Raw genomic sequence first — 143,461 nt, 5'->3', positions numbered from 1 at the left:
GCTACTCCAGGTTCCTGTTTATATGCATGGGAAGGCATATATATATGGAGAGAGAGAGAGAGAGAGAGAAAGAGAGAGAGAGAGAGAGAGGAAATATAGCCATTTTGGAAATGAACCATTGGATAAAATCTCTTTCTCTCTTTGTAACTCTGCCTTTAAATATTTATTTGAAGGGGCTGACAGCTGGCTAATCCTCCACCTGGCAAGTGCCAGGATCCCATATGGGCGCTGGTTCATGTCCCGGCTGTTCTATTTCCCATTCAGCTATCTGCTTATGGTCTGCGGAAGCAGTGAAGGATGGCCCAAAGCCTTGGCCCCCTGCACAAAGCCTTGGGAAACTCAGAGGAGGCTCCTGGCTCCTAGCTTTGGAGCACTGTGGTCACTTGGCAAGTGAACCAGTGGATGGGAGATCTTTGTCTCTCCTCTTTGTGAAATCTGCCTTTCCAATTAAAATAAATAACTCTATTTAAAAACAAATATGGGGCCCGGCGCAATGGCGCAGTGGTTAAGGTCCTCGCCTTGCACCCCAGGATCCCATATGGGCGCCGGTTCTAAACCCGGCAGCCCCGCTTCCCATCCAGCTCCCTGCCTGTGGCCCGGGAAAGCAGTCGAGGACGGCCCAAAGCTTTGGGACCCTGCACCCGCGTGGGAGACCCGGAAGAGGCTCCTGGCTTCGGATCGGCATAGTATCGGCCGTTGCGCTCACTTGGGGAGTGAATCATCGGACGGAAGATCTTCCTCTCTGTCTCTCCTCTCTGTGTATCCGCCTTTCCAATAAAAAAATAATAAAATAAATCTTTAAAAAAAAATAAAATAAATAAAAAATAAATATGTATTTAAAGGCAAATGCATTTTAACTTGAAGAAGTTTTGAAATGAACACATTTTTTTAAACTATGAATAAGGCACTTGATATTCTGCTTTTATTTTTCCATAGAGAGTCTTCAAATTGCTCTGTGCAATTTACAGTGACAGCATATCCTCGCGCTAGCCATGTCGCAGGTTCCAGAACGTGTCCCTGAGGTTAAAGTGAATGTCTAAGGGATTCCAGGCTTCTGAAACCTCCTGTGGTGCCTGCCAGAGCCTGGAGGACTCCAGACTGGGCTCAGCGGCCAGCTGTGCTGGGCCCCTCCCCCATCCCATTTCCCATCACCCTGACCCCGCACCCAGCCAATGGCAGAGCCATCAGGACAAGCTGTCCAATCTTAACAAACGATCACGGAACCAAACTTCCTCCCCCGGGGAAAGAGGCAAAGATAATTATGGTCTTTCTTCTTGGGACCCAGTGTCACCGCAGGACCGCTGCCTTGGGGCTTCAGTCAAAAACACACCACAGCTGTGAGCTTGTTTGGGGGTTTTATTCTGCTGCGACCACTGTGTCCGCCACACCCTCCTCTCCACCACTACTGCACTGACTCACAGTGTGAACATCTGGGCATTTCTTTGTTCTTTTGGGGAACAAAGATAGTTATGGTAGGGCTGCCGGTCTTAGGGGGGGACCTGCCTTCCCAACTACAGAGAAAGTAAGCAGATTTGCTCCTTCTGAAATTTAAAGATTTTAAAAAAAAAGGATTTTTTTTTTTTTTTGGAAAGTCAGAGTTAGAGAGACTGACCTTTTCATTTGTTGGTTCACTACCCAGCTGGTTCACAAACAGCTTGCACTAGGCCGAGCGATAGCCAGGAACCAGATGCCGCTTCTGGGCCTCCCACGTGCGTGCAGTGACCTGACCACTTGGGTCAACTTCCACTGCTTTTCCCAGGCCATTTGTAGAATCTGGATCTGAAGTGGAATAACCAGGATACAAGCTGGCATCCACATAGGATGCCAGCACTGCCGGCGGAGGCCTCAGCCGTTATGCCTTAACACCAGGCACTGACATTTAAATATGGAGCAGAAACAGGGGACCTGGAAACAGGTTGGAGTCAGAGCTTTCCTCGGTCCATTTTTTTTTTTAATTTGTGTTTGTTTATTTGAGAGACAGAGAAGCAGATAGACAGAAATTTGTATTCTTTGATTGATTAATAGATTGAAATGGCTGGAGCCAGTTACTGGGAACTCAATCCAGGCTCCTGATTGGGTGACAGGGAGCCAACCACCTGAGCTCTCACACTTGCATCCTTTGCTGTACATTAGCAGAAGACTGGAATCAGGCGTCATGCTGATACAGGATGTAGGTGTCTTACCCACTAGGCAAAAGTTCCACCCAGCCGAGATAATTAAATAAAAGCAATATGAGTAAGACATTTACCATGGTGTTCATGCAAAGTAGACGCTGGTTCCCTTTTCATATTTTTTTGCTAAAACTTAAAAATACTGGGCACAGTGGCGTGGCCTAGCGGCTAAAAGTCCTCGCCTTAAACACCCCAGGATCCCATATTGGTGCCGGTTCTAATCCCGGCAGTTCCATTTCCCATACAGCTCCCTGCTTGTGGACTGGGAAAGCAGTCGAGGACGGCCCAAAGCTTTGGGACCCTGCACCCGTGTGGGAGACCCGGAAGAAGTTCCTGGATCCTGGCTTCGGATCGACATAGCATTGGCCATTGCGCTCACTTGGGGAGTGAATCATCGGACGGAAGATCTTCCTCTCTGTATTTCCTCCTCTCTGTATATCCGCCTTTCCAATAAATAAATAATAATAATAATAAAACTTAAAAATATTTCATCCAACTTGCTTTAAATGCATTCAAGACAAATGAAAATTGAGTATGGGATCTGAGAGAGATGGGAGAGTATAATTCAGTCCTGGCATTTCATGCGTACTTGCTTCTGCAGTTTACTTAAGAGGAAAGAATTAGAGCTGAGTCCAGTGGAAAGAATTAGAGCACCCAGTGGCCTAGGACACACACACACACACACACACACACCAGTTAAAGCGCAGTGATTTCCATTGTATAGGATGCTATTTGACCTTATCTGGAGGGACTGTCTGATAATGGGGTTTTGGCTGGGGAGGCTCCCATATTACACAAGAAGACCCTCCTTAAACGTGGGCAGCCCGTGAACCTGCACTCCAGAACTTCACACCAAACACATTTGCCTTAGAAAATCCTGTAGAATTTCTATAATAGAAATTAGGAGCAGGAACAGCCAGAAACCAAAAAAAAAAAAAAAAAAATTCATGGAGGCAAAAAAAAAAAAAAATCTCTAAGCAATTATGTTTTCGCAACGAATACCAGAGCAGCATTGGTTGTGGCCAACTCAAAACAAACAGGCCATGGAATGCACATGGGGCCAGCCCTCGTCACTCCTGCTTAGCAGTTTAACCAATATCCCCATGGGAAGACTGCATGCGTTCTACATGATTTTTATGGGTTTATGCATTATGTTAATTTTATTTTCCAAAATCCAAAATAAACAAGTTGTTCCGAAACCCATAGAGAGAGAACCGGCCCTGCTGGCCCCTGGATCTTGGACCTGGGGTCTCTGGAAGACAACGTACAGCACTACGTTGAAGCACTCTGCGTGTGACATACACTCATCATATGAGGCCTGACACCAACAGTCAACGAGCGTAGGAGACGGTCTCCTGTGGCACAAGGGCGGTAGGAAAGATGGGACCGAAGGAGAGCAACTCCCCAGAGCTTCCCAGTCATGCTGAGAACTGTACAAGATACAAATTCACATGACCTGGTAGGCCAAGTGTGATGCAAGGAAGATTGAGCCCATGCATTTGTATCTGCTGCTATGTTGGTCAGTCCCTGGACATCGGTGAGGATATGACTGTGACCGCATGACCTCTGGATTCACACTAAAGTTTGTTTTTGTTTTTTTTTAAAGATTTCTTTATTTATTGGAAAGTCAGACAGAGAGGAGGAGAGACAGAGAGGAAGATCTTCCGTCCAATGATTCACTCCCCAAGTGAGCGCAACGGCCGATGCTATGCCGATCCGGAGCCAGGAGCCAGGAGCCTTTTCCAGGTCTCCCACACAGGTGCAGGGTCCCAAGGCTTTGGGCCATCCTTGTCTGCTTTCCCAGGCCACAGGCAGGGAGCTGGAAGGAAAGTGGAACTGCCAGGATTAGAACCGGCGCCCATATGGGATCCCAGCGCGTTCAAGGCGAGGACTTTTAGCCGCTAGGCCACGCCGCGGCGCCCCACACTAAAGTTTTGCCTGCTCCTAGCCACCAATCCCCAGAGGAAGAGACAGCCATGAGGAATGGACATGGCAGGCAACCTTCCTGATGACCTTCGGCAGTGACAGGATGGGGTGCCAGGAAGGTGCTGGCTGGCTCTTGTGCCCCACTCTCCTGGCTTCTCTAACATTTTGTGCTTCGGTGAGTCCCGCAGCTTTGCTTGTCCAAAACCCACTCTCTCTCTGCCATGTGGGAGTGAGTGTGAATTTCCTCTGCTCCAGGCTCCTTCAGTGCAGTCCACACTTCCAAGCATTTTCTTTCTCTACCAGAATATGTTAAGCACAGTGCTGGCCTCTCAACCGGACAGAAACTCAAGAGGATAGGTCTTCCTTCGGATAGCCTCTGCCGTCCCCAGAGATGCTCCCTGCACAACCCAAAACTGGTGTCAATCAAAATAAGAGGCAGTGGATTTTGTATGATTTTAAGACATTGCATCATTCCTTCCAAACTTTTGTGCTGAGCCAGTAAGACTTGGGTTGACATCACAGTGGTTTGGTAACCACGGGTTTAACTTTAACCTGAGGAGATCACACCTCTGCTTTTTAGTTCTCTTATTCCTCCCTGCTCCTGTTCTAGTAAGTTCAAAACTTCCCATCACAGATACAAGAAATCTTACCCATCTACCAGCCCTTAAGAAGATGACCCCTAGGACCCAACGTGGTAGCCTAGTGGCGAAAGTCCTCACCTCGAATGTGCCGGGATCCCATATGGGTGCTGCTTCATGCCCCTGCAGCCCAGCTTCCCATCCAGCTCCCTGCTTGTGGACTGGGAAAGCAGGGGAGGACAGCTCAAAGCCTTGGAACTCTATACCCACGTGGGAGAGCCAGAAAAAGCTCCTGGCTCCAGGCTTCAGATTGACTCAGCTCCAGCCACTGCAGTCACTTGGGGAGTGAACCATCGGACAGAAGATCTTCCTCTCTGTCTTTCCTCCTCTCTGTATATTTAACTTTCCAATAAAAATCTTTAAAATCTTAACAGAAAAAAATTTTTAGTGTTGTTTTTATTGAAAGATTTACAGAGAGAAGGAAAGACAGAGAGAAAGATTTTCCATCCACTGGTTCACTCCCCAAGTGGCTGCAATGGTCATGAGACTTCATGAGCCAAGGAAACTGAGTTACTCAGTGTACTTTTTGTTTCGAATTATGAATTAGTGAAGCAATTGTTACCACCAAATCTTTCGAGAAAATTCAACACACAAATAGACAACAGCTCAAAAAAAAAATCACAAATTGATTCACTCACAGACACTGAGAATGGAGGGGTAGTTGTTTGATGCAATGGTTTAGCTTGGGGTACTTGTATCCTATATAAGAATGCCTGGCTTTGAGTCTCAGATCCTCTAAAAATGTATTTATTTATTTTGTTGGAAAGGCAGATTTATAGAGAGGAGGAGAGACAGAGAGAAAAATCTTCCATCCTCAAATCCAATCACCAAGTGGCCGCAATTGCCAGAGTTGAGCCAATCTGAAGAAGCTTGTTCCAAGTCTCCAATATGGGTGCAAGTCCCATGGTGTTGGGCCATCCTCCAAGGCTTTCCCAGGCCACAAGCAGGGCACTGGAAGGGAAGTGGGGCTGTTGGGACACAAACCAGCACCCATATGGGATCCTGGTACACGCAAGTCAAGGATTTAGCCATTGGCATCCCAGTGAGTTCAAGGCAAAGATTTAACCATTGGGCCATTGTGCCTACCCCCCAGATCCTCTTCTGACGTCACCTTCATCCTAATGCATATCCTGGTGGAGGGAGGGCAGGCAACAGGGAAGGGCTCAAGTATCCAAATTGCTAGCACCCATCTGGGAGATTCCGTTGGAGTTCCAAGCTTCTGGCTACAACCTTGCCCGTCCCTGGCTGTCACAGGCATACGGGAGAGTGACTCAATGGATAGATCAATGACCAATGACTCTGCCTCTGCTTTCAGATAAACAAATAATTTCTAAAATAAGTAAATCATTTTAAAGTTAATTTTACTTGTTTGAAAGAGTTGCAGAAAGAGAGAGGGTGACACACAGAGAGGTCTTCCATTCGTTGATTTTCTTGCCAAATGGCTGAAATAGCCTGAGCTAGCCCAGGTTGAAGCCAGGAGCCAAGGAGTTCCATCGGTGTCTGCCAGGAAGGTGCAAGGGTCCAAGCACCTGTTGCTTTTCCAGGTGCATCCACAGGGACCTAGACTGCAATAGAGCAGCCGGAACTCAGAGCAGTGCCTCTATGGGAGACTGGCAGCAGCTTACCCCACCATGCCGCAACACTGGCTCCGTACATAATCTCTTTTCCATAATTTACCCTATGAAAGATAGGTTTAATGCAAATGTATAGGGAATTTCAAAAACTCATAAGAAATAGAAGATAAGTTTAGGGGCCAGCATCGTGATGGAATGGGCTAAAGCTTGGCCTGCAACAGCAAGATTCCATATGGACATCAGTTTGAGTCCTTCCTTGTTGCTCTGCCTCTGGCTGTATTCCCTGTCCCCCCTTCCCAGCAAGCAGAAGAACATGTAAGAAACCTGCTTCCTTAACTTTGGTCTGACCAAGTCCCAGCCGTTGTGGCCATTTGAATCCGAGGATGGAGGATCTCTCTTCCTCTTTGTCTCTGTTTATCTCTCTTTGTCTGTGTTGCTCTCTCTTTCTTGCTCTCTCTGTAACTCTGCATTTCAAATAAAGACAAATCTTTAAAAAAAAAAAACAGCTTATTTTAATGCACATAATTTTGCAATCCACGCATGGTTTCTTCATCACATGCTTTTCTATTTTCTTTTTGATGCATAGAACAGCATCCCTAGTTCATAAAGTGTTTGCAGTTTATGAGGAGAGCCTAGCACAGAAACAAATAACGACATACGATGTTAGTCTATTGCAAGTGGTGGGAACCCCTAAAAGCTTCAGGGGAGTGGGAAGACACGAAAAGCCTTGTGGGAGAAGAGCGGTGTACTCCGCGCGTGGAAGGGGAGGAGGATTTCCATGGCTGAAGCTGTGGAAGAGCCGGCCATCACACGCTCAGATGGAAGAAATCAAGGCAGGCTGAACACAAAGACTGTGCCAAAGAAAGCGAGAAGGAGGAAGAAGACATGGGGCGTGAGCGCCAGGAAGGCATTAAACACTGAGTTTTGACATTTGGATTTGATGCCTTCGACAAAGAGCAGAAGAACGATGCCGCCTTTGCTGTGTGTCTGTTACTAATTGGTGATGAAGTGTGGGCAGGGAAGACCAGAAAGAACCGCAATGATCCAGGATGAGGTCATGGAAGGTGGAAATGAAGGGCTAGCAATGGAAATTGATTAGGATGGACATGCGCAAAGAGCTAAAAAAGGGATGTTAATGGATTCCTTAACTACTTGGACACAGAAATCTGGGGAGGTATCAATGAATATACTTGCTTAAGAAAAGGGCTGAGACATACGTACGTGGGTGTTGCTGCTACCTTGACAGTCCAGAACATGTCTGGGAGACACTCAGAATGTGTCTGGAATTCAGAAGATGAATCAGAACCAACCCAGAGTCCCCCCATACATGTTCTGTTCTCCCTTTGTGCCTGCTGAGTGAGCTGCGGGAGGACTCCCGATGCAAGAGAAAGGAAGATGAAAGACAATAGATCTGTCTGGAGATAAATTGCAGTCCTTCTATTCAGGGGACTGGAGAAAGAAAGCAAGAATTCCAACATAACCTAATGAGAACTAATGTGGACTAAATATTTACTGTGTCCCCCACTATTTCTAGGGTTATGTTACTTTTTTAATTCTCACAATTTAGCAAAGAAACTGAAAGTTGGAGAACTAAACTATTTGCCCAGCCACCTGCACAAGGCTCTGGGACTAGAATCAAGCCCAGGCCAACTGCATCCAGCCCTCCGTGTTTAACTCCCAATTTATCCTGCCTTTCAAGTAGTGGGAAAAGACTGGGTTGGGTCATTGAACCCAAGGGATAAAGAGCTTCGGATAGGGCAGTGGGTGGTCAAAAGCATCGAGAACAATCACCCCAGCCTGGAAGCTGGAAAGGACAGTCGAGATGAGGCTCCTGGTACCAACAACATGTATGTGCAAGCACACAGCACGCTGGACCCCTTGGGCCCGCCCAGCTTTCCTTAATAAAGGTTGATCAAGCATGACCAGAGGCTTTCATTCCAGTGATTGTCTTGGAAACAAGGTGGCTCAAAGCATTAGTCACCAGTCATCATCTTAGATCCATTAAACCCATTCAACCTGCCTTTCAGGTGACTCCAAAGAAAAGAAAGGCAAAGCCAGGCTATCCACTGAGTACCCTTAATGAAAGTGTCAGCACTCCTCTTTAGCTAAGGCCAGAGAAGGTGGAGAAAGGGATATGACCATCAAGGGACTTCAACAGGGCTTAAGTAGCACTGAGACTTCTTCTCATTTACTGGGACAATAGAACATGATCCTACAAGGACACTTGAAGACACTGAGGCTTTAGTTAAATCTATTTCAGAGGCATTTTTCAACTGCCTTGTGTAAAAAAAAAAAAAAAGGGTGGGGAGGGATATTTATTTATTTGTTTGAAAGGCAGAGGGACTGGAACATGGCATCATCTGTTAAGCTGCTGCCTGCAATGCCAGCATCCCAGACAGGTTACTGCTTTTGAGTCCAAGCTGCTCCACTTCTAATCAGCTCCTTTTTAAGGGACCTGGGAAAGTAGAGGAGGATGGCCAAAGTGCTTGGGCCCCTGCTGCCCACATGGGAGACCTGGAGGAAGGTCCTTGCTCCTGGCTTCGACTTGGCTGAGCCCTGATCATTGCGGTCCTTTAGGGAGTGAACGGTGCTTGGAAGATGTCACAGAAGTCTCTTTTGATGTTGAATTTACAGCTTGCTAATTGTAAAAGAACTTTTAAAAATTTGGGGGAAAAATGTATTAATTACTTGACATGCAGTAACAGACACACACACACACGCACACACACACACAATATTGAGAGAGTCTTCCATCTTCTGGTTTACTCTCCACATGATGACAACAGCTAAAGCTGCCCAAGCTGAAGCCAGGAGCCAGGAACCTCCATCTAGTTTTCCCATAGGAATGGCACAACTAAAGAACTAGAGCCATCGTCAGCTACTGCCCAGGAACATCCACAGGGAACTGGTCCTCAGAGATAGCACACAGATGTCTCAATCACTGAGCCAGACGCCCACTTGCCACTAACAGACATAGCGAGCAGAATGGACCAGTAGAGAGACAATGCAAAATCTTCCGCCCACTTTTCACTCTTCTGCTGCCCAGGTTCAAACCTCACCCAACACACAAATACACAGACAACAGCTGCTAGTGCCCTGTGCCTCCTTCCAGAGTTTCGTTAAATGTCTACAAATAACTTTTTTTTTTAATAATCAGGATTTTTCTTTTTTTAAAAGACTTATTTATTTATTTATTTTTAGGATGTATTGAGAAGTCTTTATTTACCAAACTAGGTGAAAACAGGGCCCACCAGAAATCGGCAAATGACAAGTACATATGGCAATCCAGTCCATCAAAACCCTGAGAGGGAACATTATTATTTTTATTGGAAAGACAGATTTACAGAGAGGAGAGACAGAGAGAAAGATCTTCCATTTGTTGATTCACTCCCCAAGTGGCTGCAACACCCAGAGCTGAGCCAATCCGAAGTCAAGAGCCAGGAGCTTCTTCGGGATCTCCCATGCAGGTGCAGGGTCCCAAGGCTTTGGGCCGTCCTCAACTGCTTTTCTAGGCCAGAAGCAGGGAGCTGGATGGGAAGTGGAGCAGTTGGGATATGAACCTGTACCATTATGGGATCCTGGTGCAAGTGAGGTGAGAATTTAGCCACTAGACCATTGTGCCAGACCCACAAATAATTTTTAATGAATAATTTTTACCCTGTCCCATTTTACGTGAATATAACAATACACAATGCTCTGTAATTTGCTTTGCTTTTTATGTTTAGTTTTCTTTTTAATAGCTTACATAAATAATAGGGATGCATGCCCATGTAAGTCTCTGATTAGGGTGGGAGGCTCAAGTATGAAGGAAGATGGGTGAGACAAATATTTCTATTGTTTTTCTCTCATATTCACAGAGAAGGAAGTAGAGAGGGCTGTTCCTTGATGCTAAGCTGCATTAGCACCCACGGGTGGAAGACAGGGTTTTTGATGACGCTTTAGAGATCCTGATGTGGGGAAGAATGTTGCAAGGTGTTACTTACACAAGTTTGATAGCTCTGAAAGGTTGTTGGTTTCGTTGCTCCAGGTTTGAGAAATCTTTTCCAAGGTCTACTCCTTGGCAAATTCCACCTTTGTAGATGGACTAAACTTTAAACTCCTTTCAAGTGGATCAACTCCTTTTTAAGGAGTTAGGTGGCTGTGATTATAATCAAGTTTGAAAGTGCCAAGAGCCACGAAAAAGTGGGAGTGAAGGGGAGGGAGAAGGTAGAATCTGACTGGTAGGGTGACCCCTAGTTTTCTGGGTGGGGTAGACAAAGAGGGCATTCTGAGAACACGGGAGGAGCTCCCCTAAGAGCTGGAGGGACATGCCAAGGCATAGCATCCAAAACTGTAGCTCAGCCGAAGCCCAGGGCCAGCATACACATCAAAGAGGCGACAGCAGATAACTGACCTTACGTCCTGGCTGTGGACATGGTCACCCTGGGAAAATGCAGCAGAAGGCGAAGGACAGAACCTTGGAGAGCAACCATCAACCGGCCTCCGTGGATGTTGTCTGAGTTGCCAAGTCTCCTTTGCAGCTTGCTCTTGGCGTGTCTTCTGGTCCTGTCCACACGACCTTTCACTTTCTGCCCTGCAAGCAGACAGCTTTCTAAAAGCAATGCAAATGTGACTTGCTATTATCACAACTGTGACTTTTATTGTCCGAATCTCTCATTTAGACCCTCAAATCCTTCTGTAATGTATTTCCTGACTTCCCGACAACACTTACCCTAACACTTCCCCTCTAGCTCCTACAGTAGGGAACTCAATGCAATATGATCAGGGACACGGAATGCATGACTTTAACCAAGTTTTGTCTGCTTCTCAAGCTACGGTAAAGGCTTGTATGGAGCAGAAATTACAACCTGTCTCCACCACTTAGTGCTTACTGCTTAGGCATTTGAGAAATGGCCGCTGGATGAATGAGGTTGGTTGAGTTGTAAGGGGTTTACTGAAAGGGCTACCTCACATCCCAGGTAAGTTCTGGTTCATAGCTGTACCCTCTCCTGGTTATTAATGACCATTTATTTCCATTTCAAAGGAGCCTAGTGTGGAAGATAAACTATGTCATTCTTCCACTACCAGAATGCTCATTTGTCATAATAGTCCTCACTTTCCACAGATGTTTGTTTACAAAATATTTCTCCCAGAGGAACTAGAAAACACACAGTTACCTACTAGTTCAAGTCAACATTAAGTACAAGGGCTCGACGCGATGGCATAGTGGTTAAGGTCCTCACCTTGCATGCGCCAAGATCCCATATAGTCGCCAGTTCTAATTCTGGTAGCCCCACTTCCCATCCAGCTCCCTGTTTGTGGCCTGGGAAAGCAGTCGAGGACGGCCCAAAGCCTTGGGACCCTGCACCTACGTGGGAGACCCGGAAAAGTTCCTGACTCCTGGCTTCGGATTGGCTCAGCTCCAGCTGTTGTAGTCACTTGGGGAGTGAACCATCAGACAGAAGATCTTCCTCTCTGTCCCTCCTCCTCTCTGTATATCTGTCTTTCCAATAAAAATAAATAAATCTTAAAAAAAAAAACACCTGGGCCCGGCGTGGTGGCACAAGTGGTTAAAGGTCCTCGCCTTGCATGCCCGGGATCCCATATGGGCGCCGGTTCTAATCCCGGCAGCCCCGCTTCCCTTCCAGCTTCCTGCCTGTGGCCTGGGAAAGCAGTCGAGGACAGCCCAAAGCTTTGGGAACCTGCACCCACGTGGGAGACCCGGAAGAGGCTCCTGGCTTCGGATTGGCATAGTATCGGCCCGTTGCGCTCACTTGGGGAGTGAATCATTGGACGGAAGATCTTCCTCTCTGTCTCTCCTCTCTGTGTATCCGCCTTTCCAATGAAAAAATAATAAAAATAAATCTTAAAAAAAAAGAGAGAAAAATAAGGAGGATGAAACTTATTTAAAAAAAAAAAAAAACACCAACTTTAAGTCCATGGAAACCATTTTTCTAAAATGACAGAGAAGATATCATGGTGCAGGCTTTTAGCCTGGCAGTTAGACCTGCATCTTGTATGGAAGGGTCTGGATTTTAGTCTCATTCTTCTCTGATTCCAGCCCTCTCCGGGAGCGGCAGATGCTGGCCCAAGCACAAAGTCCTTGCCACTCCCATGTAAAACCTGGGTTGAGTTCCCAGCGCCGGGCTTCAGCCTGGGCCCAGTTCTGGCTGTCACTGGTCTTTGGTGTACTACTCAATAAATGGGAGTGCTTGCTGGCACTCACACACACTCTCTACACCTACCTCTCAAGCATTTTAGCCAGGCTCTGGAAAGAATCTGTTGGCACAAACTGTATAGTGCCAGCAAGCTAGAATCGTAGGACTGTAGAGACGTAACCGTCTTCACCGGTCAGAGGTACGATCCCCCATTTTGCCAATGGAGAAACCGAGGCCCGGGAAAGCTAAGCTGAGTGATGCACAAGCAGTGTAAACTTGAGCCAAATGTTTACCAAAAATATTAGTATAAGGCACAAGGATGACCAAGTACATCAATAAGTAATAACAGAGAAATCAAAGAATAGTTTCATACTTCAGGCATTTAATTCCATAAGAATCCAGTGGGGAAAGGAAAGAATTCCTTCCTTCCTTTCTTCCTTCCTTCCCCCTATCCCCTTCTCTTCCTGACACTGGTTAGAGTCCTGACTGCTCCATTTCCAATCTAGCTCCCTGTTAATGTGCCTGAAAAAGCAGCAAGATATGATTCAAGAGCTTGGGCCTCTGTACCACATGGGAGACCTGGGAGAAGCACCTGGCTCCTGGCTCTGGCCTGGTCCTGCCATGATTAATGTAGCCACTTGGAGGGTGAGCCAGCAGATAAAAGACTGCCCTCTCTCTAGCTCCCTCTCTTCTGTCACCCTTAGAAAAAAAAAAAAAAACTCCTTAAAAAAAAAAAAAGGAAAAACTAATGTGGAAAAGCTACACGCTGTGTGGTTCCAACTGTATGACATTCTGTGAAAAGCAAAAATTATGAAGAGTAAAATATCTGGGAACTGGGGAAGGAAGGGATGAATGAGCACAAGGGAGTTTTAAGACAGAGCAACGATTCTGTATTGGTGGATATAGTTGGTGCTGTAATGGTGAATAAAGGGCATGATACATGATCTGTACTTACAGAGGCCTATCAAAAGGGAACCTTACAAGTGGGTAGTGAATCTAGCAATTAAGTCACCAGTTAAACATCATTGAGTGATAGCTCGATGGCTAAATCCTTACCTTACAAGCACTGGGATCCCATGTGGGAGGCAGTTCATATCTCAACTGCCCCATTTCCCATCCAGTTCCCTGTTTGTGGCCTGGGAAAACAGTTGAGGACGGCCCAAAAGCCTTGGGACCCTGCAGCCATGTGGGAAACCCAGAAGAAGATCCTGGCTCCTGGCTTCAGATGGGCTCAGCTCTGGCTGTTGGGGCCATTTGGGGAGCAAACCAGTGGACTGAAGATCATTCTGTCTGTCCTTACCAGCAAATCTTATCTGCCTTTCCAATAAAAATAAATAAATATTTTTAAATAAGTAACTAAGAGGAAAACTCTTTTAAAAGACACCAGTTAAGATGGTTGGATCTGGCTGCTAGTTCCAGCTTCCTGCCAATGCAGACACAATGGTGATTGCTTCAATGAACAGGATCCTGCCATGTGCGGGGGACACATGGACTGAGTCCTTGGCTCAGCTCATGGCCTCAGTCACCACTCAGCTCCAACAGAAAACCAGTTAGATAGAAGTTGACTTTATCTGTCTCTTGGTCTCTCTATCCCTCTCTTTATCTCTCTGCCTCTGAGACAGTGAGCCCTGGCAACGATGTATCAGTGCAGATTCATTGATTGTAACCAATGGTCTGGTCTGGTGGGGGATGCCAATAACGTGGGAGGTTGTGTGTGTCTATGTTGACGTGTGTGTCCCTGTGTGTACACTGGCGGGACAATTATATTGGAAAGCTCCATACTTCTTTCCATTTTGCCGTGAGCCTAAAATTGCTTTAACAAAGTCTGCAAAACGACTGCTCTGAAAAAGTTTATTTTTATAAATGAAAGAGACATGACAAGATTAGGGTGGGGAATTCTGTATGGCCAAGAACATTAGTCGATAGGTAATACGAATCTGAAGAAGAGTCCCCAACCTGAAGGCTGGAAATAAGCATGGCTGGAAATCTAAATCAGAAACATCTGGAGGATGTTGCCACTGGCAAGCTGGCAGATAGCACGCATACGCCATCACTGTAGCTGACGCGGAATTTCAGAGCATGTTAAGGAGCCACACAGATAAGATATAGGTTTTGTGTTTGCATGACTTCTGCCTTCCCTGGACCTCCTTAACAGTTTCGTCAACTTCATCCTTGAGTCATACTTACCTAATAAACAAGACAAGATCACCAACAAGAAAGGTGAAAGACTATAAATGGTTTGTGTGCACAAGAGCAAGCTATTCCGCAATTCCATTGGCTAAGGCAGACATGCCGAGCAAGACTAAGAGGACTGCACATGAACAATCACATGCGGTAAACAGGATGACAAAGGGGTGTGCCTCTGCTGAAGCTCAGCTGGAAGCACTTTTCTGTGCCACTGAGTAACAGGTGCAGCCAGCCAACCTGCTTGGCCTGTTGACTCAATGATGGAGGGTGAAATAGCATAGAGGAAAGGCTGTGTACAAACTGCTGTTCATCTCGATAGAGGCTTCCCTGTGGCTGAACTGAAAAACAAGAGGGCAACTATTCTTGAATTGTTCCAAGCTTTTTGTTTGTTTGTGTGTGGGTTTTTAACCACAAATATAATCACCCCCCCCACACACACACACACACTTCCTCTGTAGGCAATTGCTAAGGTTAAGGTTACTTTATATCTAGACAAGTGTTACACTGCTAGGAGAAAAGCAGCCAGTAGCTGGCAGGCATTCTGGGCCTGGTTAATGCCAAATTCGTGTTCACTATACCAGCATGCCAGGACGGTTGCCCATCCTATTTTTCTTTTGTTAAAGATAAGTGGGGCCCGGCGCGGTGGCGCAAGTGGTTAAGGTCCTCACCTAGCACGCCCGGGATCCCATATGGGCGCCGGTTCTAATCCCGGCAGCCCCGCTTCCCTTCCAGCTCCCTGCCTGTGGCCCGGGAAGGCAGTCGAGGACAGCCCAAAGCTTTGGGACCCTGCACCCGCATGGGAGACCCTGAAGAGGCTCCTGGCTTCGGATCGGCATAGCATCGGCCGTTGCGCTCACTTGGGGAGTGAATCATCGGATGGAAGATCTTCCTCTCTGTCTCTCCTCCTCTCTGTATATCTGCCTTTCCAATAAAAAAAAAAAAAAACATAATAAAAATAAATCTTTAAAAAAAAAAAAAAAAAGATAAGTGAGAAAGTTCAGTGCAATGACTCAATTGGTTTGCCCTCCCCCTTCAAGCACCAGGATCCCATATGGGTACTGGTTCATGTCCCAGTTGCTCTACTTCCCATCCAGCTCCATGCTTGTGGTCTGAGAAAGCCATAGAGGATGACACAAATGTTTGGGACCCTACACCCATATAGGAGACCCCAAAGAGGCCCCTGCCTCCTGGTTTCTGATCAGCTCAGCATTGGCCATTGTGGCCACCTGGAGAGTGAACTAGAATATGGAGCAGCTTTCTCTCTATCTCTCCTTCTCTCTGTAAAACTGCCTTTCTATTAAAAATAAATAAAACTTTTTAAAAAATGTGTACATAAAGATCTGTAGAGAAATCAGGAAGCTCTGGGCTGGGACACAGCACCCTAAGCCCCAGGTCAGGGGCATAGGGTACCGTAGATTGCCCAAGGAAGAGTGTCTGGGGACATATGAGGAGTGGGAGTGGCTGACCGTATGTTTGACAGGGGAGGAATGCCTTCTGGGGCTTCCACAGACTGGGCCTTTGTACTTTGAGGTAGGTGATAGAACTGAGACAGAGTGGTTTAGATGAGGGGAAACCAGAAGGCAAGTCTGGGTCAGGCCAAGGCACCAACCCTTGGTTGGGCTAAGCATCATTCATGGCCTGCTGGTGCATGCAAAAGCTGCGGCTGGGGCATGTGCCTGGCTGGGCTAGGCTGTAATACCTACCTGTGAGTCTCGGGGTAGGGAGTGGGACATATCAGGTTGGGCCTCAGCACCCACCAGAATGGGAGAGAACCAGATCTGCAAGCAGATTCTGTAGGGGACTCTCACCTCTGTGGGACTGCAGCACCCACCGGTTGGTGCAGAGAACTGAAGGTGATAATAGCCCCAGCCAGGCTGGGCCATAGAACTCACCTGACAAGAACCCAGCTGACACTTGCAGGAACTGGATTGGAAAGACACCAGATGGGGCTAGGCTGTAGTACCTGCTGGCACAAGCAAAGACTGGGACGAAGGGTTGCATTCACTGGCACATGTGAGAACCTGGGCCTGGTGGGGGTGGGCAAGGCTAATGGTGGCTGGCAAATGCCAAGACTAGAGACAGCCATGTCAGACTGGGCTACAGTATCCACTGGCTCGCACAAGTTCTGGGGCTGGAAGCAGGCCTGTTAAGGGAAACTTCAGGATCTCCCTTCCTGGGCTGCTGCTTTCCCTGGTGAGCATGAGAGCTGGGACTGGAGCAGGCCAGGCTGGGCAAGGCTGCCATACCTGCTGCCACAGAAAGCCAAAATGAGTGTGCACAGGCTGGACTAAGCCACAGCACCCGCTGCCAAGCTCCAGGACTGGGAGCAAGTTGTATCACACTGGATTGTAGTACCCCATGGCAAGTGCAAGATCCAGGGCACTGTGGACACTCCTCTGCTAGGCTGCAGCTCCTGCTGGTGAGCACAAGAGCCAAGACTGGACTGGGCAAGTCAATGGCACCCATTGGCATGCGTGTGGGTTGGGTCTGGAGGGGCAGAATGGGCTGAGCTAAGCTACAGCACCCATGGGTGTGCAAAAGGGCCGAATGGGATGGATTGGGCCAGGCTGCAGCACATGATGGCACATGTAAGAACCAGGGCTGGAGGCTGGCCTGGTGGGGCTTATTGGGGGTCGGGTCCTGAGGCAGGCTGGGCTGGGCTAGGCCACAGCACCCATCAGTTCATCTGAGAGATGGAGCTGGGAATGGAACTGTCAAGGGAGCTGCATCGCTGCATTGGCTGGTACAGACAACAGATGGAACTTGACCCTGCATTGGTTGGCGCACGGAAGAGTCAAGTGCTTGCCAGTGCTTGTTCCCAGAAATCCAGATATATATTTTTTTAAGATTTACTTATTTTTTTTAGAAGGTCAGATACACAGAGAGGAAGAGAGACAGAGAGAAGACTTCCATCTGTTGGTTCACTCCCCAAGCAACTGCAATGACTGATCTGAAGCCAGAAGCCCAGAGCCTCTTCTGGGTCTCCCACACGGGTACAGGATCCCAAGGCTTTGGGCCATCCTTGCCTGCTTTTCCAGGCCACAAGCAGGGAGCTGGATGGGAAGTGGGGCCGCCAGGAATAGAATTGGTACCCATATGGGATCCTGGTGCATTTGAGGAAAGGACTTTAGCTGTTAGGCCACTGAGCTGAGCCTGAGAATTCAAATTTATCAAGACCAGTTTGAGATGGCTTAAATTTTTTATCAACGTAATACATATTTACATTAAAAACTAGAAAAGTAGAAAGCTAAAAAAAAATCAGAGTTACTCTTCTGTTTAAATTTAAATAGCATTTTCCTATTACAAAAGTGATTTATGCTTATTATGAATAATCTGGAAAACAGAAAATTATAGAGGAAAAATGGAAGTGACAATTATTTTTCATCAGTTTTTGCAGCATTTCTTTGCCTTCTAGCCTCCGTTTCCTCATATATCCCAATACAGAATACCACATCCATATTGGCATGTTCGAGTCCTGACAGCAATAATGTCAGCTTGCGTAGCTGGGTCCTTGCCACGCTCATGGGAGACCCAGCCTGAGTCCCCAGCTCCCAGCTCCCGTTAGGCCCAGCCAAGCTATCACACGTATTTGAAGAATGAGCCAGCAGAGCTTTCCCTGTATCTGTGTGTCTGTCTCTCAAATAAATACATAACAACATTAAAAAAAAATTACATGATCAACTCCTATGGAAGAGTTGATCATCTTTTCATGATAAACTACATTTTAAAAAGAGGCATGGGGTGGGCAGCTCAACGCCTCAGTGGTTAAATCCTGCTTTGCCTGCGCCAGGATCCCGTATAGATGCTGCTTCGTGTCCTGGCTGCTCCACTTCCCATCCAGCTCCCTGCTCATGGCCTGGGAGGACACTAGAGGATGACCCAAAGTGTTAGGACTCTGCACCCACGTGGGAGACTTGGAGGAAGCTCCTGGCTCCTGGCTTCAGATCAGCTCTGCCTCAGCCATCATGGTCATAGAAAAGAAAAGAAAAAGAAAAAAAAAAAAAAGGTAGGTTATAAACAAGTCACGAAATAATATTGTCAGCTCTGGTTTTAACATGTTGCTAGCTTCCATCTCCTTACTCAAATATAGGTCCAGGCTCTGAATTACTCCCCTGTGCTAAGGGAATGGAGTTGTAATGCAACCATCTTCCTGACCCATGTCCTGGATCACTGACAGGCTGATGCTGAGAGCCTGCTGAGGCAGACAGAAAGAGGCTGAGGTCACAGGGGTGTCCCCTGCACCATGTGTAACTGGCACCCCTCGGGGCCAGCCGCACACCACTGCTTCTGGTTGCTGGGTAGGCTGCGGCAGGGAGGCTCTGTATCATCTCCCTGTTCATCTCTGTTCATCTCCCTCAGGCCCAAGCATGGGTGGAAAACATCTAGTCTTCCTCCCTCCGCTGCTGAGCATGGCTGAGGACCAGTGGGACTTCGCCCAAGGAACTTTTCCTAAAAGCAAAGGGAAAGCCCCTCAGGAAAACAGAGGCCAGCAGAACACATGGACAACGCCCAGGCTTCTGAGCTCAAGCCAGGGAAGGCGCTGGTCCCACCATTCCCTGCTTTCTGAGAAACCTCCCAGGATACCTGCCTTGGCAGCGAGGGCCTGTTCCTCCATCAGGGGCAGGATTGGGAGGCACGCTCCCAGCTCTGTTGGGAGGCAGCAGGAGGTAATGAGCAGAGCCATGCCCTTGGGGTTCTCCTGGCCCCATTTGAATGTAAGCTTTCATCTTACATTCGCTGGCACTAATATTTTCTAGACACTTTATGAATTACATAGGACACAATTCACCCACTGAGGTGCACAACTGAATATTCTTTATTCATGGAGTTGAGCAGCCATCATCACAATGGCTTTTAGAACATTCGCATCAATTCCCAGAAGTCTCTTCAGTGGCTCCCTTTTCCCCAGCTCCCCCATCCCCTAGGTAAGCAGTCCCCTTTTAGCAGATGCAGTCTTCAGTCAGTGTCTGCATTGTCCTATGCCAATCAGAGCCGAGAACGCCCACAATACTCACACACGTGTAGCACACGGGGGATGTTCCGTAAAAATCAAAGCCATTAAAGCATGCCACTGTCTATCTCATTTTGTTTTCATGTTCTCCTGTACTGAAACAGGGCCCAGCATCACGCTAGAACTTTAAAAATCAGGACTCAAGTCACTGAGATCTGAGCATGACGGGTTTGTTGTCGTTGTCGTTGTCGTTGTTTTTCTTTTTTTTATTATTATCATTTTGTGATACAGTTCCATAAGCTCTGGGATTTCCCCTAGCCCTTCCCCACTCACTGAGTTCCCCTATATCATTACTATGACATAGTTCTTCATACACAGTCATTTGTCCATCATTGTAGGCGTGGACAACGGCAGAGAGTCCAGCATCCTATTGTCTAGATCTAGTTAACAGTTTCATGGGGAGTCTATCTTTGTCTAGAAGTAGAGATGCACACTGCATTGCATCCTCACATCTGGATATGACAGTCTCCATTGCACCATGACTATACATCCCCTGAAATGAAAAGTCACAATGCAAAATCAACAACAGGAAGAAGAATAGAAATTTACAACTCCTTGAAGTTAAATAACATACTGCTAGATATGATCGTCTCCAATACACAGTTACTGTACATCCCCTTAAATGAAAAGCCACAAAAGCAAAATCTACAACAGGAAGAAAAAAGAAATCCACAACACCATAAAGTTAAATAACATGCTACTGAATGACTAACGTGTAGCTGCAGAAATGAAAAAGAAAATCAAGACCCTTGCTCAAGAAAAGGATGCTACGGTTTGATCAAGTCATTGAAGAATTAAATGACAAGAAAGTGTTTTGAAGCTGAGTATTCTTGCCGTAACCCATGCGATGTGCCCAGCACCCCAACACGTAAGTGCTCCCACTGTTCTTGTTCTGCGGATAAGGTGGGGCAGAGGGGTTAAGTGACTTGCTCCAGTGACACCAGAAGGGCAGTGGTGGAACCATGCTGTGACCCAGGTGGCTTGATTGCCTGTTTAATTACCGCCACCACCACCCCCAACCTTTGCAGTAGGGATCCTCTTTTGTCAACAACAACAGAATGGCCTGACCAAGGCAATCCCCACTTGTCAACAACAGAATGGCCCGAGCGAGGCCTGCAGGGGCTCAGTGTTTTTCCACTTCTGGGCCTCTACTGATCAGATCAGTTCCACAGTCATGGAGTCCAGGTCACCTAGAAAACACATAATTCCCAATGTGACAGGGTAGGGGAGCTGGTAAACGCACGGAAACTTCAGTGAAGCTCTGTGGACAGGAGTCTATATCATTGTCAAATCACTCAGCACAGACTCATTCTGGTGTGCAAAGTTCCGACCTGGTGGAAAACTCTACTCCTGCTGTGTTACTGCCCAGGCTCACTGAGCATGTTTTAAAAATGCATTTCCTTTGATTTCATTTGAAAGGTGGAGTATAGGGTCCGGCGGCATGGCCTAGGGGCTAAAGTCCTCACCTTGAACATGCCGGGATCCCATATGGGCTCCAGTTCTAGTCCCGGCAGCTCCCCTTCCCATCCAGCTCCCTGCTTATGGCCTGGGAAATCAGTCGAAGACAGCCCAAAGCCTTGGGACCCTGCATCCGCGTGGGAGACCCAGAAGCTCCTGGCTCCTGACTTCGAATTGGCTCAGCTCCAGCTGTTGCGGTCACTTGGGGAGTGAGCCATCGGACAGAAGATCTTTCTCTCTATGTCTCTTCCTCTGTATATCCGCCTTCCAATGAAAATAAATACATCTTGGGGAAAAAAAAAAAAAAAGGAGAGTATGTCCTTACGCAAGCAAGGAACCATTCCCAGTTTCAGGCCAGGTGGCCAGAGGAGTCATCTTTAACCAGGCTCTACTTTCCTACGTCTATACAGGCGACAACTGTCATCAGAGCTGAATAGGGTCTGGTTTCTGGAGCCAAGCAGCGTTCAGAACCTCAGCCTGAGCTTTCTGGAACACTATGCACGTCTCTGTGAAAACCGGTGAGCTTAGGACAAACGAAACCAAACCCTTGGGGCCGGTGCAATCAGGCTAACCCCATTGTAGTCAGCATCCCCCATGGTGCCCCTCGTGTTCCTGCTGCTCCACTTCCGATCCACCTGCCTGCTTCTGGCCTGGCGAGACAGTAGAGGATGGACCAAGTCCTTAGGCGCCTGCACCTGTTTGGGGAGACATGGAAGAAGCTCCTGGCTTCAGAGAGGCTCAACTCTGGCTATTGTGGCTGTTTGAGGAGTGAACCAGTGGATGGAAGATCTTACTCTTTGTCTCTCCTTCTTTCTGTAAATATACCTTTCAAATAAATAAATAAACCTTTTAAAAAAGAAAAAAATTTAGCAAGAAAACTGTGTCCCTGAACTGCACTCTTTTTTTTATTATGTTTTTATTGGAAAGGCAGATATACAGAGAGGAGAGACAGAGAGGAAGATCTTCTGTCCAATCATTCACTCCCCAAGTGAGCGCAGCGGCCGATGCTATGCCGATCCAAAGCCAGGAGCCTCTTCCGGGTCTCCCACGTGGGTGCAGGGTCCCAAAGCTTTGGGACGTCCTTGACTGCTTTTCCCGGGCCACAAGCAGGGAGCTGGAAGGGAAGCGGGGCTGCTGGGATAGAACCAGTGCCCATATGGGATCCTGGGCGTGCAAGGCGGGGACCTTAACCACTTGCGCCTCCGCGCCGGGCCCCTGAACTGCACTCTTATCCCCCAAAACAAGTAACAGTTCCGGCCCCGGGGTAGCGGGTGCTGGGTGCTTACGTGGATTTTTAGGAGAATTGGATGGAATTAAGTGAATGGAATTAAATTGTCCTATTCTAATAGTCTTAGCCTTTTTTTCTTCCCCACTAATGGGTGTTTCTGATTTCTCTTTTCCCCCTCTATGAAATTTTTATTGGAAAGGCAGATTATAAAGACAGATTTTGAGATATACAAAGAAGAATCTTTCATCTGCTGGTTCACTTTCTAAATGGCTACAATGGCTAGAGCTGTGCTGATCTGAAGCCAGAAGCCAGGAGCTTCTTCTGGGGCTCCCACGTGGATGCAGGAGGACTCGAGCTTTGGGCTGTGCTTTGCTGCTTTTCCAGGTCACAAGCAGGGAGCTGCATTGGAAGGAGAGTTGCTGAGATTCTGATCAGCACTCACCTGAATTGTGGGAGCCACAGACGGAAGCTTAGCTTACAATACCACAGCACCAGCCTTACTGCCTGCCTTTTTTTTTTTCCTCTCTCTCTGTATATATATATATTTTAAAGATTTATTTATTTATTGGAAAGTCAGATATACAGAGAGGAAGAGAGGCAGAGAGGAAAATCTTCCATCCAATGATTCACTCCCCAAGTGAGCACAACGGCTGGTGCTATGCCGATCCAAAGCCGGGACCCAGGAACTTCTTCCAAGTATCCCACACAGGTGCAGGGTCCCAAAGCTTTGGGCTGTCCTTGTCTGCCTTCCCGGGCCACAAGAAGGGAGCAGGATGGGAAGTGGAGCTGCCGGGATTAGAACCAGCGCCTATATGGGATCCCGGGGTGCGTTCAAGGTGAGGACTTTAGCCACTAGGCCACGCTGCCGGGCCCTGTATATTTTTATTTTGTTAGTAATCTTTACATAGTTGATTAGGGCACAAAAGGTCAAGGGCTAGCAGAAAGCAAGTAAAACCATTGTTATCACATTCTTTTTTTTTTTTTTTTTCCTTCTTGTTTCTGATTTCTTGATGATAACTTCAGTTGTACTCCAGTTCTGGTAGACTCGAGCTCATAGCATGTTTCCAGACCTTGCCCTTTGCTTGGCGGTTGCTCTCTGGGTTTCAGCCTGCAGTTCCTAATCCCACAGCAACAGAAAATCAGTTGAGAAGCAACACTGAACATCCTCTTTTGGATCTGACTGCAGCAAGAAACGTGGGCCAAAGCCAGAGGACAAAGGAGACGGAGCCTCCTGCAGATCGCTGGCAACAAGAGGAAGACCTCTGGGCCGGTTCCCACTGTCATATACTTCAGCACACGGAAGTCGGTGCCCGTGCGTCATCCGTCACTGGGAGCTGATGTTGCGCTGTGTTGTTTTTGTCATTGTCGTTAGTTTGTCTGAACTACACAGAGATAAGACAGAGAGGTAGACACACACAAGCAGATTGTCCATCCTCGGGTTCACTGCCCACATAGCTCCTAACGGCTAGTGCCCAGGACTCAACCCGCGGCGCCCACGACGAACCAACCGTCATCTGCTGTCTCCCAAGCTATGGAGTAGCAGCAAGTTTAACTTGGGAGCAGAGCCAGGACTTACTCCCAGGTGTTCCAGTGTGGGATGTCATGCAACCGGCTGGGCCAGGCACTGCCACTCACAGTTGCTTTACAACTTACACGATGTGCTTATAAATTGCTCGGTGGAGAGCCGCAGAGTCTGACGACTTCCTGCTTTCCTTTTCTTCGAAGTGATGTTGTCTTCAGATGTAAAACCACTCCTGGAGTTTCTGCCATCTTCTTGGCTTTGTTTTACGCGACAGGCTGAGAAAGCTGCATTTCAGCTGGCCTTCTCAGAGACCCAACACAAAGTCTGTCTTCCTTTGTCTCACTCCTCATTCTTCATTTATGAAACTGCATATGACAATGCTTGAAAATGTTTGTGGGGTTGCCTTTTAGCCTGGTCACTAAGGTGATCACACAGCACGTCGGAGTGCCTGGGTCCCAGCTAGCCCCCTGCTGACAGGTACACTAGAAAGCCACAGATGATGCCTCAAGTCCTTGGGTCCCTGCGGTTCATGTGGCAGACACCTGTTGAATTCCTGCCTCGTGGCAGCAGCCTGGTCCAGCCTCAGCACTGCGGGGATGGAGAGAGGAAAGCAGTGGGTGGGAAGCTGTTTGTCTCTCTCTCCGCCTTCCAAACAAAATAAGTAAACACTTAAAAAGGAAAAGCGCGCGTGCGCGCACACACACACACACACACACACACACACCGGAAGAGCAAATCTGTTCCTAAATCTAGGATAGATTTGATAGAACCAGCACTTCTTTTTTGTTGGTGGTGGAGTTGTTTGTTTTTAAAATATTTATTTTTATTGGAAAGTCAGATATACAGAGAGGAAGATCTTGCATCCGATAATTCATTCACCAAGCGACTTCAGTGGCTGGAGCTGAGCTGATCTGAAGCCAGGAGCCAGGAGCGTCTTTTGGATCTCCCATGTGGGTGCAGGGTCCCAAGGCTTTGGGCCGTCCTCGACAGCTTTCCCAGGCCACAAGCAGGGAGCTGGATGGGAAACAGGACTGCCTGGATTAGAACCAGTGACTATATGGGATCCTGGCAGTTGCAAGGCGAGGACTTTAGCTGCTAGGCCACCATGTCAGAATCCCCTTCATGCCTTCTTTAAACAAGCATACAAACAAGCCAACTTCTACTAGCCCAAGACTGTTCAGTGTGAAACTGACTTTAAGGATTAAATGCTCCTGCCATGGTAGAACCTACTTTACCATACACACTGTAGCTCTCTCTCTGGAGGAAACAGAATAACATGAGTACGCTGAATGCTGGGGACCAGGGGAGGAGGAGCAATGATGATTTTCAAAAGATCCTCAAGGGCCTGGCACGGTAGCCTAGCGGCTAAAGTCCTCACCTTAAGCGTGCCTGGATCCCATACAGGCACAGGTTCTAATCCCGGCAGCTCCACTTCCCATCCAGCTCCCTGCTTGTGGCCTGGGAAAGCAGTCAAGCACAGCCCAAAACATTGGGACCCTGCACCTGTGCGGGAGACCCAGAAGAGGTTCCTGGCTCCTGGCTCCAGATCGGCACAGCACTGACCAATGAGGTCGCCTGGGGAGTGAATCATCGGACGAAAGATCTTCCTCTCTGTCTCCCCTCCTCTCTGTGTATCTGATTTTACAATTAAAATAAATAAATCTTTTAAATAAATCAATAAATCTTAAACAACAAATAATATCTAACGGATGCTGTCATAAATCTTTGTCCCCTCATTAGTCAATTTTGATTTCTTTTACTTGAAGGGGAGAGAGACAGAAAGGGAGAGACAGAGAAGTACATTTTCCATCTGCTGCTCCACTACGCAGATGGCCACACCTCGTGGCGATGGGCTAGACAGAGGCCAGCAACCAGTAGCTCCCATCCCGGTCTCCTACATGCCTGGCAGGGACTGGGGCTCTGGGGCCTCTTCATGACTTTCCCAGACTCGGTATTCACAGGGAGCTAGGTACAGAAGTGTGGCAAGGGCTGCCACCTTAGCCCTCTGTCAGCCTCTCTTTCTCCCCTCTCCATCCCTCCTCTGCCTCTCAGATTTCTGAAAATTGGGAAACTTCAAAAACAGAATGTCCGTCTGAATTGCTCTTTGCAGAAGTCTTGAGGGGGTTGGTGGATGGCAGAGCTGGGTAGCCTTGCCCTTCCTGCGGGCCCCCGTTTGTCTCTCTTACCGTCTGCCAGCGCCTGGTTTGTTCACTCTCTCTGGTCTTAACTTCAGTAAGGACTGATGTGGTGGTGCAGTGAGTTTAGCCACCACTCGCGATCGACCACTCGCGACACCTACGTACCGAATCAGAGCTCTGGTTTGAATCCTGGCTGCTTCCGTTCTGCTCTGATGCCCTGTTGATTGCGCCTGGGGAGACAGCAGAAACTGACCTAGAATCCTTTCGCCCCTGTCCTTCATGTGGGAGACCAGCATAGAATTCTCAGATCCTGCCTTTGACCTGGTCCAGCTCTAGCTGTTGTGGCCATTTGGGGAGTGAACCTGTGAATGGAAGACCTCTCTCTCTCTCTCTCTTTCAAACTGTTCAATTTTCCTTTGAAATAAACACACAAGTAAACAAACTTTTTTTTTTTTTAAATAAAGACTAGGAAGTGTCTTGGGCTCATTTCCTTTCCTTCAGCCTTCACATCTGAGCGGGCTTCCTGATGGTACCTTCCAGCACTCCAGCTGCCCTTGCTGCAAATCTAATCTTGACCCTCCTTCCCCAGGCCCACCTCCTGCAAGTAATCCCAAAATAGCTTCAGGACTCCAGGGTGTTTTCCTTAAATCCTTCCTGGCCGTAAGCAACCTCCCCAAGCTATTTCCCAATCCTGGATAATAAACATTCTCCACCAGAGATGGCCTCCCCCGGTCCACCCCAGGAGAAGCCCACTCAATCCTGCCTCAGCCTGCCCTCTTGTTTACATTGTCTCCCATATCTGAGAAGCCTTTCCGCCTCTTCTTTGCCTGTCCAAACCTTGCCAACTTCAGCTCAGATCTCCACCTTCACCTTGAGCTTCTCTGAATCCTAGTCATGTCTCTCTCCAGCCACCCGATAGCACTACACTACCGAATCGAAGAGCTGAGATCAACAAAACCAAAGCCTTGATTTTACCGAGGAAGAGAACAGGTTCAGGGTGCTAAGGAGGTGTGCTACCCAAGGTTATTTAGCTGGAAAGTGAGAGAACAGGCAGACCAGTCAGGATCCCCAACTCCTAGCCTGCTGCAATGGGTTACAGGATGCTATTCTGCTTCCACCCGTCTTCACATTGAACAGGACTTTGCTTGTTTCATTTAGTTTTTCACACAACTAAGTTGTAGGCACTGGAAAAAAAAATTTTTTTTTGTTGTAATAAAATAAAAAGAGTTATTAGTCTTTGGACAACTCCACAGTTCCCCGCCCTTAATGAGTATGTAGTAGACACCTAGGAAATACCAAAGATAGGCATTCAACCGAATGGTTAATGTCAGCATCGCGTGTCAAAAGACCTGTGGTGCTCCCAGCCCCAGCTTCTGACTCGCTGGGGAGCAGCAGTGACAGTTCCAGTAGTTAGGCACCTGTTACTGACATGGGACACAGACTGAATTTCTGGCTCCTGGCTTTGGCCGAGCCCATTTACGGCAATTGATAAGAGAGCCAGTGGAAGGAACTCTCTCTCTCTCTCTTTCTGTCTCTCTGTTTCAAATAAATAAATGCATAAAAGTTTCAAAAGCAGTACTTGTTGCTTGACTGAAAGACGTATACTTAGGCATTCCTTTACGCATTTTACCAAGAGGAGGGCCACACATGAAGTGCCAGCGAGGCGCGAGAAGTACAGATTATGACATGGGGCTGAGCCTGAGCATACCAAATTTCAGGGAAGATGAACACGCGAATAAAACTACCATGCGATGAATTGAGTCAGGCACAATGCATTGGGAGAATAGCACAAAGAGGTCACCTTTGAGATGAGTCTCAAAGGACAAATACAACTCCATCCAGTGTAAAATAAGGACTCTAAGATAGTAGAAGAAATATGTCAGGGCTGTGTTCATGCTGGAGAAGATGTGCGGTTAGGCAGGTAGACTATTTTCCGCTTGTAGAAACTCTGCTGATGACTTTGGCTCTGAGCCGGAAGGCTTTGGGGAGATAGGAATCCCTCTTAGCCTGGAAAGGCACAGGACCAGAGTATTTGGGATCAAATGTGAAGGGTGAGGAGACCTGGAGGCAAGCATCCTTGAGGTCCAAGTTTTAGGGAGCAATGGCAAAGAGAATGAGCGACAGGTATAGGGCACAGTCATGCCAGTCATTCTCAAGCTCCATGCAGTCAGTCACCAAAGTTAATGAAGCTTCTACATTAAAAAAAAAAAAATCATTAACTAGAAAGGCAGAGTTACAGATTTTTCCATCTATTGCTTCATTCCCTAAAGACTGAGGCTGAGGCTAGACCAGGCCAAAGTGAGATCCGTCTAGGTCCCCTGCGTGGCTACAGGAATCCAAATACTTGGGTTATCTTCCACTGCTTTCCCAGGCATATTAAAAATATATATATATATATATATACATATATTTATTTCTATTGCAAAGTCAGATATACAGAGAGGTAGATCTTCCATCCGATGATTCACTCCCCAAGCGGCCACAACAGCCAGTGCTGCACCGATCCAAAGCCAGGAGCCAGGAACTTTCCTCCAGGTCTCCCACACGGGTGCAGGGTCCCAAGGCTTTGGGCCATCCTCGACTGCTTTCCCAGGCCACAAGCAGGGAGGTGGACGGGAACTGGAGCTGCCAGGACTAGAACCTGTGCCTATATGGGATCCCGGCACATCCAAGGCGAGGGCTTTAGCCGTTAGGCCACCGCGCCGGGCCCCTTCCCAGGCATATTAACAAGGGGCTGAATCAGGATGGAACAGCCAGAACTTGAACAGGTGCCCAAATGGGATACCGGCATTGCAAGTGGTGGTACCACAAAGCCAGCCACTGATGAGTCTTCTGATTATACAATATTATCTGCCTGTCCCCTCTTCCCATCCCCTCTGCCACGATCTCCTTTCTTCCTGCCACAGGTTACGAATTGAGTATTTTTGTCTTCAGCGTATTTTCTATCTAGACTTTTCACCATTTGCTTCTTCAAGTCATTTTCGGTAGTTCTGCCCATTTTGCTTCTAAAAACTAATTTGTATAATCCTCTTGCGTAATAGCTTGTAAAGGCTTACCCAAATGTTTTAGCACAAAGCTTCGACTCTGAACTTGGCAACACCTGGGAATGTGTGTCCCCTCCCCTTCCTAAGCCACAAACCTCCCCAGGTCAGGTGCTCATTTATGCTGCGGTCATGCTCGCTCCCCTCCCCGATGAGTTGAGAGGGCGACCTCCTCCTCCAAGCCAGACATCACTTTGCTCAAGAGGCCTTCCTCGGACCTCTAATCCTTGATTTACGTGTTTGCCATCCTCTGCAGACTTTAATTGCTGAAGTGCATGGACCCTGGTTTATTGAACTTCATAAATCTCGGTCTGGAGCCAAATGCCACAACACAAGACACAGACAAGGCCTTCAACGAATTATTTTGAGTTGGATTTGGGTTTGCGAACACTGGGGCTAAGCCTTATCCTAGGTGCGAGGGATACAGGAATTAGCAATTCAGACCCGTGACTTGTGCTGAGTCAATGAACAAATACGTATCCAATACGTGAACTGGGAGTAGTGACTTAGGCAGGATAAACGGGAGAGTCATATCAACGGCCATCACGAAGCTCTTAGCGGGAGAACAGGAAGACTTTTTAAAAATCTTTGCTCTTAAACGAAGGATCAATGAGTTAAATTTATAGAGAGGCAAATTCTATGTCACGACAAAAGAAGACTCCTTCAGTAATTAGAATTGACTGCAACCATCTGGCTGAGACATCTCTTAGCGATGGCTCGGGGGACCTCCCTCAGCGGAGAGGAGGTTGTCCCTGATGCCCTGTAAAGCATCTTTGGACCATGAAATCATCCTGTGGTTCCAAGTTCCGTTCTTTCCTGTGCTCCATCTTAGCCACCTTCCATAGAACATGACTCTTCACTAGCACCTGAATTTGTTTAAAGATTTAATGCATGTCATTTTTCCATGCATTTTATTTTCTTTTCTTCCATAACCTATTCCAATTATTGGCAAGTATATCTAAAAAAAAATTACTTATACTTTGGGACCAGCGCAGTAGCCTAGTGGCTAAAGTCCTTGCCTTGCACAGGCAGACATCCCATATGGGCACCAGTTCATATTGCTGCTGTTCCACTTCCCATCCAGCTCCCTGCTTGCAAAGCAGCAAAGGACAACCCAAAGGCTTAGGACCCTGCACCCGTGTGGGAGACCTGGAAGAAGTTCCTGGCTCCTGGCTTCGGATCAGTTCAGCACTGGCCATTGTAAACCAGCAGATGGAAGATCTTTCCTCTCTGCCTCTCCTTCTCTCTATAAATCTGTCTTTCCAACAACAAAAAAAATAAGTTTTTTTTTAATCTAATACTTTTTTCAAAAAGACTTATTCATTTTTATTGCAAAGTCAAATATATAGAGAGGAGGAGGAAGGACAGAGATGAAAATCTTTTATCCACTGATTCACTCCCCAAGTAGCTGCAACAGCCAGAGCTGAGCTGATCCAAAGCCAGGAGCCTCTTCCAGGTCTCCTATGCAGGTGCAGAGTCCCAAGGCTTTGGGCTGTCCCCTATAGCTTTCCCAGGCCACAAGCAGGGAGCTGGATGGGAAGTGTAGCAGCAGCAATATGAACTGGTGTCCATATGGGATGTCTGCCTGTGCAAGGCAAGGACTTTAGCCACTAGGCTATTGCACTGGACCCCAAAATCTTACACTCTTACAGGAAGATACAGAGATCCGCCTTCTGATGCCTCATTGCCCAGATCCTGAAAACGACCAGAGCTGGAATTCAAGCCGGGTTCGTGTAAGCTTTCATTCTTTCTACCAGTGCTGATGAAGCGCAGAGAGCGCTGTGATTATCTACCTTAAATATTTCTGTCCTCTTCATTTGAGCCTCAATCAGAGTTGCCAGTGTGCTGCTCTGGGGCTGACACTGTTGTGTGATAAGTTAAGTAGCCATCTCCAATGCTAGCTTGGGCTCCGGCTGCTTCACTTCCAAACCAGCTCCCTTCTATACGCCCATAAAAGTAGGAGAAGGTCGCTGGAGTGCTTAGGCCCCTGCGCCCTCGTGGAAGACCTGGACGAAGCTGCTGACTTTAGCGTGGGTCACCCCTGGCCATCGTGCACATTTGGGGAGTGAACCAGGAGGTGACAGATTCTCTCTCTGTGTCTCTTCCTCTCTCTCTGTAAACTCTGCCCTTCAAATAAATGATGTTTTACTCTGTGCCACGTGCTGTGAGTTTTGAGGCACAGACACTCAATTCCTGCAAATAGACTGATGACATTGTGTGTTTTCCATAGTTCTCCATCCAGTTTTTTAAAAGTACAAAGCATGGTAGCACGGTTCCCTTTAACATTTTTATTTCTTAAATATTTATTTCGAAGTCAGAGCTACAGAGACTGAGAGGGAAAAGGAAAGAGAAAGAGAGAGAGATCTTTCAACCATTGGTTTATTCCCCAAATGGCCACAGCGGATGGGTTAGGCCGGACTAATAAAACATAACAGGTGCGTCGGGTGCACCTCCCACGTGGGTGCAGGGCACCCAGGCCCGTTAACAGAGAGCTAGATTGGAAGTAGCTAAGCTGGGACTCGGATCAGAACACTTTCTGATATATGAGACGCCCAGCCACTGTGGTTATCAATTTAGTTGTGCCACACTGCCAGCCATGTATTTATTCTATTGAAAGGCAGACACACACAGAGGCAAAAACATATACACAAAAGCCAAGTGAGAGAGCTACCTTCCATGTGCGGCTTCACTCCTCAACTGCCTAAAACAGCGGGGTTCTGCGAGGCCAAAGCCGGGAGCCTGGAATTCAGTTCTGGCCTCCCTTGTGGGTTCAGGGACGCAAGACTTGCAGCATCCTCTGTTGATTCCAGGATAGGCCTTAGGAAGAAGCTGAAAATGAAGGTAGAGCTGAGATTCAAACGAGGTAATTCAGTATGGGAGACAGCCATCCCAAGAAGTGTCTGAATTAGACCAAAAGCCCGTATCTATTTTTCAAATCATGCCTAGAATTTCAGCTCTTCTGAAGCCTAGGAAACCGTTCTTGCCTTTATACTTTATTATTATTATTATTTACTAAACAACACTTTAAGTTAAATCTTTTTCTGCAATTACCTTGTTTCAAATTCAATAAAAAATTATGTAGACTTTTACGCTCTGGATAAAGATAGCCAATTATATTTCTCACCAATTCTAGACTCTTTTTCCTGGGGGAGAGTTTGACCTAGCAATGAACACGCTAGTTAAAATGACCCCACGTCCCCTTTCAGAGTACCTGGGGTCAGTGCGCAGCCCCAGCTGCTGCCTTAAGCTTCCTGTCCATGCAGACCCTGCAGGTTAGTAGGTGATGGCTCAGCTGAGCGGCTACCACTGACATGGGATGCATAAACTAAGTTCTTAGCTCCTGGCTTCAACCCAGCTTGGTCCTGGCAGCTGCAGGAAGTATGGGAGTACACCAGCTGTTGGAAGCTCTCCTTCCAGAAGCCTCTCCCAAGCAATCTAGCTCATACTAATTTTTTTTCTTCTTCTCTGAACTCATATCTATAAAAGGAGCAATTAGACTAGACCATATCCAACACCTCTTTTTTTTTAATGTACCATGATACAGTTTTCCACCTACCTCCCCCACTTCCCCATTTTCTCCCCCCGCATATAGCCAACAATTCTTTAAAACATTTAGCACCATATAGAATATTTATTGTCTCTATTACACGGACAAACTATTTTCCCAGTTGCATGAGAAACGTCCTGAGGCCAGAGACTAGATTTTCTACCTCAATGTCTATTTCTACGCTGAGTGAAATAAATTGGAGCGGTAGCTCAGATCCGGCTGAGAAGGGTGAGGCCGCATGCATGCAGCAACCTTGGGCGCTTTGTCAAGCAAAATAATGTGACCTGTTAAGCAGAGTAGAGACAAAAAAAAAAAAAAAAAAGCCACAAGAATGACATAAGGAACTAAAATCATTAAAAAGGAAGTGAGAGAAATTAAGGATCCTAGCCCCTTTGAAAAGAGATTAAGGATGAACTCATTAAGATTCACCATCTTCTGAATGGCACTGAGAATTGAGATGCTCCGAAGCTATTTGACCTGGTGTCAAGAACAAGAGGAGATGCCACAATAAGATAAGCCAGGGCTGGACTCTCCAGGAATTCAGAGAGGAATTTGGGAACAACCCAGGGGCAGTGAGAGAGGGCCGATTCTTAGGGCGCTGCTGTGGGCTGGAATTGAACAAGGGCTCTTCAGCAGGCGATGAAATCAAGCAGACTAGTTCTAGAGTGTGATAGAAACGACTCCCTCCCATCCTTTTTGATTTTCACCCATGGAGTATGAATTAACATCTGCATCCATCTCCCTCAAGGCTGAAGGCTCTGTGAGCACAGGGTGTGTTCCCACGCAGCCGGCGGCGGCATGCAGCTCTGGTCTTGGCTGGCGGAAGCAGGCACACACAGGGGCCAGCCAACTCCCTGCTCAGGGCTAATAACTGTGTGAGCCCCAGGTCCTTTCCGCACCTGGGGCAGGTAACAGAGTATCCGTCTAAGGGGCAAACAGAGAGCAGCTCAGTAGCCTTGCGTTCCAGCAGCCTTGCAGCAGCTGTTACAAGGTACAAGCCTACAACTCGCAGTAATGACAGACCCTGTTCTAGGCGGAGCACAGGTGGACAGAAATCATCACTCTGGGTGTGTTTCTGTTCAATTTGGGCTTTCCAGGAGATCCTAGGAGAAAGGCCTATGGAAATCTCTGGATAACAGAGATAACACTTAATACATGGTGCAGTGTGACTAGCCAGAGAATTGCTGACCTGCACTCCCTTGCTCACAGGAAATCCTTAAATGCCAAGAAACAAACAAACAAAAACCATTTCCAATCCCTTTCATAATAAATTATGTGTTGGGCCTGGCGCAGTGGTCTAGTGGCTGAAATCCTAGGCTTGAATGCACCAGGATCCCATATGGGTACCGATTCTAATCCCGGCAGCTCCACTTCCCATCCAGCTCCCTGCTTGTGGCCTGGGAAAGCAGTCGAGGACGGCTCAAAGCTTTGGGACCCTGCACCTGCGTGGGAGACCTGGAGGAAAGTTCCTGGCTCCCGGCTTCAGATCAGCACAGCTCCGGCCGTTGCGGCCACTTGGGGAGTGAATCATCGGATGGAAGACCTTCCTCTCTATTTCTCCTGCTCTCTGTATGTCTGAGAAGCACATGTCTAGTCCACGTTTTCTTTTTTTTAAGATTTATTTTTATTATTATTTTTTCATTGGAAAGGCGGATATACAGGGGGGGAATGTGAGCCAGCTGATGCCTCTGTCTCTGTCCCTTCTGTCCCTTTCTCTCCACGTGCCTTTCAAATAAAATGGGAATAAAGTTTTCAAATGCAGCTACTGCGGCACAGTTGGCTCAACTCATTTGGAATGCCTACCTGCCATGTTAGCGTGTCCTTAATGGAATCTTCCTTGTTCTCCAGACCCAGCTTTCCACTAACACATCTGGGAGGAACAGGTAATGACTCGATACTTGAGCACTACCTAACAGGAGTGTGAGAGCCAGTGACTCTGGGATGAATTGAGCCCTGAGATGAGGTCCTGAGATGTCCTGAAAGTCTAAAATACATATCAGAGTTTCAATGCTTTTCCATGTAAAAAAAGAATGTATAATAGCACATCGATTTTTTTTTGGCATTGACTATATATTGAAATGATAAGATTTTGGATATACTGGGTTTCCGATTGTACCCAGGAGTGTATCCTTCCACCCCCTCCAAATTAGTTCAACAATTGACACTCTAAGTCTTACTGTATGCTTATTAAATTCCTTTTATAAATAGCCCCCTCCTTTTTATTTTTAAGATCTATTTTTATCGCAAAGGCAGATTTACAAAGAGAAGAAGAGACAGAAAAAGATCTTCCATTTGTTACTTCATTCCCCAAATGGCCGCAACAGCCAGAGCTGAGCTGATCCAAAGCCAGAGACCAAGAGCAGTAGCTTTTTCCAGGTCTCCCATGCAGGTGCAGGGTCCCAAGGCTTTAGGTCATCTTTCATTGTTTTTCCAGGCCACAAGCAGGAAGCTGGATGGGAAGCAAGCCAGAGTCCATATGAGATACTGGCATATGCCAAGCAAGCATATAGCCATTGAGTCATTGTACTGGTCCCTTTGAAATAGCCTTTTAAAAAAGATTTTTACTTATGTGAAAGGCAGGATGACAAAGAAGAGGAGAGATAAAGAAATCTTCCATCTGTAGGCTTACTTCCCAAATGGTCATAGTAGCCAGGGCTGGGTCAGGCCAAAGTTATGGACACACAGCGCAAATTGGGTCTCTCAAGTAAGTGGCAAGAGTTCAAGTTTCAGACTATTTTCCATTGCCTCCTCAAGCAGATTAGTAGGGAGTTGGATTGGAAGCTGGGCAGGCCGGCCTCCAACTGGTGCTGTAATATGGGCTGGTGTAGTTGTACACATCAGCCCAACCTTGGAACCACAACGTAGGCCTGTGTTAACTGCTACTAATTACGATTATTCAGGCTTTCCCTCGCTCCCCATTTAGCATTTTGAGTTTTAGCATGGAGAAAAACATCCATGTGATTTAGTGAAATGATATTGGAGCCTGGAGAGGGGGTAAGCTGAAAAATATACTTTTTAAAACTTCAATGGAATAATTTGGAAATTACCAAAGAGACACAGATTTCCTAACTGATGTTCACTCTTTAAATGCCCACCACAGCTGGGGCTGGACCAAATTGAAAACCAGAAGCTGGGAACTGCCACATGGATGGCAACAACCGAGGCATACCCATTTCTTACCTCCACAGCACACGTTAGCACAAACCTGAGTTGAAACTGGAACTGGGACTTAAGCCCAGAGACTCCAATTCTGCAGGATGCAGAACACTGAATAGTGGGCCTAGCGTGACAGCTTAGTGACTAATGTCCTGGCCTTGCAAACCTGGGATCCCATATGGGCGGTGGTTCATGTCTCATTGACCCCCCACTTCCCATCCAGCTCCCTGCTTGTGGCCTGGGAAAGCAGTCAAGGATGGTCCAAAGCCTTGAGACCCTGCACCTGCATGGGAGACCCAGAAGAAGCTCCTGACTTCAGGTTGGCTCAGCTCTGGCAGCCACTTGGGGAGTGAATCAGCGGGCAGAAGATCCTCCTCTCTGTGTCTCTTCTCTGTAGATCTGACTTTCCAATGAAAATAAATAAATCTTTAAAAAATAATAATAATGAGTACTGAGAAAGGCATGACTTAAAAGGCTTTGAGGCCTGGATCAATGTCTCGAAGGCTAAACCCCCACCTTCCAAGAGCCCAGGGTCCCATGTGGGCACCAGTTTGTGTCCCAGCTACTTCACTTCTCATCCAATCCTCTGCTTGTAGCCCAGGAAAGCAATCGAGGACGGCCCAAAGCCTTGAGTCCCTGCACCCATGTGAGAGACTCAGAAGAGCTCCTGGCTCCTGGCTTTGGATCAGCTCAGCTCCGGCCATTGCAGCTACTTGGGAAGTAAACGAGTGGTTGGAAGATCTTTCTTTCTGTGTCTCTCCTTCTCTCTGTAAACCTGATCTGCCCTTCCAATAACAATAAAAAAAATTCTTTTTAATTTCTAAAAAAGATTTATTTATTTTTATTGGAAAGTCAGAGTTTTACAGAGAGAAGGAGAGACAGAAAGAAAAGAACCTTCATCCATTAGTTCACTCCAGGGAACTGGATGGAAAGCTGGGACACAAACTGGCGCCCATATAGAATCCTGGCATTGGCAAGTAGAGGACTTAGCCATTGAGCCATCATGTCGGACCCCAAATTTTGAGGCACCCGGACTCCGCTGTACATATTAAACAAGTGCTCACCCAACACTTAAGGCTCTGTTCCAGCTTCAGCTTGAGACTGCGACCAACATAAAGAAGTCTCCACATCTGGCTGGCAGACCAAGGGCAGTAAAACAGAAGTGAAAAAACGAGAGCGGTAACTGTGATTTGGCTGGCTCATCCTGGTTAGCCAGCAATAAAAGCAGGAGCTGCTTCTCCACCTCCAACCTCTGCGAAGTTCAAACCAATCAGGTCACAAACTTTTCAGGTGACGTTGTGGAACCTGCCAAGCACTTCCCAAAGAAACAATGTTGCAACTCATCCTCCAGGAAAACAATCCTGTTAGAACTGAAATTGCTTCAGATTTTCCAATAGGAAATGAATTTTGCAACATTAATGAGCAACACAAAAAAGAAAACTTAGCTAACGGATGTGAGGTTTTTTTTTTTTTCTAATGAAAAACATTTAATTAGTATAAAATAGAACTGAAGGTTGTGGAGAATATGACAGAATATCTAGGCAGTGTCAAGGTCATGTGAGTTTACCATACTGGCACACAAAAGAAAAAAAAAAAAAGGTTAGAAAAACAAAAGAGAAATAGCCCAAGCTGTGTGTGTGTGTTTCTGAGGAAGGCGATACAACTCAAGCTTTAGAGGGTAAGAATGGGCTGTGCTGGAAGCCATGAGTGCACCACTACTCAGAATCAAAGGGAGAAGGGAGGAAGGGCCAGTGTCCAACCTCCAGGTACAAGAGCCATTCATCCAGATTCTAAGAGATCAGGCTGAAAATGATTCCAGAAAACAGATACAAGGCCATCAAGTCCAAGGGGGAAGGGGAGGCAAATGTTCAGATGGAGGACAAATATTAGATCTCGGGGTTGATTGGATGCACCCCACATCTGTGTCTGATTTCCATTCCCAGCTCTGGCTCCTGACTGCAGCTTCCTGTTAAGGCACACCCTGGCAGGCGGCAGGCTCAAGTAATGGATTTCCTGCCACCTGCCAGAGAGACCTGGATTGATTTTCTGAGTCTGACTTCAGCCTGGCCTAGCCCCAGTTAGTAAACAGAAATGCCTTCTTGTCATCTCTCCAATGAAGAATCAGGACATTAAGTGCAGCAGAAGCAGAGACGTGAGACCCCCCCCCCCGCCCCCAGGATGCACAGTTACAGCCAGACCCCCAACAGGGTCAGCTCCAGGGATTGGGATGGTCCCAGACGGTAGGCAAAGGCTGCGGTGGGAAGGCGGGTGGAGAGTGGGTAAGTCCAAGCAAAAACTATAGAGGTTCAACTAGCATCACAGAGCGATACAAGGAGACAGGTGTGTGAAGGGATGCCAGCATCCTGAGGCAGACCGGGTGGAGACCCTCAAAAGAGAACGGAGCACAGAAACAGGCAGAAGGAAGTGAGGAGACAAACCTGCCACCAGGGGGCACCTGCAGGTCCAGCACAGCTTTGTTGATCTCTACGACCTTCTGGTCCTGGAGGCAAAGGAAAAGGATGATGGCGCAGGCTTCCCAGGCGGCCGGTGGGTGTGGGGACAAACACTACAGCAGCCGCTCTGCCTCCCACTTAGCTTGGCTAGCAATGACAACTGTGAGGCTAGCTAAGCCTACATGGTGACAAAGTGCCAAAGGATGTGGGACAAGACCCATGGGCAACCAGAAAAACTCCGGCGAAAGAACAGTCAGAGGAGGGGTCACACTCAGATTGAGAACGTGGGAGACCAAAACTCCCCGTTATAAATGATGGCAGATGCCAAGTCCCAACATCTAAACCCTCTGTGGTCAGACACTTACCCGTTTCACATCATGTTTATTAGTAGCTGGGTTTTATTTTGTAATTTACTTCTTTTTATTGGAAAGGCAGATATGCAGAGAAAAGGAGAGATAGAAAGAGACAGAGATCTGCAGTCTACTGGTTCATTCTACAGCAGCTGGAGCTGAGCTGATCCCAAGCCAGGAGCCAGGAGCTTCCTCTGGGTCTCACACAAGTGGGTGCAGGGTCCCAAGCAATGGGCCATCCTTTACTGCTCTCCCAGGCCACAAGCAGGAAGTGGGTTGAGGAGTGGAGCAGCCAGGATATGAACTGGCACCCGGAGGTGGAGGATTAGCCATTTTCTTTCCCTTAGGATTTTTTTTTTTTTAATTAGAAAGGTAAATATATCAAAGAGAAGAAGAAGGAAGACATTTAGTCTGCTCGTTCACTCCCCAAGTGGCTGAAACGGCCAGAACTGAGCCAATCCAGGAGCCAGGAGCCTCTTCCGGGTCTCCTACTCGGGTGCATGGTCCCAAGGCTTTGGACTATCCTCGACGGCTTTCCCAGGCCACGAGCAGGGAGCTGGATGGGAAGTGGAGCCGCCAGAATTAGAACATTAGAACCAGCGCCCATATGGGATCCCAGTGCATGCTAGGCAAGGATTTAGCCGCTAAGCTATTGCGCCAGGCCCAGGCATTTTGTTTTTTAAACATACAAAAATCATCCTAAGTAAGATTATATAAAAAAATAAAGTAAAATGAAAAAAAATCATAGCCTTTACTCGCAGGTAGCATTTAGATATGCACGCATGTTGTGAAAGAATAAAATATGTGGTACAACTTGAGGATGAATTGTAAATCAATGCGTTGCAAGAACGAACTCTGTCGCTGTTTGTACGCTGAACTGAGATGCCTCAATTCACAAGACACTTGACTGCACTCAGACACTTTGAGAATTTTAAGTATTTCTACATGCTGCCTTATAAAAGCACACCAGGCTTTGATTTTTTTTTTTTTAAAGAATTAAAAAAAAAAAAGTACGTTAGGCTGTTAGAATGATCAGAGTACTGGGCGGGGTGGAGAGCAACCCCTTCAGAATCCGCCTCGGCGGTGCTTGCCCCGCTCCCCGCGTCTACACTGCTTACTTGGTCAGCCACTCCACCCTGCGATCGTGTTCCTGGGAGAATGGAGAGGAACGCGACGCCCGAGCCGCACGCAGGGCCGAGGCTCCCCAGGCAGTTTTCCTGGCGGTGGAGGCGATTCTTTTTGTGTGTGTGTGTCCTTGGGGTACATTCCAAACGTCCTGCAGCAGTTAGCATTTGTAAAGCACACACCTGGGGCGGCAGCTGCCGGAGCCCAGCCCCTCGGCCGCCCCGGGGAGCCCCGGGGAGCAGGGCTGCACCCCCTGCAGACCCCAGCCCCGTCGCGCCCGGACACGCGGGGCGCGCCCCTCCAGGCCGCGGGCACTAGCTGGGCTCCGGGCCCGGCTTCCTCCGGCCGGCCACACGTGTCCACTCCCTGGGGGCTGGGGCTGTGGCTCTGCCCGCTCGGCTGCTGATTGGTGCCTCCCCCCGCCGCGCCGCACTCCGGCCTCCATCCCCGCACGGCTGCAGGCCGGCCAGCCCCTCCACACCACCACAACTCCGCTCCAACACGTGCACGTCGCCGCGCCGAGCCCCGGTCCCAAGCGCCACCCCGCGGGCCCTTTAAAAGGACGCGACCACTAAGGCCAGCGTGCGGGGGGGGAGGCCGGGAGAGACCCTGGCCCAAGTCCTCCTTCCAGAGCGCGCCCGCTCCGCGCGGCCCGACGCGGGACGAAGGCTCCCCGCCGCGCGCGACGCCACGACGCGCCGCGCTCCCCGTCCGGCCTCGGCAGCCCCTCGGGGTCGGCGGGTTCGAGTCTCCTCTCCACCCGCGGGCCGGCTCCGGTGCGGCCGTCCGGGCGGGGGGGGCGGGGTTGTTGTTGTGGTGCGCGGCGGCCCCGCCCCCTCCTCGTGGGCGGCCCCTCCCCCCGGCCGGCCCCATCTGTTTTCTCCGGCCTCGGAGTCCATTATCTTGTACGGGACTGGGCGTGCGTGCGCGCGCGTGTGTGTGCGCGTGTGGGGTGGGGGTGGGGGCGGCCGCCGCCGCCGCCGCCGCCGCCGCCGCGGGACGGGACCGGGTCGCCCGCCCGCCCGCCCGCCGACGCCACAGTGCCTCGGGCCGCCGCCCCGGCCGCCCGCCCGGCCTCGGCCCGGCTCCCCGGCCAGCCGCGCCGCGAGCGGGAGGAGCTGCTGCCGAGGCGGCGCTGAGGAGCTGAGGGGCTGAGGAGCTGAGGAGCTGAGGAGCTGAGGAGCTGAGGGAGCTGAGGAGCTGAGGGGCTGAGGAGGAGCTGAGGGAGCTGAGGAGGAGCTGAGGAGCTGAGGGGCTGAGGAGAAGCTGAGGAGCTGAGGGGCTGAGGGGCTGAGGGGCTGAGGAGCTGAGGAGCTGAGGGGCTGAGGGGCTGAGGAGCTGAGGAGGAGCTGAGGGGCTGAGGGGCTGAGGAGCCGAGGAGCCGGGGGCCCGAGCCCGGGCGGGGGGCTCCCGGACGGCGCGCGGCGGCCAGCTCGGGGGTCGCCGCCGCCACCGCCGCCGCGCCCGGGAGATGTGCCCGGACGAGGGCGGCGCGGCCGGGCTGGGCGAGCTCCGCTCCTGGTGGGAAGTGCCGGCCATCGCGCACTTCTGCTCGCTCTTTCGCACCGCGTTCCGCCTGCCGGACTTCGAGATCGAGGTGAGCGGCGAGGGGAGGGGGCGCGGGGGGCGCACTCGCTTCGCTTCTCTCTCTCTCTCTCTCTCTCTCTGTGTCTGTCTCTGTCTCTCTCTGTCTCTCTCGTGCCCCATCGTTCTTTGGGGGTGGGGGTGCCCGGCCTGGACGGTGCTGGGACTGGGGGCGTCCGGAGCCGAGAAGGGGCTTGGAGGTGCCGGGCGCGCGTCGTGCGGGGCCTCTGGGGCTGCGGGCTGTGGGCTCCGGACTGTGGGCTCCGGGCTCCGGGCTCCGGGCTGCGGACTCCGGGCTTCGGGCTCCGGGCAGCGGGCAGCGGGCTGTGGGCTCCGGGCTCCGGGCTGCGGGCTCCGGGCTGCGGGCTCCGGGCAGCGGGTTCCGGACTGTGGGCTCCGGACTCCGGGCAGCGGGCTGTGGGCTCCGGGCTGCGGGCTGTGAGCTCCGGGCAGCGGGCAGCGGGCTGTGGGCTCCGGGCAGCGGGCAGCGGGCTGTGGACTCCGGGCTGTGGGCTCCGGGCAGCGGGTTCCGGACTGTGGGCTCCGGGCAGCGGGCAGCGGGCTGTGGGCTCCGGGCTCCGGGCTGCGGGCTCCGGGCAGCGGGCTGCGGGCTGTGGGCTCCGGGCTCCGGGCTGCGGGCTCCGGGCAGCGGGCTGCGGGCTCCGTGCTCCGCCGGACGCCGGGCTTGGGGACATCGGTTTGTGGCGCTCGCGCGGCTCCCGGCGGGGTCGAGGCGGGCGGCCCGGAGCGAGGGAGGCTGGCGACTGAGCGCTTTTGTAGGAGCGGGACCGGGCGGCTCTCCCGGGACTTGTCGGAAAGCTGGAGGCGGACGAGCGAGCGCGCTCCTCCCGAGGCCGTGGAGGAGCCGAGCCAGCCGCCCCCGGCCGGGGACGCGGTGCGGGAGCCGGACGGGCGCGTGGAGGGCGCCCGCACTCGAGCCACTCTTTGGGGAGCCGCTTTGGGCTAACTTGGCTGCGGCGGAGGGGCAAACTTTGCGACTCCGTTGTTCTCTCCCGGGAGCCCCCTTTCCCTGGAGCCGCACAGCCCTCTTTTATCCCGGCAACCTCCGGCAACTGTTTGAGTTGACCTCGGCCACCATTATTCCGCCCTCCAGCCCCGGGGCCGAGCGTGTGGAGGGAAGGGATGGCTTTTCGGGCCAGGCTCAAGGTGCTTTCCGACTGGGGGCTTTGTGATAAGGAGCTTAAAATTGGAGGGTCCCCTGTGGCAGGGGTGGTGGCGGGAGTGTGTAGACCGGAAGGCATGCGATGGCCACGGCGAGCGGCCAGCAGCAGCAGCAAGCAGCATCCTTTTATTTTGGGTTTTGGAAGGAGGGCGAAATGGTTGATGGGTTGGCAGGTCGTGGGGAGTGACAAAGGTACCTGGGAACTCTCGGCCGGTTTTTGTTTCAAGTTCTGCCCGACAGAGGGTCTGGTGCTGGAGTGATCAAAACGAGGGGCTCGTGGAGGACCTCAGCTCAGGTTTTTGCCTCCCCGCCCCCCACTTAGGTTACTTTCTGCCATTTTCAGGTTGATTTTCGTTCGTTTATTTCCAGGCTCTTTGCCTCACTGTTACATTTTTAGATTCAATCGTGTTTTCTTGAAATAGTCGATTCTCATGACGTGCGAGACCGTGCTCTTAGAGGGTTAATCAAATCGGCAAAATTAAAAGATCAAAGGGGTTGGGATGAAAGAGTGAAGAGGAATGTAGACTGATAAACTAGGGCCACTTTGGAGTGCTGGTTCCTTGAGCTGATTAAAACAACGCGATTAAAGCGTAGGCTCCTCCGCTTGGTAGGGTTGTAATAACCCAGGCATTGTGCGCTACACCGCAGCGTTTGTTTTCAAAGTTGGAGCGTGATTTTAGCAGGCGTGATTTGGGGTAATGAAAAAATGTTGGCGTGACGACAGTTTGATTTTGACTGAAGGAGAGGAGCAGGCCCGCGAAATGAAAGGGACGCTTAAGATGCTTCCCCGGGACTCGGTGGTTCTGCCTTTTCTTTGGCTTGGTATAAAAGTGCGAATATATCCTGCTGCTCAAAATGGTGGCTGCCTTGGGAGGTGTTGTGTGGCAGTGCCATTTTGGGTGCTGGCCAACCTGTCCCCTCGCTGCTGTTCTTCCTTAGAAGATGGTGAAGTTTAAGTGATGCTGGGTTTTACAAGTTTCTAAAAATGTTGTTGGCCAAAAAAAGGGGGAAAAAAAAAGTCACTTAAAATCCATGTATTCCCATTTTGTTGATGGAAAGTAGAGGCAAATCATTTTTTTCTTGAAGTACTTACGGCATACCTAGAGTGTCCTATAAAAGAAAACTTGTCTTCCGTTCCCAAAGAGGAAATTGTAGTAGCTGCTGGCTGGTTTGTTTCCCAGAGAAAAGATAGGCTGAATAACAGAAATGAAAAGAATCACTCTAGTTTACAGAGTGAATAACTACAACTGTTTGAAATGGTTTTTGGTTCTTGAAAAGATTTTTTTGGTTCTTGAAAAAATTTCTTTGGCTATAAGAAATATGTTCAATAAAAGCAAATACTTGGATTCCAGCTAATATTTGAAACCCACCTAATTTGTTTCTGTTTGAACTTAATAAAAAACAAAAGTTGTTCACAGCTCTTCCCCTACCCCTCCGTGCAGATACTACGTAATTTTTCATGTTGAATGTGTTTTGATGTGACTAACATAAGCAAGCTTCAACTTAAAATTTTTGGTATCATAAAAGTGGAAATTTAAAAAATCTTTGCTAGACTTAAGTTTGTCTCATTGACAGTACAGAATTCACTGGAAAAAACGGATAGTTTTGATTATCTAAAGTATGATTTCTGTTTTCCCAGGTGATTTAAAAATATGGTGATTTGAGAAATAATTTCCTGGTTAAACTTGATGATGTACTGCAGGTCCCTTACACAGGAACAGCAGCAGTTGAGATGCTGAGGTGAAGGGCCGGTGTGCACACACAGGCCTCCGATCTGAACCTACTAAACCTGGGAGGTACTACAGAGGGTTAGTCCTGACAAGTGACAGAGGTTGGGTATCGGTTATGTTGCAGGCAGCATGTTTTCAGCGGTGGGAAAGAGCTCATCTCACCCTTGACCAGTGGGATGAGCCCTGGATTTATAGAAACTAGGAAGGAAGCAGGAGCCTCAAGGACTTGGCTGTGTTTATGTAACGGGAGTCAGTCCCTCAGATAGGTGCTGAGCCTGGAGGATTACTGTCCAATTCTGTGAGAGGGCAAGACTTCCCACTTAGAGAACCTGTTCCCGAGGCAAGAGTTGCTTTGTTTTATTTTTATATGTTAAAAAAAAAAAAGCAGCTTTTTTTTCTTTTTTAGTCTGCGGGACAGTCGGCATGCTTGGTTTTTGATTTAGGAGGTGTTTAAGGATTTGTGTAGACACCAAATAAGAAGTTCTCCCAAATAGGAATTCTATAATCATTGGACCAGAGATCATGTAAATGTATAGCGATAATTCTTTACGTTATTCAAAATTATCAGTTTTTTAAAAATTATTATTATTATTATTTATTGGAAAGGCGGATATACAGAGAGGAAGATCATCTGTCCGATGATTCACTTCCCAAGTGAGCGCAACGGCCGATACTATGCCGATCAGAAGCCAGGAGCCTCTTCCGGGTCTCCCACGCGGGTGCAGGGTCCCAAAGCTTTGGGCCGTCCTGGACTGCTTTCCCAGGCCACAGGCAGGGAGCTGGAAGGGAAGCGGGGCTGCCGGGATTAGAACTGGCGCCCATATGGGATCCTGGCACATTCAAGGCGAGGACCTTAACCACTGCGCCACCGTGCCGGGCCCCAAAATTATCAGTTTTAAAAGTAGTATGCACATATTTTGTAAAAGAAAATTACAGCAAAACATACATAAAAATTAAAATCTCTGTCGTCATCGAAGTGGTTAACACTGTATCCTGCCACTCCAGGATAAAAGCTGTTAACATATTTAGAAATTGGCGGATTTTCCCAAAAGGTATCTGTGCGCTGGATTAGGTGGTGGTTTGGTTGGAGATTGAAGCAGCAATGAGCAGTATTCACTCTGCAGTACTTAGCATCATTAAGCACCTATTGTATTGTATTAAGGTGGGACTGGGACATTTATCAAGTTCACAGTTTTTTTTTTTCTCAGAAGATAATCTGTTCATATTCAGAACCAACAGTTACTTGCTACTTAATTTAAATCAAGTATTTTGGAATTGTTTAATGTTCTGGTGGGTTAGGTTGGCTTAATTTTGTTTAGCTTTGCGAAACAAAGAAGAGTTGATTCACCTCCCCCAAGGATTTAACACTGGGTTTGCCCTAGCCAGGCTGGCATAGAATGCTTTCTAGCTGTGATGGGTCCACACTGGCGAGAGGACTCTAGTCCCTATTTGAGAGCAGCCATGTAGAATTACTGGAGTGATTTGCGTGCCGATGTCGTGTCCGTCCCACCATTCCTACCTTCTTGGTTGATGGTCAGATCTCTGCAGGATCACGTGATGGGATCAGTATCCAGATGATCCACTGCTCCTGGTGCTTCCTTGGATTCAGTCCCTTCATCACGACCATCGAAGCAAGAGTTAGTGAAAAACAATCAAAAAAGAGAGTTAAAAAAATTGTGAGAGATGTGTGTGTGTGTGTGTGTGTGTGTGCGCGCGCGCGCGCGCGCATCGTGTCAGCAGTTCCTACCCTGACGCCTGGCATTGGCTCCAGGAGGCTGTGTGATGGGTTGTGTGTGCTTGTGTGTGCTTCTTGGCTGGGGGAGAGGGCCTCTTAGGAAGAGGGTGGCGGCCATGTGAAGGTGTAGAGGCCCTGGTGAGCCGAGTCTGAGCCTGGCTCAGGACCGGGGTGCACTGGAATAGATCTGAAAATTATCCCACTGACTTCACGACTTTGGAAAGGCAAAAGTAACCAAGTGATAAATGACTTTTGTGTCATATTTTGTGTATCTTCAGAATGTTGTTTGATCTCTTTAGCCATGGTTAACCGTGCCTGTGACGTAGGTTTATCCTTGTGGAGGCTGAAGTTTAAGGCAGCTAAGGAGCTGGCACAGCACCCGTGCCTGGGTCTGTGCTTGCTACGATATCAGCTTGTTAGTTTCAAGTGTAGTAGTGGCTGGGTCCCACAGTGCAAGTCTAGTTTGGGTAGTATTAGTCTAGTCTAGTTAGTATTGGGAGGCACAGAAGAGCCGTTTTCGGCTTGAAATTTCATTTACTAGTTATTCGAGAGACAGACAGAGCACTGTCCAGATTCCCACGGTGGCAGAGTTCCCAAAGCCAGGAGGTGGGAAGTCAAAGTTCAGGTCTCCAGTGGGGTGGCTGCGACCCAGGGCGCCCGCCTGCACTAGCGCGAAGCTGCCGTCAGGAGCTGGAGCTGAACATCGAAGTCCAACATTCTGCAAGGGGACGTGGCAGGTACGAGCAGTGTCTTAGCAGTTCTTAAGTTCCTGTGCCTTAAAACCTGTACTGATGTACATGCAGGACAAGAAGTTAGCAAAGTACCCTCTGCTGTGTGCAGGGCAGTGTGCCAGCTGCAGAGGCTAAGCTCTGAACTTAGCAGGAGAATGCCCACTTTGGTGAAACGAAACAGCAAATTGGTAAGTAAAAGAAGCAGGGCACAGTGGAGATGTCAAGGAGGACCACATTGAGGGGCTGCGTTATTGAAATTTATTTATTTTTATTACAAAGTCAGACATACAGAGAGGAGGAGAGACAGAGGAAGATCTTCCGTCTGATGATTCACTCCCCAAGTGAGCGCAATGGCTGGTGCTGAGCTGATCCGAAGCCAGGATCCAGGATCTTCCTCCAGGTCGCCCACGTGGGTGCAGGGTCCCAAAGCATTGGGCTGTCTTTGACTGCTTTCCCAGGCCACAAGCAGGGAGCTGGATGGGAAGTGGCAGTGCTGGGATCAGAACCGGTGTCCATATGGGATCCCGGCATGTTCAAGGCGAGGACTTTAGCTGCTAGGCCATGCTGCTGGGCCCGGTTATTGAAATTTAAAGTAGATCGGTGAGGTATGGCTTCACAGAGAAGATGGCATTTAATCTCTATCAAAATGCATGCTTTTTCTTCCTTTAAGGATGTGTACATATCTTTTGAAAGGCAGAGTTACAGAGAAAGAAGGAGAGACAAATCTTGCTGTTGTTTCACTTTCCAAATGGCTACGATGGCCAGGCCAGCTGAATCCAGGAGCCAGGAGCTTCCTCGGGGTCTCGGGGTTCCTCAGGGTTTGAGGGTCCCAAGTACTTGTGCTTTCTGCAGATTTCCCAGGTACGTTACCAGGGAGCCGGATCGGAAGTGAGCAGCCACGGCCTCAGCTGACTTCCGCCTGGGATGCTGACATTTGCAGGCGGAGGCCTAGCTGCTCATATCGCAGTGATTTGAGATGAACTAAACGTGAGGTGATGGTGCTGCTGTTTCCTGTGAGACCCCAGGTGACCAGGCAGCTCTGTGGAGCAGGGGAGGGACGGGTGCTGGACTGCAGGCAGCTCCCAGTCCTCCAAGGGGAGTGCTAGTGTGAGGATGGAACACTGCCAGTGCCCAGGCCCCTTGCTGTCTATACCAGCATTCTCCAAGGCAGCTTCTTCCTGCCTTCTGCATGGAGTGCCCAGGGTGCAGTTGGGACCTCTTAAAGAGTTGTGGAAGGGACAGTACCTTGTCCTCTCTGAAGGACAGACTGTGTTGGCATCTGGCTTGTTTTACAACGGAAGTCCAGTCTTGCTTCATTTTCTGGAACACAGTTAGGAAAGCCTAAAATACAACTTGGCAGCTTTCATTGCCACTGACGGTCTGCCCTTTGATCAGGAGTGGCTGAGGGCTGGAGTCTAGCGGTTAGACATCTGGAATGAGGAGCACCTTCGGCTGCTGGGCCTTTTGAAGTGTGTAGGCAAAAGCAGAGGGAAGCCTCTGGCTCGTCCTTCCTAGTTGTGATTAAGGTCGTTTTTTCAAGAGGGAGCCTGTGTCCTTCACCAAAGTAGGGGTCTTGGGTAGATCACTTCAGGTTTCAGATGACCCGTTCCTAAAAAAAAGAATTTGCGACTCTGAGTTCCTAGGTATTGTCAACATCATGGCACAGTTATCACCGAGAGAAGTTGCTTGGGTTAGGTTGTGTGTCTGACAGACAATTTTCTACCGAGTAAAAGCTACCCACATAGCCATACTCGGTGTATTTGTGTATTTTTTTTTTTTTTTTTGCTTCTGTGGAATCTTGCTGCCGAAAAATGACCTGGGAAGCAGGCTTTGAGGCTTGAAGTCTGGGAATTTTACCATCTGTAGTGTCCTCAGACCGACCTGAGATTTTGAGGAATTCTGGAAGATAAAATTATGTTCTTCTCTATTAGTTTATATCTAACATTCATAGCTAGAATAAGGCTAAATCCACCTCAAGCTACCAGCTTGGGACTAACATTTTGTTGGCTACTGTAACATTGTCAGATAGCTATGGTGTCCACCTGTTAAGGTTTTAATCCAGGTTTATTGAAAAATTTGGCCTTCCTTCCAACTCGCCCAAATAATCTTGGCTGCTGCAGGAACGTCCAGGGGGCTGCAGGTTAAGCTCGCTTCACTTCCGGTTCAGCTCCCTGCTGCTGTGCGAGGGAAAGCAGCCAGATCCTGGGGGCTGTGCGAAATGCCAGGTGGAGCGCCTGGCTCGGCGTCTGCCACTGGGCCGTCTGGGGAGGGCATCAGTGATGCCAAGTCGCCCCCGCTCAGGCTGCGTGAAACTGCCTTTGGAATAGGTTACCAGATGTTGGGTAGGAATGCAGAGCTCGGGCTCCGTGGGCTCCTTCCTCACCAAGGCTGCTCCGCCCCAGCACTGGTGCTATATTTAGGGCTGGTAGCCCTTGTTTGGGGATTTGTATTTCTGCCCTCTGGGTGCCAGGAACTCACTGTAACGAAGTAGAGGAGTTTATCCTCCAAGTGCAAACCTTTACAAATTTGTGTTTATGGAAGCTGAAGTTGGTCCCAGATGCCCATGTCATCATAATGACATGTGTCAGAAATGTGGGAAGCAGCTGTTTTATTACTATTTTTTTCTTTCTGGGGGAGTAATTTAAGGAAAGCTGGTTGTAGGAAGGGTGTCCTTGGCTGAGTGGGTTTGATAAAGAAAGGCCTCCCTCGGGCGGCCTGCTTGCCCGGCGGTGCTGTGGAGGAGGGGAGGCCTCTGTGCCACAGCCTCAGGCTGGCGTCAGCGGCTGCTATTGCCTGTCAGGGCAGTGGTGTCCTCTTGACGGATCTCTTGAGCGGGGCCGGGTGGTGGACTCCAGCAGGCCCTCAAGGAGGGCGCTGGCGGGGAGCGGGGAGGGTTGTCGTTAGCCATGACCAGGTCAAAAGTTCAGAGGGACCTGCGGGTGTGTGGGTGCACACACGTGTGCGTGTGCGCAATGTGCGGCTCCTTAGTCCACCAGAATTTTCAAATCAGTGTATATAACCACAGAGCCCTTCCTGAGGCTGCTGTAGATATTTTTCATGATTCTCCTGTTGGAGTTTGCTTTCAGGCAATTATGTCTGAATGTTTCATATGTCGACTTTTTTTTTTTTTTTTTTAACTTTGATCAGACAGCTGAAATCTCATGGAGGGCTGTGAAGGGCTTTGGACTTCTGGGAAGAAAGACACTGGAAATTCAAGGCAAGGTTGTCACTCCTGTGGCCTGTGGGTTTGAGTGTGTCCAGTGCCAACTCTCTCTTCAGTCTTGGGCAGCCCAGCATCTTACTTTTTTTTCTTGTCTTTTTGGCTGCACACTAAGTAAGGCCTCACCACCCTTTCTTTGTTCTCTATTCTGCTTTCGTGCTTGCCTCCTGATGCGCTTAGTTTGTTTAAAGCATTGGTGGAGGGTGGATGGAATTTCTGGCCTCTATCAAGGTGTTAAACCCCAGAATTTGTGTAAATAAGTTGGTGTAAGATCAGTCACATCGGCAGCCAACAACATTTTTCTCTTTGGTTAGAAGGAATGTGATTCCTCTGCTGTGTCCTAAGTGTCCACCTGCCCGTGTGAAGTGTAGCATGGTTTATGTAATGTATAGAAGAGTATTTTATTCCCTTATTTAAAGTCCCTGACCTTATATGGCCTTTGTAAAGATGCTGGGCGGGGTTAAGTGGTGTCCTGTTGTTTAAGTCTCACAGGAGCATGATCAGTTCTTAGTGGAGGCTGCAGTCCACACTGTTGAGGCCTGGAGTTGGCTCTCCCCTTGTCCAGGTAGGTTTGCTGGAGTTTTGGCTGGCTTGGCAGGACGTCCCCAGGCAAGTGGCCACCTAAGTCAGTTGTTGTCACAGCAGAGTAGATGTGCTTGCTTTGTGAGTGCTCCCACCCCACCTCCTAACCTTCAAAGTAAAGGGCAGTAGAGCAAGCCCTGGGGCCGCCATTACCCAGCCTTGTCCAGTTTGCAGTGTTGAACTTTTAAACAACCTTTCATGAACACTTCCTGCATGGTTGAGAAGCTGTGAAGCAGTGTTGTTTACTGCCATGGTGCTTTCCTCTGGTCAGTTTCTTCTTGTAAGCAAAACCTCCTCTTTAAGTATTTATTGTTTCCTTAACAATAGTTCTAAGGCCGCTTGATTTGCTTAACAGAAAATGTGTTAAATGAATAGATCTTCAGTAAATCCTTCATCTCCTTCATTTTCTGTGTGTTTCCTTTTTCTGAAAGAAATTTTATGGGGGATTATTTGTAGCAGTGTTCTGGAGTTCTTTTGGGGAGCAAAAACTGAAGCAAGGTGATTTAAAGAAAAAACTCACCTTGTTCATTAAAAGATTTACTGGCACGAACTCACGAACTCATGAACTCAGTTCTTTGCGGTAGTATCTGTATTATTTCCTCAAAGACTTACCTTCTGTCTTTTTCTAGGGAATGGGAGAAGGCAGATCAGGTGTACAGGACTTATATTTACATTTGGTTCACTCCCCAGATGGCCCCAACAGCCAGAGCTGCGCTGATCCGAAGCCATTGCGCCGGACCCAAAATAAATAAATCTTAAAAAGGGGAAAAAAAAACCTGCTTCTTTAAAAAATTTAAAAAAGAGAGAGGAAAGGGAAAGGTACTTCTGATCCAGCTCCTTGCTACTGGCTGAGATAGCCTGAGGACCTGGGCCCCTTCTGCCCTGTGGGAGACCTAGATGAAGTAATGGGGAGTGAACCAACTCTGCTTCTCCCTCTCTGTGTAAGTCTTTGAACTCAGCACATCTCCCGTTAATGTCTACAGTGGCAGAAACAGTTAATCCTGTCAGAGGGGTTGGAGTCCGAGAAGGTGTCTGGGTTCAGCAGAGCTAAGAGCGCTGGGTGCCAACTGACAGGTGGATAGACTTGGGAAAGGGAGTTGTTGCTGAGGGGGTTTATCAGGAGGAGCTGGCAGCTTGAGTGGCGACTTGCCAGAGGTAAGAGGGAATGTCAGCTAGTTCTGGAGTTTACTTGGAAGATGGATGGAAGAGGATGGATAACGACATTAGGCTGTTTTTGTTTTTAAAGATTTATTTATTTTTATTGGAAAGTCAGGTATACAGAGAGGAAGATCTTCCGTCCAACGATTCACTCCCCAAGCGGAGACAACAGCCCAGAGCTGTGCCGATCCAAAGCCAGGAGCCAGGAGCTCTTCCGGGTCCCCTGCGCCACTGCAGGGTCCCAAGGCCTTGGGCCGTCCTCGACTGCTTTCCCAGGCCACAAGCAGAGAGCTGGATGGAAAGCAGGGCTGCCGGGATTAGAACCGGTGCCCATAAGGGTCCTGGTGTGTTCAAGGGTAGGACTTTAGCTGCTAGGCCACACCGCCGAGCCCTAAGATGAGCTTTTTGTAAAATCATTTATTTTTTAATATTAAATGAAACTGCTTATACAGCACTGCTTATCAAACTGCTTATACAACACTGTACTTGAACCTTGAATTTTATGCATTTGGGAGTTATTATTTATTTATTTATGTTTGTTATTATTTATTTATTTATGTTTGTCCCTAAACATTAAATTTTGAAATGCATTTTGTAAGTTTCTTGCTAAGTCTCCTTTTGTTTAAAATTAACATATTTATGGGTGTGTAGGAAGTTTTATTGACTATGAATTTCATTTCAACATGGAAAATAGGAGTTGTATTCAGTACTTTATAATGAAGAGAGCATTGCGTCTAGAAAGTTGTAAGAGTGACTTGATATTCTGACTTGGTGATGTACCTAGATGATCTTACTGTCGGTTGAGATGAGAAACATTGAAAGAGGGTTGTGTCTGAGGGACATGTTAAGTTTGTGGTGAACGTGGAATTTTAAATTAGAGTTGTATAGTAGGCATTTGTGAATGGAGATGTGGTATTCCGGAGAAAGTTCTTGAACTTTTTTTTTTAAGGTTGAGTTTTTTTTTTTTAAGATTTATTTTATTTTGATTGGAAAGGTGGATATACAGAGAGGAGAGACAGAGAGGAAGATGTTCCGTCCAATGATTCACTCCCCAAGTGAGCGCAACGGCCGATGCTATGCTGATCCGAAGCCAGGAGCCTCTTCCGGGTCACCCACAGGGGTGCAGGGTCCCAAAGCCTTGGGCCGTCCTTGACTGCTTTCCTGGGCCACAGGCAGGGAGCTGGGAGGGAAGCGGGGCCGCCGGGTTTAGAACCGGCGCCCATATGGGATCCTGGGCGTGAAGGTGAGGACCTTAACCACTGCACCACCGCGCCGTGCCCCTGAGTTTCCTTATTATTTATATTTCTGAATTACAGTAGTACTTACCGGGAGGGACAGTGTGTAAAATTAACATTTTAGTGCAACTTACATGATGTCTTCTGTTGTATTCATTTACATGATACTAATTTTTTGAACACAAAAAAATCTTTGAGTGTAGTTGCTGGGTATTTTTAGAAATAGCCTCAGTTTTTGTGGGTGAAAGGGAGGAGACAGTTCCGGGCTAACGTTTGAGATGATGTGGAGTGAGTGAGTGTGCTGGTCTGGAATGGGTAGCTGAGTAACTCAACGGTGAACATCTTGTGGGTAAGCTCAGTGAGTGTCCTGACTTTGTGTTTTGTCCTCCGGAATCTTGTTGGAAAGGCCCTTCCCATCCAGCCGCCTGCTGCTGTGCCTGGGAAGGCAGCGGAAGGTGGCCCGAGGACTGGAGACTGCCACCCGTTTGGGATGTCTTGCTAGAGTTGCTGGTTCCCGAATTCAGCCTGGCGCATCCCTGGCAGTTGTGGCCATTTAGGGATGGAGCCAGCTGGCTGAAGATCCCCACCTCTCCTCCTCACCCCGTCTTTTAGGTATATCTTAGTTTGGTTTTTTTTCTCCCTCTCCTTAAATTTTAGAATCATTTTAGTTTTATAGACACGTCAGTAGAGAGCATCAGAGCTCCGCAAGGGTGAACTTCCTGAGGCTGATAGTATTTTAAGCCGTCTTGATGGTGTCGCTTAAGCAGCCATAGAATCAATGGGCATGGCTCTGTAGCAGTAACATTTTATTTACGAAATTAGATGGTATGGGCTGGGTGTGGTGGCCTAACAGCTAAAGTCCTTATCTTGAACGCACCAGGATCCCATATGGGCTCCGGTTCTAATCCTGGCAGCCCTGCTTCCCCCCCATCCAGCTCCCGCCTGTGTCCTGGGAAAGCAGTCGAGGACGGCCCATAGCCTTGGGACCCTGCACCCGTGTGGGTTTTGTTCCTCATTTTAGGAAAAAGCCTGCGTTTACTGTGTGCAGGTTCCACTCTTTCTGAATTCATAATTTTCGTAGAAATAGGAATGTATTGGAAGTGTAAAGGGTATTAATTCCAAAATAGCTCAGGACTTTTTAGGCTACTTTCTATGGATTTCTGAGATAAAGCGCACTCCAGTTTTGACCAGGAAAGGTACTTTGTGTGACTCACATCGTTTTAGATTGTGGAGACTTGTGTTGAGTATATGTGGTCTACTTCGGCGAGTGTGACTTTTACCATGAATAAGGTATGTCCTGTTGTCACTGGCTGAAGGACTCTGAATGCTGATTCAGAGTTTTTACCTGTTACTACGGAACAGGTGAAATGAGCTCAGTTTCCCGCTTCCTGGAACTCACACGTGGGTCTGAACATCCTGCCAGCTCTTTCTTGTAACCGAAGAGCGGTCTGCAGATTAGAATGACGGCTTTGAACTTGAGGACATTATTTCATTAGTGCTCTAATCAGCCCTAGAAATTACCTGATTGGCTACTTAATAATTAAATGAAGTTGTTTGTAATTCTTTGAGCATCCGCAGAACTAATTAAATTAACCCTTTGCTGCCGGCCTGCCTGGAATATTATCATGTGAAAATGAGGCGCCTAAAGTCCTTGTGGAGAACTCTGGTGAAGTGAACCAGCGGACATTTGTGTCCTTCTCCAAGGAGAGCAGCATCGTGGATACAGATGAATCAGCAGAGTGCAGGGTCAGGTCCTGTAACGTTGAAGGGTTTATACCCACACGTCTCCTGGATAGCACCTTACAGGTAACCCTGTTCATGGACATTTTTACTGCCTTGTAGGAGATTTCAGTGCCAAGTCATTTCCTTAGAGTTGCTTCAGCATGGTCTTTGTAATATCCTGGTGGGATATGAGGCAGGTCAAAGACAAGGCTGCATTAAATCATAAATCAGAAGATGATCCAAATTTGGACCCAAAATAGAGAATCAAAAGCATCTTGCATAAGAAGAACTTGTTTTAGTATCTGCTTTCTGTATGGAGGAGCTATCAGCTGAAGAAATCAAGACACAGAGATGTTAGATGCTTTGTCCAAAAAAAGTCGATCTCATTGGGAGGTGACTTGCTTCCTCTGGAGCTCTGGCTGTGTCTGGAGCTGGCTGCCCTGTCTCCTCAAGGGGTTAGTCTGAAAGAGCAGCAGAGACATAGCAGCTGTCTGCTGTTTGACTCCCAGGTCTGGGGGAGGCCGGAGCCAGCGGCCCACCCAGGTCCATTAGCAGGGAGCTGGTTTGGGGGCAAGGTAACTAGGATTCCTATATGGGATGCTGTTATAGCAGTTAACCCACTATAACACAAGGGACCATGGCGATGCTTTTGGATGCCCTGTCTCAGGGAACGGGGCTGAGCTAGTGTGTAGCGGTCAGGGAATGATCCAATAAGCTGCTGCAGAAGTTAACAACACATTGGAATGACAGCAGGACCAAAATGGCAATACTTCAGTACTGAGCTTGGGGAAAAAGAGTTATTATTATTATTTTTTTATTTGAAAGGCATAGTTAGGGAAAGGTCTTCCATCTGGTTCCTTCTCCAAAACCTGGGGCCCAGGACTTGGGCCACCTTCTCTTTTTCAAGCATAATCGCAGAGAGCTGGGTTTAAATAAAGCAGCTGGGACTTGAACCAGCACCCATGTGAGAATCCTGGCACCGTGGGCAGTGATTTAACTCACTGTGCCACAGAACTGGTCCTCGAGTTTGTTTTTAAAACTGAGGTAGAAATCCATGTAACTGGGGCAGATTATGTGGCATAGCAAGGGAAGCCACTACTTGCGATGTCAGCATGGTTCAAATCCCTGCTAACTTCAGTGCACTTAGCTAGCTAGCCGTCTGTGGATTGTAAATTATTTAGTGGAGCAGAAATGGCACTGATAGGGTCTCACGGGAGTAGAGTCGACGCTGTAACTGCCTGTAGTGGCCTGTGCAGCGAGGTGACATGGGCAAGTCGTTCATCTGTCTCCAGTCGCGGTTTTCCTTCTGCTTATGTGACTACCGTCACAGTAGCCAGTGTGCCATCCTTCTTCCAATGAGCTGTTTGAATCATGAATTCAGTCCCACAAATTGCTTTTTTTTAAAAAAAGATTTATTTATTATTATTGCAAGTCAGATATACAAAGAGGAGAGACAGAGAGGAAGATCTTCTGTCCGATGATTCACTCCCCAAGTGAGCGCAACGGCCAGAGCTGCGCCAGTCTGGAGCCAGGAGCCAGGAACTTCTTCCGGGTCTCCCACACAGGTGCAGGGTCCCAAGGCTTTGGGCCGTCCTCGACTGCTTTCCCAGGCCACAAGCAGGGAGTTGGATGGGGGGAAGTAGAGCTGCCGGGATTAGAACCGGTGCCTATATGGGATCCCGGCGCGTTCAAGGCGAGGACTTTAGCTGCTAGGCCATGCTGCCAGGCCTTGTCCCACATATTGTTACCTCTACATCCTTGTTGAGTATTTGTAACAACTTTTCATCTTACAGAGAAAAATCTTTCTCTGACCATGCATGTTTCTGAACCACCTTTCCAGGTTCTGAATTAGTGTTCTTAGGTTAATGTGCTTGGTAGTAGAAGTGGATGTTACTGTCAGCTCACACAAACAATAGGAGCAAGTAAAAGATGCAGCTAAAATATTTTTTAAAGATTTATGTATTTGGATCCTGTGTGATGGCTCGATGGTTAAATCCTCACCTTGCAACCTCTGGGATCTCATATGGGTGCTGGTTCATGTCCTGGCTGCTCCACTTTCCATCTGGCTCCCTGCTTGTGGCCTAGGAAAAGTAGTGGAGGACGGCCCAAAACCTTGGGACCCTGCCACCTGCGTACGAGACCCAGAGGAAGAGGCTCCTGGCTTCAGATCAGCTTAGCTCCGACTCTTTGTGGCCATTTGGGGAGTGAACTAGTAGTGGATGGAAGATCTTTCTATCTCTCCTTTCTATACATCTGATCTGTCTTTCCAGTAAGTTGATGTATTTGCTTGAAAGTCAGATTTACGGAGAAAGCGAGGGAAAATCAGAGAGACAGATGTTCCATGTTGTTCACTCCTCTGGGCGGATCTGACGCTGGGAGCCAGGAGCCTCTTCCAGGTCTCCCACATGAGTGCAGGGGTCCAAGGACTGGGATCCTTCTCCACTGCTTTCCATTGAGGAGCTGGATCAGGAAGTGGAGTGCTTCCATGGGATACCAGCACTTCTACAGGGTGGAAGATGAGCTTACTGTACCACCACATCAGCTCCCGTTGTTTCATATTTTTTTCTGTTCTATCTGTTGGACTCTTTTTCTCTCTTTTTCATGGAAAGGTAGATTTACGGAGAGAAGGAAATACAGAGAGAAAGATCCTTTGTCCACTGGCTCACTCCATAAGTGGCTGCCATTGCTCCTGGCCCGTATCTGTTGGACTCTAAGTTCTTTGTGATTCATCTGTGTTCTATTTTTAGTGCCTTGTATCATACTCTTAGAGTACTTTGCATGGCCTTTTGCACTGGGTACGTAGAAATATTTTGATCGAAAGTACATTGTGAAGGCATTTCTATGTGGATAGCTTAATTCTGTATTTCGCTTCTCCCTATCGTATGGGGAGACCTGGAGGGCAAATGTTGATTTACTTGTGCAATGGGTCTGTAAGAAATGGGGGTGGCGTAGATGAGATGCAGAGAAGAGAATTAGCGGAAGGCTGCAGATGGTGGCTTGGCACTTTGGAACGAGTCCATCAGTTCCTGCTGTCCAATCCAGCGTGAAAAACCCATCTGGGCTTTCCCCGAGTGCAAGAATGTGACGAAATGGACATGGGATGTGAACACTTGAGTTTTAAAGAAAATGATTATCAGTGCGATGTATAGAGACTAGACAAGAAGAACTGAATACTTCCATTAGGTAGATTGTTAATAAATGACTTTCCATTTATTTGGTAAAATACATGGCACTTCAGTTCTTTATTTTTTATTCAATTTTAAATACGTGTCAAAATTTGCAATAATCTCTTTTGCAAGTAAGGTTTTTATGAAAACTTCAGGCAGTTCAGATAAGCAAAAGGAACAAAATGAAATTATATGTGCATTTTAATGATGGATGATATCCTTATACTTTATTTGCATGTGACATAAAATATCTGATTGAGTGCCTGTGTTTGAGTTCCTCTTACATCCTGTTTCAGTCCTATTACTAATGTAGTCCCTGATAGGTTCAAGTAGTCACGTCTGCGTCCTCTGAAGCTTTTCCAAGGCATCAGAAGGAAGCTGAACCGTAAGAACAACAATTGGGACTCAAACTGGCGTCCCTCTAGGATACAAGGCTTAACCTGCTACACCAGGATGCTGGCCCAATATGCAGATTTACATAGTCGTGCACTATTTCAGATGTAGCTATGCCATCACTTAATCATTTCCCAGTGTTAATTGCTGTAGTGACATCTGTGTATGCACATACATTATTCTCCCTTAGGAAAAAAAATTAATTACAATGACATTTTTATTGCCCAGGTTATAAATTAATTGATTTTTTTAAAATGATGTTTTATTTTGTGTTTTAATAATTTGAGAGGGAGAGGAGACATAGCTCCAGTCTGTGCAAGAACTGGGGTCCAAAGCTGGGAACTTGGGGTGCACTCTGGTGTTCCACGAAGGTATCCGGAACCTGGTGATGTGGGCAGGAAAGGAGAGTGAGGAACCTGCGCCAGGAACCAAACCCAGGTACTTCAGTGTGGGACACGGGCATCTTAAACTAACACTTGCCTTTGAAGTTGGTTCTGGATCTTCTTTGTTTGTTTGTTTGTTTTAAAGATTTATTGATTTTTTTTTTTTTTTTTTGCTAAGGGAAATGAGCGAATCCCAAAAGATTAGATACCACATGTTTGCCTTGATTTAACCTGTAATTTTTTGTTTGGTTGTTTGTTATTTTTTGAACCTGTCATTGATACTGTCTCAACCCAGATGTTTCGAAGAAGGGAACTTGCATTATTTTTAACATATTGTTTACCCAATACTTTGTCAATTAATTCCATAATGTTGTATATTGATACTGAGGCCTTGTTGGGGCTTTTAACTGACCGGATCTTTACTCTGTTAGACCTATCTTCAGACCATAGAAGGTCTCCCCAAGAGGCCACTGGACTTATCTGGACAATAAGACGCTGAACTTTATGCTAGGCATGTGTTTGCAAGCAATGAATCTCAACTGAACTTGAACTATGGTTATGCAACAAGGTGGAGGAATCCACCATGGGGGGAGGGGTATGGGAGGGGTGGGGGGAATCCCCAGCGCCTATAAAACTGTACTACATAATACAATGTAAGCAACAATAAAAAAAAAAGATTTATTGATTTTTTATTGGAAAGGCAGATGTACAGAGAGGAAGAGAAACAGAGAAAGATCTTACGTCCGATGGTTCACTCCCCAAGTGACTGCAACGGCCGAAGCTGAGCCACTCTGAAGCCAGGAGCCAGGAGCTTCTTCCAGATCTCTCGCGCACGTGCAGGATCCCAAGGGTTTGGGCCGCCCTAGATAGTTTTCCCATGCCACAAGCAGGGAGAGCTGGATGGGAAGCAGGGTCGCCAGGACTAGAACCAGAGCCCATATGGGATCTCGGGCACGTTCAAAATATCACACCGGGACCGGTTCTGGGTCTTCTAAGTGGGGGTCAGGGGCTCAGGTCCTTCAGTCATCATCCTCTGCTCTCCCCCCAGGGGCTTCATTAGCAGGAAGTGGAACTGAGTAGGAATCGAAATGGGATACAAGAGTCTGAGACTGTGATAAATCATCCCACCACAGTACCTGCCTTTTAACTAATGTTTCTGATTGTTATGGCTGATTTTCTAATAATTAGCCAGATTCACAAAAAAAAAAAAAAAAAGATGATCTAGTGCTGTGGCTGCAGTTCTTGTGTTCTTATATGTTAGCTATAACTAGAAATGACAGGAGAATGGATCATTTTATTTAAGCTTCCCAAAATAAACAGTGGTAGAAATTGTCAACCATTGTGCCTTTTCTAATTAATGTATTTGTTTATTTGAAAGGTACAGTGGCAGAGGGAGAAAGAGATGTTCTATCCCAGTATGGCTGCTGCTGCCCAGACTGGGCCAGGCCAAAAGCAGGAGCCAGGCGGTTCCAAACACTTGAGCTGTCTTCAGTTGCTGTCAAGGCACATGAACAGGGAGCAGTTAGGACTCAAAGTGTTGCTCTAAGATGGCATGCTGACTTTGCAAGTTGCTGCCCAACAATCTGGTCCCATCATTGTGTCTTTTGTTTATTTGAAAGACAGACTTATGGAGAGATGAAAGGGTAGAGAGATCTTCCATCTGCCGATTCACTCCCCCTAATGGCCCGGATGGGCAGGGCTGGGTCATAAGCCAAGAGCCGGGAGCAAGCTCCCTCCAGGTGTCCAGAAGGGCCCAAGGCATTCCCACATTCCTAGGCTCATCAGAGCGGGATCGGAAGTAGAGCATCAGTGATGGCAAACGCCCATCTTTGTGTTTTGATGTGATTAAGTTCAGTTGATGACATTTTCTGTTCCTTGAGGTGACACTGTGCGGAGCTTGCTTTTCCCTGCCACCTCTCTCTCCAGCCTCCATAGACATAAGCTAACTTTCTTGGAGGTTGAGATTCCTATATTAATTAGCTCTGGGTTTGGCTTATTCTCATTCTATTCTTCAGGGTTAACTGGTCTTATGGCTCCCAGCTCAACCTTCCGTGGCATTTGTACTTTGAACAAGAGAAATGAGAGCTTTCCAACTTCTGCTGCCTTCAACAAAAGCTTTGTTGTGCCGGTCAGAAAAGGTAGAAAATCCATTTTCCAGAGACTCTGCTAAAAGAACTGAGGTGTTGAGGAAGTTGTGCCTGAAGTTCTTTCAGTTGCCCATCAAAACTTACACTTGAGTGTCATCAGTGGGGTGCTTGGTCTTAGTGTTAGAAACATTGTTTCTACATCCAAAAGGAACAGAAGCTCCGGGAGCCCCATCCAGAGCTGTCTCGTCTTTGGTGTTCTGGGTGCGGCCCATCTGTTTGTGAATCTACATTCCGTCTTCCAAGTTGTTCTCTTTGAGGCCAGTAGGTTACTTTGTGACTTTGGATCAGCATTGTTGAAATCGTGGATTTAGGGTGTATTTTGGTGGCTTATAATGACTTCAGTGTAACGCTTTCTCACGTAGTTGCAATGGCTCACTTAGTCAAGCTGACTATACCTGCATGGCTTGGCAACTATGAGTGGTGAGAATCCTCTTTGCTGTCTCTACCCTTCCATTTGGTATTTTCAGGTTTATCTGCGAGGCAGAGTGACAGGGGAGGAGCAGGATCTCTTACCTGCTGATCCACTGCCCAAGTTGGCACGAGCCAGGTCTAGGCGAGTTCAAAGCCAGGAGCCAGAAACTGCATCACGGTCTCCGCACATGGATGGTGGGAGCCTAAGCACTTAGGGCACCTTCTTCTGCCACCCTAGGTGCTTTAGCAGGCAGCTGGATTGGAAGGAAGGCACTTCTGTGTGGGATGTTGTCGTTACTAGCACTGGTTTAACCTGTCTCATCGTATTGATTCCAGTCCCCCATTTGGCGTTTAGTCGGATGTTTTGGACACACTGTCCCACCTGATCTGTAAGATGTGGTCTGGAGTTAGTATAGATCGCACGTGCATTTGAAAGAAGAGTAGTTTATCATAATAGGTTTCGTGGAGCACAAATTCCTAAGATTTATTTATTTTTCATTGGAAAGGCAGATTTAGAAAGAAGGAACTACAGAAAGAAAGGTCTTCTGTCAGCTGGTTTGGTTTACTACCCAAGTGGCTACAACGGCTGGAGCTGAGCAGGATCTTCTTCCGGGTCTCCCACACGGGTGCAGAGTCCCAAGGCTTTGGGCCATCCTCGACTGCTTTCCGGGGCCACAGGCAGGGAGCTGGGTGGAAAATGGAGCAGGCAGGACAGAACCATATGGGCTCCTGACCACGTACAAGGCAAGGATTTAGCCACTAGGCTAGTGAACCCAATGTTTGAAGTGTATTGTTAAGTGTATTGTAAGTGTATTTGTTACTGGTAAATTCTGTAAATTAGCAAGTAATAGACCTAAAGAATTTTGAACAGATGCAGGATTGTTTTTGTAATGTTTGTACTCAGTTTCACTCTAGGATGGAAGAATGATGGTGGGGTGAGGGATTAGAAAGGAGGTTAGTGATAGATGAAATTATAGTTTGTAGTCGTTAGAATCTGTATAATAATTCACTTTAGTCTTTTTGGTGATGTACCAGTGATTAATTTTTGCGATGTGATTTATGAGATGGCACTTGCTGATATATAGCATTAAGTTTTTTTTTTTTTTAAGATTTATTTATTTTAATTGGAAAGGCAGGTATACAGAAAGGAGAGGAGGCAGAGAGGAAGATCTTCCATCGGATGGTTCATTCCCCAAGCGGCTGCAACAGCTGGAGCTGAGCCAATCCAAAGCCAGGATCTAGGAGCTTCCTCTGGGTCTCCCTCGTGGGTGCAGGAACCCAAAGCTTTGGGCTGTACTCAACTGTATTCCTAGACCACGGGCAGGGAACTGGATGGGAAGTGGGAATGCTGGGATAAGAACCGGTGCCCATATGGGATCTTTGGCGCGTTCAAGACGATGACTTTAACCGCTACACTATTGCGCCGGGCCCAGCCTTAAGGTGTTTTTAATTGTCTTCTATGTAGGGCGTACATAGCAGAAATGTGTGCGTGAATGAACAGTTAATTTATTTGGAAGCTATTTATATTAGTGCCTATAGTGCTAAGCAGAGTTTTCCAATGAATGAATACGTGAGCGTGTTTTTCCCTTGATGGGTTTAGGGCTTGGGCTGTATGATTTGTCTTCCATCTTGGTTTCAGCCATCTTTCTCTGACCTTAGGCCCAGCACTTGATTCCATACAGCTGTTGGAGCAGGAGCACTAGATGGGCTGCTTTTAGCCACAGGTTCCTAATGAGGAACTATGCAGTGTAGCGGAGTAATTCAAGCGTTAACTAGCATCTTCGGTGTAATTTATTGAGCCCTGGCAGTGAAACATGGCTTTAGTTTCCAAATACTTTGTATGTTTGTCCAGAGAAATCCATAGACAAAAGAACATTTTCTGAATAGTTCTAAGACAATGACTTATTGTCTTCAATTGTATAAAATATTATGGGCTTCTCCGATTAGTTTATGATGGAGTGACATTCAGGGCCATCGTGGTAAAATTTAATGTGACTTTGTATGGTATCTATCTGTCTGAGAATCTGGCTATCCATTTAAGGTCCAGAGTGCGATAGAGACGTTTTCCTTTGCTGGTTCACTTGCCACCTGTCCCCAACAGCCAGGTGTGGACCAGGTGGAAGGCAGGAGCCATAGACTCCATTCTGGTCTCCACACGAGTGACAAAGACTCAAGAACTTGGGCCATCTCCCTCTGCCTTCCCAAACACATTAGCAGAACACTGGGTGGAATTGAACCAGAAGTTGGATATGAGATGCCAGCATGATAAATGATGGCTCAAGCCACTGGGCCACAACACGGCCCTAATCTTAAACCATTTTTTGATATATTTCCATTTTGTGTAATACAGTTTGGAAGTTACATACTAATAGTTATGACTCAAATCTTAAACAGGATTGACTTTTTATTTTGTATAAGCATGATCTCTTGAATAGAAACCAAGTTTTCCTAATGCTGGTATGGGGTCGTCTTAGTGCTGCACCGCTAAAAAGGCCATTTTACTAAGGTGACTTGAATGAGGTAAGAAGAAACGGTCCTCTACTTTGCGTGACACTTTCATTCTATGTTAAATAGGAAAAGTGTTCTTTACTTTGTAAATACATGATCAGATACATTTACAATTGTTATTTCAAACAAGCTTACATGTTAAGAGTAAAAAGAAAAAGCTTTGTTTGTTTTTTATTTAAAAGATATACAGAAAGGAATGAAAGAGATAGAGAGATCTTTGATCTGATGATCTGATGGTTCACTTCCCAGATAGCAGAGTGGCCGGAGCTGAGCCAATCAGAAACCAGGAGCATCAAGTCTCTCCCGGTCTCCCTTGCAGGTCCATGATCCACTGCCTTCCCAGGCCACAAGCAAGAAACTGGATGGGAAATGGGGGCAGTTGGGACACAGACACACCCAGATGGTATCCTGCTGCATGTAAGGGGAGGGTTAGCCAGTTGAGCCAAGGTGCCAGGGCCCAATATGAGTTAATTCTTAGAAACTATTTCAAGTATTTTTTGGTTTCTTTCTCCTTCTGGCATTTCCATTAAATGTATGTTACACTTCTTGTAGTTGCACTACAATTGTTGGCCATTCTGTTCTGTACTTTTACCCCCTCCCTCTTTTGGCTTTGGTTTTCTCAAATGTAGAAGTTCTTTGTGCTGTCTGTGGATGAGTCTTCATTTCTGTTCCTGTGATGCTGAGGACTAGTGTTTCTCTCTGCTTCGTAGGCAGTCTCCATCTCTGCTGATGCTGTCCGTCGTCCGTTTGCATTCATTCTCCTTCTGATTCCCTGTTGGATGCTCCCAGCATCCCTGCCGTGTTTGGGACTGCTTGTGGTGCCTGTTGTGTCTTGTCTTGGGTGTGCCCTCTACTTCTTCTTGAGAGTTGGACCTGATGTGCTAGGTTGAAGGAACTGCTGTGAAGAGGCTTTTGGTCTGAAATGGTTATGGTCGGGAGGAGTGGGGGAAGGGCACGAATTCTGAGGTCCCATGTTAGAGTTTAGTCTGTGAGGCTGTGTCCTGGGCTGGAAATATCTCCAGCCCTTCTCAGTTTCACGTGCCCGTGCACCCTACCCCCAGCCTTTCCCAAGGAACAGTGGATTAGGTTGGGTATTCCTGTTCTCCTATTTAGGCTCCAATAATATCCCACTGGGCTCTGGTTAAATAGTCTCTCTGGGGTCAGGCCTTGCTAAGACCCCAGGGCTGCAGCACGTTTTTTTTTTTTTTTTTTAAAGATTTATTTTTATTATTTTTTCATTGGAAAGGCGGATATACAGAGAGGAGAGACAGAGAGGAAGATCTTCCGTCCGATGATTCACTCCCCAAGTGAGCGCAACGGGCCGATGCTATGCCGGTCCGAAGCCAGGAGCCTCTTCCGGGTCTCCCACGCGGGTACAGGGTCCCAAAGCTTTGGGCCGTCCTCGACTGCTTTCCCAGGCCACAAGCAGGGAGCTGGAAGGGAAGCGGGGCTGCCGGGATTAGAACCGGCGCCCATATGGGATCCCGGGCGTGCAAGGCGAGGACCTTTAACCACTTGCGCCACCGCGCCGGGCCCTGCAGCACGTTTTAAATGGTCTGTTTGGAAGCACCTGGGGGTTTTTCATCCTGTCATGCAGAAGACCTACCCCCTCTCACCCTGAGAGTGTAGCCCCTGGACTAGGAAGGTCCCGTTTCTCCACAGTGAGCCAACTACAGTTTGTGGTTTAGTGATGCTTGCTGCAGTCTCCAGCTCCCTCCCCGTGTTGAAGACAGCAGATCGCCTTATCTCACTCTTCTGCTGACTCCAAGAAGGTCTTCTTTAATTGAGCTTTTTATTTGTTTGGTGGAAAGTAGGGCTCCAGGTTTTTTTTTTTTTTCTAAAGATATATTTGCTATTGGAAGGGCACAGTTACAGAGAGAGAAATCTTTCCACTGGCCTCAGCAGGCGGCTTGAGCTGGTCTGACCAGGAACTTCTTCCAGATTTCCTTTGTGGATGTCTTGGGCTTTTTTTTTTTTTTTCCCCTTTTCACTACTTCTGGTTTGTTATTTTGGCTCTGTCTTCAAAAAATAAAGAGAATGCAGTTGCTTCTGCTGTTACAGTTCCCATGTAGTGATATGATCTTTACATATTATACAAAGGAATTTAATCTTATATGAACACAGTTGAATATGGCAAAACTGTTTTTTAAAAAGATTTATTTTTATTGAGAATTCAGATTTTTAGAGAGAAGGAGAGACCTTCTATCTGCTGGTTCACTCCCCTAATGGCCACAACGGTCAGAGCTGAGCCAATCTGAAGCCAGGAACCAGGAGCTTGTTCTGAGTCTCCCAGATGGGTGCAGAGTCGCAAGACTCTGTCCTTGGCCGCTCTCCCAAGCTGGAACGGAAGTGGGACAGCTGGGACATGAACCAGCACCCATGTGGGATCCCGGTTAGTCAAGGCAAAGACATTAGCCACTAGGCTACTGTGCTTGGCCCATCTCTCTTTACTCTTGACATGAGAACAACTTTTCTAGAACAGTAAAGCTATTTTCCACACTGTACCAATTTTCACAACTTTAAAAGGACTTATTTATTTGAAAGGCAGAGTTACAGTTGGATGTAGTTACAGTAGGATGTTCTGTCTGCTGGTTTATTCTCCACATGGCTGCAGGGACCAGGGCTGCCTGAGGCTGCAGCCAGGATCCTGCAGTCCATTCAGATTTCCCAGGATGGGTGATAAATTCTTGGTCCGTCCTTCATTGTTTGTTTGTTTGTTTGTTTTTCAGGTACATTAGTCAGGTTGCTGGATCAGAAATGGAACAACTAGGTCTTGACTCAGCATTCCTGAGAGGCCTGTGGAGCCAGCAGTCGCTTAGCGTGCTGTGGCACAGTGCTGGCTCCTGGCCCATTCTTTTTTATTTTATATCCTATCTGATTTATTTTGATAAATGTTGAGCTTGTGACATTGAGATAATATGAAGACCCAAGTGTTGATTTGAGACCTGGCTGCTTCACTTCCATTCTAGCTCCCTGCTGAACCAATTGGGAAAACAGTAAAAGATGGCTGCAGTGCTTGCGGCCGTGTACCCCTAGAGGGGATCCAGAAGAAGCTCCTGGCTCCTGGCTCTGAACTGCCCCGCTCTGGCCATTGCAGCCATTTGGGTAAGGCTTCCAAGAGTGTGGATAAAAAGGATCCTTGGGGCAGGTAGCATCGTGCAAATGGGCTCCATTAATTTATTTTTGTTGGAAATTCAGATTTGCTGAGAAGGAAGAGAGACAGAAAGATTTTCCATCCACTGGTTCACTCCCCAAGTGGCTGCAACGGCCAGAGCTGCTCCAATCTGAAGTCAGGAGCTTCTTCCGGGTCTCCCAAGTGGATGTATGGGTCCAAGCAGGGAGCTGGATGGGAAGCAGGACTGCCAGGACACGAGCAGATGCCCATTGGGGATCCTTAGCTCATGCAAGATGAGAACTTCAGCTGCTGGGCTACCACGCTAGGCTCATTTTTTTAAAGATTCATTTGAAAGGCAGAGTGAGCAACAGAGAGGGAAAGAGAACCATCTTCCGCCTGCTGATCCGCTCTCCAGAGGGCTGCAACAGCTGGTGCTGGACCAAGCCTAAGCCCGAAACCAGGGCCTTTATTGGGGTCTCCTGGGTGGGAGCAGGGACCCAGGGCTTGCACTATTTTCTCTTGCTTCCCCAGTTACATTAAGAGAGAGCCGGGTTGGAAGTGAAACAGCCGGAACTTGAACCAGTGCCATTTGGAATGCCTAACCCGTTGCCCCAGAGCACTGGCCCATAGGTACATTTTCCAGAAAATTTTAAAAGGCAGAAATCAGTATATCAGATATCTGCACTTTCATGTTCCCTACAGCATTATCCCAAGTAGCCAAGAGGGTGAAGGAAAATGTATTTTTAGATGCAATAGAATACCATTTAGATATAGATCGAAAGTGTGAAATCCTATGAGCACAACAACGTGGATGGAACTGGAGGTGATTAAGTGAAATAGAGGAACACACAAGGACAGTTACGGGAGTGTGACATGTGAAGAAAAAGTTGATCTTACAAGAAGAGAGTAGAATACTGCGTACCAGAGGCTAGGCAGAAGTAGAGGGTGAAAAATTGGGAGGAAATGCATTGTAGTATTTAATTTCACATTAGCTTGACTGTCTAGCAATGTACTGCGCATTTCAAACGCTGAGAATAAGGAACGGCGGAGTAGGTGTTGGTTTGCATGTGTACACCTGTATCGAATGTGGCGCCTCCTGACAAGTACAATTTTTGTTTCAATTTAAAGACAGTAACACGGTAAAGGGCTAAATGGCTCTTTCAGCTTCATGGTGTTACAATTGTTGGTTTTAGTTACGCTTTATTCCAGTCTAAGCTTCAGTCAGGCCCTAAAGCTTTGTGCATAATCGTGCAACACATAGTGTTTTTAATTATAGCAACATTTACCTGTGACTGGCTGTCCAGAGAAAAAGTTGGAGTGATGCAGAAAGACCTGGGTTCATTACGGATTCTTTGCATGCTGCCTGTCCGTTCCTACCTCTGACATGTGTTTTAGTAAGCTCGCTTAATGGGCTTTCATCAAACGCTTAAGCTACAACACTGATCCTTTTGAATTAATTAGCTGCTGTGTGGGTAACTGATTTGGAAGAACTGGTATTTGTGTTAATTCTGACAACTCTTTTCTCGCTCGGTGATGCCTTCTGCGCCTTCCTCTGACCTGTTCGTGCGCTGCTGGCTGGGCCTGCCACCAGAGGCTCCTCACACAGGCTCAGCACCCATCCTGGATTAGGAAGAGCTTGTGTAAATAAATGCCATTCACGCTCTAAAGGAGGGAAGGGAGAATTTGAATGTTGGGCCCCCACATGTGCACTCCTGTTTTTGTTTGAGGGTAATTAACGTTTCCCTTAGTTGAGCCGAGCGTCGGGCTGGGGCTCTCGCGCTTCTTGCTTCCGGTTCCCAATCTTTAGTTTGTATTTCCCGTCATCTCCACATGAGTGAAGTAACCCGAGAGCAGTCTTGGACTTGAGGCTAGAGAATGGGCTGTGAACGGTGAAAGCGTTCCTCCGAAAATCCCAGCGACCTGAGAAATGTGCATCTGCGTGCCGGGGTCTGGGGCTGTTGGCTTCCAGGTTCTGGCGCTCAGTGTGTGTGTGATCAGATGGTCCTGTCTCCTGTCGACCACCCCCCTTTCCCGGCTCTGCCCCTTCCCCCTTGGCCTCCTAAATTAGACACATTCCCTCTCTCTGCTCCCAGACGTCTCCATCTCCCCTTCCCCTGACAGAGCAATCATTTATCAAGTTGTTTCACGCGTTGTCGGGAGGGGGCCCCGGGGACTTGAGTTTGTTGAAGCCCCTTTGTTGAAGCTCCACAGGGTCGCCCAGCTTAGTCTCCAGCCAACTGCTGAGCGTCTCTGGACTCGAGGAAGTGTTAAAGGGGCCGCCTTTCATCTACTTGCTGCTACTGTAGCCTTTTATTTTATAAATAAAGTTCCGGCTTCTTGGGGCTCTAATAATTTTGGACTCACACCCCGTATAGTTTCTTCATATGTATGTAATATCTGAGATTTGTTTTTCATTCCAAAGTTTTCCCACATACCCAATCGATGAGGATACGGAAATAGGTTTTTAATTACTGTTTCTTGTCCGTATTCTGTTCTTCCTTCCTATCTCTTCCAATTAGGGGGTTATTCTAAATCTCCTTAGCAAGTGAGAGAGCCTGCTCTCTTACCCCATCTTGGTTTTTGGATATGCTTGAATTTACTGAGGTATCTTTTCTCGTGATGTTAAACTGTTTCCAGTCCTGAGGATAGCTGAATAGTACAGAGAGTTATCAAATAATGTACCCAAAGCCCTCCAACACTGCCTTGTATAGGAACTTTTTAAAAATAAGCGGTGATTATCTTTATTCACAGTTTACCGTGCTATGGAACGGCAGTAGGTGGTCTTCTGTCTCCATCCATTGCTGTTTCCATTTATCTAGCTAAGTCTGTTGAAAAAAGATTTCCTTATCGACAAATGAAGTTGATATCCCCTCCATCCTGGTTTTCCAATTGTGCCCTCCTAGTACTACTGTTAGTCTTTACCTCTTTCAAAACCCTCCATTTAAATGTTAATGTCCGCTAGGTGGTGGAACTTAACTTTGAAACTGTAGCTAAGTGTGGACTGCACCTTGGCCGGCTTTGCTTTGTCCTCCCTCCTGTCGTGTTAACTAGGGCCATCATCCCCCCCACCCCGCCAAGCTTAGGAATTTTCGCATTTCCTCTTTGCCACACATCAGATCCAGTAACTGCCATGTTTTACCATTTTAAAATCATTCCTTTAGGATCCCTTGCCTTGACCAACTGTTCTGTAAGCTTCTCCTAGCTGCAGTGTCAACAACCTCGTTTCATTCATTTGGTGCAGTGTAATTTCAGTGCAGTTGCTTCTGTGCATAGTCACGTTCCCACTCTCGGGAATGCCCTCAGCTACAGGCATTGGGGTGAAGCAGCGTGAGCATGTCCCCGCAAGCAGTGACAACTTCAGGAGGTAGGATCCTTTGACCTTGATCTCTCAGGCTTCTGGATTTCCTTTTTCTGATGCAGAAATTTGAGTTTCTTAATCCTTAGAATAAGTGAAAATTATTTAGATTTAGATTTCATGGAAGAAAGTAGTGGTGAACGGTGTGTTTTTTCAATTAAACATCTATTTAAAATTAGTTTTTGATGGGAATGCATGGGATATTAGCTCAATTCTTAAAGTACTGAATATGAAAAGCTGTGTAATGGAAATATTAACCATTGTTAAGGCTATTTTTCAAAAATAGTTTTGTATATAAATTTGCTCTGTAAACTTGATTTCCTATTTATAATAAACTTTTCTCCGTTATAATAAATGACATCATTATTCACTGAATTTTTCTTACACTAAGAACAGGCCTCTTCCTGACTTTCTGCTTTGACTTTGCCTTCAACCTTGCACCTGTCCAAGCCTGCTGGCGTTGCCGGGAGCCTAGACCTGGAGTCTTAGGCCTTGCTGACTCTCCATCCCAAACCACCACCGTCCAGGTGATTGCCATTCCCTTGAAAATGGTCCCCTGCTTATCTGTTACACATTCAGATTCTGTACTGTCAGCAACGAGAGTCATAAACATATCCAGGTCCTGTCATTTTCTTGTTGAAAAGCTTTTCCAGTGCTGGTATGAGGGCTCAACCAGCGAATAATCACTTCCAAGCGCCAGCATTCCTTTGGGTGCTGGTTCGGGTCCCAGCTGCTCCACTTTCTGTTCAATTCCCTGTTTATGGCCTGGAGAAGCAGTGGAGGCTGACCTGAAGCCTTGGGACCCTTCTACCTGTGTGGGAGACCCAAAAGAGACTCCTGCCTTCAGATCTGCTCAGTTTTGGCCGTTTAGGTCCTTTGGGGAGTGAATCGGTAGATGGAAGATCTTTCTCATTCTCTGTAAATGTGCTTTTCCAATAAAAATGAATGAATTTTAAAAAATAAATAAAACTTTCCCAACCCATGTTAAAAAAAAAAGTCTTTGTGTTCTATTTTGCACACTGTTGCCTGTGGGTTTCTTGTGGCACTGTGTGGTTCAACCTCACAGGAGTCCCCACAGTTCCACAGACCACAGCTTCACTTCTTGGGTTCCATGGTGGGCGTATCAGCCTCCCTGTAGTGCCAACATCCCATACGGGCTCCCACTCGTGTCCCTGCACTCAGCATGCTGGGAGACCCAACCTTGGAACCACTTGGCTCCCTGCATTGGGGCCTTTGGGGGAGTGAACCTACTGGTGGAAGATAGTTCTCTGCCATTCCTTATCTCTATGATAGAAAGTAATAATAATAGTAATAGCAATATAATAATAATAATAATAATAATAATAATAAATAAATGAAACCTAGGCTACTCAACTACAATTTATTTTGCTTGCAAAGTCCTAATAGTCTTTTTTTTCTTTGAGTGCTTGGCTGTTTCATATTCTCAGGTTTCAGATTAAATGTTAGCAGGATTTCCTTCTCCAGTGACTGTATTCACGTTATTTGCATGAAAATATTTGGGATACAGCAACGGAAACAGACTTTGTATCCTCTCTGTGTAAAAACAACTTGGTGTTCCCTACTTATCGTGAGTAGTTAATGCATATGCCTGAAAATGAAGGAAGGCTTTAGCCTCGAAGCCAGCAAAGGCTTGGCCTGCTACTGAGCGAGCACGAAGTCTAGGAGGCTGCTGGGTGAGGCCTGAGATCTATGCCAAAAATTGTGGGGCCACAGATCATTTAAAATTTTGTAAGCAGTGAGACAAGTTTGCCTTTTATTCTGAGTGAATGTATAGAAAATAGACCCCAAGGTCTAAGGAGAAAATGGCATTGTGAGGGTAGTAAGAAGTGATCTGTTGGAAGTGGGGATGGTTTGTGTGTGTGTGTGTTTATATATATGTGTGTGTATATTACATCTATAGAGAGTTTGTGTGTGAGAGAGAAAAAGTTTAGGATGACGTTAAGTTTTGGCTGTGCAGCTGAAAACATGGAAGTAAATTGAGATACGTTTCATAAGATGAGGATAATACGAGGTGGTGTATACTTTTATGATGGGTGATGTGTGTATTCAGTTTGTTCAAACATTGAGTTTGAAATGCTAGTCAGATATTGGTAGTTGAATGTAAAAAGTTAGAAGTTGGGAGAGAGAAAGATCTCTTCCATCTGCTGATTCACTCCCCTCATGGCCACAAAGGCCAGGACTGTGGCAGGCCGAAGTTGGGTGCTAGGAACCTGCCCCTGGGCTGCACGGGCTCTGCGGTTGGGCCTACCCTGTTCTGTGCTCCCAGGCACATTAGAAGGAAGCTGGAGCAGAACTGGAGGAGAGCAGCCAGAGCCCATGCAGGATGTCGGTAATGGACCTGACTGCTTCATTCACTGTGCCATGGCACTGTCTGCCTGAAGGTAGGAGTTGATTGTGTTTCTCACCAGCAATAATCTGCCTGGGAGCAGGAGACTCTGATTGAGTGATTGTCAGTCACCTGTAGTAATTACAGAATATAGAAATCTTCCTTCAGGCCTCAGGACTGCTTTGTGGACGTACCATGCTGTTACTTGTTGATACATATTTAGGTCTTTTCTGTTGACCATAAGTGAGTACGTTTCTAGAAGTAGTGCATGAATTCGGAAGATTGCCAACTTTATTGAAATTTTATACCATTTATGAGATTGTTTCCTTAACATTGGGTCAATAGTATATTACCCGGGTTTTCATGTAGAATAGAAAAAGATAACCTTAAATTCCCTTAAAGGATATCTAGACAACTGGTGTTCAGCATTTTGATTTTAGGCAGTGAGTGTTCATCCTAGCAGCTGCAACGTACGTTCAGTTGGCCGCACCTCCTGACTCCTGGGGCAGTAATTCCAGCAATTGGAAGAGAAGTTTGAGGTGCTTTGCTGGCTTCTTGCTCAGTGTCTTCCTCTGTTTTTCTTTCTCTTCCTCAAAAATAAATGATAGAAAAATTTTTAAAGATTTATTTTTATTGGAAAAAATAAAAGAGAAGGAAAAAGAGAAAGAAAGATCTTCCATCCACTGGTTTAGTCCCCCAAATGTCTGAAAGGTGGGAAAATTGAAAGGAAGGCATATATTTTAAGTATGAAAGAAAAAAGTGTTTGGGTCCCAGCAGCTCCACTTCCAATCTAGCTCCCAGCCAATGGCTTGTGACGGTATAGGAGGCTGGTTCAAGTTCTTGGGTCCCTGCGCCTACATGGGGACCTAGAAGAAGCACCAGTCTCCTGGCTTCCAACCTGCCCAGCTCCTGCCTTTAAAGCCACTGCGGGAGTAAACTAGGGGTGAGACATCCCCCCCCCCAACAATCCCCACTCCCGTTTTGCCTTCTGTCTTTGTAACTCTGCTTTCTCAAATACAAATTTAAAAAGTAGCATATATGCTAGCCACCCTCTAAGGTGTGGTTCCCTGTGGTCCTGATGTCCTGGCTTTCAAACCATATGGTTCCTGCCCACACCAAATGGGGCTGGCTGGAGCTCTCTGGGAAAGGGACAGTGAGCACGCAACCCTCAAAGGCATTGTCCTAGCTTTTCTGGATCCTTTGCTGTGAAGCATCACAGATGTGAGTCAGTCAAGGTACCCACAGGGAGGCCCATGTGAGGAAGAAGTTAAGTCCAGCCGGTACCCAGTGCGAGTTGGCAGCTGCCAGCGTGGATCTGTCTCGCCAGGCCTTCCTCCAGAACGAGTTGAACCTCACTTGACACTCGTGGCAAGTGTCTCTGCAAAAACTCAACCGTAAAAATCTGAAAGAGTAAATATTTTTTTGTTGTCCTGTATCAGTAAATTTTGTGGATGGTTGGGTATAAGTTTAGTTGGTTTAGTTGGTGGTTGTGGGGGTTTGGGGGTATATGTAATTTTTTTATGGGGGTTTTGTTTGATTTTTGTTTTTTTAAAAGTATGTTTGAATGTGTTTTGGGGTGTATGGTGGTTTTTGAGGAAGGAATGTTGGTGGATAGAAAATTGGGTAATAAGGATTGTGATGTGAATTTAAGTTGATGAGGTAGGGGGAGAATGGATGGGGAAATTGGAGGGTAATGAAGGGAAGGAGGGAAATGAATATGGATGGTGATGGTTGGTTGATTGGAATAATGGTGTTTAAGGAAATTTTGGGTAAGGGATATTAATTGGAGTGAGTGATGAGTGGGAATAGTGAATGGAAAGTTTATAATTTTTGGGTTTTGTTTTGAGGGGTGAGCGATGAAATGTTTTTGTTTATTAGTATGTGTGGGGAGAGGATGAAAGGTGAATTGATGAAGGATTTTGGTTGAGGAGTTAGGGGTAGGGGGTGGGATGAGGTGTGGTTTTTTGGAAGAAATGGTTTTTGGTGGTTGGATGTTGAATTGGTGGTGGGGGGAGATATTGAGTGGGATGGGGGGGGGGTGTTAGGTGTTTTGGTGGGAGTTTGGGGGGGAGGTTGGGTGGGTAATTTTGTTTGAGTTTTGTTTATGTTGTTGTGTATGTGAATGTGGAAAAAGAAAATTTTAAAGAAAAAAATATTTGGGAAGAGTTGTTTATTTATTTGTGTGATGTTTAGAAGAATTTGTAATATGGTGGGACGGGTATAGGATTGTAATTTTACTTGGGTATTGTTGTTAGGTTTAATGAGGGGGTTTTGTAAAACGTGGGAGGTTTAAGAAAATGCATACCACACTGCATCCTCACATCTGGATGTTAGTCTCCATTTCACAGCTGCTGTACATTCCCTCAAATGAAAAGTCATGATACAAAATCAACAATAGAAAGAAAAATAGAAATTTACAATGCCATGAAGTTAAATGACATGTTACTAGATATGACAGTCTCCATTACACAACTACTGTACATTCCCTTAAATGAAAAGTCATGGTACAAAATCAACAATAGAAAGAAAAATAGAAATTTATAATGCCATTAAGTTAAATGAAATGTTACTAGATATGACAGTCTCCATTACACAGCTACTATACATCTCCTTAGATGAAAAGCCACAAAACAAAATCAACATCCAGGGGGAAAAAAAAGAAATTAACAACACCAAGAAGTTAAACAAGATTCTATTAAATGACTAACGTGTAGGTGAAGAAATGAAAATCAAGAACCTTCTTGAAGAAAATGATGCCACTGCATGATTTACGAGTCATTGAATGATTTAATCAGAAGAAAGTGTTTTGAGGAGATGAAACCAACAGAAAACAACAAAACCCATGTGATACACTTTCTGCTGATCTTTGTTGAAGTGTGTCTCCTCCAGAAAATAAACAGATGGGTTTTGTTTTTTAATCCAGTCTACTAATCTATGACATTTGATTGAGCTTAAGCCATTTACTTTCAGAGTTAAATATACACGGGTGGTACTTTGGTCCTGTCATTTTAGGAATGGGTTGTTCATTGGTTTAGTCTTTTGTTGTCATTTTACTGGGATGTTCTTCCCATTTGCCCTTAGTTTTGGTGGGTGCTAGTCCTCTGTCAAGAGAACATCTTGAAGTATCGTTTGTAGGGCAGGTTTGGAAGAGGCAAATTCTTTTAGCTTTTCTTTACTCTGGAAGAATTTTATTTCATTTTCAAAGACGAAAGAAAGCTTTGCAGGGTATGTTATCCTAGGCCAACCATTTTTTGCTTTTAGAATCTGGAATATGTCACTCCATTCTCTTCTGGCCTGTAGAGTCTCCTCTGAGCTTAATTGGCCTTCCTTTATATGTCAATTGATGTTTTTCACGTGCACATTTAAGGATCTTTTCCTTATGTTCAATTGAAGAGAGTTTGATAATCATATGTCTTGGTGAAGATCGCTTTTGATCAAGCCTGTTGGGAGTTCTGTGTCCCTCCTGGATCTTGATTCCCAATTCTTTCTCCAGATTAGGGACATTTTCCTTGATTATTTCATTAAATACATTTGCAAACTCAGCTCTTTCTGCACCTTCTGGGACTCCCATAACTCTTATATTTGGCCTCTTAATAGTGTCTTTCAATTCTTGAATACTTTTCTTGGCCTAATCCAGCTCTGCTTCCAGCTTTTTGTTTGCTTCCCCCTGGTGACAGGAGATATCTGCCAATTCTGAGATTTTTTTCTTCTGCTTGCTTCATTCTATTTTGGAGACTCTCCACTATACTTGTAATTTGCTCTACTGTGTTCTTAATTTCTGATATACCAGCCTTGATTTGCTTTACTGCTTCCTTAAATTCTTTGAACTCTTGCATGAGCTTCTCATTTTTGATCAGAATCTTTAAAATGAGTCTTGTGGATTTTGTGTCCCCCATTTTCTCGATGTCTTCCTCATTTAAGTCTGAGGTTGGCATAGGGCTTTGCTCCTTTGCAGGGGAGTTTTCGGGTAATATTCATTGCGCCTTTGTCTCTTCTTTTGCTCTTGATCATTGTACTTCTGGTTAGCAGAGTCTTCTTCTTGGGGCAGGTTTCTAAGCTGTGTCACCCACAGGTCTACAATGCAATTTTACTTATTGCAGTTGGTACACAACTTTTTGCTTGCAGCCACTTGTGCCACAACCTCCAGCGAGTTCCAGGTCTGGGTTCTTAAGTCAGATTTCCACCATGGTCTCCACGGCCCCAGCTCTTGGCTCACCACTCTCTACTTCCTGTGATCGCGTGCTGAGGCTGCACCATTGTCTCTGCAACCTTTCTCCCACTTCCGGTTGGAGCAGGTCCCAGGATTAGAGAGACACCAAGTGTCTTACCTAGTTAGGTTGTTGGTGACACTTATCTTGTTGGAACCTGTTGAGCGTTAGGTCTGACTGTCTCATGGACCTATTTTGACCAGTATGCCACAGTCGGTATTATTTCCCTGCGGGACCTCAGCAAGAACTCGCGGACTCAGCACATGCTCAGTCCCCTGCATTCCCAACGCAATTGCCACAGTGCGCAAAATGGCGCATAACGTACATCCACAACAGTTCTTGATCTGCTGGCTGTCAGATCCGAGGGCTACCCAGACCTGCCCTGTAGAATGCCACGTTGTTGCAGTTCACTGAGTCAGAAATGAGCTCACCCCCTGCTCAGAGCATGCTCAGTCTTTTCCTTTGCCCTTTCCTCCTTATGCAAAATGGCGCCCAATTCAGCTCTAGGGGCTGACTGGGCTAGGACATCCACTCTGTTCTCTCACTGCCCGTCTCAGATTTGCTGCTCTGTCTCTGCTCCTGGTCAAATGAAACGGACCAACAGGACGGACAGTTCTTTGTCTGGGTTCACCTCCCAAGCTCCCTGTGAAAGTCCCTTCCCACCTGGTTGCTGGTGGAGTTCTGGCTGCTGGTGGAGTTCAGATCGCCATGCTGGAGTATCAGTCACTCCAACACCACACTGCTGTGCCCGCTGCTTTCCTGTGTCTGTCAGTCTCCAGGCACCCCTCTGCTGTTGTTCTGTCCTTTCCTTTTTCCTGAAATATGTCTTCTCTGCTTCATCCTGATTAAATGTTTCTCCGTCCGCTTAAACGTGTCCTTACCCTATTCCGCCATCTTGATTCTCATCGTGTATGATTTTCACCAGTGACGGCATTTAACTGCAGGGTGAATCTGCTGTTTAGGAAACCAGGGATGTCAACTGTTTCTCCCTTTCTCCTGTTTCCATACTGGCGCTGAGAAGGAAAGTTTTAGCCTGCCACCGTATTCCTGAGTTGAGATTTGTGTCCCCAGGAGAAGTGTTGCCTCTCACACTGGCACTTCCTGCTACGGTGCGAGCTGGAAACAGCTGGCTGTGGCTCAGGTGCTTGGGTTCCTGGCCAGGGAGGTGTGAAGCAAGCATGAGAGATCTCTGTTTCTGTCATATCATTTACAAGACTACAGATACACCCTCAGCATTATTACTGTCCCTGTCCTAGCATTGGCTCCAGCTCCATCAACTCCCCTGAATTCACTCACACTTGATTCTTCACTTTTTGTCTCTGTACTCCTGTGGCCTGCCTGGAATTCAGTGATTTCCGAAAAATATGGCACCTGTTGTATGCTTGAGCCGCCAACACCGTGGTGCCCTGGGTAAGCAGCCGCCCAGTGTGAGTCCTGACTCTCCTGATCCAACTTGCCACTAATGTGCTTGAGCAGACACTGGAAGAGGACCTGAGTCCTATGGCCTTTGCCACCTGTTGACAAGAATGCAACTGCCTGCTTCTACTTCCTTCCTGCATCCGCTTGGGAAGTTTAACAGCAGATGACTTGCCCTCTTTCTCCTTTTATCTCATTTTCTCTGTCACTCAAACAGATATATCTTTAAAATGTATAAATAAGTTGAATTTTTTTTATCAGTAACTACTTGGATTTATTTATTTATTTATTTATTTATTTATTTTTATTATTTTTTCATTGGAAAGGCGGATATACAGAGAGGAGAGACAGAGAGGAAGATCTTCCATCCGATGATTCACTCCCCAAGTGAGCGCAACGGGCCGATGCTATGCCGATCCGAAGCCAGGAGCCTCTTCCGGGTCTCCCACGCAGGTGCAGGGTCCCAAAGCTTTGGGCCATCCTCGACTGCTTTCCCGGGCCACAGGCAGGGAGCTGGAAGGGAAGCGGGGCTGCCAGGATTAGAACCGGCGCCCATATGGGATCCCGGGCGTGCAAGGCGAGGACCTTTAACCACTTGCGCCACCGCGCCGGGCCCTATTTATTTATTTTAAAGACACAAGTTGGGTTAGATCTTTCATCCACCATTTCATTCGCTAAATGATCGCACCGGAAGGAATTGGTTCTGACTGTGGAGCTGGGCCCGGGCTGTGCAGCTCCTCCTAGACTGTGGAGGTGGGCCCGGGCTGTGCAGCTCTGTGTAGGCTGCACCCGGGCTGTGCAGCTGGTCCCGGGCCATGGAGCTGGTCCCTGGCTGTGCAGCTCCTGCCAGGCTGTGCAGCTCCTGTCAGGCTGTGCAGCTCCTGCCAGGCTGTGGAGCTGATCTTGGCTGAAAGCAGATGGAGATGGAGACAGGAATTCCCATTTGGTTCTCCCCTTTGGGCGGCAAAAGCTCAGGTACTCTGTCCACCCCTGCTTCCCAGGCCACATTAACAAGGGGTTGGACCGGAAGCAGAGCAGCCAGATTTTGACACCTTTTATGAGGTGTTTCCTTAACCTGGTGAGCCATATAGTGCTCAAATCCTCAGGAAATATTTTGAAACATCCCCTTCAAAACAAAGTAACCACCTTTCCCCAACACTGTTTGCTTAGTAAGAAAGCTAGCCTGTTCTGTCCTGGCCTTGAGGTAAAAGTGTGTGGCTCTTACAGCAGCAATGTGGAGATGACTCACATTCATCTCATGACAGATATTGATAGCATATCCAGTGAGTCCACACATGATAGCGTGGTGGCACATGCCGGGATCCCATATGGGCACTGGTTCTGTCCTGCCTCCTCTACTTCCCATCCAGCTCCCTGCTTGTGGCCTGGGAAAGCAGTCGAGGACGGCCCAAAGCCTTGAGACCCTGCCCATGTGGGAGACCTGGAGGAGGTTCCTGGCTCCTGGCTCCTGGCTTCGGATCGGTGCAGCTCCGGCCTTTGTGGTCACTTGGGGAGTGAATCATTGGATGGAAGATCTTCCTCTCTGTGTATCTGACTTTGTAATAATTTTTGCATATTTAGTAGTATCAACATTATTACCGTAGTCTCTGCTTCTGTGCAGAGTTTTACGTCTGCCTAGACTTACAGATTGTGTGTTTCCCAGCATGTTTAGGAGGACGTGCCTTTCCTTCCCACTGAGCCGTCTAGTTTTCTGGATACTTCCTCTTCCATCTCAAGGTAGGTGGTCTGGTGTCTCCGGTAGACCCTTACCTTTGACTATTGTAACTTGGAGTCTCTTGTGAGATTTTGCGTTCTTGAGAAAGATTGAAGGTTGTTTGTGTGTGATTTATGTAGTCACATTTGTGATGATGCAGTGTGATTTATGTAGTCACACGTATCAGTGTCTGACTGTGGAGTTTCAGTTTCTCGTCCCATCTGTTCTCTTGCTGCCTTCTTATTTTAGCCCAGAGCTTCAGGATAGCCATTCTGGGTAGCAGTTCTATTCTAATCATGATTCTGTCACTTTTAAGATCCTAATCTGCCTTAATAGTTTAATCACATTCTTCAGCAACATGGTCTACAGTTACATATTTCACATTCTGTCTTTCTCTTCCACAAATGTAAACTTTTATCTTTGCTGGGAAAAGACCTCACCTTTTTTTTTTTGTTTGTTTGTTTTTGTTTTTTTTTTTTTTTAAAGATTCCTCGATCTGGGCCCGGCACGGTGGCGCAAGTGGTTAAAGGTCCTCGCCTTGCACGCCCGGGATCCCATATGGGCGCCAGTTCTATCCCGGCAGCCCCGCTTCCCTTCCAGCTCCCTGCCTGTGGCCTGGGAAAGCAGTCGAGGATGGCCCAAGGCTTTGGGAACCTGCACCCGCGTGGGAGACCCGGAAGAGGCTCCTGGCTTCGGATCGGCATAGCATCGGCCCGTTGCGCTCACTTGGGGAGTGAATCATCGGATGGAAGATCTTCCTCTCTGTCTCTCCTCTCTGTATATCCGCCTTTCCAATGAAAAAATAATAAAAATAAATCTTAAAAAAAAAAAAAATTCCTCGATCTGTCTTTCTGAAAGGCAGTTAGAGAGAGCGAGAAATGTTCCATTTGCTGGTTTCCTCCCCAAATGGCCGCAACAGCTGATGCAGGTCCAGCCCAAAGCTTCATCCTGGTGCCCCTAGCACACTAGCAGGGAGTTGGATCTTAAGTGGAGCAGCTGGAACTTATGTGGGCGCCATGTGGAATGCCAGTGTCCGTCACCGAGGCCGGTTAACCCAGTGCTCCACTTCATCTCTGTGACAGCTAGTCGAGCGGCTTGACAGGTTTAGTGGGGCCTGCTGGGAAGGTGCTGCTTCTCTCTGGACCCGATGCCGTGCGGTGGCATCCTTTATTTCCAACATCTGTGTGGCCTCTTCCCTGCTGCAGCCAGAAAAGCCTCTGTCTTCTTTATCTACTGTTTCAGAGTTGCTTTCATATTTATTTGTTTGCTTGCTTGATGGAGTGTGGTAGAGAGCTGGTTCACTCCCCGGGTGACCCTGAACAGTAAGGGATTGGGCCAGGAACTAGGAATTCCATACTGGGTCTCTCACATGGGTGGCAGAACCCACTTATTTGAGCCGTAAACCCATCTTTTATTTCCATTTTGCCTGCTTCCCAGAGGTGCTCATGCCAGCTGTTCCCCAGTCTGTGCACTCAGAGTTTATCCAAGGCAGCGGCTTCTGGTGGACAATTTAATACTACGAGTTTTGTGTTATGTTAAAAGGGAAAGATTTTCTTGGTGCTCTTCCAAGCCCTTTTTTGAAGCATTAAATTCTGATAGGTGCTTGTGGCAGACAGAAAAAGAATGGCACGTTCCCTGCATATGCCTCACTCCCACCTGTAATTCCTCTTTGGGGTCAGGACTTGGACTCAGAATTTCTGACCGTTCCAGAGATGTACTATCCAGAAATTCCTTCCTACTGCAAGTACATGGCTTTCCGTATCTGGACTGATCTACTCGGGTGAACGCAGTGGGCATTCTCCAATCAGTCGAGTCTGCTGGGGGGCAGGCAGTGAGAAAGCAAGAAAGTCTTCTCCCAGGCATTTTCTTGGGAACCAGTCTTTGCAGATGGTTTTTATTTGTGTCCCCTTTGATAGGATTGGGTGAAGGAATGAGGTTCATTAAACAGAAGAATACCTGTTTGTTTTGATGTATACAAGTGGCCAGCTCACTGACTGGTCTCCATCCACATCTGGGATAGTGTTGGAAAGGTATGCTGAGTTCTCTGGGGAAGGCTTTGCATGTTGAACCAGGAAGTGTGAGCACGTCCTCACATCGGTGCAGTGTAGGGAGTAGAAGTGGTAGGACCAGGAATTATTTTGAGCAAAGGCAGTTATTCACACTGGATATGGGAAACCAAGTTGTAGATCAAATGGAAAGTTTTGATCAACAGAGGCTCTTTATCCATTTCTCCGGCCATAACAAATACTGTAGCTTTGGTAATTTATAAAGAATGGGAATTTATTTCACACACTTCTGGCAATTGCAAGTTCAGGACAAGGACTGATGAGGGTCTGTTCCACTTATGTTTTTGTGTCCTTTCTTGGCGGAAGAGATGGAGGGAAGCAGGTCATGCTGGTCTCTACAAAGGCGTTGACCCCACGGGGCAAGACTGCAGAGCCCTTGTGACTTCATCACTCCCTTGAGGGGCACAGCTCCTAATTGCACCTCAGTGGGATTAAGCTTCAGAAGGCTTTCGGAGGCACACAGATATCCATGCGGTAGCACTGTGTATCTTGAAGCATTGACAACAGAGATAGAAAGGAATTCTCTAATATTTTGACAGGATTTAGGGAGACCATTTCCATATCCATTTCCCAAGATGACCATAACAGCCAGGGCTAGGTGAGGCAAAGCCAAGGTGGAAACTCTAGCATTTGACTGTCATCTCCCTGCTGCTTCGTGCACACCAGCAGGATGTTGGATCCGAAGCAGAGCAGCAGGAGCTGAAGCTGACACTCCAGTAAGGGAAGTGAGCACCCCAGCTGGCTTACCCCAGTATGCCACAGCACCAGCCGCTTCTTAAATATCTCAAATGGGTGTCTCACTCATCATCCGGTGCTGTTTAGCATGGCTCAGACAGCAAGCGATAGATTCCCATGGCCTGTCCGAATCCCAGCGTTAAATTTAATTCATGCTCACGACACCTTCATTGGCTTCATTAGTGACTAGAGACTTTAGTTCTTGGAGAAAACCCTTTTCATGAATCTAAAAAATTGTGAAACTATTTTAGGTAACTTTTGTCAATGTTTCAGATGTTTCTCATTGCTTGTTTTTCAGTGTTGTCAATATTTCACTTATTGTCCTTAGAATAGCTAGAATTCAGAGTTCTTTTGGTGTTCTGAAGTTAAGGAGCTTGGATTATGGCTGGACATTTGTTAAATGCCCACTTCAGTATTGTAGCACCATGAGTTAAACCTCTCCTTGATGCCAGCATCCCATACAGGAGTTCTCATTAGGGCCTGGCTGCTTAGCTTCCTGCTGGTGTGTCTGGGGGAACACTGGAGGATGCCCCAAGTGCTTAGGGGTTCAGCCCCATGTAGGATTCTGACTCCTGACTTCTGCATGTCACAGCCCTGGGTATTGTCACTCTTTGGTCAGTGAATCGGCCAGTGGAAGGCCTCTTCCCTTCTCTTCTGTCTCTACCTTTCAAATAAAAATAAACCCTGGGCAACAACAGAAATGAGAGTCCCTCTCCTGGACAGCATGGACAGAACTAATGCAAAGGCCTTGATTACATTTTTGAGGATTATTTGGGGTCCGGGCAATAGATTGACGTGGTTGGAATGAATAATCCAAGATGAGAGTAAGTAATAAATAATCTTAGAGGTCAGCAGAAGACGATACGAGGTCCTGAGGGTCACAGGGGCGCGGTGTTTTACATACATATATACATGTAGCCTTACTCTCTGTTTATAACTTCCCGTTAATGTATGCACCCATATGGGAGACCTGGGTTGAATGATTTAAAGTTTCATTTATTTTTTTTTGAAAGACAGAGAGAGAGAGACAAAGATGCTTCATCTGCTGGTTTACTCTCCAAATGACCTCAATGGCCAGAGCTGAGCCAATTGGAAGCCAGGAGCCAGGAGCTTCCTCTGGGTCTCTCACATGGTTGAAGGGGTCTAAGGACATAGGCCATTCTCTGTTGCTTTCCTAGGGAAGATCGGAAATGGAACAGTTGGGTAATACCGGTACTGCAGGCTATGCCACTGCACCGGCACCCTGAATTCCAATCTGGCTCTGATCTGGCTCTGATCTGGCTCAGCTTTGGCTGTTGGAGGCATTTGGGGAATATGGAAAACTCTTGTTGCTCTGCCTTCCAAATAAATAAAAGCTTGATAAAATTTTAAAAGATCATAGTATGAGTTTCATTTTTCATTCTGAAGCAGACTTTGAAACAGAAGGATTTGTTCTAACTTAAATGTAGAGGGTTCACAGGCTGTTCATAAGGAGACACAAAGATAGAAGGAAAGACACAAAGATAAGAGTCAGGGTCCCTGCTGGAGCCAATTGTGAAAGGACAGGCGGTTTACTCATGGTTGGGGAAGTTAGTTGGTGGAGCAGAGTTATAGAGAGTAAGCCACACAGAGAAAGACGTCTTCTGTCCCCAAAGAGCCGCAAAGGTCGGAGCTTAGCTGATCCTGGCTAGCAGGCAGGAGCTTCCTGAAGGGTCTCACTTCACTGCAGAGACTCAAGGACTCAGGCCATCCTTGCAGGCCACAAGCAAGCTGGATCCAGAGTGCAGCAGCCAGGACTTGAACCAGCAACCACATGGAATGCCAGCACCAGAGGCACAAGTCCAGCTTACAACGCTACAGCCCTGGTCCTGGGTTTGGCAGAGCAGTTTTAGATGAAAATCAGAAATTGTGTTTGATTATTAAGTGATAATGCGTTTGTTGTAGTGTTTGGAATGTCAATTCAGGTGTCATGGTATTGATCAGGATACTTAGATTTAATATCTGGTTCTCCTGCTGCCAGCCCCACCCCCCATCCCCCACCCCAAAGATTTATTTTTATTAGGAAGGCAGATTTACAGAGAGAAGGAGGGACAGAGAGAAAGATCTTCAGTCCTCTGGTTCCTTCCCCAAGTGGCTGTAATGACCAGAGCTGAGCTTCTTCCATGTCTCCCACACGAGTGCAGAGTCCCAAGGCTTTCCCAGCCACAGGCAGCGAGCTGGATGGGAAGTGGAGCAACCGGGACATGAATTGGTGTCCATATGGGATCCCCGCATATGCGTGGTGAGGTTTTAGCCACTCACCATGGTTCTGGACCCTTCCAGCTTCCTTCTGAAACAGACCCTGAGGAAGTAGTGGTGCCAGCCCTGTGGAAGACCTGGATTGGGTTCCCGACTGGGCTGCTGGCCTCCGCCTGACTCAGCCTAGTTTTTCCTGGGTATTTTGTGGAATGAACCGAAAGGTAGATCTTTCTCTTCTGTCCTTTGTTTATCTGCTCTTAAAGTACAACATTAAAAAGCATAAAAGAACTTGTTGAAGACATCAAAGGGGTATAGAACGAAAGCTGAACAAAAGGTGAGATCTGGAAGTTACAGGGACACTTCCTGGGGTAGGGCCCCCTGGGGGAGAAGGCTGCTAGGTCCAGTGTGGTGTGGGTAGTGTTTCTGGAAACAGGGTAAAGAATATACATTCAATTAGGTTATGTTGTAAAAGAACTATGGTTTTTATAAAATATTGTCAATATCCTTTCCTCATTTCAAGCTGTTAGGATCTCTTCCTCTGTTAAAGGTCTAATTTCTCTTGGTAAAATAGAAAGCACATTGGCTTTACCACAGCATGTTGAAATTGTTGACTGTTCCACTTCCAGTCTAGCTCCCTGCTGAGGCCCGGGGGAGCTGCAGAAGATGACTGAAATACTTGAGTGGCTGCCGTGTACGTGGGAGATGCTGATGGACTGCCTAGATGTTAAAAACAGCTTGTTTTTTTTTTTTTTTTGAAAGATTTATTTATTTTATTGGAAAGCCAGATATACAGAGAGGAGGTGAGACAGAGAGGAAGATCTTCTGTCTGATGATGGTTCACTCCCCAAGTGTCCACACGGCTGGAATTGAGCTGATCCGAAGCCAGAAGCTTCTTCCAGGTCTCCCACGCGGGTACAGGGTCCCAAGGCTTTGGGCCGTCCTCGACTGCTTTCCCAGGCCCCAGGCAGGGAGCTGGATGGGAGCAGGGCTGCAGGGGTCAGAACCGGCGACCATATGGGATCCTGGCACATTCAAGGTGAAACCTTTAACTGCTACGTTATCGCACTGGGCCCCCAACTCTATTAAGGACCATTTAATAAAAATATATTTATTTTGGTCGTGGTGTGGAAGCCTAATGGCAAAAGTTCTTCCCTTACACATGCTAGGATCCCATATGGGTGCTGGTTCATGTCCCAGCAGCCCCACTTCCCATCTAATTCCCTTCTTGCGGCCTGGGAAAGCAGTTGAAGACGGCGCAACGCCTTGGGACTGTGCACCTGCATGGCAGACCATGAAGCAGCTCTTGGCTTTAAATCGGCTGAGCTCTGGCTGTTTGCGGTCACTTGGGGAGTGAACCAGTGAATGGGAAAAATCTTCGTCTCTGTACATCTGACTTTCCAATAAAAATAAGTAAATAGGTTTAAAAATGTATTTATTTTGATTTGAAAGGCCTAGGTACAGCAGATGGCCTCAATGGCCGCCGCTGGGCAGATCCAAAACCAGGAAGCAGGAAGCTCTTAATGAGTCTTCCATGTCCCAAACTGGGGCCGACCTTTGCCGCCTTTGCATGCCCGCAGCCAGGGCAGCTGGCTCAGAAGTGAAGCCACTGGGATAACAGGACACAACCTGTTAATACCAAATTGTTGGCCCATTTGGGGATTCAAAAAAATATTTTTGGACATTATTAAAATGTATTTAAAACTTCCTTAGACTCTGTCTAAATTCTAGTCTCTGCTTCTGAAGTTCTTTTCCACCATCAGTCCTGTGGCATTGCCCCCGTTATCTCTTCCCAGGACTGGAGTGTGGAGCTTTTTGTCTTGTATGCGCTCTGTTGATACATCCTGACGAATTCATCCAGCTTAACCCTCTGTCACAGTCTGGAGTGGTTCTTCAGTGCCTAAAACAGATGACCCCGCAGTGAACTCCTGTGATGATTCTGTAACTTGGTGGTCCATCCCAGTATCTCCTAACAAGTCTTTTGGGTTTGTCCTTAAAATTCATGCAGGTGTTTGCATTAAAGACACCTTTCTAAACAGCAGCAAAACCAGACAGAATAAATCTGACTCTAGGAGCCCAGTGTGATAGTTTAGCAGCTAAAGTCCTCACCTTGCCCATGCCGGGATCCCATGTGGGAGCCGGTTCTAGTCCCAGCGGCCCTGCTTCCCTTCCAGCTCCCTGCTTGTGGCCTTGGAAAGCAGTCGAGGACAGCCCAAAACCTTGGGACCCTGCACCCGCATGGGAGACCTGGAAGAAGTTCCTGGCTCCTGGCTTCAGATTTGCTCAACTGCGGCCATTGCGGCCACTTGGAGAGTAAATCTTTGGGCAGAAGATCTTCCTCTCTGTCTCTCCTCTCTGTATATCTGACTTTCCAAAAAAAAGCTTTAAAAGACACCCGACTCTAGGAAACTGTGCGTTTTAACTTGTGGTTTCCTACATTAAGATGACACATGCCCTAATTGGAAACCCTGGTCCCTATGATGAAATTCAGAGGAGTGAAACTGGAGTGCAACCTTCATATGGTCTGCCAGGGGCCTTACTTGTCCATCATCCTTGCCTCAGAGAACAGATTGGGAAGGATTTCCAATCAAGCATATTTTCTGCAGCCAAAATCCCTTGAATTGAATGTCCCTCCCATTCCCCACTTTGGGAGACAGTCTTAGTAATTTGCATGTTACTTACACGTTTTCAGAAAGCCGTGGTAATATTTTCTGCTTTTTCCACATTTATTGATGAAATTAGTTGTATCCATTTTACCTAATGGTTTAGGACTGCCCTCATATTTAAAGGGAGGAGCTAGCTTGGTTTCCTTTCCGCATCCCTCCCCACTCCACAGCCGGAGACGCATCTGTTTCACGGGAGGTTGAGAGGAATTCTGTGGCTACAGCAGAACAGCAGCCTCCTGGGATAAATCTTTGGGCCATCTGAAAGGGTTATGTAGCAGGTTTCAGGTCTCTCGCCATTATACCCACTTGAGTTGATTTATACTTTACAGCCTAAATTGGCATGGGGCATGCCTTTGGGATTAAATTAATTTATACCAAGTTCGAAAGCATCAGCTGCCAAAGTCAGGGGTGCCTTCTGGAGGCTGGTGCGCATTCTAAGCCCACACTGCAGGCACTCCGTCTTGTGCAGCAGCTGGGATGGGCCTTCAAGAGGGCCTGCTTTGCATCTCTTTTGTGTGCGCTCTGTTCTGGTCCCATACAGAAGCCAGATCTCTGAGATACTGCATTATAGTTTGGTCCTTGTGCAAATTAGAAAGATTTGTAATCCCCTAAAATCAAATACAATAAACATGACTTTTATTTGGGCATTTCCCTACCCTTTAATTAACAAAAAGGTGCTATTGTTTCTAAATGCAGCGCAAATCTATGGTCTTAATCCCTACTCAGGAGTGGGAGACAAGGGTGTTTTTCTCTTAAGACCAAAATTTTACCAAAACTTGTTGTATTAGTAACATCAGATGAGAAAAAAATAGTTGCGAAGTGTATTTTGTGGTTCTATTACAGAAATTTAGTAACATCCCATTATTTGACTGTCTTCAATCTGGAAATACTTTACTAGGCATGCGGGATTTCTGAGAGTGAATTTTCTCCTCTCCTTTGGTCTGTGGCATTGAGCCTGTTCCCTCGGTTCTGAGTGCTTTTCCCAGCAGCCGCTGTGTGACTTAGAGGCTTGTGTCTGAGGGTGGGACAGTGGGCCAGCGTTGGGCAGACTTCTCCCTTAATGAGCTGTGACGCCAGCTGCACACGGGTCCCGTCCCGTTCCTCCCCTCAGCTACGCTGTGGACTGGCAGAGGCGGGAGTAGCGGGTCCCTCTTCCCAAGGCTGATTTGCTGCCTTTTCTCTGAGCATCCTGGCAAAGTTGACATTTCTGTGCTCACAGCTCAGTGTTCACAATGAAAAGGAAATACAAAGGGGAGGAGAGAAAGTGAGAAGGGAAAAAAAGCGATTGAGGTGGAGCTCTGTAAGAGGATCTTAGTCTTTTTTTTTTTTTTAATTCTGCGTTGAAATCTTTACGTTGTAAAACTTTAATAACTTGGATTTCCAGATAGTTCAATTGGTACACGTATGTATACTTAAATACTTTGCACTTCTGTCCCAAAGCCTTTTGGATTTTGAATTGTTTAGGATTTACTGTTTTAATTGTTTTAGGATTTGCTGATTGTTAAGGAAGATGGAGTAATCAGTGCGAACCATTGGAGCAGGACCACCTGTGTGTCAGGTGCGGCATTGCCGTTTGATCATTGGAACTTGGAGATACATGCTTTTAACATGGATAAAAATGACTTACAGCTACAAGGGTGACAGTACTGTGAGGCAGATCTCTGGCTTTTTTTTTTTCCCATAATTTTATCAGTCTGAAACAAGTTGTAGGAAACTGACTAAACCGATTCTTTATTCAGTGGGATAACAGTTATTTTCCTGTTTATTTTCCTCTTTACAACATTCTCTTTTTTGTTGTTGTTGTTGAGATTTATTTGTTTTTATTGGAAAGTCAGATATACAGAGAGGAGGAGAGACGGAGAGATTTTCCAGCCACTGATTCACTCCCCAAACAGCCGCAATGACCAGAGCTGTTCTGATCGGAAGCCAGGAACCAGGAGACTCTTCTGGGTCTTCTACATAGGTGCAGAACAGAATCCCAAAGTTTTGGGCTGTGCTGGGTTGCTTTCCCAGCCCACAAGCAAGGAGCTGGATGGGAAGTGGGACCACCAGGCTAAAAACTGGGCCCTCTGTAGCATTCTTAAGCCTTAATTTTCCATCACAGTGAGAGCAGTTTTGTGTTATCCTTTTCAGTGCCTGAGGAAAAACTCTGCTCCAGGGTGGCTCAGCTCCCTCTGGGTTCTGGTCCGTACTGATACCGTATGTTGGATTCTGCAAAGATACAGGGGACAGTTCACTGACGGCCTCTTCAGTGCCTCACAGGGTAGCTGGGCCTGCACCTATATTCCGATCTATGACATATAGTATTACAGAACTGTATGTTTTAAAATGTATGAAAAAATTATGATTTTTGAAATGCATGTTCTTACTGCCTGAGTTAATTGCTACATTCTAGGGATGAGAATACAGTAACATAGGACAAAGAGAAAGGTTGTAATGTGCTTATAAATAATGCCATTCCTCGGTATTTGTGTCATTTGTGGGGTGGTGCTGTGGCTTGGAGGCTAGGCCACTGTGTAACCCCTTGCTCTTGTCCTGGCTGCTCTACTTCCCCCCCCCCCCCCCCCCATAATGATTATATGGTTGGTCAGGGTGGGAAGGATCACGGGCTAGGGAAAAATGGGTGAAGACATTGTTTCCAGATTTTGATATTTCTTGTTTCTGGAGGAAGTGGCCAGATAAAGGGGGAAGCCACACCCTGCCTCCCAAATGTCCCAGGGTCGCAGTGTGTGCATGTTCCGAGGGTCCTGCCCACGTGGTTTGGATAGTTCTGAAATGCTGTTGATTTCACCGATCCAAGGGCAAGACAGCCCTCCCAGTGTCCATTGGCTGACCTGGGCAACTTCAAGTCTCCATCCACCCAGATTATTGCTGTCACCATTTGGCTAGGGAAGTTGTCCAATTTGTCCTGCCCTCCTTCTGCCATGTACCAAATGGGCTGCTGTATTCTCCATGAGTGTCAGGGTTTGCAGCCACGGCTCAACCTTTTTCACTGAGGAGGACATGTTCTTGCATGCGGGCTCCAGGACCTGGGCCGGGCGACCCGAGCCTGGCTGGATTTCCCCATCGCCGGGGCTCCGCACCCACCACACAGGCAGGCCTGAGGACCTGAGCCAGGCTACTAGAACCCCACCAGATTTCCCGCCCCTAGGGCTCACGATCCCGGCACCCCACTTGCAGATGAACCTAAAGACCTTAGCCCCACTGGTTCCCCCACCCACAGGGCTCACAAACCCAGCACTCACCTCACAGGAAGGCACAGGGACCTGGGCCAGGCGACCTGAGCGCCCGCGATCCCACTGACCCCAGTCTAGTATGGCCTGCCTTACCTCAGCATCCACTACCACCACTTCGTGCAGCCTGGCTCAGTCCAACCTGCCCCTAGTTCCGGCTCCTGCTTGTGGGTGCTGCGGCCTGACCTGGGCCCTCCTACACCCTGTCCTGGTTCTCGGGTCGGCCAGTGGAGATTATGTACTGGCTCAGCATGGCCTGTCCCCAGACCTGAGCACATATATGCCAGTGGGTATTGTAACCTGGTGTGGTCTGGGCTGCTCCTTGCCATGCTTCTTGCACTCACCTTCAGGACCTGCATCCTGAAGCAGGAGTTTCCCAGGCTGCTCTTTCGGGTCTCCTCCCAGTGGCAGATCTTGCACATATCAGTGGGTCCTTGGCACTGGTTGACTTTGTCCACCTCTTGTCCTGGCAGGAACAGTGGCCTTGCCCAACCTGCCCACATCCATTCTGGTTCTTACTGTTGGGTGTTGGAGCCCAGCCACACCTGGTCCACACCCAGACATTGCTTTCAGCTGCTTCAGCGGGAGTCAGGACCTTTTGATTTGACTTCTCTACTAATGCACCTGGGGAAGCATGGTGTGGCCATTCAGGGGGTGACCCAGAGGATGGTTCTCTCTGGAACTCTACCTTTTTGGCCCCACCCAGGCTTCCAGCAGGGCCAGCAAAGCTGGCCTCGGGATTTGCACATGTGCTAGAGTCTTGAACACGTAGGTGGGCCAACTACAGTGGGCCAAGGGACCCATACAGACATGCCTAGGTACCAGGCAGGTAGAGGGGTAGGGTCCCAGGCTGGCATGCTGGAATGTTGTACTGGTGGATGGGGTCTGTGGCACGGTTCCAGGCCAGCACACCACATCACTGGAGAACTGGGCTGTGCGCTCCTAGGCCTGAGGAATGTGGATTGCTCAGGGAAGCTGGTGTGTGAATGTGTGCGAGGGGGACCACCGAGGGGGTATATTACAGGCAAGATGTGTTGAATTTGGGGGGCTGAGACCAAGCAGTTTTAAGGAGGAAAATCGGGGAACCTTTCTGAATCAGACCAGTGTACCCCAGCCAGGTGGGAGACTTGAGTTGGGCTAATTAGCATTGACCACCATTCTGCAGCATGCATGAAGCTAAGGCTGGGGGCCAGCCTGGCAAGGCTTGACCACAGACCCAGGAGCAAGGGTCAGAACAGGGGATGGGTCACATTAGACTGGACCAGTGCACTAACCAGCACATGACACAGTCAGGTCTGGTCGGGGGGGAGCAGATTCTGTGGAGGTTATGTGGTTCCCCCCTGCAGGACTGCAGTACCAGCTGACTTGCTCAAGAGCTGGGGGCAGTGACAGGCCAAACTAGGCACATTAATGGAATCCTGCCGACACTCGTAGAAACTGGGGTTGGGAAAAGGCCATACTGGTCCAGGCTGCAGCGCCCACAGGCACACCCAAGAATTGGGCAAGCAGTATCTGCCAGCACAGAAAAAGGCCAAAACTCAGTGGAGGGGCTGGGGAGACTGTGCCAGACAGGGGTCTGGCACCTGCTGACACATGTAAGATCCGGGTCTGGGAGTGGGCCTAGTGGGGTAACTCCCCTGGTGGGCTGTCGCTGCCACTAGTGAGCACGTGAGTCGGCTGGGGGTGGACCAGGCCGGGAAAGACTGCTTCACCTGTCAGTAGGTATGTAATTGGCACAGAGGAACTGATCAGGCAGGGCTGTGCCATGCCAGGGTACAGCTTCCTATGCAAAAGGCTGGATTGGGGGATGGACTATGCCAGGCTACAACCACTGACACATATAAGATCTGTTGCTGAGTTTGGGCCTGGTCAGGGAGCTAAGGCGTTCCTCCTACTGATGAGTTGGAGAGCTGGAATGGGGGTTGGGGAGGGGTGAACTGGGCAAGACATGGTTGCATATCCCTTGGCATAGGTGTGGACTGGGTCTGGGTTGTGCCAAACTAGACTAGTCTCCAGCACCTATTGATGCTCGCTGGAGCCCGGGTGGGTTCCCTGCTTGTGGCCCGAGAACGCAGCAGAAGATGGCCCAATGCGTTGGGACCCTGCACCCATGTGGGAAACGGGGCCAGACTGTAGCTCTGGATCTGCTCAGCTCCAGCCTTTGTGGCCACTTTGGAAAGAAACAAGCAGGTAGCAGACCTTTCTCTTTGTCTCTCTTCTCTGTAAATCTGCCTTTGCAATAAAAATAATTAAATCTTCAAAAAAGATTGATTCGAAAGGCAGAAAGAAAAAAATCTTCCATCCGCTGGTTCATTCCTGCCCAAGTGCTGACAGCAGCCAGGGCTGGACGGAACCAGAAACTTAACTCTGTGAGTTAATTCCCGCGTGAGTTCCAGGGCCCCACGTACTTGATCAGTGTCTGCCTTCTTCCCAGGTGTTTTACCAGGGAGCAAGATAAGAAATGGAGAAGCCAGGACCGGTGCGTTAGCATACTAGCTAACGTCCTCGCCTTTCACACTCTGGTGGAATCCCATATGGTCGCCGGTTCTAATCCCAGCAGCTCCACTTCCCATCCAGCTCCCTGCTTATGACCTGGGAAAGCAGCCAAGGACCGCCCAAAGCTTTGGGACCCTGCACGTATATGGGAGACCTGGAAGAGCTCCTGGCTCCTGGCTTCGGATTGGCTCAGCTCTGGGCGTTGCAGCCGCTTGGGGAGTGAATCATTGGACAGAAGATCTTCCTCTGTCTCTCCTCTGTATATCTGACTTTGCAATAAAAATAAATAAATCTTTTAAAAAGAAGAAGAGCAAATGGAGAAGCCGGGACTCCAGAGATGCCAGCCTCACAGGCCTTGGCTTTGCCCACTGTTCTACAGTGCCGGCCTTGGCAGTACATTCAGCTACTTGAGCAAATGACTCACTTCTCCCATGAGTGACAACTAATCTTGTACTTGACCTATTTACTTAATTTGAGAGAGAGTGCTCCCTCCAGTGGTTCCTTTCTCAAATGCCTCCGGTTTCTGGAGCTGAGCCAGGCCAATTCCAGGAGCTTGGAACTCTGGATCTCACCCGCAGGGAACAAGGACCCAGTTACTTCAGCCATCGCTACGACCTTCCACGGTGAACATGAGCAGGAAGGTGGGCAAGCATCAAGCCCAAATAGGTCAACATGTGACGTGGCCCACGTCCCGGCCACTAGCCTGCTCTGCCCCCGTGTCATCCCATATCTGGATTATACTTCTTCCATACATTCAGGTTTCAGAGCTTAGAGTCTGGACTTCTATAAATCCCACAAGTTTTGCTAAACTTTCTCTGCCTGATTTAACGATATTTCTACACTAATCCAGTGCCTTTGAGTAGCTTTAGTTTTTTTTTTTTATTTCTTTGAATATGTTTGGCGTTGAAATAAAGATAGGATTCCGAGTCCTTGTATTAGGAATTAAGTGGATTTGCAGATTCTGTCATCAGTGCATTTTAGTCCCAAAGGTTCTTTCACGTCTGTTAGTCATAATGTTTGTCTCTCCTACATTAAATTACTATTTATCCATTCTTTCGATCATTTTCAAAATACTCCCTTCCCTTGTCACAGTGCTAGACTCTGTGGAGGACTGTCGCCTTCTGCCCTGACACTGTCTGACCAGGATCTGTGTACGGGTCTTGGGGCTTCTGTTCGAACCCAGGTTCCTGCTTCAACCTGTTACGAGACCTGAGCTGCTGCCAGCATTGTTGTTGCATGATGCTGTTGCCCCGAGGACTCCACCTCCAATTCCGTTAGCGGAAGTCAGAACATGATGTCTGAATTAGAAATCTGACCTTGTCCAAGATCAGCAGGGAATAAACTTTGTCTTCCCATCCATCCTCACCTGTTAGTGCCGTGTCCAGCTCCACTCTGAGACAGCCCTTGACACTGGCCACACTGCTCTTGAACTTTCACAAGTTTTTTCTCAGTGCTCACCTTGCTGGTACACTTCAAGCCTCATGCAAGTCGTGCCTTCCTCACAGTTTTATTTTGTATTTTCTTAGTTTCTCTAGTTTTCCCATGTGACCTTACGTTCTTTTATTTTTTTTTTTGGTAAAGATTGATTTTTATTATTTTTTCATTAGAAAGGCGGATATACAGAGAGGAGAGACAGAGAGGAAGATCTTCCATCCGATGATTCACTCCCCAAGTGAGCGCAATGGCCGATACTATGCCGATCCGAAGCCAGGAGCCTCTTCCGGGTCTCCCACACGGGTGCAGGTTCCCAAAGCTTTGGGCCGTCCTCGACTGCTTTCCCGGGCCACAAGCAGGGAGCTGGAAGGGAAGCGGGGCTGCCGGGATTAGAAGCGGCGCCCATATGGGATCCCGGGCATGCAAGGCGAGGACTTTAACCACTGCGCCACCGCACCGGGCCCGACCTTACGTTCTTAATACAGGATTTATTGCACTATTTTTCTAATAAGAATTTATTTGTTTATTTTGAATGGCTGTCCTCGACTGCTTTCCCAGGCCACAAGCAGGGATCTGGATGGGAAGTGGAGCTGCTGGGATTAGAATCAGTGCCTGTATGGAATCCCAGCATATTCAAGGCGAGCAGTTTAGTCTCTAGGCTCCCTGCGCTGGACCCCAAAATGATTTATGAGTATTTAGTTTCCATAATTTTAGTCAAGAAAAGATTTGAGTTCTTTCTACATCAGATATGATTTTAATTACCAGGTACACAGCAGTGAACATAATTTTTCTTACAAAACAGACCTTCCCCATTTTGGGATTTCCGTGTGTAGCCTCCCCTTCTTTCCTGAGCATACTCACACGTCTCACATCTAGTGCGCAGCGTGTGATGGGGGATGTTCCTATTTTTATTGACTATTCAAAGCATATTCTGTTTGGTAGATTCTAAGAATCCTGTTAGAACAGGGGCTACAGAAAATACAGCGCGTGTTTCTTTTCCATAAGCAGTCTAACAGAGCAGACGACTGAATAGCACTAATACCCTTCCGTTAACACTAGCCCGTGCAAGGAGCAAAGTACCATTCGTGGCACTGCTTCAGCACAGAAGACGCTCTGCTTTTGCCCGCCTCGGCGAGAACTGGCCACTGCTGCGAGCAGTTGTGGCAGAAAGGGAAGCCAGAAAGCAGATGGAGCCATCTGCTGCCTGTTCGCTCGTTTTACTAAGTCGGTTCTCTTAATCATTATTTAAAGAGTAAGGTGCTGTGTGTGCTGAGGCTCACTCCTCAGAGTCCTCGTTGGTGTGACCTCACACGGGGCTTTTGTGCTCCCTTGATTTTTTTTGACAATCTTTACATAGTTCATTAGGGTAAAAAGGCTCAAGGGCTACAGGAAAGTGGGTAAGACTATCATTTCCATATTGTTTCCTTCATGTATCTGAGGTAAAGGGGGATATTGAGGGAGAAGCCCAACCAGTTCCCACCCACCCCAGGTCCCGGATATAGGACATGTTCTGAGATGCTTGCTCAAGTGGTTTTGACAGTTCACCAGTTATGAATCGCTGCCAATCTTGCCACTCCAAGCACAATGGGGTCGCTGAAGAATCCACTGATTGACATAGTCTATCATAGAGTCTCCGTTTGCCCAGTATTTCACTGCCAACATATGGCTGAGGTGGTTGATTGACTTGTTCTGTCTTCTGTCTTTTTTGGTTAGGTTCTGAATCCAGCAGTTCGTTGGGGGGGATCCACAAATAAACTTCGTCTGAGGTGTTCCCAGACCAGATTCTTGTATGTTCTAGCAAGCACAGGGCCTGGCACAGTCCATTGCCCCGATCAGCTGGTGGTTGCAATTGCTGGGTTGATTCTGTTTTCAGCCCCAATTTGCACTGGAACCAATGGGTGTTTGCAGTCCAGCCTGGTTCTGTCCAGCACATTCTCAGCCCTCACATAAACCAGTGGGAGCTGCAGCCTAGTCGGTGTGCTCCTTTGATTTAACCTGCACTGGCACTTCACTGTGCTGGAGATGTGGCCAGATCTGCACTGGTCATGTGTCATGCGAGACCAGCGGGGTGTGACTCGGCCAGGAAGTCTTCCTACATGGCTTTCCACATCATGGAGTACAGTGTAGTTTGACAGAAGGAAATGGTAGACGTCAGGGTGTGGAGAGAGGATCCGAGTGCTTGTTGCAGTTGTTGACTGTATTGCGCCCGCCTGGGATGGGGAGCATTGGCTGTTGGGGACTAGGACGGGAGTGGGTGGCTCGGGGTTTCTTCATCTTTGATCTGTCCTGCAGCTCTCGCATTCAGTAATTCTGACACGCCTACCAAACACGATAGCCTGTGACTTTCTGCTTTAAGAATTTTGTTACCTTTAGTTCTTACCCAGTGAGCAGGCTTAAACACACAAGCAGCCCAGGTCTTCCCTTGTCTGGTTTTGTCTGGTTTTGAATTTTAGTTTTCCTTTTCTGTGCTCTGTTTGTTCACCAAGTCCTTAAGCATCTTCTTCCTGCCCTGTTGCTCCTGCCACCATTCCACCTTCCACCCCTGGGATTCGCTTTACACGGCCACTGTCCTCCAAAAACTAGTGCATTGCCATTGTCTTCCCAGGAAAGGGTTGAGTGGCATCTGTCAGTCCTGGCTCACATTACGTACTTACATAAGCTTGAGAACAGTTAACTGACAGCAGTGTCCTCCGTGGGCCGTCGCTCATGTCGTTCCCTGCACTTACGCCTCTCCCTCCACTGTCACAGTCTGCCCAGCTTAGGAGCTACTTTCATGAAACCAACCTTCTCACAGCACCGGTGGCCCTTTTTGGGGAGATATAATGATTACATTTCTTATTTTCTGTAACATTTTCTCTCCTGATTAAGCTGTGTTAGTACTTAAAAATTGCTACATTATCTTAGAATGGTGCTCTGTAAATATTTGAGTGAATGTACTGTAAATATATGTTAGAGGGTTTCTTTTAAGTACTAACTAGAAGGTAGAGGTGGGCAGGGGGTAATCTGCGCACAGGAATTGATGAGATGGTATCAGAATGAGAACTGTTGCCACGTGTGTGTTAACAATGTCTGTGTTTGCACTGAAGGCAAGCACAGTATTTTCAAGCTGGCTCCTTGTCTTTGGCTTTGAGGTTGGTCTGCCTGAGTTCTCAAGGCAGTGCAGGATACCTTTCTGCTTGTACTGCTTCAGATGCTTTGTGGTTCTTTGTGTACCAGAACAATGTGCAGTTTTTTGTCTTGTGGCTTTTTTTTTTTTTTAAACTTTAAAGAGTTAGAAAAAACAGATCTTCCATCTGCTTGTTCACTCACCAAAGAATCGAAGCAGCTGGAGCTGTGCTGATCTGAGACTGGGAGTCAGGAGCTTCTTCCAGGTCTCTCACGTGGTGCAGGGCCCAGCCCCTACTTTCCCAGGCCATAAGCAGGGCACTGGATCGGCAGTGAGGCAGGCAGCAGGGCCTTGAACCAGCGCCCATACGGATACTAGTGCTGCAAGTGGAGGACTAGCGCACTGTGCTATCTTTTTTAGAGGGAACATTTCAAAGATTAAAGTGAAACAGTTAAAATAGTTCACAAACTGTATTCATTTGGTGTGTCATTGAAGTCACAGCTCGGGATACTCCCCAACATATCCAGAGTTCCTGGTTTGAGTCCCAGCCACTCCTCTCTGATGCCTTCGCCCTGGAAGGTGGCAGTGAAGGCCCTGTAACCCACCTGCGAGAACAGCTGCTGTCCTGGCTTGCAGACATGCCAGCCAGGCCCTCTCAGGTGCAGGGGTCTGGGGGTGTGAAGGTAGTGACTGGAAGAGGTCTCCATCTGACAGGCTGGCTGGCTGGCTGTCTCTGTAAAATTGTTTATAAATGTTTATTATTTGTATACTAAATATGGACTGCTTGGGTTTTTACACTGAGATGAGAAATTGCATCTTGTGCACATCTCTTTATAAGTAAAAGTCAACAGTTATGCTCCAGGCGAACGACAAGTGGGGCTTTGGGAGGCGGTGTGCGTTCGGATGTGCAGTGACTGGTTGGAATGCAGGTGGATGTCATACAGGAGACAATGACCTGAAGATAATTCATTATCTCAGAAAATGTTCAAATCTTCCTGACTTTTCTGGGGGGCGGTGTGCGAAGGGGAGAAAGGACGCAGTAGCATCCTTCAGCTAATTTCAGTTTTGAGTACTTTACTGACTGACCAAATCCCAAGCAAAGCAAATCCATCTCACATAGAATTACACCATTAACATGGACTCCTTTCTCTCCAAATATTGGTGTTATTTCTTAAAGTCTGCTAGTATCAAGTCATGTGGCAAGTGTGTCCACAAAGCGGAAATTGCCACAGCACCTACCATCGGTGCTGTTTAAGTCAAGGCTGAGTGGCTGTTATTAATACTACTGCAGATACGGACAGTTTTATTGAAATTATTAGATAAGTGAAAAATGCACTATAGTCAATTACATATACATAATCGTTTCTTTATTCTCTTGTCGTTAAAATAAAATGTTATAGCTTAATTGTGCAAACTTACTCTTCGATTATGTAACTAACCTTGATTTATTTAAAAGCAGTGCATGTGTTTCTTCTGTGCAAGTCAAGGGAGACAGGCTGGATAAGAATCATTGGGGCAAGTAAATTCCAAGGGAAAAGCAGAAGCTGGAACTTCAGGTGCTCTTCAAGCAGTGTATGGGAGGAAGGGTGTGGGTCACAAGCGCTTGCTGGAGGCATTTCCTTGCGACTGCTGTGGTGCTGTGTAAAGAAATCCCCGGGAATGTTCTCAATCTCCGTCTCCCTTCTCATCCCCAGGAGTTAGAAGCCGCTCTTCACCGAGATGATGTGGAGTTTATCAGTGACCTGATTGCCTGTCTGCTTCAAGGCTGCTATCAGCGAAGGGATATCACGTGAGTAGGATTTCTTGCACAGGGATCTAACTAAGCCATCACAGTGCTGTTTGCTTTCTCCTGTAACACGCCAGAGCCAATTGTTAGCCAAGGTATAACTGTGTAGACTGAGTATAGATGAATTCCCAGGGCCCCCTGATGCGATGGCTCATTGGCCAAATCCTTGCCTTGCACAAGCCAGGATCCCATATGCGCACCGGTTCATGTCCTGGATGCCCCATTTCGCATGCAACTCCCTGTTTGTGACCTGGGAAAGCAGCTGAGGACGGCCCACAGCCTTGGGACCCTGCACTCGCATAGGAAACCTGGAAGAAGCTCCAAGCTCCTGGTTTCAGATCACCTCAGCTCCGGTTGTTACAGCTTCTTAGGGAGTGAACCAGCAGCTGGGACCATCTTCATCGCTCCCTCTTTCTATAAAACTGCCTTAACAGGTTTATCCTACTGTGCCCCTCTTTGCTATGTCTATACAGAATATAACCACAAAGCCAATTTTTTCTTATTTTTTGAGATTGACAAGGAAGCACGCCCATGAGAACCACTGATTGGAGTGAGGATGAGTTGAGGCATGGGAGAAGGTTGGGGAGGTGACACTGTGGGCGGTGATTTAGCCTGCTATGCCACAATACCCACTCTAATAAGACTTTTAGATGACCCAATGTGATAGTCTTAGAGAAAACCTAAATGCCATGCCTCCAACTCACACATTTAGTCATTTACTCCAAAATGTATTTATCTTACAGTTTGTATAGGTCTAGCTCAGATTGCTTTATACAGCTATGATCAAGGTACCAGCTGTGACACTGTCATCTTGAAACCTTTGTAACACACACATACAGAAGGAGCACATTTCTTAATGACACATACAGCTCAGTGAATTCTCACACTGAGGTCACTGGGGCCTTTTCCTTCCCGTGCCTTACCAGACTAGCTGCTGCTTTGGAGGGAATGGCTGGAGTTCTAATCCAGCCCAGGTCTGCCCTTGCAGCCTTGTAGAGTGTGAACCAACAGATAGAAGGTCTCTGTTTCTCTGTAACTGCTATTCACATAGAAGTGAATGGACATTCTGATGTATGCTTCTTTATTACTTCATTAAATTAAATACTCAGTAGGAAGTCTGATCTTAAGATCAATATCTCCAGTCCTTTTTTGAGCTGGCTGCAGTATCCGTAATAGGATGTTAGGATTCGACTTCTGTTGAAAAACACACTAAATTTATTGTGGTCTTGTTGTCCGCATCCGCATTTGTTATCTGAAAGGTAAAAAGGGAGAGACAGAGAAAGAAGCCTCGGCGCCTGTTGGTTGGTTTACTCCTTGAATGGCTAGTAGCCAGTGCCGCCCCAGTGTGAAGCCAGCAGCAGGCGCTCCGTGCAGAGCCCTGAGAAGGCGGGCCACCCTGCACTGCCATTGCAGCTCTAATACCAGGGAGCCGGATCGAAAGTGCAGCTGCTGGAACTCAAACCAGTGCCCATATGGGATGGCAGCATGGCAGGCGGCGTCTTTAAGCACTATTGTCACGCTCAAGTCCAGTGCTTGATTTTTTTTTCCCCCCTTTGAAAGGCAAGATTTACACAGAGGATGAAGTCTTCCATCTAGTGGTTCACTCCCCAAATGAAAGGCTGGGTTCCTGTCACCCATGTGGGAAAACCTGATGATGTAGTGTCATGCTTATGACTTCAGGCTGTCCGAGCCTTGGCTTCTGCAGGCATTTAGAGAATGAACCCATGGATGGCCGTTCTCTCCAAGGGTTACGCTCTCTGTCATTCATAGAGGATGAAAGTAATCGATACCTTTAAAAATGATTGAAACCAAGAAAAGGGGGTGGGCGACGCCAGGCTGAGCTATGCTGCAACACCTGCCGGCAAGAGCCAAGACTAGGGAGAAGCGATGCCAGGCTAGGGCAAAGCACCAAAACTTCCAAGATCCAAGGCTAGGAAAGGGCCTGGTAAGCAGACTCTTCCACTAGGCTACAGCTTCTGTTTGTGAGCACAAAACAAGGGTTGGGAGTGGATCTGGGTGGCCTAGGCTGCAGTACCCACTGTTGAGATAGGCTACAGCACTCACCAACACACGTGATACCCAGGGCTGGAAACAGGCCTTGTACAAGAACTGCTGGCTCACAGTTTCAGCTGGTGAACACGAGACCCAGAACAGGTGCAGGCCAGGCTTGGCTAGGCTGCAATACCTGCTGGTAAGTGTTGAGCCTGAGAGTGGATCATGCCAGACAGGGCTACAGCACCCACTGACAAGTGCTAGGACAGGGTGAGTCAAGATCAGAATGGACCATTATACCCTCCTGGAAGCGCATCTAGGGTTGGGAGCTGGAACAGTAGGGAAACTGTGGGACCATCCCTGTTGGGCTGCAGCTGCTGGTGGTAAGCGTAAGAGCCAGGGCTAGGGGCGGGCCAGGCTGGACGAGGTAGCAGCATCCATTGGCATGTATGTGGGCTCATCTGGGACAGGACAGTCTAAGCTAAGCCATTTCACCTATGGGTGTGCTTTAAGAGCCAGATGGGATGCTGGATGGGCTGCACTAGGCTGCAGCACCTGCCAGCACACGCACCTACTAGTGCGGGGACAGGCCTCAGGTGGGGGTTATCAGGGGGTCACCCCAGCTAGGCCACATCACCTGTTGATCTGCGTGAGGACTGGGCCTGAGTGGTGCTGGGCTGGCCTAGGGCATAGCACCCATTGATTTTTGTGAGAGTTGGATTGGGTGGGACTTGACCAGCCAGCTGCATCCACTAGTATGTGCATTGCACTGCTGCAAGTGACAGACTGACCTGACCATGCATTGGCTGGCAGGCACAAGAGTCAGATCTAACGTCACTTCAGCATCGTTTCATGGAAGACTCCCCAACTAGATCCCTGGACTCAAACCCTGGCCACAGGAAAATCACAAGTGGTCCGATCTTAAAGTACGTATATCAGGATTGGGCCTCTGCAATTGCCGATGTCTGTGCAATGGATAACATGCCAGTATGCAATGGGGGACATGACAGCAACTCTTCTAGGCCATCAGAGGGTGTTGAGTGCCTTGTAAGAGGAAGGCAAGCAAAACGGGTTGGACAGCTCTCCTAACCAAGCTTTGCGGAAAATGTCTGGGTCTGTGGATGTGCCAAGGTCAGGTAGATTTGGTCAGCCAGTAGACCTTGAAAAGATATTATCAAGCCTGGTGGGTTGTAGAGAAGCATAGAGGCATCTTCCATCCACTGGTTCACACCCAAAATGGCTTCAGCAGCTTGGGATGTCCCAGGCCAAAGCCAGGAGTCCAAAGATTCTTCTTGGTCTCCCAATTGGTTGTAGAGCCTATGCCCTTCAGCTGTTGTCTGCTACTTTCCCAGGTGTGTTATCAAGTTCCTGGCTCGGAAGCTGAGCAGCCAGATTCAACCATTGCCCACGTGGCATCCTGACAGTACTAGTTAGCTGCTTCGACCTCTGTGTGACATAACCTTCACATTTACCGTTATCTTTATTCATAAAAGCATGGCATAGTTGAGCACTGGATTAGATATTTAGGAATTTCTGCTTTGCTATTAGCTGTAAAAGGGATGATAAGATTGATAAACCATGTCTTGAACAATTTATGTATTTAATTTTTGCAACCAAACTTTCCCCCTTTTATCAGCTCTCATCTTTTGTAGGAGTAAGTTTTATTCGTGTGGTGTATCCTCGCTTTCTTTTGGTTTACTTTCTCTCTCTCTCTCTCTCTCTCTTTTTTTTTTAAGGATTTATTTCTTTATTTTGGGGGCCCCGATGTGATAGCGTAGTGGTTAAAGTCCTCATGTTGCATGCACCAGGATCCCATACAGATGCCGGTTCTAATCCTGGCTGTCCTGCTTCCCATCCAGCTCTCTGCTTGTGGCCTGGGAAAGCAGTTGAGGACAATCCAAAGCCTTGGGACCCTGCACCCACATAGGAGACCCAGAAGGGCTCCTGGCTTTGGATTGACTCAGCTCCAGCCGTTGCGGCCGCTTGGGGAATGAACCATCGGACGGAACATCTTCCTCTCTGTCTCTCCTCTTCTCTGTATATCCGCCTTTCTGATAAAAATAAATAAATCTAAAAAAAAAAAAAAAAGTGAGAATTGGTATTAGCTTTTAAAAAAAGATTTATTTATTTTTATTACAAAGTTGGATATACAAAGAGGGGGAGAGACAGGATTGGTTTACTTTCTAACTGAAAATTTATCAAAATTAAAAATTTAATTTCTCTGTTAATTTGGCATCCCACATTATTTTGTTATGTAATGGTTCCTAGTTGAGGCCACTTAAAAATAAATGTACCTCAGTGTTTTGGTTTCACTTTTGTTGTTCAAATCTTTTATCTTTGCTAAATGTTTATTTGAATTTACCTTTATTCATATAATTAAGACACCATAACATTTAAGTGTTCAGGCAGATTTTTATTTATTTATTTTTAAAATAATGATTACATAGTTGATGGGGAGGGGGGAAGGGTCAAGGTTTAGGGAAAATTGGGTAAATTGTTTACTTCCAAATTTGCTATTTCTTCTATTCCTGGGGCAACAGGAAAAGCAAAGGGAGAAGCCTCTCACAACTTCCCGTATGTCCCAGTGCCCGCGGATGAGGAACCGCCACCTCACATCAGCCCAGAGCCTCAGTGTGCACATTCCGAGGGTTCTGGCCAAGTGGTGTGGACAGTTCTGAAATGCTGCCGATTTCACTGAGTCAGGAATGGTGTCACTCCCCAGTGTCCATTGGCTCCATTCACTGAAATCTGTTGCCATCATCGTTTGTTTGTGGTTGTAGTCCAATTAGATCTGTTCTTCAGCTTCAGCACCAAATGTGCTGCCATATTCTTTCACAACAGGACCCGTGTCCACTGTTCCATGTTTTCATTAAGTAGGGCATGTCTTGCAGGCTCTCCAAGTAGCTGGGCCAGGTGTCCCAAGCATTGCTGAATCCTGCTGCACTGGGTTTCATGAACCCGGCACCCATCTGGCAGGAGGGCACTGGAACCCGGAGCAGGAGACCTAAGCCCCACCAGATCCCCCACCACTGGGGCTCATGAACCCGACACCCACAAAGTATGTGGATCCTGGGACCCAGGCCAGAAGACCCAAGCCCCACTTTATTCCCCATTCCCCACCCCAGGGTTCATGAAACCAACATCCACCTGGAAGGCGGGCCCCAGGATCGTGGCCAGGTGACCCATACCCCTTCAGTTCCCCTTGTCCTTGGGATTCATGTACCTGGCCCACACTTGGCCCCGGCTGGCATGACTCATCTCACCTCAGCATATTCAGTCTTATTGCACGACCTGGCCTAGTCTAATCAGGGAGATTCTTTTTGATGCAAATACAGTTAACACCTGCTCAAGAAAGCAGAGCATTTTCATCTCCTCTTTTTGTTGTTCATCTCCATTGTGTTAACACTTCATACCAGGCAGCCACTGATCTCATTTTTACCACCATACACTAAGTGTTTGGATTTTAAAAATTCTTTTCATATTTATTACACAGGTGAGGGTGTTATAGACTGATGTGGGCCTCCAGTTAGGGTGGAGAGGGTTGGGTAGAGGTGAGTTAATTGTAGTTTTCCCTCCTGTGTCCATGGTGGGGTGGAGGGGAATAGAGGGTGCTGCTCCTTCCTGTCCTGCTCCAGAGATGGAGACAGTTGTTGGAGGTTGTCTTGGTGGTCCCAGTGTCAACAAGAATGTTCGAGGGTATTACTTGAGCAGTCTTCACTGTTCAAAGAAGTTATTACACCAGAGGTGAGAAATTCATTCTAAGGCATGTTGGCTGTCTGCTTCAATGTGCCATTGGGGCTAAGAGTAGGGGCAGTCCAGCCTGAGCTGCAGCACCCACCAACATGAGCTGGACCTGTGAACAGGTCAGGCTGAGCCAGCAAATGCCAAGGGGAGACAGAGCGTGGAGTGCATGTGTCAAACCTGGGCCTCCTCAGCTGCTGAAGCCTGTTCAGTAGACAGCATGCCCAGATGCACCCGGGAAAAACGGCCGTTCACTGGAGCCTGCAGAGGACATCTAGTGCCATAGCAGAAGATGGAGGGCAGAATGGATTGGACAGCTGTCCCAGCAAAGTGTTGCCAGGAATTATCTGGGTGAATGGAGACTAAGGTGGACTGTGTCAGCCAGTGGACCTTAGAGCAATGAAGTCCACAGCATTTCAGAACTATGGAAATCATTTCAACAGTGCCTTTGGAGCATGCCCCACATCAGTGGCTCTGCCCCATCCCTAGGTGCTGATGCAGTTAGGATGCTGGGTGTAGATTCTCCCTTTATCTACCCCGCCCCCCATGAGATGCCAGAAGAATGAACGGAGTATTAGACGCACTGGTCTCATGCTTTCTCCTGTTCCTCGACCCTTCTCAGCATAATTAGTGGTCCACATAGAAAAATGTGTGTGTGTGTACACACACACACATACACGGGGGCAGGGAGCAAGAGGCCTTCTATCCATTGATCGCTGCCTTCCGTTGTTTTTCTTTATTTTGCTTTTGTCTACTCAAAGTCTGATCTCTGCTTTTTTTTTTTTTTTTTTAAATGATGTTTACATAGTTGAGGGATACATGCCATGTTGGCCTCTGATTAGGGTGCGAAAGGTCAGGCATAGAGGTAGATGGATAAACACATATTTCAGGTTTTTCTTCTTCTGTGTCTGCAGAGGCGGTGGGAGAGCAGGCCGCTCCTTGCTGTCAGACTGCATCAGTACCTCGGGATGAGGAACGGGCTTTATTGTTTTCACATTCTGGAAACTCCGACGTGGAAGAGTGTTCCTGGGGTGTTGCGAGAACCTGAGAGGTTCTCGTTCATGTGGCTCTTATTCATGATTATCTAGAATGGTTGCAAAGAAAATGATGTGACTGTTTAAAGTCACAGGGTGGAGAGGGTTGGGTAGAGGTTAGAAACTCTTGCTAGCGCTTACTGTGTATCTCTCTACCTTCCACGTGACAGTTCCATCTGGGGAAAAATTGCCAATTATCTTCCGTTTTAAAGAGCATTCCATGTTCCTTATTATTTCTTGACCTTGATTGCCCAGCACAAATATCTATAAGCACATGTAAAATCTGTGTAGAATGCATGTTTTTCTGCTGGAAGATATGCAGTGTATTCATTTTTCTCTGATTACAAGTAGTCGTGACTTCTACCTTCTCATGGCTTGCTTGTTATTTTGGGTGTACTGGCAGTGACAGCTACCACACAGTACCACCGAAGAGGTTTTGTTTGGGTGTGGGTTTTTTATGATCTTGAAGAATAAACACTTTGTCATATTTTTTGCAGAGTCTTGTTAAATTTTATTTTATTATCATTTAGTTTCTGTTCTAAGCTTAATTGTTGTGCCTTATTCAGGGACCACGTGCCTCAGAGAACTCAGGAGCCGCCCCCCTCCCGCACCCCACTCCTCCACCCCCGTTTTTTTCTTTTTTAAAGATTTATTTTTGTTGTTGTTGTTGTTGGAAAAGCAGATATAACCCAGCCTGGCTTTTGGTCATGCCAGTATGTGCTGTGGATTGGCCCAGTTGGTCTAGCCTGCTTCCAGCTCCAGCCCTTGCACTCACCAGTAGGGAAGTCCCCCAGTTCCCCTACCAGGCCCAGGTCCAGACCTAGATCTCACACATGCTGGCTACTGCCACAGCCCTACTTACATGTTCTGCCCTCGCTGCTGGCCTGTGCATGTGCCACTGGCTGCTGCAGCTTGGCCCAGCTCAGTCCCCCCACCCCACCCCCCAGCTCTCACAGAAACCAGTGGGTGCTGCAGTCCCACAGAGGCCAGCCCACAAGTCCCCTGCAGCATCTGCCTGTACATCTGAATCTCACATTCAGGTGGGCGCCCCAGCCTGACATGGCCTACCCCTTGCTCTGAAACTTGCAGCTGTTTACTGTGGTCTAGCCCAGCCAGGCATAGTCCCCAGTCTGAGCTTTTGAGCGTGTCAGCAGGTGGTAGATGATACTATTTAGCCCAGACCAACTCTTCCACGTGTGCAGGTGCCTCGGCCAGACCCAGGCTTGGCGTCCTGTTTTCCCCTCTTAAGTCACTCTGCTTGGGCTCTCTCACCTGCCTCAGAGTACAGTGGCCCATTCCATGAAAGCCGCAGTGTAATACTTGCCTCGGTACAAGGAAACTTAGATCGTTGTCTACGACTGGGGGATAAATAAGTAAATCTTTTTAAATAAATAAAAAAATAAAATAGGTGACATTGCTGTCATGTAGCAGGTTAAGTCTCCCTCCTGCAGTGCCAGCTCTGCTTGTAGCCACTGACTTGGATCCCAGCCTCTTCATTTCCTGTTCAGCTCCCTGCTGATAGCCTTGGAAAGTAGAGAGAGGTGGCCCAAGTTTTTGGGACCCTGCACCGATGTGTGCGAGTGGGAAAGGGCTCCTGGCTCCTGGGGAGTGAACCACTGCATAGAAGATATCGCTGTCATTTGTTCTCTGTTAAGTTACGCTATCAACAAAAACAAAATACCTAAATAAATATTTCCGATTGGAAAACTAACTTTTAAAATACAGTGCTCCGTAGCATGCTCTAATATTTACTTGTAGATAAGTTCTCTTTTTGTGAGCCTGCCTATCTATATGAATGGTGTAACCTCTACAAAGGGAAAGGGCATTGTGTCAGCCCTGCAGTCTACGCCCAGACCGTGTTATTTGTGGGGTGAAGTAAAGACGACGTATTCTGACTTGTACTTTGATGGAGTTCAACACAGCCTCCAAGGTGGCTGTCCTGGTGCGCGCAGGGAACCTCGACTGCTTTTCATTTGTGGTTTCTGCTCAGCCTTTCCCACTGTCCAAACACTAGTTTTGTTTGCCCGATTCCCATTTGCTGCTTTTCATTAATGAGCTTTTGTGTGGGGGGCCGTTTGGTTAGGCCTCAGACATTCCACAGCTACCTGGAGGACATCATCAACTACCGCTGGGAGCTGGAGGAAGGGAAGCCGAACCCTCTGCGCGAAGCCAGTTTCCAGGAGCTGCCCCTGCGCACGCGCGTGGAGATCCTGCATCGCCTCTGCGACTATCGGCTTGATGCGGACGACGTCTTCGACCTTCTCAAGGTGTGTACGCCAGCAGCGCTTGCTCTGCGGCAGTGCGGCCACATTCAGACACTGAGAGGAGCCAGAGCTGAGCTGCTGTCACTGACCTCTGGACTCTGACCGGGACATTGTCTACAGAGCTGTGACCACTGCAGCAGAGGGAGTCCATGACCTACATATATACGAAAGTACATATTATCCATATTATTGAGATAGCAAAGACTGAGTCATCTCAGCCAAAACAAGAAAAACTGAGCCACTGATTTTTTTTTTTATTTCCCTAGGATTTGAGTATAATTGAAATATTTATTTAAATCTGCCAGTGACTTGAAACTATATATACTTGTGAGGTTGTCGTGTACGCACACACATTCCAAAGAAAGTGTTTCAGGAGGAAGATTGGGGTGTCTCTCCCCTCTTCCTTTGTTCTGAGAAGCACTTACGGCTCAGATATGGCCTTCACTCCTGGGGAAGTCAGATTCCAATCTTCGTCAAACATCAGTGATCAAATGTATTGGTGATTTCTCAGTTCAGCTTCATATAGGGACACATTATGAAAATCATTGGGTGAGTAAGTGCTGAGAACTTAGCAAGTCATCACCAAGATTCCTTTTCTTTTTCTTTTTCTTTTTTTGTTTGTGGTACACTGAGAGCAAGAGTGGGAATAGGGAACTTAGGAAATATTTTCATATTGTGCTTTTCAGAAGAAGGTACCGCTTCCCTCATTTTCATGTGTTTTATTTGAAAATTATATGCAGTGCTTTGATTTTTCTGAATATGAGTGTTGGTTTTTATTTGGTTCCTCGTTTCCCCAAACCCTGTTTTCCTTTTGTCCTAGGGTCTGGACGCAGACAGTCTTCGTGTAGAACCGTTGGGTGAAGACAACTCGGGAGCACTCTATTGGTATTTTTATGGAACACGGATGTACAAAGAGGATCCGGTACATGGGAAACCTAACGGAGAACCTTCTCTGAGCAGGTGATTTCTGAATATCTGCGCTGCTAGAGCTACTGTATAAAAATGCATCAAAAATTTTATTTATTTTTTTTTCTGATGGAGAGATGGGCTGCACTTGCACACCTTGAGAGAGATAGCAAGGAGTTTAAAAAGGTCTCATGCTGTAATCTCTGCTACTACGACGGTGGAAAATGAAGTCTTTTCAATATGAAATTCTTGACAGGAGGTTCCAAAGGGTACAGCAGGTGTTTTCTCAGTCGTGGCACTTATAATGGTTTCCGTCATCTGTGAAAAACGTTCTTTCCCAGTCAAGTAAACAATCCACTTTATGAACTTTGTGGTCCTGCAGAGGGCTCTAAATGCTGGTAGAAACTTAAAATTTACTTATTCGGTGCTTTCTCAGTAAGGAAGAGGTCTCATTTCTGAAGCTTCAGAGTGACAAAAAGCCACTCTGCCCTTTTATGTGTGACTGCCCCCCCCCACCAGCCAGAAGTGATAATGTAATCGGTTATTTAAGATTCAAATGTAACGTTTTCATTTAGTAATACTGTTTCTTAGGGAAGTTGAAGGTCATAAGAATGTCTCAAATGTCCCTGGCAAAACTGGAAAAAGAAGAGGAAGACCCCCAAAACGGAAGAAACCGCAAGAGGAAATTGTAGTGAGGTAAGCCTAATCTTTTTTTTTTTTTAAAGATTTATTTTTATTATTTTTTCATTGGAAAGGCGGATATACAGAGAGGAGAGACAGAGAGGAAGATCTTCCGTCCGATGATTCACTCCCCAAGTGAGCGCAACGGGCCAATACTATGCCGGTCTGAAGCCAGGAGCCTCTTCCGGGTCTCCCACGCGGGTGCAGGTTCCCAAAGCTTTGGGGCCATCCTCGACTGCGTTCCCAGGCCACGGGCAGGGAGCTGGAAGGGAAGCGGGGCTGCCGGAATTAGAACTGGCGCCCATATGGGATCCCGGGCGTGCAAGGCGAGGACCTTTAACCACTGTGCCACCGCACCAGGCCCCAAGCCTAATCTTATTAGTCTTCGGGCCTCAGATCTCACGCTGTAAGGGACTTGTCCTTGGTCCTTAACTTCTGTTTGTGCTTGTGGTAGGACACGAGACTCACAGCCTGGAAACTTGAATCGGATCCTCATTAAAGTTCTGACTGGGATCTGTCTGCATGACCTGTAATAATTTACATACCCTCCAGAAATATGATTTTCTTTCTGACATTCATTGAATGAGCATTAAGGTGTAAAGAGGACAGTGTGTGGAATGTAAGAAGTTGCAGTGTCGGGGTTTGGCGTTCTAGTGGAAAGCTTGCCCTTGTGATGCCGCTGCCACATGTGGCAACACCCAAGTCCCAGCTGCTTTCCTTCTGATCCGGCTCCGTGCTGAAGCAGTGGACAGAACCCAGGCTGAGACCCCTGCTACCCTCATGGGAGACCTCGTATTCGTCTGGACCATCCCTGGATGGTGCTCATGGTTAAGGAATGAACCATTGCATGAAATACCTGTCTCAGTCTCTAAATGAACCTTTTTATTTATTATTTTATTTTGATAGCCTTTACGTAGTGGATTAGGGCAAAAAGGGTCAAAGGCTTCCGGAAAGTGGGTAAGACCATTGTTTCCACTTTATTTTATTTTATTTTATTTTATTTTATTTTATTTTTTCATTTATTTTATTTTTTCATCTATTTATTTATTTATTTATTTATTTTAGAACTGGGGTTAGGGAAATAAAGGGAGAAGCTCCACCCAGCCTCCCACCATCCTAGGTCCCCGATGTGGGACATGCTCTGAGGGTCCTGCTCAAGTGCTTTTGATAGTCCAGCAGTTCTGAAATGCCGCCGATTTTGCCATTCAAAGCATGATGAAATCTCTCCAGAATCCACTTGCTGACACAGTCTACCTTAAGGCTGGGGGAGATACTGATTTGTTCTGTCCTCTGTCTTCTGTGGTGGTGCCAGGTGTCGTCTGCAGGTTCTGATGGACTGCCACATCCTCCTTGTGCACCTGTGTATGCTGTCCACTGCTCCATCCGAGCCTCTGAGGAGGCTCAGCTTTGACACTTGGCACTCCATGGTCAGACCATGGAACCTGCACATGGGACTCTGTACAGGCAGAGTAACCAAGAGGGAGGAACTTAAGGGAGATCTCCTATCACTGGGTCACTCACCAAACAGCCGTAACCACTGGAGGCGGTGCAGTCCAAAGCCAGGAGCATCTTCTGGGTCTCCCAAACACTTAGGCCAACCTCTGCTGCTTTCATCCTATATTTTAGGCCATTGAACCACGTGAATCTTGGTGAGAATTTGTAGATTCTACCCTGTGCTCTGTAAATGTGCAAAGAAATTATTTTTTCATTGTAAAGACCGAATAACAGAGCCAGAACTAGGTGCAAAATATCGTATGCCACTTTGTTTTCCCTATAAAATAATCTCAAAGAGATTTTGTGGAAGATCAACATGTCCTTTTATATTCAGAAAAACGTTTAGTATCTCAATTTTTCCAGGCATTTCCTACAGTTAAAGACCCTCTATGTTACGAATATAGACATTTTGACAAGCATATATGGATTTGTGCCACCCTCTACTAGTGGCATTGTACCATTAGAGCTGTGTGTTTGAAATGACTTAAGTATTTTAAAATAAGAATTAAATGAATACAATTTAAAGTGTTTGAACACACTTGTCAAAATAGTATTCCCATTTTTTAAGGAAAGTTAGTTAACTGCCAGTATCACCCAGGAGGTTTCATTCTGAATAAAGGCAGTCTGTAAGTGCGCTAAGGTGAACTTGGCCAGCAGGAGACCTTGCAGATTTTCTCAGCCCTGGTGCAGTGAAGCCTTCAATGTCTCAGAACTATTAAAACCATTCAGATTATTCCCTCAGAACATTCTTCTACACTTTGGCATCTGTAAGGTGTCATCAGATGATCGTCCTTTATCCCCAGTTGCTGATGCAGTTCAACAGCAAGCAGCAGCCCCCTCACCTCCCTCCCGACGGAAACAGGAGAAAAGAACTGAACTGAAACAATTGTCCCACCCACCTGAACCCTACTCAGAGGCCTGCGTGAGCATGCATCCCTCTCAACCATAACAATATTAGAAATACATACGTATGTACGTGGGTAGCCTAGCAGCTGAAGTCCTCGCCTTGAACATGCCGGGATCCCATATGGGCACCAGGTGTAAACCCGGCAGCTCCACGTCCCATCCAGCTCCCTGCCTGTGGCCTGGGAAAGCAGTCAAGCATGGCCCAAAGCCTTGGGACCCTGCACCTGCCTCAAAGACCTAGAGGAAGTTCCTGGCTCCTGGTTTCAGATCAGCGCAACACCAGCCATTGCGCTCACTTGGGGACTGACTCACTGGACGAAAGATCTTCCTCTCTTGTCTCTCCTCTTCTCTGTATATCTGACTTTTCAATGCAAATAAACAAATCTTTTTTTAAAAAAATACATATTTATGTACATAAAACGAAAGAATAACACCGTCTTCGGTGTAGCTCTGCATCAGACATGAGGACATTGAAATTCTTACACTTTCTTTTTTGTGGGACTTAACTGCTTAGCATTCAGCTTGGTAAAATTTTATGGTTTCCTATGCACTGATGTTGCCGTAAGATTGGGCACCTGTGTGTGTCAGTATTTTCCCATCTTGCAACATGCCGATAGCCCACTGTCTTCAACTCCTGAACTCATGCCCTTGAAATGTACACAGAAGTTTCTGCGGGAGGCATGGAACAGTTTGGAAATAGAATTGTTTTAATTGGTCTTTTCTTGTGTTTCAGTGAAAAAAAGGAAGAAAACTCGTTGGCATCCGAGCCCCAGGCACGACATGGTAAGGATCTTTGCTGGAGCTTAGAAAGGGTGGTTCAGTAATGAGAGGGCTTCAGAAAGTTGATGGAAAGTGTGCCTTCCCTTTTACTTAACTCTTCTGCAGGTGTGGCCCTCTCCTTCTCCTTCTAGCCTGCCTGCCTGTGTGTCCATTTGCACCTGCGCTGTGCCCTCTGTCTGGACAGCGTAGGGGTAGGGCTAGGTGTTTCACTCGCGCCCTTTCAGTTGGGCACAGTGTGACGGACTCCCAAGCTGTACTGAATCCATCTCTTTGATTTGCAGGGTCTCAAGGACCAGGCCAAGGTACCTGGTGGCTCCTGTGCCAAACAGAAGAAGAATGGAGGCAGGTCACTGAGAGTTTTCGAGAGAGGACCTCCCTTCGAGAACGGCAGCTCTATAAGCTCCTCAGTGAGGACTTTCTGCCCGAGATTTGCAACATGATTGCCCAGAAGGTATAAAGACACTGAACAGTATTCATCCTCTCCTCCTTGGTGAATGTCATGCAGCACTGTGTACTATTCGTTAGAACTGTTGAATTCACTGCACTGTCTTGGAAGTGGCACGGACTTTCCGGTATTCTGAACAGGAGTGTTAATATGGAATCTTGTGCCAACCGCATTTCCCTCACTGGGGGTCCTGTAACATTCTCCTCCTTCCAGGGAGCCCTCAGTGCCCACCACCCAACAAGCCTTTACGTTTCTCAGTGTTCCCTCATGGGAAGGTTGTGGCACGGAGAGTTAAGCTTCAGGTAGTACTGCCCGGGAAGAAGCTGGTGATAAGTGCAGTTCTGGGCATCTGGCGTTGGCCTGCCCCAGCCCTGGCTAGTGCAGGCATTGGGAGTGAACTGGTGGGTAGACGGGCACATTCCTTCTCTCATTCGCACACAGTCTTAGCAGGTCAGTAATTATAGGGATGTATTGCCACAAAAGGATCATCATCTATATATTGTTTACTTAGTTGATAAGGATGCAGGCCCATGGGGACCATCAAATAGGGTGGGGAGAGTTAAGGTATAGGGACTGCTGGGTATAGGGAATGCTGCACATGCTTTCAATTTTCCTTCCATTTTTTCCTCTGTAGGGGAGGGAGGGTGAGGAAGGGGGAAAGAGCCATTCCAGCTGCCAGACTACATCAATACTCCAAGATAAGGGTGTCTACTTGATGTCGCCTTAGAAATCCTTATGTGGAGAAGAATGTTCCATTGGTATTGCTTGAGTGGTTTTTGAAAGTTCCAAAACACTGTTGGTTTTGCTACTCCAAGGTTGAGAAAATCCTTCCCACGTCCATTGGCTGGCAGTTCACCCTAGTGCATCCACTTGTCCAGGTACCTGCTGCCCAGTCTTGTCCAGGAGAGTTTGTCCAACCTGTTCTGCTCCCTGTCTTCTTACGTGGCCCCTGATGTCCTCTGTAGGCCCAAATGAGCTGTCCACCATGTCTCCTTTATGCACCTTGGCATGCATAGGGATCAGCAATTGAGGAGGCCTAGTCATGTCACATGCATTCCAAGATTTATTGGACCACAAATCCAATAATTCTTACTGTGGTCGGAGTTTTGAGTCCTAACCCAGCCATCCGCAAAAAGCAGCTCACACATAGGCCAAAGGTTATTGCAGCCCTGCCCTGGGTCTGTTGCAGCCCAGTCTGCCCTCCAACCCCAGCTTTCATGCTCACCGCTGGAAGCAGTAGCCCATCCACCCAGGTTTGTTCCCGGCCTGGGGTCTTGCGTGTACTGTGGGTGCTATGGCGCAAACTGGCATGTCCCATCTCACCTTAGCATTCATCAGCAAGTGCTGCAGCCTGGCCTGGCCTGGCCTGACCTGCACATTATCCTGACTCTTGAACCTGCCAGTTGCTGTTGCAGACTGGTCCAGCCCAGCCCACCTCCAGACCTGACCTGTATGTATGCCAACAGGTACTGTAACCCAGCCTAGGCTCCACTGCACTCAACCAGGGATAAGCCCACAAACCCTGATCCGCTTATATGCTGGTTAATGTCATAGCCCAGCCTAACATGGCCCACCCTCTGCCCCAGCACTCACTGGCAGGTACTGGGTAAACTTGGTGGGTAACAGCACCCACCAAGATCCCCTAGCCCTAGCTTTTCTGTTTACCAGTGTCCAGTGGCAGTACCAGCTTTGGTGTCTTTTACATGGACGGATGCATTGGTCTGCCCCAGAAAGGTGCTCCGGTTTCCCTCCTCTAAACCACCCTGTCTCAGCCCCCATGCTTACCTGCAAGTGCCTGGTTCCCCAAGACTCACTGCTTATCTGTACCCTGCTCTCTAATTGATCCTCCCTCCCATATGTTCCTATACCCCATTCTCTGAATAATCCGCAGCCCCCGTGCCTGCAGGCACACAGGTTCCCAAACCCTGCCGACATCTGTGTTTCCCCTCTCCACACCCTTATCTTAGAAAAGGCAACTATTCTGGCACACTGCAGGGTTAACAAAAATTTGGCATTAACCAGACCCAGATTGCCCACCAGATATTAACTGCTTTTCTTCTAGCAGTATAGCACTTGCCTAGATATGAGGAAAGCTGTGCTAGGGAAAAACTTTCTAAACTTTCCTGGGTGCTTCCAATTCTGTTTCCTGTGAATGTGCCTGGGAAGATAGTAAGAAGATGGCCCAACTGCTTTGCCCCTTGCCACCCACATGGGCAACCAGGGTGGTGTCTCAGGCTCCCAGCTTTAGCCTGCCCCAAACCCTGCCATTTGAGGTCCAGTGGATGAAAGCTGTCTTTCTCTCCTTCTGTTTTTTAAAGTTTATTTATTTATTTGTTCTGAATGACTTATGGAATTACAGACAGAGGGAGAGACAGAAAGAGATATCTTTCATCCACTGGTTCATTCCCCAAATGGCTGCAATGGTCAGGTCTGGGGAGTCCACAGTTCGGAGCTAGAAATTTTTTCCTGGTCTCCAATGTGGGTGCAGGGGCCTAAGCACTTGGTACAACCTCTACTGCTTTCCCAGGCTATTAAGTCAGAAATAGAGCAGCTGGGGCACAAATTGGTGTCCATATGAAACGCCAGCACCACAGGCTGAGGCTTAAAGCACTATTGCCACGATGCATTGGAATTGTTATAGTAACAGCTATAGTAGGCTTCCAGTTGGCTTTTTAAAATCGGTGAAACTAAGGCAAACTTTTCATGTTGGTAACTAGTGTGTAGCAGCAGTGACACGACTGCCCTACCGTAGATCTTCATGAAGTCAGCATATTGGATGCATTCCAAATGATCTCTATTTAGTGTGTAGAGTTTTATCAGCTGCTGGTGATCTTCTATATTTAGCATTCAGCATTTGAGTAATATGCTGTTCTAGTTGCATCTTTACATGCCTGTTTGTGCCATTGTACTTTTCATTATAATTAAGCGTATAAATGCCATGAAACCAATAAAATGTGGTAATAAAAACTTACACAGATACATTGTATTTTGGAATCATCAAGGGAGACTTTGTGGCAATGAATTAACCCACATTACATTTTGTAGTGTCTGGTCTTGCCACCTCTCTCCAGCTCCCGAGTCCGGCGGCTCCTGCCAGTGTTGACCCTTGGAGTCAGCCACATGCTCAAGGGACTGGGTTCCCGCTACCCCAGTGGAAGACCTAGGTTTAGTTCCCAGCTTTGGCCACAGCCAGGTCTCTACATTGATGCTATTTGGGAAGTAATCCTGCAGACAACGTGCACATTCTATCTTTCTATAAATACAGTTTTAGTATGCTTTGAAGTCCTTTGAGCTTATAGGATATTTTGAAAACTTCCAAAATTTATGTTGTAAAAAAAAAAACTTATAATGCCCTTTAGTCTCCATTGTTTGCATTTTGAGAGCAAAAAAAAAAGCATGTTCTATTAATGTAGCTTTGCCCCTATCATATGCAAGATTATTTTTCAAAGGTCATGGAAAATAGAATTAAATTAATGTTGATGAAAATAATTCAAGTTCTTCACAATATATAATTTCTAAGGACTTCCTCAAGACCTCTCTGTAATGATGCCTGTTAGAACGTAGTGTGTAGGGGGGCACAAAAATACTGGGCAATGGAAAAGGTTACTGTGCAATACTGTGAGAATCTGAAACTGTTCTTTCAAGCTAATTTATGTTACTGCCCTGTTACAGCTTTCCCCAGGATAGGTTACTTGATCTGTCTGAATTTAAGTTGTGTTATTACTAGGAATAAGATGCAGACACTTTTCCTGAACCATTGTGGGAGTTAAGAGTCTGTAAGCATGGTACTTGGAATTAACAAGCACTCAGCCTCCACTCCCAGTGTTTAGGTGATAGAAAACTGATGGAAAGTCTTAAGGGAAAAATCAGTGGCATAGCAGGTTAATCTTCTGCCTGCAAGCACTGGTTCATGTTCTGATCGCTCCACTTCTAATCCAGCACCTCTGTGGGAGAAGTAGAGCAGTTCACTTCCTGACGCCTGGCTTTGGTCTGGCTTTGGTGGCTATTTGGGCAGTGAACAGCATATGGAAAGGAACTCTTCTGTTGCTTTCCTTCTGCCTCCATGCCCCCTGATCTTTCAGATCCCTCTTCCGTCTCTCTGTAAATGTTAATACAAGCTAGTGTTGTCAAGCAGTGGTTAAGGTGACACTTGCAGCACCAGCCTGCCCCAGCAGAGTGCTAGTCTGAGTCCGGTTGTTCTGTTTCCCATCCATCTGCCTCGCTGCTAGTGCACCTGGAGAGACAGCTGAAGATGGCCAACTCTTGGCCCTGAGCATCCAAGTGCGATTGGGTCCTAGGTTTGTATTTTGGGTCTTATACTGTTCTGGATATACATCTATATATATTTAAGATTGATTTTTTTTTTTAATTTATTTGAAAGGCAGAGCTACAGAAAGAGGGAGACACAGGTCTTCCATCCACTGGTTCACTCCCTAAATTACTGCACTTGCTGGAACTAGGCCCTTCTGAAGAGAGGCATCAGAAGTGTTTCCATGGGAGCAGGAGCCCAAGCACTTAGAACATCCTCCACTGCTTCCTCTGGCACATTAGCAGGAAGCTGGATTGGAAGGAGCTGCCAGGACTTGCTTCACATTCATCTGAGATGCTGGCGCCACAGGGTAGCTGTACCCGCTAATCCACAGCACTGGGCCTGTATATTTACATAATCGTAGAAATTGTTCTTGAATGCAGAGGTAGGAGAAATTGGAGCTGCACACAGATGGGAATTTTACACAGTGCTGTATTTGAGCTGAGCTTTGTCCTACTGCTTGAACTTGCAGGGGAGACGACAACACGGGAGCTGCAGGCTGGTTTTGTTAATTGTTTTTAAATGCCTGAAGGGGCCAATGTGATGTGGCAAGTCAAGCCAGTGCTCGTACCTCCAGCATCTGAGGCCTACCTGCTTTCTTTTACATTTAGTTTCCTGCTAATGTACCTGGGCCACTGCCAGGCAGTCCTGACATGGTACCTTAGCTGCCAAAGTCCTCGCCTTGAGCACAGCAGGATCCCATAAGGGCACCAGTTCTAAGTGGCCCTGCTCCTCATCCAGCTTCCTGCTTGTGACCTTTTTTTTTTTTAGAGATTTATTTTTATTGCTAAGTCAGATATACAGAGAGGAGAAGAGACAGAGAGGAAGATCATCCGTTCGATAATTCACTCCCCAAGTGACTTCAACGGCTGGTGCTGCGCCAGTCCAAAGCCAGGAACCAGGAACTTCCGCCAGGTGTCCCATGCAGGTGCAGGGTCCCAAGGCTTTGGGCCGTCCTCGACTGCTTTCTCAGGCCACAGGCAGGGAGCTGGATGAGAAGCGGGGTTGTTGGGATTAGAACTGGCACCCATATGGGTTCTTGACGCATTTAAGGCAAGGACTTTATCCACTAGGGCACTGTGCTGGACCCTCTGTCCTTCTGTTGTCCGATCAGGGTTGCACACTAATCTGTTTCCCACCGAAAGGCTCTTCATTGATCTACAAATAGCATCGTTACACTGAAATTTGTTTGATTCTAAGGTTGGGGCTCGGGGTGTGGAAGCGTACCTGAAAAGCATGCAGGCAGCATTTCTGGCATCTGCTGAGCGCCTGGGAATCCAAGGTTATGCCTCAGAAAGTCTTTTAATTGTTACTCCTGGGGAAAATACTAGTGAAGGCAGATTGCAGGTGAACTCAGGGTTAGAGCTCACTGGTTGTTTCTGGGAAGCTGCTTGGGATGGGGGCTCAGGGTTTTCTCCATTTTGTTTTGTTGCTTTATTTTTATTATATATATATATAATTTTTTTTTAACTTAGTTGATCAGGGTGGGAAGGAGCAAGGGTTAAGAGAAAGTGGAGTGAGATCATTGTTTCCGCATTTTTTTTTTTTTTAAGATTTATTTTTATTATTTTTTCATTGGAAAGGCGGATATACAGAGAGGAGAGACAGAGAGGAAGATCTTCCGTCCGATGATTCACTCCCCAAGTGAGCGCAACGGGCCGATACTATGCCGATCCGAAGCCAGGAGCCTCTTCCGGGTCTCCCACACGGGTGCAGGTTCCCAAAGCTTTGGGCCGTCCTCGACTGCTTTCCCAGGCCACAAGCAGGGAGCTGGAAGGGAAGCGGGGCTGCCGGGATTAGAACCGGCGCCCATATGGGATCCCGGGGGTGCAAGGCGAGGACCTTTAACCACTTGCGCCACCACGCCGGGCCCTGTTTCCGCATTTTTTTATTCCTCCTGTTTCTCGGGGAAGGGAGAGACAAGTGGAGTAGCCACACCCAGCCTCCCAACCACCCCAGAACCCAGGGCCAGTCATTATCAACCCAGAGTCCCCAAAGTGGAGCATGTTCTGAGGGTTCTGCTTACGTGGTTTGAAAAGTTCTAAAATGCAATCGATCTCGCCAATCCAAGAGAGGAAATTCTCCCAACCTCCATTGGCTGACATGGTTCATCTTAAATTCCCCATTTGCCCAGGTACTTGCTTTGATTGCTTGGCTGGGGTAGTTGTCCAGGTTGTTCTCCCCTGCATTGTTTGCGATGGCACTAGATGTCCTCTGCAGGCCCCAGTGGGCCGTCAGACCCCCACGTGCATCTGGGTATGCCGTCCACTGCGCTGTGTTTTCCACTGAGAGACCCAGTTCTGACACATGACTAGAGACGGACCACAGATCCTGGACTTGAGCTGTCAGGTTCCCGCACAGCCCTACCTGTACCACCCCCAGGCCTCTTGCAAGCCTATACCCCCCTCCAAATGAGGAATGAACCATTTTGTATCTACTTCCCCTTTGCCACAGCTCTCATGGTTCCAGTTATCCACCAATGAAATGTAACCTCATGGCATCTTACTGAGAACCTCACCGGATGTGCTCTCACGGTCCCGCCCCCTGATCCCCGCCCACATACCAATCACCTGTGATTATCCCAGTCGCCAGTCCCAGGGACCCACCCGCAGCCCCTCCTAACCAATTCCCCACACCCTCCCCCAACACCTTCCAGGCCCACTTGGGTCCTATAAAGTGAGCCTTCATGTGTGCCCTTTGCTTCCCCTAACCCTGGCTCTCCCCCATCTTCCATCTTACCCCCTTCCCTGCCCTGGCAGCCCCTATCCAGCCACCATGGCAGGAGAGTTTTCCCTTCTGGTTCCCAGCCTGCTCCCTCTTCCCACACATACCCACTTTCCTACCCTGCTGGAAGGAAGAACCTCCCAATACCGCGCTGCATCTGGTCGGCTTGAGTAAACTATCACGAAAAGAGGACTTGGCTGCGGGAAATTAGCTGCACGTAAGACTTAACTGCATTTAAAACTAACACCCAAGCCCTCATAAGTGCACTGCCTTGCAGCCCATGGGCTTCACCCGGCGCCATTGGCACCTCTGGCTGCCGAGCCTGAGCTGCACCTGACACCCTCTGGGGCAAACCTTCCTGACTCCCACCACGCAGGCCGGACAAAGGATCTAGGCCCCACCCAGCAGGGGTAATAGAACCGATCGGCATTGGTCATGGTGCCAGCCAGTCTTCTGACCTTCCCTAAGTGTACTGCTCAGACCAGAGATTCTGAAAACTTCTCACATTTGCTAACTTGTATTTCATGTTAGCATCTCATTAAAACCGTCCCTTGATTCTAGCAGACCTCTTGCTTTATTCCACCAAGCACTTAAATATGAAACCTTGTCCCATTCACTATTGACCAAGAAAGGCAAGATTGTTTTCAACTTTTTTTTTTTTTTTGACTCTACTGATTCTTTGGTGATTAAACACTTTCCTAGGTTGTCTTCAGGTAGTTAGACTTGAACTTTACAGTGGGACTATCTTGAGATGCCATGATACTGACAATTAGTACAAAGATTTTCTGTTGGAGCCAGCATGCATCATTTTCCTCAGGTGTGTGTGTTATATCATGATGTTGGAGCGGATTCAGAGTGGAAAGCTACGTGGTGGTTTCTTCAGGTAATGCAGCCACGCTCAGTTGGTGGTTTAATTCTGGAGAAAGAACTTTTCACAGACTTGTATGAAGCATTAAGTTTATTTTTCAAGATGTTGTAAGTTCAAGTTATTGAATGCTCTAAGTGTTATTTTTAATAGACAGCCAAGTAGACACATTGTGTGGTGCTGCTCGCGACATGTACAGGAGAAATGTAGAAAAAGGGCAGATTGGTTGCCCGGGCTGGGGGCGAGGGAACAGGGCATCGCAGCTTCGTGTGTGCGGTTTCCTGTGAGCGTGTCGGGGTGTGGGGATTTAATGTGGTTGCTACTTTCATAGTAATTATGAGCAGTAAGTACCACTAAATGTGTATTTTAAATGGTTTGTTTTTATGTGAATTTCACCTCAGAAAAGAGGCAGTACAAGGATAATCTTTACATATTTACAGTGACACAACCTTTTCTTTATATATTCAAGATCTGTTACTTTCTGTGTGAAGCAGGAATTATAGAAAGGAAAGAGAGGGCTCTTCCCCTGTTGGTGGACTCTCCAAATGGCGGCAGGCAGGACCAGGTTGACGCCAAGAGCCAGGAGCTGACTCAGAAAGCGTGCCGTGGGGCCAGCTGCCTTAGTTCAGTGGCTAAAGCCTGGCCTTACAAGCACCAGGATCCCATAGGGGCGCTGCTCGAGTCCCTGCCTCTCCACTTCCTTCAAGTTCCCTGGTTACAGCCCAAAGCTTTGGGACCCTGCATCCACATGGGAGACCCAGAAAAAGCTCCTGGCTTCGGATCAGATCAGCTCAGCTCAGCTCTAAGTTTTGAGGCCACTTTGGGAGTGAACCAGCAGACTGAAGATCTTTCTCTCTCAGGCTTTCTGTATATCTGTCTTTCCAATAAAAATTTAAAAACCTTTAAAAAGCCTGCTGTGTTTTACAGGAAAATCATTCAAAGGTTAATAATCTGGGTATCAGTAGTTGATTTACATTTGCCTAAGTCCTTAGAAAAATCCTCATGCTAGTAGGCTTTTAGTAGGCTTTTTCTCCTTGAAGGCTGTTTCCTATATTTACATCTGTTCCTTGTGGGAGAGGAACAGAATACACACAAGTTATAAATTAGGAGGAGGAGAAATAATCATTTTAAATGCTGTTTTTCTAATTTGCTTTTACACACAACCAAACGAGCAGGTTTTCCGTCTGCTGGTTCAGTTCCTGTATGCCTGCCCAGGGCTGAGCCAGCCTACAGCCAGGTCTTCCGCCTAGCTAGCAAAGGGCCTTGACCTCCTGACCTGTAGGGCCAGCGTGAGCTGAGGTCTGGGTGGGAAGCAGAGCAGCAGCTCCATCCCAAGTGCTAGTAATACGTTTGCTGCGAGGCTAGCTGCGGTTCTCTCCACCATGATTCTGTGTGTTGGCTCCCTGCAACCTGCAGGCTGCGGGAATTAAAACCAGTGCGTTTGTAAGCAATGGCTTTCCAGAGCCAGCATTGTGCCATAGAAGGTGAGACCACTGCTGACAGTGCTGCCATCTCATACGGGCACTGGAGCGGGTAACCCAGCAGCATAAGAGTGTCCAAGTGCTTGGGCCCCTGGCACCCATGTGGGAGACCCAGAAGCACCTGACTTGAGCCTGGCTCTACCCTGGCTGTAAGAGCCACTTGGGAAGTGAACCAGCGGGTGGAAAGAAGACCTGCTTGTCCTCTTTCTGTAACTCTTTGAAATAGATACATTTTTTTTTTAAGGTTCTTTCATATCAGGACAGAAGCTAAGGAAAGAAATTTGAAGAAGCACTTGAATGTCCTGAACTAGGAAGTGTTTCCACAAAAGTTTGTTTTTATTTTATGATTTACTTACTTACTTGCTCAGAGTAGTGCCTATCTCTGATCCTCAAAATATTTGTCATCAATTTCTAAATTAAAGAGAATGATTTTTCTGAATTACCTCAATTATTGTTCTGTCCAGCATATTATCTGCAAGGTTATTTCCTAAAGACTACTGCTGCGACCCCAATGTGTCATGCTTTAAATCTCCATCGTGTAGTGGTTGGTTTGTTGTTCATTTCGTTTGCAAGAGTTCATTTGTCCATTCACTCCCCAAGTTCACTCCCCAGATGACTGCGACAGCCAGGGTAAGGCCAGGCAGAGGCCAGCAGTTTCACCCGGTCTCCCATGTGGCAGGGTTGGACTATCCTCCCCTGCCTCTCCCGTTAGCTGGATTGAAAGTGGAACAGGCAGGACAGGGTGGTTTACCTGATGGCCCAACATGCGCACCTCTCCACTGTTTTCATATTGGTGTTCTTCCTTACATAAATATTTACTTTATGTTCTATCTGTATTTGTGTTATTCGTGTATGGATTTATATATCTTCCAGCTTATGTTGCCTGTCTAATACAGGTGGATATGAATATTAACTCGGAGCAAAGAATCAGTGCTATATATTGTCATGTGCTAGCTTGACATTCCTGGTTTCCCCCAGGAGACCCCTGTGCTTAGCAGACTAGAAAAACAGAAGCGCAGAGAGGAGGAGGAGGAAGAGCGCCAGATCCTTCTAGCGGTGCAGAAGAAGGAACAAGAACAAATGTTGAAAGAAGAAAGGAAACGGGAGTTGGAGGAGAAGGTCAAGGCAGTGGAAGGTAGGTGGGCCTTCGTGCTGTCTGGAGCCAGGTCCCAGGCAGGCTAGGGCCCTTCCCCCACCCAGCTGCTCTGGCATCTTTCTCAACCCCAGGTGCAGGTGGATCAAGACATAGTTCTGCAGAGGACAGCAGCCATCTGGATGTTTTCTTAAGGTTCAGCTTTATAAGCTGCTAGACTGTGTCATGGTAGCTGATTGGCGTGGTTGGCTGTAAGCCAAGGTTTATTTTCTCTACTAAGACGAGTGTGTTGAACCATTTGTAACTTGTGAATCAGGTGGCATCGTATTTGGATTTGGCTTTTTGAATGCACTCTTTCAGTGCAGAATTCAAGTAAATCTTGGCTATGTTCCCTTCCAGTCCTAAATTGTACTTTCTGCTACTTGAGAGAATTAATCTTCCTACCGAAATAATTTCTTCATTCATTCACGATTCTCAGTGCTCAGAATCTGATTTAATCTGTCATTAAACACAAGGTGTATTGTGAAAGCCTGCCTACACATGTTCTGTTTTCAATGTTAGACTAGATTTCTCAAGATACTAACTGGTTTTCATCTTTGTGTATGTTTTGAATAGAATATCTTTTTCAGATGGTTTATTATTAGGGACACGATGAACATTTTAATTTTTGCCGTTGGCTAATCAGTTTTGAACACCAGTTTTGTGCAAGGCTGTATAATTACATCTATGGTAATGAACAAAATAATTTAATGTCATGGAGCTTACAATTGGATTGTGAGATGATTGAGTATATACAAATAATTTTATAAATAATGATAAGAGTTAAAGAAAAAGCAGGAATACAAATAAGAGCATAATATTGAACTGACATTTAAATAATATTTCATAAAGGATTTCTCTGGGGCTCCGGTGCAATGCTCAGTGACTAGGTCCTGGGCTTACAAGTGCCGGAATCCCATGTGGGTGCTGGTTCATGTGCTGGCCGCCTCACTTCCCATCCAGCTCCCTACTTATGGCGTGGGAAAGCGACCTGGGGTGACTCAAAGCCTTGGGACGCTGTGCCCACGTGGGAGACCTGGAAGGAGCTCCTGGCTGCTGGCTTTGAGTTGGCTCAGCTCTGGCTGTTGGCAGCCACTTGGAATGAACTACTGAACAGAAAATCTTTCTCTCTGTAGACCTGCTTTTCCAAAAACGTTTCTCCGAATATGTGATCTGTGTAAAGCGGGAAGATTGTTGTAGTCGACATAGCAGATGAAGAGGCTCACTTGTCCCATGCCATTTTGTGTTGATTGTAGATCGAGCCAAGAGGAGAAAGCTCAGGGAAGAAAGGGCATGGCTTCTGGCTCAAGGGAAGGAGCTCCCCCCTGAACTTTCTCATTTGGATCCCAACTCGCCCATGAGGGAGGAAAAAAAGACCAAGGACCTGTGAGTATGAAATGACTTCAACCGTAGCAACTGCTCATGTGCTGCCCCACCTTGTGGCATGTAATAGTGTTACCCTTTCAAGTTGAGAAGACAGAAGCTGCCCGAGGCAGCGGGAGCTCAGAGCTGTCTCATGCTTGCTTTAGATACGCTGTAGATAGGCCCGTGCAAAGGTCTCTCCTTCCTCCAGCTCTTTAATGAAATGTTAAGTATGTCCTGTGAAGTTGCCAGGCACTGTGTGTGTAGCTACTACTGAAGATCAAGGCAGGAATATTTAGTATTCGTAAGAGCAAAATCTAGTTGAGAAGGCGCTATAAGAAAGTTCTAGATCATCTAGTCTTACTGTTTATAGATGAAGGAAAATGCGTTCTCATCCTTGGTTCGCTTTGCCGTTGTTCTCATGCGTGTAACTAGTTTTAGAGGCTGAGCTCAAGCAAATCCCACTATTTGAAATCTCGGTGTAAAAGGAGAAGGTACTCAGTATTCATTTCTCGTTTTGTGATTACAGCTTTGAGTTGGACGATGACTTCACTGCTATGTATAAAGGTTAGTTTACATTTTCAGCTGTTCGCTTGTGACAGATACATTCCTGTGTGAAAGTCTTAACTCAGTTATCTTATTTGGCTCTTAGTTCTAGACGTGGTCAAGGCTCACAAGGACTCCTGGCCCTTTTTGGAACCTGTGGATGAATCTTATGCTCCTAATTATTATCAGATTATTAAGGTAGAGGCTATCTTTGACATTCTACTTGATTGAGTTTTGGTGTTTGGTTTTTGTTTTGTTTCACTGGGGTCCAGCATATTTTAATGAAAAACTTCATGTGTCCTGTCTTAGGTCCCCATGGATATTTCGAGTATGGAAAAGAAACTGAATGGAGGTTTATACTGTACCAAGGAGGAGTTTGTGAATGATATGAAGACAATGTTTAGGAACTGTCGGAAGTATAACGGCGAAAGCAGCGGTAAGTCAAGAAGAATTGGTGCTAGATATGTGTCTGTTGAACACTATGAGGAGGACTCCAATAGTGTCTGTCAAAAAAAATGTCCCAGTTCTCCATCTTCTCTTTCTCTCATGAAGGGCCGGTGCAATAGTGTAACAGTTAAAGTCCTCACCAGGATCCCATATGGCCGCCAGTTCTAATCCCGGCAGCCCCGCTTCCCATCCAGCTCCCTGCCTGTGGCCTGGGAAAGCAGTCAAGGACGGCCCAAAGCCTCAGGACCCTGCACCCGCGTGGGAGACCTGGAATCGGCTCCTGGCTTTGGATCGCCTCAGGTCTAGCCATTAGGCCCACTTGGGGAGTGAATCATCGGACGGAAGATCTTCCTCTGTCTCTTCTTCTCTCTGTGTATCTGCCTTTCCACTAAAAATAAATAAACCTTAAAAAAAAAAAAACTAATGAAACATAGAAGTATTAGAAGCCGTGGGATGTCTGTCATTGCCACAGTGTGTGGCCGGGACACTTGTTCCCTCAGCATGTGAGAGCCCAGTTCCAGGCTGACTGGCCTCAGGTTCTTTCTCATCCTAGAAGTCCGTCTGGGTCTAGCTTGAGGTGGCTTAGGAGGGAACCTGGATGGAACTGGTAGGAAGCACCCCAAGTAGTCATCATAGTACTCTGTGAATGTCCCCAGATACTGAAATGTGGGGCTACTCGGGATAACACTCAAAACATATTAATGTGAAAACTAAAAATTGAGTGATAATGTGTGCCATTTCTGCATTTACACTGAAAGGATTTACTGTTCACTGGTTTGAAATAATGCTGAGTCAATACAAGCTTGGATTCTGAAACACGGAGCTTTGTCTCCCTCTGGTGTCCAGCATGGGGTTTACCACAGTTTTCGTTTTGTTTTCACCCTTCTTTTCAATGGCGGAGAGATGTATTCACTACTTCGCTCCCCAAGTATGTGTAATAACTGGGGCTGACCAGGCTGGAACTCCCGTCCAGATCTCTGGCTTGGATTCATGATCTGCCATCTCCCAGGCACAGACAGGACTCCATCCCAGGCATTCCAGTGTGGGATGCTGGCTCCCGGGTGGCAGCTTGGCTCGCTGTGCTGGAACACCCACACCCCCTAGCTGCGTTCTTTAGTGTGTGCTGTCAGGGATTTTAGATCTTGGGCCTAGCCGTCAGTCCTTGTGTCTTCTTACAGAGTACACCAAGATGGCTGATAATTTGGAGAGATGCTTCCATCGGGCAATGGCAAAACATTTTCCTGGTGAAGATGGAGACACGGATGAAGAGTTTTGGATTCGAGAGGATGAAAAACGAGAGAAGAAACGGAATCGGGGTGCGCGAAGTAGTGGGAGCCATGTTTGGACCCGCTCCAGGGACTCGGAAGGACCTAGCAAGAAGCAGCAGCCTGTGGAAAATGGGGGGAAGTCCTTGCCCCCTACCCGCAGGGCCCCCGCTTCCGGAGATGAGCAGAGCAGCAGTTCCGCACAGCCCCCTCGGGAGGTGGGCACGTCCAACGGCCGTGGCTTTTCTCAGCCCCTGCAGTGTGGTGGAACACCCAGCCAAGTACCCCTTATTGGTCAGATGGTAAGAAGTAGATTGAAATCTGTTTTACTTTCCCCCCCAAATAGTGAATTGATGGGGAAATAAAGGCTATTGAGTTGGCATTGCTCAAATAGTTTTATGTGTGAGTTCTTTTCCCCATGAATTATTTACTGATTAGTCCAATTCTGTCTTCTCGGTGTAAGCAAAAACTTAAAAGTGTGCTCTTTCTGTACATTAAGCATGCTAATAGTGCGTGAAACATACACTTTATCCTCAAGTATCGCACAGCAGGATGGAATTGAGGAGGAAAAAATGTCTCAAGGCTTGGTGGTGGTAGTGTTGCAGTGACAGCAAGGACATTTGAGAGGCTGCTTTAATTTTATTCTTGACTCCCCTAGCGAGGGGAAACGCCTTCCGTTCTTTAGGAGTAAGTTCTAAACCTGGGTGAGTTCTGTGTCGCCGTCTTCCTTCTCTTGTCACTGGATGCCTGGTGGCTGGCACCTACACTTGTAGCAGCATGTCTTCAGGACAGCCCTGGCTGTCCACCTAATGTCTGTGCTCTGCCCTGCAGAGACCAGCAGTCCCAAGGGCATTTGGCCCTCTTCGGACTTTGGATCCTAGCGGCGTGTTTGGTGTCTCTCGAGTCCCAGAACCACACCCTGGAGAGCCTGTCCAGCAGCATCAGCAGCCTTTCGCCCTACAGGTAAGGAACCCGCCCCGCAGGAGGAGGCATGAAGGGACCTGCAGGTACATTTTCTATCTTGTTCACTCAACTGAGTTGAGTTGACCCGAAGCTGGGAGCCAGGAGCTTCTTCCCGGCCTCCCATGTGGTGCAGGGGCCCAAGGACTGTCCTCCACTGCTTTAAGCAGAGAGCTGATCAGAGTGGAGCAAGCCCCTGACCCCCCAGAATCTCCCCAAGTTACATTTATTGCCTCAGGTTCTGAAGAATCGTTTCCAGTAGGCGAAGCACACAAGTCCTGCCCAGTTCCGAGATTCTGGTTAATTCTTGTGCCATGTCTTATTGCCAGGCTCCAGTTGGAATTAACAGCCACCGAGGACCCAGGCCGGGTGCACCTGAAGAGAAGCCAATATGTGGGGGACTAACACACCTTTCTAACATGGGGTCGCATCCTGGATCCTTACAACTTGGACAGATGAGTGACCCCAGTCAGGATGGAAGCGTGTATACCCCAGCTCAGTTCCAGCCAGGATTCGCTCCTCCCAGGCATGCTGGTGTTCCAGCCCGATCCGCCAACTTTCCCGAGAGCCCAGAGATTCCTGCTGGCCACGTGTATCGATCCTACAAGTACATGAATCGAGTACACTGTGCTGTCTGGAATGGGAACCATGGTGCTACAAACCCAGGACCCTTGGGGCCCGATGAAAAGGGCCACTTGGGGCCAGGACCCTCTCAGCAGCCTCGCACTCTTGGTCACATGATGGATTCCCGGATGATGAGACCTCCCATTCCCCCAAACCAGTGGACTGAACAACCAAGCTTTCTACCTCATGGAGTTCCTTCTTCAGGGTACATACGACCACCCTGTAAGTCTGCTGGACATCGCCTGCACCCACCTCCAGCCCCAGCGCCAGGCTCTCTGTTTGGAGCTCCTTCACAGGCTCTGCGAGGTGCGCAAGGAGGGGACTCCATGATGGACAGTCCTGAGATGATTGCCATGCAGCAGCTCTCCTCCCGTGTGTGCCCACCAGGTGTGCCTCACCACCCCACCCCGACTTCCCTGGCCCTTGCCACAGGCAGCTCACTCAGTGTCCGTAAGTGTGTCAGCTCCCAGGCCTGCCTTGGGCAACCCAGGATGAACACAGGGTAACAGCCAGACACAGCTGCCTGACGGTGGCGGGGTAATTCACATGGTCGTTTTTCATCTGACTGTTGGCTCTTCAAGTTATTTGGACAAAATCAAAATTGGTTTCCAGCCACTTTTTCTTGAGCGACTCAGTTATGAACCAATCATAGTACTTGGGTCTATAAATCCTGTGTTACTCTACAGACTTTTACCTCTGATGAATTTTTATCCAAGGCACAAAAATGTTAGATTATTTGCTAATAAGTGGAGGTGAAATTTCAATCCATACGCATACTAGGCCCGGAATCCTTGCTCTTAACCACTGTGTATTATATTGCCTTTACTATTTTTTCTAAAGACCCCTTTTTTAGAAAGTCATATTTTACAGAGAGAATGAGTGACAAAGAAAGATCTTCCATCTGTACACTTGCCTCCAAATGGCCGCAACAGCCAGGGCTGGGCCGCACCAGAGCCCAAGGACCTCATTCTCCTGCTAACCCAAGCACACAAACAGGGCTCTGGCTCAGCAGTGGGGGCAGCCAGTTCTGGAACCAGCCAGGATCCCATTTGGGCACCGATTCATGTCCTGGCTGCTCCACTTCCCATCTAGCTCCCTGCCTGTGGCCTGGGAAAGCAGTGAAGAATGACCCAGGTTCTTGGGACCCTGCACCTGCATGGGAGACCTGGAAGAAGCTCCTGGCTCCTCCTGGCTTTGGATTGGATCAGCCTTGGCTGTTACAGTGAACCAGCAAATGGAAGATCTTTCTCTAGTCTCTCCTTCTCTCCATATATCTGATCTGCCTTTCTAATTAGAAAGTAAGTCCTTTTTTTAAGAGTGAGCATTGAACCGGAGGGGACAAATGTTCCTGCAGGGATGGATGTCTGGTATGTGTTGTGATTTTCTTCACTGCAGAAGTCAAAGATAAGAGGCGCTTGCACTTTTTGTTTTGTTTTTGAGATTTATTTAAAAGGCAGAGTTGTGGGTTGAGGATTGGCCGGTAGAGAGGAGATTTTCATCCATTGCTTCACTCTCCCACATGGCTACATGGCCAGGGCTGGAGCAGATAAAGCCAGGTCTCCTGTGTTGGCAGATGGATTGGAAGTAGAGCAGTTAGAACCCAAACCAGCACTCTACTAAGATGCTGCTATCTTAGGCGGTAGGTTAACCCACTGCACCCCTGGGGACTTTATAGCAATGAAGAGTCTACCTAAAAAGTTAACGGCAGTAGAGCTTACACTTGGAGGGAGTGTCCTTTGTAAATTTGCCTCTCCGGTAAAAATAAAGTTGTTTTTTTTTTTTTTTGCTTTTTTTTTTTTTTTTTAAAAAGAATAGTTCTTAATGTTCCTTGTGGTTTCTGCTTTTGACCTGTAAATCCAGATTAATTCACATATAGTCTGAGGTATAGCCATTCTTTTCATTTGGTTTAGGAATCTGAAAGGTGATTTTAGAGAATCTGAAATGTTAATAAAAAATCAGAATTGAGGGTTTATCTGTTAAATTGGAGGCGTGTGTTATAGCATCTTGCTTTTCAAGACATCCAAATAAGATAAATACATTTGGTCACTAGACACGGAGACCCTGATCTGTGCAAGTGAGGGAAAACTTCTCTGCAGCTTCTGTTCTTTTGCAACAAAAGAGCCCTTCTGTCTCCTGACTCCCTAAATGACCGCAGAAACCCAAGCTGGGCAGGGCTGGACCGGAGTTGAGATCCCCCACGTGACTTGACAGGAATTCCGCTCCCTGAGCTGGAGTCAGGAGCTCAAAGTGTTGAAGGTGGGCTCTCAGGAGATGCTGGCATCTTCACTGCTAAGCGTAAATGCCAGTCCCTCGAATTTATATTCTAGTGTGATAAAAGTCAGACATATGTCCTTCCTGAATGTCCATCCTACACAGGTCCTTCTCATTGTGTCAATTTTCTAAACTTTCCAGCTTGGCCAACAGTTGTAATGGTAGCCATACTCTCATGCTAGGTTTTACCCTGCAGTTTACCATGCAGCATGAATGTGATTGCCACAGCACTGCAAGGGGAAGCAAAGGACATGTCTACCTTTTGGCAGATCTTAGGAGTAGCAATTGAATTGCTGTTTTGCCACTGGGCCTGTCAAAGGGAACCTTCAGGGCCCCCCAACATTGTGATCCTTTAAGAACTCTGTTTAGTTAAGGCTTAAATTGCCACATATCAGCCCCCCACCCCTGCATGTCATGTTTTCATTGGCATGTCTGTTAAGTCTGTCATTTTGTTCTCTGTTTGCAGCAGAGCCTGTGCAGGGCTTGGATGAGAAAGCAGCAAGTGTCGGAGCTTCAGAGGGCGTGTACCTCACCCCACTACCTCACTCCACACCTCCCCTGCAGACGGGCTGCTCCAGGCAGGATTCACCTCAGCAAAGGGACACGGAGGGCCTAGAGCTCAAAGGCAACTCCTCCGACTCCGTGGACAACTGTAAAGCAACCACGGGCAAGAGCGCCTGGCCTGCTGACGGCATCTACAGTCACCCAGCCACCCCGGGGTGTAGGAGAGACCTCCCTGAGAACGGAGTTCTGGGGGAAGCATCTCCTTGTGGGGCTGAAGGGAAAGGCCTTGGGGGCAGTGGGTCTGAAAAGCCCCTTTGCCCCAGAGGCAAAACAGGCCAGGAGACCCTGCCGTGCTCAGGACACAATGCGACCACACCTCCCAACACAGACACCAGTTTGATGGCCAGCTCTGTGAGCCAGTTCTCTCCCCTGTATGTGCCTAGCCTGGAATACCCAAATTCAGGCACCCATTACCACCTCAGCTCAGGCCTGCAGGGCTTGGGTCCCCTGATGGGAGGGACGAGCTCGGCCCCACACCCTCAGCATTTCCCCGCTGCAGGCTTTCAGTCCAACAGCCCTCACGCTGGCGTCTTTCCCCGGTACCGCGCCCCCCATGGCATGCGCTACGCCTACCAGCCGCCACCTCAACCTGCCTACCATCACTACCAGCGAACTCCCTACTACGTCTGTCCCCAGGGCTTTTCTGACTGGCAGAGACCTCTCCATCCCCAGGGCAGCCCCGGCGGCCCCCTGGCCAGAGAGCCTCCCCCGGCCCGCTCCCTCTTCTCAGATAAGAACGCCATGCCTCATCTGCAAGGTTGTGAGGCGTTGAATGCTGCCTTAACTTCCCCAACTCAGATGGATGCAGTAGCTGCTAAAGTTGTCCCAACTGATGGGCAGAGCCTTGGTCCAGAGGAAGAAAAGCTGGATGAATCTATGGAGGGACCAGAGAGTCCCAAAGAATTTTTAGACCTAGACAACCATAATGCAGCTACCAAACGACAGAATTCATTATCCACCAGCGAATATCTTTACGGAACTGCCCCTGCACCTTTGGGTTCAGGGATTGGTTTTGGTTCCTCGGCTTTCCCAGCCCAGGGTGTGATGTTACACACGGGGCCTTCCTATACACCCCAGCGTCCAGCTGGTCACCTTCAGCCCAGGGTGTACCCCTCCCCCGTGGCTGCTGCCCCGCCTCACCAACCTGCGGTTGCCCAGCCCAATGGCCTCTCTCAGGAAAGACCCCTCTTTCGATGTCAGGAAGAGGGCCCACCGGGTCACTTTCAAGCTGTAATGATGGAACCAGTTGGCACTGGAGGTGGAGTGAGAGGACCTTTCCAGGAAATGTACAGACCATCAGGGTAGGAAGATTTTTGTGGGGTTTGGGGTTTGTTTTTTGTTTGTTTGTTTTTGGTGTATGTTGGGGGGGGAGATGTTGGGGAAATACAGACATGTTATTTGTGACAAAGGTGGCCCTGAGGAATAAAGGGAAGCTTCATTTATCTTCTAAGATTTATTGGTTTAAAAGGCAGAATTAGGGCCCGGCACGGTGGCGCAGTGGTTAAGGTCCTCGCCTTGCACACCCGGGATCCCATATGGGTGCCGGTTCTAATCCCGGCAGCCCCGCTTCCCTTCCAGCTCCCTGCCTGTGGCCCGGGAAGGCAGTCGAGGATGGCCCAAGGCTTTGGGACCCTGTACCCACGTGGGAGACCCAGAAGAGGCTCCTGGCTTCGGATCGGCATAGCACCGGCCGTTGCGCTCACTTGGGGAGTGAATCATCGGACGGAAGATCTTGCTCTCTGTTTCTCCTCTCTGTATATCCGCCTTTCCAATGAAAAAAAAAAAAAAGGCAGAATTAGAATAAGCAACCAGTGCTGTTGGGGCTGGAGCAGGTCAATTCAGGAGCCCGGATGCAGAGGCTCAAGAACGCGGGCCACTTCCCACCACCTGTTCAGGCACTTCTGCGTGGAACTGGACTGGAAGTGCAAACGCCAGGACCTCAGCTGCTGCCTGTGTGGGATGCAGACTCAGTAGACAAGCAGCATAACCTGGGGCGGCATGATCCTGGCCCTTTGTGAAGTAGTGCTATGAGGACTTAGTCAAGGTTAGGCTTAGAGTCCAGTTTTTAGATTTTGGTACCTGGCATTTGAAAGCTGTCGCCAGAGGCTGTCGCCCTTGCTGCTGGATTGCTGAATTTAGACACACTGACCACAGTAGATGGGTCTGCTCCAATTGGCAGAGGAGAGCATGTGTAATATTGAAGTTTCTCTCCATAACAGTGGAGACTAGATTTATCTAGAAGGAATTGAATAATCCTATGGGTGGGAGGCTTCTCCCTTTGTTTCTCCCTTGACCCCAGATACAGGGGGAGGGGAAATGATGAGATTAGTGTGGAAACAGTGGTACTACCCGCTTTCCTGTGGCCCTTGACCCTTTATACCCTAATCAACTAGGTAAGATTATTTAAAAAAAAAAAAAAGAAAGCTTTAAAAAAATCCTCAAGGCTTCTAATGTTTAGTGAGGTTCTGTGACATGCGAACATTTTGAAATAGTAAACCAGCAGATGGGCTGTGTGTGCATGTGCCTGTCACCTGCCTTACAAACAGTGGCAAGTGAAGTGGCTTGCCTCATCAGGGAACCAGCCCTGGTCAGCAGCTTCCCGGGAGGCCTGTGCATCGTGCCGCTTGTCATCTCTCTGTCAAATCCTTTCCCCTGCCTAACATGTCTCCAGCTATCGTTTATGTCTTTCTCTTTAAACCATTGAGAACGACATCACAGGACTTGTGTGACCCTTAAGCCCTCCTCCACAAGTGCCGGTGGTACCCCCTACTAATCCCGTTCCAGTCCCCCTCGTTGTCACTAACGTGTTGTGGAGCTTTCTTTGTTCTGCTTGGTTTCTGATCTCAGCTCAGGTATTTGTGGTTGTTAATTGTCCGCTTAGTCCCCCCCCCCTTTTTTTTTTTTTTTTTTTTTTTAATAATAATTTGTAAAAGCAGTCCAGGTTTTCCCCTGATTTCAACCAACACTTTGGTCAAGAACAGATGCAGACACCCTGTGGGCCTTCAGGAGACAGCGTGAGTTTATTGCAGTAGTGATGCGGCTAGCTTCTATCAGCCAGATAATGCATGCAGGTCTTTACCTGCCTTATGGTGGTTTGTCTTCATACTTTGTAACTGCTGCTTTCTTCTGATCATAGAATGCAGATGCACCCAGCCCAGTCACAGTCCTCATTCCCAAAGACCCCGGCACAGGAAGAGCTGCCCCCACACAAGCCCGCCACACTTCCTCTGGATCAGGTGAGAGTCCGCAAAAAAGCAGAGCTTCTCTCACCGCTCCGCGAGATGGGACAAATGAGCAGTGCTCACCAGAAGTGCTTGGGAAGAGCTGTGTTTCCGATTTGGGAATTTATGTGTGCAAGAAGTAGAGAAAGAGAACGACCCTTATGTTGCTCACTCCTTACATGCCCACAGCAAGCACCGCTAGGCCAGGGCCAGGGCCAGGAGCTCGTCCCTGTGTGTTGTGTGTGTGGCGCAAGCCCAAGTGTCCGAGTCATCAGCAGGTGCTTCTCACAGCGCGCATCAGCAGGAAGCCAGAATAGGAACAGAGCCGAGATTCAAATCCTGGCAGCCTCACACCGAATGCCAGTGCCCTGCTCAACATTCACACCGCTGTGCCAGGCTCGGCTGTCAGATCTCAGCCGACTTCACCATGTGTAGCCCTTAGGAGCATCGGGGCAGTGTACACAAGGTCTCCAGTTTAACTCCTGTGACCTTATTGCTGATCTCGGGCTGTGGCGTCCTGTTAACTCAGGGACTTTTCCTCTGAAGTGCTTCAGGTGAGGTAGGCCGTAAGGTACAGCGAGTCACGAAGGCCCTCTGCTTCCAGTCCCCTTCCTGTTTGCTGTCGTCGGTCATCCTAAATGTTCACTTGAGAGAGACGAGTCACTCGGGTCTTGGGGTACGTGGGGTTCCTTCTCCGAGCTGCTTCGCGTGCAGTGTTTCTGCCTCCCGACTCTCGCCTGCTTCCTCCCCTGGGACTCTGAGCTGGTGTGCCAGATGCCCAACAGCTGCTGTGTCCAGGCCTGGGGTCAGAGTGCGGGGAGATTGTGTAGAGCAGTGTACACAGACAGCTCTTTGGTATTTAATTATTTTAAACAATACAATGTTTAAGTTTGCTTAAAATGCCTTTATTTTGTCTGTCCCAGAGCTAGTCCAAGGAGGAAATGACCCCCAAGCCAATGAAAAGCTGCACATGAAGACTGAATGTCGAGAATCCAGGGCAGTGAGTGGCCCTTGCCCAGCTCTGTCCCTGTTGCGTGCACTGCCCTTCCACAGTGAGTGGCCGCTTGCCCTCAGGAGCCGGAGCCGAGCCGGAGCCGCTCCCCAGGCATGGAAGCACACTGTTAGAGACGGCGCCTCCTGAGAGATGGCCTGCAGAGCTGCCGCGCCCAGCCGGGAGGAACGAGTGGACCGGAACTGATGCTGGCTTCTCCGCAGCTCGAGACTCTTGTTCAGGGAAAATCATTTGTGGCTTGGCGGGGGAGGGACTTACATACATAAGAGTGGAGTGGTGCTTTTAAATGTTCATGAGCAGCTAAACTCAGGTAATCTCTTTGGGGAAGGGACTATGCGTAGTATTAATATTTTCCCAGCTGGGTCCAGTTTACAGAATTTTCATGTTGCCTTTTAAAATAATGTCTGTTGGAGGTGAATGTATTGTACATAAAGTAGGGGGAGGGGCTTGGGAGAAATGGGAATCCTGACCCTGGGGGTCACACAGCACTGGAGTGATCGCTGACTTGTTTACAATCACATCACGGAGCGTACACCTGGGAGCCGGAGAGAAGGGTAGGGAAGGTTTCGACTTGCGCCTCACCGCGTTTGCTTAGTAGCCAGCCAGCCTTTCATTCGCTGGAGACGTTTGCAGTCAGCTCGGCAGACTGTGGTTAGGCCTGTCCCCCAACTGGTTCGCTCCTCCCCGGGGAGGCCGCGTGCCCTTCAGGTGAGCGACCCCGTGCTTCCTCCACCGGACAGTCGTGACCAGGATCAGGACCTGGGTCACTGTGACACTTCACTGATTCCATGACTCGCCCTTCACAGGCCTGTCGCGGCTGTGACCTGGGCGACAGCACACCAGGCTTTTCTGGCACCAACCACACTTCGGGTGCGACTACTCAGGTTTGTGCATGGTAGTGTGAAGGAACAAGTTGCACAAGTTCAAATAGGAAAACTATTCTGTAGACTTACAATTTGAATTTAGGAATATTTCATTATCTATATAGTTTTTATTCGTTTTAAATGAATCATAGTAAAAAGCAGTTGTGATTTGAAATAGCTGTCAGGAACGGTTCTTGGAAATCATTTGTTGTATCTGTGCTAGGAGACGTATTTCAGTATTACTTTATTACCGTTTCGGAAGTGAGTTAACACTGGATTCTGATTCTCCCTGCTTAGCATTCTGTGTTTCAGTTCAGGTCACCAAAGGTAGGCCCCATGTTGTAACTGTTGAATGGCCAACAAGGAAGGTGAAGGGGGCATAGGAAACTAAGGGCTGTGTTCTGAAAGTGCAAGGTCCTTGTGGAGATGAGCATACGTGGACACATGCTTTGGGGATCATGCCTTAATGTTACCAACCTGCCCCGATTTCTGTAGAAGCTCAGCTGCAAGAAGGGGTCAGTTGCAAGCTTTCCCTCTGGTTCCCTTGTCCCTGATGAAACATACATCTGTCATGCTCACCACATCCTGTCGGTGAGCAAGGAAACATCAGAAGCAACCACATGAGAGATGGGCCCCAATGCACCGACTCCATTGGGATGGAGAGCCCTTGGCAGGGTGGGCCCCAAAGCACCAGCTTCATTGGGATGGAGCTGCTTGGCAGGAAGCAGATGCTTTTTAAATGTCATATTGGTGCTGAGGGTAGGCAACACTGATGGCCGAGTGATGAGATGAACAAAAATAGGAAATTTTCTCTGAGATTCCCATGCTAAGTTGTTTGCAGGTGGGTTGAGCTTGGAGTCTCCATTCTCCTTTGGAATTCTGGGTAGAAAGCTATCATGGGCATAGTCTGGCTTAGGAACGTGAAAAAGTCAGATTTATAGATAGGTCTCTGCCCGCCTTTGGGTCAGAGGTTTGGTACTTCAGTCTCTATGCTGCTGCAGAAGCAGGGGACCAGCTAGACCTGGTCTGGGCCCAGAGCATCTGGCCAACTAAGCTTTTTGTCTTTCTGTATTGAAAGTTGGTTTGCGCGAGAGCCCTCTTAACTTCTTCAGGCAAGTAACCATAGGGCCTCTTCCCATGGTGCTGCCATGATAGCAGGGTGTGTGTGCCTGCTCCAGGGAACCCTGGCTCCTCCCTCTCCCAGCTCCTTCCCCCACTGCCTGTTACTGTTTCTTTAGATGCTATAAACAGTAGGGGGGTGGAGAATCTGGTTTCCTTTTAATTTCCATTTGTAAACATGAGAAAATACTAGGGACAAGCAATAGGGAACTGAACTACTGTATTAAATGATAACACTGTGAACAAGAGCAACAGCGTCCTCTGTGGGTGAGGTCATGCATTGCACGTCCTCGTCCTCCCTCCCCAGGCCTTGCCTGGTCTGGGAAGTGCAGAGCTGAGCGCAGCCAGGAGCTGCCAGGCTGCAGGAACATGCGTGGCCCAGAGCAACTGTGAACCTTTGACCTACTCGCCCGCCCCCGCCCCCCCCCCGCCCCAAGCAGTCTGTCTTGCCTCGTCTTCCTCCTCCTCCTCCTCCAGCACTTCTTTTTTCCAAGTGTCTTAAAGCAGAGGCAAATGCATTTGCCATCGTTTCATTAGGGAATTGGTAGTTGCGTGATAGGGTTAGGAGGTAGCAAGTGAGGATATTCCTAAAATGGTGTGCTTTCAGGGTGGAAAGACATCTTGCATTGTAGGTCGTCACTGTCCCCTTGTCCCTGTGCCAGCTCTCAGTGTTCCCCAGAAGGGGGCGGCCGAGCTACAGGGATGCTTAGGAGGAACACGTCACACCTGTTGACGCCATAGCCGGGTGGTTGGTGAGGTCCTTGCTCGGAGGCCCGAGGAAACAGTCTGCATGGGGAAAGCAAGAGTCCTGATTTTCATTTCTTGCACGTCGGAATCTGCTTATTTAAAAAGCAACGGGAGCTACTGTCAAAACAAAACTGATGGAAGCGTGTGAAGAACAAATTATCAGGATTTGTGTTTTTACAGTTCAGCCACCACATTTCTTTAACAGGTTGGCTTCCTTGTTGTGGCAGTGCACGTGTGCCGTGTTGAGCAGTGCTTTGATTCTCGCAGAGCCGTACCAAAAGGCAGCCCTCAATCATGTGTATTTTTATATGTTCTGAAGACCTATGCCCCTCCTTTGAAACTAACCTTAAGTGCTAATACAATATAGCCTACGCCCTCGAAAGTGCTCCTTGTGCCCAGCCATTCATTATCGTTATGCCACATATCTGCTGTATTGTCATCATTATTATGCCAGTTCCTGCTGGCATCAAGGAATATACTGCCCAGACACACCCAGTTCCGCTGCTGTCACCGCAACCGTCAGAAACAAGCTCTGAGTCCACACTGCTTGATGGACTTGTTTTTCACTGCCTCTGTGGCCTCCTTGGAAATGTCACGGGGCTGCTAGATCCCGCATCCCCACACCGTCTGAATCTTGATGTGGCTCCAGAGCACCTTGCTTTGTAGAGGTGAGAGATGAGAACAGGGTTCGGGCTTTGTGTTTGTTGATCTGGTCCCACGTTTCATTGTCCCTCATGCAGATCCGTTCCATGGGTTAGAGTTTTCCAGTGCCAAGTCCCGGGGGAGCTCTGTGATGCTGTGTCCTGCTGAGGGGAGGACAGCCGGAGCTCCCGTCACTAGCTGGGAGCCCTGCTGTGCTGGCGCGTTGCCGTGGGAGAAGGAACCAGGCTCCTTTTCTCTTCCAGCGGGTTGGACTGCCTTACAACACTGAGTTTGCTGCACTTCCCCTTTGCAAAAATGGAGTTGGAAGAACAGGGCCCCTTGCCTTCTCAGAGCCAAGTCTAGTGTTGGTTCTGTCTGCTAGGAGGAATGCAGCAGGACTGTCCTTGGACGTGGCTTGAACTCTGCCCCTTTCCCTAGTCTTAACTCTTTAACTAGAAACGCCTGCTAGCCTAATGATTGTCCTGCATGGGTTTGAGAAGGGTGGACAGAGCAGGAGCCAGGCACAGAAATGGCCAGAGGGACCGGGCTTCTGGCCCCTGTGCCAGGACTCTGGGAGCCCTTCCCCTCCTTCCCTGGGGCTTAGGTACCTCACTCTGCTGCCTTGTACAGCTCCTGGAGCCCAGGGCGCCTCCACCAGCCCCGGGCGCACAGGGTCCGGGAGTCCGCTCTTGCCGCAGAGGCACTGCGCCGTGTCAACATTCCCGGCCACTCTGGAAGGGGGGTGCTATTTATTTTTGTAGTGTGTCTGTTTTGTCATGGTCTGCTGATTTCCTGCTTCACTGAGAGCGACACTTACCTCAATAGTTAGTTCAATATTGTGTGTTGGATAATTTTTTTAAAGAGAACTTTTTAAAAAGCTTTTTGATCCTTGGAGGTCTGTAGATTTATTTCCATATGAACTGGTTATTTTGTATAAAGTACAATCTTAAAATAGCAAGGCTGTGGCGTGTGTGTGTGTGTGTCTGTGTGTCACTTTTACCATCCAGACAAATCCAGGCTCCCATGTGAACGAGGGCTTTGAGAAGCAATCCCATCATCACTCGGGAAGCATGATTCCAGTTCATCAAGAATCCATGGGGATTGGAGGGGCGCGGGGCGCCACTGCACCCGGCACTGCTGCTGCTGGTTCATACTGTGTGGAGAAAGTCAACAGATTTGCAGAGCTGCCCCTCGACATGCTGCCACAAGTCAGGGACACATCACTCTGCCTCCCCCTCCCACCCCGTCCTTGCCACATGACTCGTACAGGTTTCTGCGTTCAGAACGTAAGAATTGTACGGTGCATTAATTTTCATCTTTGTCAAGCATCTGGGGTAGACTGGGGGGCAGGTAAAGGGGGGTAGGACCACTCCAGCCTGCCATTGGTTGCAGGTGATTAGTAACAGGTGTTAGCTTACACTTGCCTGAACTACAAGTCACACATGATCATTTTGTTAAGAGGAAGGGACCAGAGAGGACAGGTATGAAGGACCTACGTTTGTATCAGTCCGCTGTAATTTAACAAACCAGGACTCCTGTCATGTTTGCTCCTTTAAAAATTGAGCTTGTAGAAACTCAAACATCATCAGTTAGCCAGATCCTCTCAAAGTTTGAGCCCCAATCATTCGGGGTCAGAATGCTGTTACTGGCTAACATGTAGGCATTTTTGAGATCTTCCTGCTCCTTTAGAACTACATTCACAGTCTCATTCTCATCAAAAGCATTTCTGCTATACAATGCCTTCTCGAACTTCATGGAACCATTTTAGCAGTTGCATTTCCATGTAGTTTCTAAACCCGTTTGAAGTACAAAGCATCACCAAGCCCCAGCATGTTTGTCAAATTTACTGTCTCAGTTCCAGCACGGTAGCCTGTCAGCTAAAGTTCTCACCTTGAACGAGCCAGGATCCCATATGGCCGCTGGTTCTAATCCCAGTGGCCCCACTTCCCATCCAGCTGAGGCCTGGGAAAGCAGTTGAGGACAACCCAAAGCTTTGGGACCTGGCACCCACATGGGAGACCCCGAAAATGGACTGCTTTGATTCACTGCAGGGCACCGTCGGGCCTGTCCTTCCTCCAACTGGTGTCCGCACCTTGTCCCTGGACCTGACAACACGAGCCCTTCTCTGTGTATGATTCATTATCACAGATTTACTGAGACAGGATTCCCTCACTAAACTGAGGCTAGCTTTTTTTCTCTCTTCATGCTCAGCTTTATTGTTCCCAACAGTGCTATTTGCAGCGTCTCCAGATTTGTCTTCCTGGGACACAAAATTACCACCAGCAAAACATGGTAGAAGTGACTGTCTTCCAGTTGGCTCACTGTGTCAAAATTAGTACAGTGGGGCCAGCAATGCGACGTGCAGGATCAGCTGCCTCCTCTAGTGCCAGCATCCCATATGGGAGCCAGTTGCCCCACTTCCCACTCAGCTTCCTGCTTGTGGCCTGGACAGCCAGCAGAAGAGGGCCCCCTCCCCTACATGGGACACCTAGAAGATTCTCTTCCAGCCAGTGTGGGAGAGAACCAGTAACCAGAGCTTTTTCTGTATCTCCTTGTCTGTATAAGTTTTTAGGCTCCTGGCTTCTTCCTGGTCAAGCCCTAAGCAGTTCAAGTTCTTTAAGAAAGTGGGCCTGGCACGCTAGCTTAGTGACTATCCTACCCTTGTACACACCAGGATCCCACATGGGTGGGGGTTCATGTCCCAGCTGCTTCACTTCCCATCCAGCTCCCTGCTTGTGGCCTGGGAATGCAATCAAGAAAGACCTAAAGCCTTGGGACCCTGCATCCATGTGGGAGACATGGAGGAAGTTCCTGGATCCTGGCTTCAGATTGGCTCAGCTCTGGCCATTGCGGCCTCTTGGAGACTGAATCAACGAACGGAAGATCTTTGTCTCCTCTATACACCTGACTTTCCAACAAAAATAAATAAATTTAGGGCCTGGCGTGGTGGCCTAGCGGCTAAAGTCCTCACCTTGAACATGCTGGGATCTCATATTGGCACCAGTTCTAATCCCAGCGTCCCAGCTTCCCAGCTTCCCATCCAGCTCCCTGCTTGTGGCCTGGGAAAGCAGTCGAGGACCCTGCCCCAGTGTGGGAGACCTGGAGGAAGTTCCTGGCTCCTGGCTTCGGATCAGCGCCGCACCGGCCATTGCAGTCACTTGGGGAGTGAATCATCAGATGGAAGATCTTCCTCTCTTGTCTCTCCTCTCTGTATATCTAACTTAAAAGAACATTCAAAGAAACTGGTAAGGCAGGCTTTAGGGGAACCATGTAGTGTTACTGAATCTTGCCCTGAAATTATTATCAACTTTTCTGGCTTTTAGATCTAAAAGTACTTTTTGTCTTGATCGATTCCCGTTGGGTGAATTGCATATTATAAACAAGTGGCCCACCGGGAGGCAGGCTTGGGTTCTTTCTTCTGTGCTCTGCATTTGTTGAGTGTGCTAGTTGCCACGTTGAAAAAACCACCCAGAAGAGCTTTCAAGAGGCCAGACTTTGCCCTGGAATTTTCCAGAGGAGATGAATGGCCTTCAGGAACTTGTTATGCAAGAAGTGCTTTTGGAAAAAAAAAAAAAAAAAAAACCTATTGGGCCGGTGCTGCTGGACGGTGGGTCCTCTGCCA

General features: G+C 47.6%; 1 protein-coding gene across 1 annotated transcript; it reads left to right on the top strand.

Moving 5' to 3' along the window:
* Positions 1-41,133: 41,133 nt before the first annotated feature.
* Positions 41,134-136,961, top strand: LOC121152481 (cat eye syndrome critical region protein 2). Its single transcript, XM_040974562.1, is given in 19 exon segments — positions 41,134-41,259; positions 99,351-99,445; positions 108,293-108,476; positions 109,294-109,433; positions 109,971-110,075; positions 113,194-113,243; positions 113,522-113,691; positions 124,043-124,199; positions 125,453-125,582; positions 126,088-126,125; positions 126,211-126,302; positions 126,414-126,540; positions 127,730-128,118; positions 128,648-128,779; positions 129,106-129,803; positions 129,805-129,929; positions 132,138-133,536; positions 135,372-135,471; positions 136,380-136,961. Coding segments are annotated over 19 exon segments (4,263 nt in total). The 3' UTR covers positions 136,386-136,961.
* Positions 136,962-143,461: the final 6,500 nt, after the last annotated feature.

This window comes from Ochotona curzoniae, unplaced genomic scaffold, assembly GCF_017591425.1.
Source record: "Ochotona curzoniae isolate NIBS_2020 unplaced genomic scaffold, NIBS_Ocur_1.0 contig_2457, whole genome shotgun sequence".
Lineage (NCBI taxonomy): Eukaryota > Metazoa > Chordata > Mammalia > Lagomorpha > Ochotonidae > Ochotona > Ochotona curzoniae.
This window is presented reverse-complemented; position numbering and strand designations above follow the sequence as displayed.